This window comes from Sturnira hondurensis, unplaced genomic scaffold, assembly GCF_014824575.4.
Source record: "Sturnira hondurensis isolate 20B ecotype Veracruz unplaced genomic scaffold, ASM1482457v3 Scaffold0017436, whole genome shotgun sequence".
Lineage (NCBI taxonomy): Eukaryota > Metazoa > Chordata > Mammalia > Chiroptera > Phyllostomidae > Sturnira > Sturnira hondurensis.
Genome location: NW_028090067.1, coordinates 15,656,016 through 15,799,324, shown reverse-complemented (window position 1 = coordinate 15,799,324; position 143,309 = coordinate 15,656,016). Strand labels below are relative to the sequence as shown.

The 143,309-nt window shown below is 50.7% G+C and overlaps 1 protein-coding gene across 1 annotated transcript; it reads left to right on the top strand.

Moving 5' to 3' along the window:
- The first annotated feature begins 26,789 nt into the window (after window positions 1–26,789).
- CACNG2 (calcium voltage-gated channel auxiliary subunit gamma 2) lies at window positions 26,790–136,952 on the top strand. Its single transcript, XM_037068453.1, has 4 exons — window positions 26,790–27,855; window positions 122,109–122,192; window positions 135,139–135,279; window positions 136,352–136,952. The coding sequence occupies exons 1-4, from the start codon at window positions 27,645–27,647 to the stop codon at window positions 136,885–136,887; spliced, it is 972 nt and encodes a 323-aa protein (XP_036924348.1). The 5' UTR covers window positions 26,790–27,644; the 3' UTR covers window positions 136,888–136,952.
- Window positions 136,953–143,309: the final 6,357 nt, after the last annotated feature.

Sequence of the window (143,309 nt, the reverse complement as noted above, 5' to 3'; positions counted from 1 at the left end):
GAATGGGGCCCCACTGGGGCCCAGCTACTGCCTGGCTCTCATGTGCCACCCAGAGCTCTGGACACCAGTGAGTGACCTCAGCCACCCTGCCCCGGTGGGTCCCCAGGACCCCCCCAAATGACTGCTGGAGCCCCCAACCATCCCCTTGCATCTGCCTGAGCCCTTCTGATCCATGTTTACCTCAGTCACCATGGTGATGCTGTCCCAACATTAATCAGAACGTGTCACCCCATAGGCATAAAGCTCTTCAAAGGCCCCCTGTGCCCCTAAGTTAATGACTTGGATCTTTGTCCTGGCCTGCACACTCATCTGACATCCCCAAATTGTCCCCTGTCACACACACACACACCCCCTGCTGGTGCTTTAGTTTGAAAGTCTTTCAGTTCTGTGTTTACTTAATTTGCTTGGGCCTCAGTTTCCTCATCTATTAAATGGGATGCTTAACAGCACCTTAGTTTTTGGTGACCAGTCACCCCGAGCCCCCAAGACAAATGTTCGGGAGCCAATGGTTATTTTTAGGTGACCCCAGAAGCTCAGAGGATGTGAGACCACGGAGAAAAGCCACCAGAGTGCGCCCTGAGGACCGGATCCTGACGATAACAGGAATAATGGCCTTGTTTGCTGTGATGGGCGGCACGCTTGCTCCTGCCTCGACCACGGCTGCTCTGCCTGCCTGGCACTCTCTTCCCCGCCCATCCCTCCTGCACCTGGTCAACCTCTGGGTTTGCTTCAGGTCACGGCCCCAGAGTCGCCTCCTCAGGAAGCCTCCCCCGAGCCCCGGGTCAGACCGCCTCCCTCTCAGCTGTGCTCAGAGCGCCCTTCCTGCCCCTTTCGTTGGGCGCGTTTCATCACCGTGTCGCTTCCAATTTACGGGCACGTTGCCTGTGATGCTCTGCTCATTCTCAGCCTCTCCCGCTGGACTGCACGTTCCCCGAGGACACAGAGGTGACACTCTATCTCGGCCTGACAGATCAGTCAGTCACTCTTCAGGGGAAGAAGACAAGACTCACGTGAGGCAATGGGCTAAAGAGGGAAATGGGGAATGGGGGATAAAGCCGGGCTTCCGCCGCAAAGGGACCTAGAAAGTGGCCACAGGGAAACCGGCCGGAGGGACTGGGTGTATGAAGAAGGCGGCAAAGGCGAGAGGGGCGCTAAGGCCCCGTGCTCTCGGGTTCGTGCCCCTCTCTCTGTGTTCCTCCACGTGGTGCCCCCACTTGGACTGCCTCCCCTTCTCCCACCCGCGTCAACCCCATCCTTCCTGAAGTCCTGACCGGAGCTTTGCACGCCCCACCGTTAGGGCAGGCTTCCGGAACAGGCGGTCCAGGCGCACATCCGGCCTCTGTCAAGAAGAGAAGCCGAAGAACAAACTGCCACATACAAAGGAGCCAAGGTTTGCTGGGTTTGAAGCTTTTCTCTTTCCCATCTACCCACAGGGCAAACAATTCTCAGAAGAAATGACTTTCAGGCAGAGATCACAGCCGGGCCACTGTCAGGACAATGGCTTAAAGATGACCCCAAGGCTGTGATACAAAGCCTCTGAAGGCCTCAGAAAGGCTACAAGCATCCCATAGACCCTCTCAGACAGACGAGCAGGTGCTGAATACCTGTCCTTTTGCACAGTGGGTCTTTGAAGACTCTCAAGAGCAGCTTTGCCGGGAGCCCAAGGTAAAAAAGAGAGAGAGAGAGACAGAGATTATGAATGTAGCTTTTGTCAAATGGGGCGAATTACAAATTGATTCATAAGAAACCCAGGAAGCTTTTAAAGGAATTGTTTGGGCTATAAAGGAAAAGACAGAAAAAGCGCCAAAGGAAAAGAGGGCCCTCTGGACCCTCAGTCCCTGCAGACGCCGGTCGTTTCTGGTGGAAATAACAGGGTGACTCAGAGGAGAGAAGCAAAACTGCAGAGGGCAGTGGGACTAAGTACGGATCAAGGAACGGGCCCCACGTGCGCAGGCGGATTTCTGAATTGCTGCGGGCCCGTGACTGCCGCGTGCCTCACATCTCCCCCTTTAGTGGGAATGTCTGTGGAGGGTACCCTGTGCCTGTCCCACCACTGCTTGCTGGGAGAGGGGACAGTGCAGGGAACTTGCCTCATAGCTCACAGATCTGCCTAACGAGAGGAGTGCTTCCCACGCAGCGACACCCAAGGGACTCCACCTAAGGAGTTTTATCCCCTCCTGCACCCAACAGTCTCAGGCTATAAAGCTATCGCCAGTGGGACAACAGAAGTGACACTGAGTGACTTCTGGAGGTGGGTAATAAAAAGTAAATCAGCTTCTCAGAACCCAGCCACCCTGCTGTGAGGAGGCCCCAACCACAGGGAGAGGCCGCTGCCACCAGACCAGCAAGTTCCCTGCTGGGAGCTACCAAGCTGAGCTCAGTCGCCCCGAGAACCACGACAGAGGATAACAATAATAAGTGACTGCTGTTGTTCGTTAAATTCGGAACAGTTTGCAATTTAGCAAAAATAGTCGATGCACCTGGGTGTGAATGAGAGCGAAAGAGAAGTGAGGAGGCAAAGATGGGAGGGGAAACAAGGAGGAACCGGAAGTGCCACGAGGCAGGGATCTTGTGTGTCTGGCACATAGTAGGTGCTTGATTCATACTTGCTGACTAGTGAAAAAGGAAGGCAAGGGGGGAGGAAGAATTGTGAGTCTGAGGTCACTGAGTTTTCAATGCATATCCGAGGACGAAGTTCAGGACGGACCCAGGAAGGACTGCAAGTCCCCAGACAGGACCTCAGCTGCACCAGACGCCCTGCGCGAAGGTCGAAGAGAGGAATTGATCAGCGGGGTGACCCTGGCCTCGGGACAGTTTGCTCTTGAGGACTCCCAGGACTGGATGCCTGGCAGGACAGAGGGGTGGTGTCGGTGGTGGTGGGGGGGGGTAGTGGGCACCGCCCTGCAGACGGGGGGGGGGCGGGGGGGGGAGACCCTGCTGAGGAACCAGGCTCCGTAGGCAGCACGCGCCCGGCCTAAGGCTACAGCTCTCACAGGCTGGTCCAGTCACTGCCTGGGGTCCCCAGCTCCCCCAGACCTGCCTGAACCCACTTGTGTCTTGCCCACCAACCCTCCCTTCCCAACTCTGCAGCCTTTAAGTTTGGCAGACTCTACCATTCCACTTTCTCTGTGTCTGTTTTCAGCAATCTGCTTCGCATTTCCTCCGCCCTCCTCACTCCACTTTCCCTTTCACCAGTTTCCTTCCAGACTCGTTTCCTTCCAGATTCCAGTTTCTTTTCCGTCCTGTGCGCTCGCTGTTCTTTCTGCGAATCCCATTTGCTCTTTTGAGAATTTCAGTCCCTTCCACCCTGCAATCTCTGCTGAATTTCTTTTGCTAATTGTTCTCCTCGTCCCCATTTCTGTCTCTCTGTTTCCTGGCTCCTTTCTCCTTCAGCTTACTTATCTCGTCCACTCCACCCCTTAAATCCGTATCCACCCCATACTCCCCCCCTGGCCACCGCCTCCCTGCACTTTTTCTTCCTCAAACTGGGTTGTGAATGCTGCCTCGGAGCAGGACACGCTGTGAAGCTGAGGTTCCCGGAGGGCCAGGTTGTGATCATTTTATTTTTACAATGTCCTTGGCTGGAGGGAGGTGTCTGCACAGGGTGGGGTTCCATGCTGGGCGGGAGGGGACCGCAAGGACGAATAGAGCTTTCGATGAATGTAGGCCAGTTGCTGAGCAGCACCCCAGGGGCACCCCCGTGAAAGGGTACCTCATCTGGGGCCTGCTCGGCAGAGGTGGCCGCGGTGCCATCTCGGGGAAGCTGCGAGGCGTGGGCCTGGAGGGAGGAGATGGGGGTGCTGGAACCAGAGGACCCCAGTAAGGGGGGCTCCTGCTGCTCCTCCTTGGGGCCTGCGAGCACAGGAGGGGCTTTTCTGGGCCCTTCTCCCAAAAGGATGCCAGGACCACTACCCCATGGCTGACCTGATCTCATATAAAATGCACAGAACCCCTGTTGTGTCTAGTTCTTGGGCTGTGTGTCTTGGGCTGAACTTCTCTGGTCCTCAGCACCCCTGTCTACAAAACAGAAAAAATATCACCCACAGAGAGAGCAAGGACACTAGTGAAGTAGGGGAGAAATGGCATGTCTTGCATACCTTCACTGGGCCACGCACTTCATAACTTATCCCAGCTAACCTTCCAACCGGTGGGGCAGCCGCAGTGAGTCCCATTTCACAGATGAAGAAATCGAGGCCTCAGTGTGCTGAGGGTGCAGTGAAATCAGGATGTGAAGAGAGCGCTACAGGTTAGCAGCTGTTGCCGGGGGCGGCGCCTTCTCCTGGACTGAATGAGCAGGTGCAGGCATCCGGGAGCAGCAGGAAACATCACTCTTTCAACTGAAAGCATCGCCTGCCCTTCCTGCCAGGCACTGCTGTGCTGGTGATGGGCACGTGTGGGTGGGCCGAGCAGACAAAGTGTCCTCGCAAAGCTCACGTTCTAAGTGGAAGACAAGACATCAAAACAAGACAAAACAAAGCAAAACAAAACCACACGCACACAAGAAAGAGCACGATGACAGACGACGCAGGTGCAGGAAACACAGCTGCAGGAGAGAGAAACCAGGGAGCCCCTTGTAGCCCGAGGAGGCAGGAAGGGGCATCCCTGAGGAAGCGAGGCTTCTGTTGCAATCTGCAGAAGAGCAGGTGTTGTCCAGGTGGAGAGCATGAGAAAAGCGTATTCCAGGTAGCAGAGTGGGCATGTGCAAAGGTCCTGGGCAGGAAAGAGCTTAGTGTAATGAAGGACCTGGAAGGTGGCCAGAGAGCTGGAGAGAGAGGGCCAAAGACAGGGGCAAGGGCAGGAGGTGGGGCCTGGGGAGACAGGAGATAAATACCAGGAATGCATGTGAACCCATTTAAAGATTTTAAGCAAGAAAGTGACATGAACTGACTTCTCTTTCCCCCAAATCCCTCTGGCTCCTGTGCAGAGAAGAGGCTGGAGAGAAAGGAGCAAGAGTAAACAGAAGGCCCCGAAGAAACATCCAAGCAAGATACGACAGCAGCTTAACCAAAAAAGACACCCTGTCCTTCACAGTTTGTAAAGCTCTCTCACTTGCCCCTGGGAAAGCAGCATGATTGTGCCCATTTGACAGATGAGAAAAGTGAGTCGTTAACAGATGAAAGTGGCTTGTACCACGTGACTCGTCGAGTAAGTGCGGGGCGCTGGACTGCAAGCCCAGGTGTTCCCACTCCCAGTCCAAGCTTCCGTCCTTTCTTCTTCAGGCGCCTGGCAGCGTTGATGAGATGAGTCAGCTGAGAGTTCAGAGACGAGCTGTTGGGCCTCTGAAATGTGCGGTCTCTGAGCATCCTCCCTGCCAGTGTGCTTCTACTGAACACTTCGAACGTGAAGCTTCCTGAATCTTGGTTTCATGATCTGTGAGATGAGGGCAATGACCCGCCCCTCCTGCCAGGGCTTTTGTGAGAATTAGGTGGTCACAGAAGTGAAGCACTTAGGACAATGTCTGGCACACAGTAGGTGCTTCATCACTGTGAGCTCTCTTTTCCTTGAAGAGGACAGAGGGTCCAGCCTGCCCAGCTTCAAGAGCTGGTGACATGTGCCCCGTGTCATGTCACTGATGGTGGGTGATAAATTTGCCAGTCAGCCCTGCCCCCCACCCAGCACAGTCTTGGAGCACCAGCTTCAAGTCTGAGTCACTTCTCTGGGTGAGGCCCCCTGCTCGGGCCACAGATTCATAGGAGAGGAGCCAATCACAGAGCTGCCCTCTGGCCCTTGTGTCCCTGCACAGTCCCCGTCAGCAAGCCACCCACGGCTGGTTCCTGACTCCCTCTCCTGCCAACCACACGCCCAACTCCTGGGTTCAGTCAACTGACAGGTCTCTCCTGGGCCCAAGAAATGTGGGGCTGGGGGTGGGGAGGTTTCCCCTTCCAGGAAAGACTTCCCCAGCAGCATCAAAGGGGGGCCAGGCCTTCCTGCAGCCGCACAGCCGTCTACAGGTGGATGGCCTGTTTCCCTTCACACAGACAAGAATAAGGATGCTCAGAGAGGCAGGGTGACTGTCCCCGGCGGAGACAGGAAGTGGACAGGCTGGGTCAGGTACCCAGAGCCACCCAACTTGCCCTGTGCTCAAGAAGGGAAGAGGGGTGGAAAGGTCCGGCACTACCCAGAGCTCACGTGATTTAGGTCTGAAGTGTCCGCCATATTTCGTATCCCAGAGGCCCCCCACTGTCCTGGCTGGAGCAGGTCAGTGGTGGCGCGAGGAAGTGGGTCTGAGCAAAGACACTCCTGAAGGCCTGGCCGAAGGGTGCAAGCTGCCAGGGGACACAGCTGCGGGAGGGTCTGGCCGCTTTTATTAAATGACAGGGGCCGGGGCATGTTTACCCACCAGTTAGGAAGAGCCAGCTGTAGAAGGAGGGGCAGGCATTTGAGATACAGGGCTTTGTTTCTGCCGTGTCTGCACCTTGCATCTCAGGCTGCCTCAAATCCTATTTGAAAATAGAGTATAAATAAATGATCAAATAATGAGACATTGTTCGCTCCCTGCCAGTAGGTGATCCTGAAGGGTCTTTAGAATAGTCTTTGTTCTCTGCTGGCTTATTTCAGATTTGCTCTATTGTCAGCCACAAACAAACACCGACTGAGCAACTGCCATGTGTCAGGCCCCGGGTCGGCTCGGGATGCAGAGCTGGAGCCCAGCCTCCACCCTCAAGGAGCTCAGAGTCTGACGGCGCAATGGACTTGGACGTGAGCCCCAGCAAGACAATGGGACCCCCACACTGGAAGATGCGCAGACAACAAAAGTCACTCCAAGGAAGGGAGGAAGGCATCTTTCAGGACTGAGGAGGGTGAGAGTAACATGGAGGACCTCAGGGAAGAGGCAACCCCTAATCAGGGCATTGAATGACACCCAGGAGCCCTCCGGACAAAAGGAAGCACAGCACATGCAAAGGCCCTGGGGTAGGACAGAGCAGGAGCCTACAAGGGCTTTGATAATGGTGGAGCCAGAAGGTGAGAGCAAGAGTAGAATGCGATGAGCCTGGAGGTGGGGGCTGGGGTCAGGTCAGCGATGTGGGCCACCTGGAGATTTTAACAATACCTCACACCATGGAATGAACTGATGCTCTCCTGTCCCCAATTTTAGGGGGAAAGTTGAGGGTCAAAGGAAAGCTAATAGGGATTCATCCATACAGTGACCACTGTGTGCTGGGCAGGGTTGTAGGAGCTTGTGGCACATGGGTGAGCAAACCAGGAAAAGAGCTTCCCCCCAAGGGCCAATGAGTGTCAGGAATCAGACAATAAGCAATTCAAACCCTCTTTAAGTGAATTGTACAGGACGTCAGATGGTGATGCTTGCTATGAAACAGAAAAGAAGAGGGGTGGCATGGGGGGCTGGGGTGGGGTGGTATGGTCTTAATGTGGCCAGGGAGGGAGAAGCAGAGACTCGAGGAGGTGAGGGAGTCATCTGCGTGTGTGTCTGGGGCCGGGGGGAGCATCCCGAGCAGAGGCCCTGAGGCAGGGGTGTGCCTGGTGTGCAAGGCGATGGGCTTGGCTGGGCAGAGTGGGCAGAGGGGAGCTGTGACTTGTGAGGCACAGTCAAGAGAACACTGTAGACCTCCTTAGACCTCTGGCTTTTGCCGCAGTGAAGTGGGGAATCACCACCCCGACTCAGGCAGAGAGGTGACATGGTCAGACTTGTGTCTTCAAAGGATCCTTCCAGCTACCGCATTAGAAACGGATGGAGAAGGAGACCAGCCAGAAGGTAACAGGACCATCTAAGCAGGAGAGGATGGTGGTTCAAATAAGGGGGAAGCCAGTGAAGTGATTGCTCCTGACTGATGGATCAGAGGCGGGTGTGAGATGCAGGGAGTTGGTGATGACTCTGTGGCTTGGGCTGAGCACTGGAAGGATGGTGCCTAATGGGGAGGGGGAAGCTGTGGGGTGCTTCCTCCCCACAGGGTTTGAATGTGCAGAGTGGGAAGTGCCCACCCAACACCAGTGGGGGAGAGAAGGTTGGCGCAGGCGTGAGTCTGGACTTCAGGAGTGGGCTCTGACCAGGGACAGAAACCTGGGGGTCTCTGTGTGTAGAGGGCATTTGTGACATGATGATCTTTGACCCCAAGGATCCAAATGTGGCCCAGGAAGGAAATGAAGTCCCCATTAGTGTCACAGGGCCAGGACTATTTTTACGAGGACCAGGATCAAACCCATATTAATTAGAAGAATGCATGTTTCTGCGTAAAGCAAGTGGCTGTCTCTAGAAGGATCGAAACTTCTATGTTTGCCTTGAAGTAAATCAGGAAAAACCAGCAGCAGTCCCTGCTGAAGGGGAGACAGGGAGTGGAACCCAAGCACCTTCCATGTTTCCCCAACAACACCCCTGACCTCAGCTTACCCATCCACGGTATGGGCGTAAGCTTCCCCAGAAGAGCACTGAGTGACTGTGATGGTGTACTTTGCTCTTGCTTTCATAAAGGACCTGGCACAGAGGAGGGGCTCAGAACTGCAGGGATTGTTGCTCTTAATAACAATGCAGTAGCTGACCTTAGTAACGAGGAGAATGGTGAGACCCTGTTCCTGCTGAGGCCCCGCCTGCCTGCCTGGGAAAGGCTGCAGGCCACAGGCTCAGCCCCAGCTGGGCCCCCGGGGCCACAGCACAGGCAGCAGCAGGGCCAGCTGCCCACAAACACTGCCCGCCCACTGCTGATGGCACCCACTGCCACGCGGTAACTTGGTGCATTAGTGCCAGCTGTGGTGAGCGACCATTTGACGCAACAGGAACATCTGCCTTGGACGGACTGAACCAAGACCTGTCAGCTCAGGCTGCATGAGGCCTGGGAGGCCCAGGAGTGGCCCTAGTCCTGCCCAGTCCCCAACGTGGACCAGAGCCTGAGAGGAGAACAGCCCTGACGAGGGCAGTGGTCATTTGTGGGAGCCGGCCTGCACCAGGGCCGGTCCTGAGTGCTATACGTGTCACAGTGCATTGAGACGCAGAGAACGCAGGGCTCCCATCAGGCAAGGAGCAAGACCTCCCAACACTGCACCTAGGCGAGCAGATGGGATTATCTGACTGCAAACCGTGTCTGACTGGAGCAGACACACGAGGGGTCGGGGAGATTTGTGGAAGGACACGGGCTAGTTCGCTAAGGGATGGGCCAGCCGGAGAATGAGGGCTGGGTTCTCTGACTGCGCCTGCTGTGGAGGCCCCCACTGCAGGAGGCCCAGCTGCCAGTGCCGGAGTAACTGGGCTCCAGCTGTTCACGTGAGGTCTGCGCTTTCCCCTCCCACCCTCCCTCTGAAGGGGCTGCTGCAGAGGTTCACTGCACAGAACAAAATGGCCATCTCGAGAAAGGTCTGATTCTTGGAGTCCTGGCAGTTCCCCCAGCCCCAGGGGCAGGAGACGGCCTTCACCAGTGAGAAGTCTGGAGAGGAGGGAAGAGGGCACATCCAGCTGCCTGCCTACACAGCCAGGAGCTACCGAAACCACCTCACCTGCTCCTCCCCGTACCAGGCATGGGTGAGCAACTGCCGGTAAAACTGCAACACGCCCCATGCCTCCAGGCTGGACGATCCCAGGGTGTGTGGAGAAAGGGACAGAGGGTCCACCGGGATAGAGAGGTGTCACAAGGCTCCCTGGGTTTCCCACAGCTTGAGGGACATCAGGGGAGGCAGAGAGGACTGATGTCAATATCCTGGCCCACTCCCAAGACCAGGCAGGGGTCCTGGGGGTCAGGGCTGTGAGCTGGGTCCCCAGGCGCCCGTGAGAACCAAGAGGAGAAGGGGGCGTTTGAGCCTGAGCTGCACCTGACTAACACCTGCTCCCCAAAGAGCACGACTTTGGGCACCAGCCTCACAGACACCATGCACTGAGCAGAAACACGGCAAAAACGTGGGCACGGCTATCTGCGGAGGGTGCGGCCCACCGTCCAGAGGCAGCAAACAGGGAGGCAACTTTCTCCTGGACCCCAGAGAGCATGCACACATGCACAGACATGAGGGCACACGCACGCAGGCATGAGTGTGCACATAAGCACATGTGCAGGCATGAATGTGCACACACATACAACCCCAGAGGGGCACTCCAAGCTTCACATGAGATCGACATTTTAAAATGAAAGGACTGAGCCTTAATAACCAAGATGACATTGTTTTTTTAATAACTGAAAGTGATTGGAAAATTATGGAATTGGCCTGCAGTGTTCTTCAGCTACCCAGCAAGAAAGAGGAAACTCAGCACAGTGGGAGCAGTTACTAGAAAAAATAAAATATAATATCACCTTTCCCTGTTTGCCCTGCGAGCTGAGGCTCTTCACCCAAACTGGCTTCACTAATTACTATTATCGCCCCACGTCAGGCTGGGCAGCTTTCTTACCACCTTCCCAGGGCTCAGAGGAAGCCTCTATTAATTTGGGAACTTGATATGTGAACCAAAAAATTGGTGAGTTGAAGGCTTTCTCGCTGCAGCCGAGTTGCTTTCCTATCACGGAATGGATTTGCAAAGAAATTCACAAGTCTGGAGGTTTGAAGAAACTTCTATGACCCATCACGGAAAAACAACGCTCTCCTCCTCACACTGTAATGTTGCTCCTCCTCTACGCTCAGGAGTTTTCATTTCCTCCCAAATTAAAATGGAGCTAGGGATTCGGAAGCAGCAGGTCCAAACTGGAGGCCCAGTTCTACCATCTACTAGCTGTGTGACATGGGACAAATCACTGCCCCTCTCTGGTCCCTAAGCCCTCACCTGCACTGTGATCACAGCCCCCAGCTCACCGAGTCTATATGAAGAGAGATGAGACAGACAGTATGGGAAAGCACCTGTAAGTGGTAACCCACAAACATGTGAGTTGTTACCTTTAGGAACATTTTTATGGCTTCAGCTACTTACCTCTCCCCCTGTACCCACCTGGGCCCCAGAAATCAGATCTGATGCTGTAGACGTTGACTCATTCATTCATTCATTCAGAACCCACGGAGGCAGCTGAGAATTTATCTCCCTCTTCTAAACACACAGGAAATTCTCTCACTCAGGCCTAATTACATTTAAAAAAAAAGCATCCAGGCGTTTTTATTTCGTGAGCCCCTGTTTTGTGCCCAGCTCCAACAGGCAGTTTATGCGGCCAGCTCAGACAGCCCTGGGATGGCGAGCGCTGCCACCCCGCCTCACAGCCGAGGCTCACCAGGCTTGCTCTCCCGGCGGCAGCGCTGGGGTGGGAGCCCGGGTCGGTTTGCCAGAAGAGCAGAGGGCTCCCTCGATTCCCCTGCCTGCCTCTGATGCTAACCGAGGCCCCCACTGGTGTGACCTTCCTCTCTCCAGGAAGGACTCCGTTCAAAGGACGGAGGACGTGCCACTCCGCCGTGTCCTGGCATTACGACTACCACAGGATGAGTCTTCCCCATTCACTGATCCTCCTGCCCATGAATCAAAGCTTGTCTCTTTTTTTTTTCCCCTCTGCGACCAGCCCTTGAGTTTCCAGTTTCGCCATTAGCTCATTGAACAGTGGCAGTGTTCCCAAGCTTCATTCAGGAAGACTCCATCTTCTGCAGGATGCAGAGAGCGAGAGCAAGCAAGGAGGCAGAGCCCAGGAGACTGGGAGGGGGGTTGTAGTGTCGATCCAGACCCCCACTTCCCTGGGACCACGCCCCCTGGGGTCACGCCAGAGGCAGGGCCTCGGACCCAAGTGACTCCCTTAGCCTCCACACCCTCATCACAAGCGGAGGACCAGCTTCTCTGATGTCCACCAGGTGCTTTGAGATGCTTGAATTGTTAAGCCTAGAGGTGCGTGAGGGGCAGCGACGTGCTGTGGAGAAGAGGGGCTTCGTGTGTTGTGCAGCGCGGCACCCCAGCCTGCGAACACCAGAGTGCCGCTGGGCTGTGCCTTTCCGGATGACAAGGGAACGCACCCAACGCGCACAGCTGCCAGGCCTGCCGAGGTGAAACACGGCAGCAATATCAACGTGCCTCTTTCGGGTCAAAGGCACCAGGGAGTGCTTGGGGCCCCTTGGATGCCCATTTAGGGGCTGTTATTAAATGAGATGATAATGATGACTATGATGAGCATTTACCTGCTCCAGCTCACTCTGTCCCTGCAGCCACACCGCTCTGACAGAAAGTCCAGTGTCCCCTCCATTCGACAGATGAGCAAACCGAAGCCTGGTGAGTGAGACACTTTGCCAAGGTCGCACAGCTGTGGCGTGGTCAGACCTGCCAGCCAACTCTGGGAAAGCCCTCTTAACTCCCTCCTCCCAGGAGGAGGGCCAGGCAACGTGGCTTCTCTACCCTTCCTGCCGCTGCCACGCTTGGTCAACTGGACAGGCCCAAGGCCTGAAAGGCTCAGCCACAGTGAGCCACACTAGATCCAGCCGAGGGTGAAAGCCACACTCCAGCGTGACCCCCACGCCGTGCTCAGGCTAAACTAGAAGCCAATGTGGGACTCTGGGTTGCAGGACAACTAAAGCACTGAAAAAATTATTTGCCTGGCCATCCAACACCAGAGCCAATTTGTGTAAGATATAGGCGGACTCCTGTTAGTTTGACACCTGTGTGACTTATGACAGTCCCCACAGGCTGTTCAGACCCACGGTGTCCGAAGGCCCAGAGAGGAGGGTCTGAAGGCTCCCTTGACGGGAGACATGAAGCCCTAGGCTCTTCTCCCAGGCCCACTCACTCCTACATGCTGTGTGCCCTTGTGTGAGTCCTGGCCCTCTATGGACCTCAGCTTGCTCATCTACAAATAAGGTGGTGATGAACTCACCTGTCCTCCAAGATGCCTTCCCCATGCCGGCTGTCCAGGGGCCTGGTGAGTCACATGCCCCAGGTCTGCAGGACTGATAGAGTACAGGTCCATGGCATTTAAACATGTGCATTTATTAGGCACCTACTCTGTGTCAGCTCTCGTATGTGCATCACCTAAGACTACCCATTTCAACTCCTTGAAAGACAAATAGAGTCATCTCATTTCACATGGGGGAAGTGGAGCTTTCACAGAGTCACTCGCCCTCAGTGTCACAGCTGGGGTTCCCATTTCACAGAGCAGGACACCGAGACAGGTGCCCAAAGTCACATGGCATATAACCCCCTGCCATCTGGCCACAGAGCTTAGCCATGGGGCTAGGCTGCAGTCCCCACCTCGAGGCCCTCAGAAAATGCAGGGGAAAAGACGGCAGGGTGCACACAGGTACCAGGCAGTATCGGTAGGTATGAGAAAGGGTTGCTTCAAGGGCCAAGAGGATCCTAAAAAGGTAATCACGTTCTTTTGCAACCACACGTACGCTAGATTTGAGGTTCATTGGAATGCTCTCTGCTTTTGAAAGACCTATGGCCATTTTAAGCCTCCGTGTCTTAGCACGTGCTGTTCCCTCTGCCGAAAATGCCCTTCCTTCCATTGTCTGTTGATAAGCTCCTACCCTCCCTTCAACACACAGCTCAAAATTATCCAGAAAGATGAACAACTTCTCTCTAAATGTCCACCTTCCAGCTCAGGCCTGGGACATGGAACAGCTTACTCAATAATCTGTAGAATGTAGGATGGGACCAGCTAATGAAGCAAGGGCAAATCCATAAATCTCTTTGACCTTCTAGCTAGAGCTTTTATTTCTTCTGGCTTGTGTTGTTTTGTTTTGTTTTTTGCCAGGCACCTAAAACCAAAAGATAAACTCTAATGTCAGAATCGTATGGTTTGGCGTGAGCTCCCACCCAAGCTTTGGCCAAGCTGTCATCTTACCAGAGAAGCTTCCCCAGCACCCACTCCTTTCCCCTGTTCACCAGGAGGTGCAGGAGTCAAAGAATCAATCCAACAACAAAAACCTCAAGATTACTCAAATTCCTTAATTGGGTTCCTCAAGCATCGTGGAGGGACACACAATCTGAATTAGTATTTCTTAAAATCCACCTTTCCATTCCCATCTGTCTTTCTCATCCTCCCTGAAGTTCCCCCAATGTGCTTCCTTCAACACCCTGAAAAATTCTTCCCAAGCCCCAAATGGAGGGCTTTCTGTCCATTTCCTTCCCTATTTCTTCTCGATTATCTAGCCCAAAGCTGCCTCCCCAAACTAGCCAAGAACCGGCAAAGCCTCACTAGCTGCCAGTCTGAAAGGACAGACCAGTAGCTCTCATTCATGAATAAGTTTGTCCTTTGCTAGGGCTTCCTCTTAACCAAAGGAAAAGACATTATTTTATAGCCTCTCCTTCTAGTCTATTCGATGTTCCATCTCCGCCCTCTTTTCTTCCAGCCTGCAGCCTCAGGGGTGATTCCACCTGACAGTGAAGCAAGCAACCATCTGTGCCCCAGCCTCACTCACCTACAGCTGACACTCTCCAGGTTCAAGTCCAAATGGCAAAAGGACCTACTGACCACTATGTGCACATTCCTACTTTACCCAAGTGGGTGCACGTTGTGTGCAGGCCACACCACAGACCTGTGTGTGCTGCCAGCCATGTTCTTCAAGGGAAGCCTGGTGCTTGAGCACGTTTTATGTATGGAATCCATTGAACGGGACATCGTCAAGTACTCATGGAGAACAAGCATGAACAAGCAGGGACCGTGTGAAATACATACTACGCACACACAACAGAAGTCTGATACACGCAGTTACCACCACCTGCGCCCTGGAGCAGCTGCCCTGTGGACACTCCTCTGACTCCTTTCCACGCCGAGAAATTCAGCGCGTCCCAGGTCATCCACGCCTGGCCCCCAGCCCATCACGCACACGGCTTTCTGTCTACCCTGGCTTTCAGAGCTTCCAGTTGATTTGGCATTTTATAAGCAGCAAAGATCAATTGGAACAGTGAATTACCCATGCTTGGTGACTGATAATAAGGTAATAATGTTATAACCACTGGAAAAAAGAATGGGGGATCTGGAGAAAATGTGGCGAGAACAGAAAAACTGAATCAAGTTACGAGAAAAAAATCAAAAGCGGGTGACTTTGCAAGCTGGCAAAAAGCAGTTAATTTGGCTTTGGAATTAAATTATTCCTCTGTTATAGATAAGTTTCACACTGCAAAATATAGAAAATGTATTTAAATGACCCTTGAGCTAATAAATCCAATAAATTATATGATCTTACTGAGCTATCTTAGCTCCTTTCTGTGAACCTATTAGTGCCTTACCACGGGGTGCGGTAAGACCTGCTCCCACCGCTTGGCTTTACCGCCTCCATCCCTGTCGGCCGAGTCCAGCCCCACAGACCTTCCTGTTTCTGCCTCAGAGTCTGCGCACTTGCTGGTCCCTCTGCTTGAACAGCTGCCCCACGCAGCCTCGCCACCTGTATCCAGTCTCAGCTCCCCCAGCTCCTCTGAGGGACCTTCTCCGGTCGCCCTTGCTGAGAGAGGACCTCACCGTCAATCCCTCCTTCTCCCACTACCAGTCTTCTTTCTCTGCTCCACAACCCTACGTTAGTTTTATCTTTTGTGGCCTTTCCTGCTACACGAAATTGTATCTATAGTCACTTACCGGTTCCTCGCCATGAATGGTGGATGTAGAAGAGGTACACGTGGAACGCAGTGTTTTGAGAGCAGGGCCATGGGGCCAGGCAGCTCTGCCACTTGCCGGCTGTGATCCTGGGCCAGTTACCAAATCTCACGGGGCCTCAGGTTTCTCACCTGGGATGACAGTGACCACCTCATAGTGCTTACTAGGGGCCAACCTGTGCACCCCCACTTCATATGTAGAAGTAATAACCCCCAATGTGATTGTATTTGGATGTGGGGCCTTTGGGAGGGGCACTCATAATGGAATTAGTTTCCTTATCAGAAGAGATCAGAAAGCTCGTTCTCTCTCTCTCTCTCTCTCTCTCATTCCGCCCCCCAACCCGCCCACCACTCTGCCTCTTCCCTTTGTGAGACACAGAGAGAAGGTTGCCATCTGCAAGCCAGAAAGAGGGCCCTCACCCATCTGCCAACAACTTGATCTTGAACTTCCCAGCCTCCTGACAATAAGAAATAAAATTGTCTGTTGTTTAAGCCACCCAGTCGATGGAATTTTGTTCGAGCAGTCCTAACCAATTAAGACAGGGCTTTTTTGAGGACTTGATGAATTAATTGATGTAAGGCAATTAGATTAATGCCTAAAATATAATAATGATCTGTATGCATTAAAAATTTTTCCATTATGGAATATTTCAAATAAGACAAAAGGACAGAGAAAAATATAATACATCCCATTAAACTGTCACTGAGCTTCCATAATTACCAATTCACGGTCAGTCTTGTTTTGTCAACACTTCCATCCATTTCTCCCAACCCTTGCTTGTTTAGAAACAAATTCCAGATTCATATCACTTTCTCTGTAAATGTTTCAGTATACATCTCTACAAGAGGGACTCTTTTTGTTTTAAACATCACCACAATATCATCATCACACTGAAAAATAATAAAAACAATACCATCGTCAAATATTTGTCTTGGTCTTGGCCACCACTATGTCCCCAGACCTAGAAAAAGGTCTAGCACACAGTAGGTGTTCAATAAACAGGTGTTTAATAAATGACTGCCTTCTCTCTCTGCTTCAAGGGTCTCAAATATAATAACCTCTCTGAGAGTCTCGACCTCTCTGAAGCCTTCTCTATGCAGTTAGATTCGTATTCTGTACACCTTCTCATAGTAACTAACCTTGACTTGAATGTGAGCATTTGATACTTTTCATGGTCCTGGAGGAGGAGGGACAGGGCGCATTGGGGAAGGACAAGAGAAGCGACAACACTCCACCAATGCTTCCCTCCCCTGCTGCGTGCTTGACCCCGAGTGAGTCACTGGGACCCAGTGGTGAGTAATTCCTCCCTGAACCAATGCAAATGGCGCTGCTGAGGAAGCGATGCATAGATCAGGGGAATAGAACAGAGAGGTCAGAACACAGTCCCCACGTTCAGGAAAGCCCACTGTGGGGCAGAGATGGTCTTCAACTGGAAGAAGAATAATTGTTTCATTAATGAAACTTGCACAACCAGCTATCTTTTGTAAGAAAGTCGAAACTTCATTTTACATCAGACACACAAAGAGACCCCAGATGGATTAAGGCATTAACAGCCAAAAAATTAAAATATTAAATATCTTGAAAGAGAATGCAAAAAAAGATGACAAAGGCAGTCTCAGGGTACAGAAAAAACAAGCAAGTCGTATTTGAAAAGAAAGACATTTGACTCCACAATATTACTTTTTTGTGGCAACAGATATTGTTCATAAAGTCAATATAAAAAACAAGAAATTCGAGTACCAAGCTATTTGCAACAAAGCTGTCAAACAAGAGACTAATGCCACAGAACACAAAGAGCTCCCACAAACTGATGAGAAATGAATGAGGAGGCCTGGAGGCGAAGGATAGGACTGGGGGAGACACGGCTCAAATCCAAACAGCCAGCAAACACAGAAAGATGCACAAGCACCCTGGTTTACAGGAACTTAAAATTGCGAGACTTCATTCCATCCCCATCAGACTGGCAAGTAATAAAAATAAAAATAATGTTAACACCTAGTGGTGGAGTAGATGCGAAGAAGTAGTAGGCTCATGAACAGTTGGAGAGAGTGTGATGTATCACAGCAGTTTTGGAAAGCAATCTGGCAACATCGACTGAAATTTTTTTTTAAATGCATATGCCCTTCAATTGAGCAATTCCACTCCTGGGGATCTACTCCATCGAAATAAAAGCTCCAGTTGGGAGGATGTATAGACAGAGGTGTGTGATGCAGCCCTGTCTGTAGCTGGAGGGAATGGGGCAGGAAATGAAGTAAATGCCTGTCAATGGAAGACGAGATGAAGGTACTTCTCACTGTCAAATATTATGCTGCCGTTAAAAGAATGAATCAGAGCTATCGCAGCCGACCTGAAGAACCTCCCATGGGTGGTGTTGTTTGGATGACAAAGCAAGACGCAACATGGGTGCCTCATAGAATCCCATTTGGGGAAACGGTGATCGACCCGCCACGTGCGAATGGGTGGTAGACAGGTGTAGGAGTGTGTTCACGTGTGCATGTTATCTGAATGGCTATTTTGCTTATGATTGCACAGACATGCAGAAATACACAGGTCCTTATCATGACCTCCTGCAGATTGTCTCCACGTGGATCCATGCAGAAAGACAACGGGCAGTGTGGAGGAATGGAGAGCACAAAGCAGCCTGAGAAAGAAGGGGAGTGTGGCCGAAACTCACTGTATATGCAGTGGTTGGTGGGGGCCAGCGGGGGGCGGGGGCAGGAGCTAGGGGAGAGTGTGCAAAGATGAATGAGATTGGAGGAGATAGGCCAGGTCTCACAAATGGGTTTAGAGATGCTACCACCTCACACTTTTCCTGGGTACTGTGTAAACCACATCATCCTAGGTGCTGGGTGTAAATTAATCTGAGGGAATCATCATCATTTGTCCCATTTTCCAGGAATGAGTGCTCAGAGGAGGAAGCACTATCCCCAGGCTCTTAGGACTCTAAGCTAGTCTTCTAACCGCAGGCTCCAAATTCTTTCCACCACCCCATTCAGTCTGGTCCATTCGTCTCCACTGCTACCGCAATCCCATTAGTGGCAGGGGCAGTCCCAGGCTGGAGCCCCAAAGCCCTTCGGTGCAGGAAAGCAGACCAGAGCTCAGTAGTTGCCGACCTGTTGCTGAGTCCAGCAGTGGGGGAGGAAGCAGTTGACCAGCAGAGCCTCCCCCACCCTGATTATGTACGGTGTGACTTTGCAGATAGGCAGAGCGGTGTGTAAACCATGAATCTGCCAGCAACAGGCTGGCTGCCTTGGCATGTGCACCCCACTGAACCCTAGCACCCCCCAAGGGTTCTGCAGCACGAACAGAGGTGCCTGGCATGACACAGGCCGTTCATAAATGTGGGGCTCTGCAGTGTGAAAGCCTCGGCACTGTAATTTTGGGTTGACTGTGTATTAGCTATGCAACCTTGGGCAGACTGCTCGGCCTCTCTGAGCTTCGGGTTCCCCATCTGGAAAACAAGAGGCAGGGCTTGCTGTGAGGATTACCCGAGGTCACCCAATGTGACGTGTACCTGGTACACAGGCGGTGCTCCCCGAAAGCAGCAGGAGCTGGTTGGTCACCAGGATTCCCCAGTCATCAAAGACAGATGCTCCTCTCCTCTGTCCTTCCCCCCACCCCACTCTGCTTCTCAGCGAGCATGCGCCGAGGGCCTGTTCTGTGCCAGACGCCCTGCAAGATGCAGGGCCATAAGGACAGCGAGCACGGGGGACGTGGAGGACCCAGCCTCGCAGAACTCAGGGCTTGTCAGGGAAGACCATGGGACAGCATTCACAGCACAAGGAGGCAAGGCCCACGGAAAGGAGTCTGGGGGGAACCCAGGTAAGGCACCAAGCCTGGCCCGGCCTGGGGGCGCTCCACAATGGCTATGGAACCCCCATTTTCCCCTGGGAAACAGTGGGTTCTAAATTTCAAGCAGGCCTTGGATCAGTTTGGTGCGTTAATGCTCAGTGAGTTGCTGGGCTCGGATGACAGGTAGCCCTCGGCACACAGGGTCCCCGCCAACCCTGAGGGGGGTTTCCAGGCACAGGGTTGTTGAAGAGCAAGGTTTTCTCAGGAGAGAACTTAACACCCTGTAAAACCCATCGGGGCCAGGAGATGGGGTCCTTATCCAGCCAAGGTGTGTCCCAGTCAGTCCTGATCAGAGCAGAGCATGGTGCTGGCCACCTCTCCCAGGGCCCTCAGCACCTGGCTACCCTCCCCACCCACCACGGAGCACCCTTAGCCATTCCGACCATTTCTGTAAGGAGCCAGGTCAGCTGCATTTAAAGAACTTGCAGAACATGATAACAAATCACTTGGAATGAACGCTTACCAAGAGAAAGCCCTGCTCCTGAAAGGCAGGACTGTGGGCTTTGAGACTGTTATCCAACTGGAGGAAAAAACAAAGGTCACCTCCCCCGTGAAGCTTCCCTGCCTGTGACTTCCCACGCTGTGCTCCTGTCACAACACAGACCTCCCTCTGTCACTGCACATCCAGTTGTTGGCTCCTGCCAATGACAAACTGGGGTTTGTTCATCTTTGTATCCTTCGCACAGAGCTTGGCACACAGTAGGCACTGTGCTTGACTCAAGGTCCTCCCCAACCTGGCCCACCTGACTTTCAGGCTAATCTCCACCAGCTCCACCTGGCACTTTGGCAAACCAGAATTACCTGTAGCTTCCATAAACACACTGTGGTTGCAATTAAATAGTCAATTGTGTGATCAATTACTTAGTGGCTGCCTCCTGGGCATGTAGGGTTCACTATGGTTCACGATTATGTTTTGAGCACATAGTAGGTGCTCAACAAACTTTTGTCAAGTGAATGTTTCACACCCCCTATCTTTGGACCTACTGTGCCCTCTGGCCTCCTCTGATCCTTGTCTTCCACTTACCCTTCAAGACCCAGCTCAGCCATCACCATCTCCCGGGAGCCCTTGCTGAATACCCAGGTGGTGTCACCTGCCCCTTCTGCCGGGTGTCCCATGTGCCTCCTGCTGCCCTCTGTCCACTCTATTGAGCTTCACATACATGTCTCTCTCAATCCAGCCTGTCACTTCTGAGTAGGGACCACATCTTTTTCATTTTTGTGTTCTATTCCAAGCACATAACACCCAATAGGAACTCAACATGTAGCTAATATTTATTTAGGACTTACTATAGGGGATATACTGGAAGTACTTCTTAAATTTTAATTTTCAGAACAGCACCTTGAGGCAGGTGATGCTGCCCCATCTTCCAGACAGGCCACCTGAGACTTGGAATATGAGGCCACAGCCTGAGGCCACACTGCTAGGTGGCATCAGAACAGGGCCCTGATCCCAGGGTCCCTATGTATGGTCCAGCCCCGCCACCTCAGCAATCCCTCCTTCTTGATCCGCCTGAAATCCACGTGGGAGAGAGTGTGCTTTTCCTTCCCTACTTGTCACCTCTCCAGGTTCCCCTTGGTCCCAGAACCGTGGAAGTCCCCCATCCCCATTCCACTCAGAGCCCCACGACATCTCCACACGACACTGTTGGCCTCCCCGTGCAGAGCTCCAGGCCAGCCCTTGAGGGTGACATTCTGGCCCTTCCCTTCCTCTCCATGCTCCCCTCAGCTTCTGCTTCCCTCCCTGCTGACCCAGGGGTTTTACTGCGTAGTCCACACATACGTGTGAGTACCCACTATGTGCCAGACAGGGAATAGAACAGTAGCAGGACCAGGCCCCCACCCTCACACTATAAATCAAAGGTAAACACATAGGTGAGGTGGCAGGTGCTGGTAAGAGTTATGGGGGAAAAGCAAGCAGGCAAAGGATGAGCGATGATGGAGAAGGAATGGGTGGGCTGTTACGCCGGGTCAGCTGGGCTCTTCTGAGCAGACAGCTGTGGGAATGATAGGCTGAAAAGGAGGCTGGAAGATGGGCATCCCAGAGAGGAACTCTGATGCAAAGGCCCTGAGGCGGGTGCCAGGCCATGGTCTCTAGGAATAGGAGTCTGGCTTGTACGGAGGGAGAGGGAGGCAGGGGGTGGGGTGGAGGGGGCAGACAGTGGAAGCGGAGGGGCCGTGAGGTAGCTGCAGCCGAGCCAGGCCCTGCGGGGCATTCAGGACCCATGCTCTTTCGTCTCCCAAGCTGGCTGGGCACACACACCCCTTTGCCTCATTCTCTCCGCCCACCGGCTCCCTTCTGCAAAAGTCTCCGGAAACTGCCCTTTCTCCTGTCCTTCTACCCTTGAACATTCTGTTTCTCGCTCCTCTCCTGCACGTTTGTGTGTCCTCTTTACTTTTTTTTTACTCTGTAACTTGATTGTTAATACTTTTATATCATAATTGTCTTGACCATCACTCGGCTTCTGGTGAAATTCCACACTAGCGGGGGGATGAGGGAAGGGGATAGCATATTTCTCGGTGTTTCAGAGCTCAGACAGGGGGTGGAAATCCCGGGTGGGAAAGGAGATCTCTGTGGGAATCCTTGTCGTGGAACCTCTGCACATGGAAATGTAGTTCCCAGTTCTCGCCAGGCTCAGAACTAACTAACCACACCCCCCTGTGAGAAGCAGGACTGGCCCTGCCCCACCCTCCCAGCCAACACCCCCCGAGGTAGACACTTGGGGTTCCCTGAGGCTTCTTCCTCAGTAACTCTCAGCAAGGAGTAAAACCTGTCATTTCTCCCAGCATCTCCCTCCTTCCCAGCCCGGGGCCTCATGGGAGGGGATGCCCCAGCATGGAGCCAAACAGCCATGCAGTCTGGAAGCCTCTGGTCACCCGCAGTGGACTGGGCGTGGGGTCCAGGGAGCACAGCAGGCCCAGGAGCAGCAGCGTGGGAAGCCAGGCCAGCACCGGCCTTCCCACGTCTGCCTCTGGTCCTACCTCACACCCTGTAGCCCCCAGCCCTGCAGTGCCTCCGGGCCACCTTCACCTTCCTTACCCCAGCCCTCCTCCTGCCGAGCATCAGGGGCTTCTAGAGACCTGCTCCTGCGGTTCTTCTAATCCTTGTAGCTGGGCCCCTTTGCTTAATCCCCAGCACTGTAACCTTATTCATTCACACAAAAAACAAAACACAATTCGCTGAACACCTACAATATCCCAGGCACTTTCTAGGCATTGGAGACACTGCAGTGAATGAGACAGGTGTGGTCTGACATCCTGGGGGAGGCATGTGGGTGAGGAGTGATTTCAGACAATAAACAAGAGCACATCAAGTCGAAACAAGCACTGTGACAAAAACAAAACAGTCTAGTATCATGTGGAGTGACCGGCTAAGTTGCGTGACCAGCGATGCTTCACTGGAGGTGCTAGCTCAGCTCAGAGCTGAGCAAAGAGCTAGGGGCCCAGGGCCGAGGGAGGAAAGCATTCGGGCCGAGGGAGCAGCAAGTGCAAAGGACTAAAGGTAGGAACACACCAGGCATCTAGCACCCCGTTTCCTGATGAGGAAGCTGTGGCTCAGAGGGGTTAAGTCACAGTCAAAGGTCACGCGGAGAGGAAGCAACAGAGCTGGGGTCAAACCCAGGCCCATCTGACTCCGCAGCCTGTTCTCATCCCACTCTGTGGCTTCTGTCTGGGAAAGGGCCACAAGGGCGGCGATGCCAATGGACAGCCTGTCGTCCCGGGCACAGCAGTCTCCCTGGATTTAGCCTCAGCCTTCTTGTCTGTCCTCACAGCATCCCTAACTGTGGTTACTCCTTCCTTGTCTGTTCCTCCTGCTTGCCTTCAGGTCCACGGAGGAAGCGACCATGTCTATTCTGCTCAACATCTCCAGGAATCCAGGTGGTACCTGACACATAGTAGTTGCTCAATTGGTTGAACGAAGGAATGACCAAATGAATAAACTGTGGGACTTGGAGCTTGTAGAATCTCAAGCTGTGCAAATGTTCAGATCACTGCTGTTTCACATAATTTGATGTATGACCTTGAGATCTGATACAAGACATCTCTGAGCCTCTGTTCATTCACCTATAAGATAAGATAGTAATAGGTATTTGCGGGGTTCTTGGAAAGATAAGTGTGAGAATCTGTGTGAAAACTCCTGGCACCCAGGAGTTTCTCCCTAAAAGCTTGCCACGTCCGTGGATGAGAAGGAAATAGACTTGGTGTAACACCCTGATTCAAAATGCTCATATCCTGTGTCAAGACACAGTGGTAAGGACATAGGCTCGATTGGACTCCCAGCTCTGCCACTCACTAACTGGACAACCTTAGGCCAGATACTTGGAAAACCATGATATGACTCAGTTTTCTCATCTGTAAAATAGGAATAATGATGGGATCCAGCTTAGATCAGTGCCTGGCACATTAGCTGTTATCATTGTTTTTGACATACAAGACAGACTCCCGCACCGTACAAGGCTCTTCCCGGCGGTGCTCCTTGACCCATGAAGGGAGATTTTCAGAGAAGTTAAGCAACTGCACAAGGTCAAACAATGAGGAAATGTCAGCCTTGTGCTCCAAGGCCAGGACTGCTGCTCCCAAATCCCAACTTATTTCCACTCCATCAAAAAGGAGCTCAAAATAGGCCTCTGGCATTTCAGCTAATTTCCCGTAAGCCCTTACCGAGTAACCGACTGCAGGCACACGAAGCTGCTCCCCTAAAAGCATCCGTTCCGCACTGCTAAGTGTGTGTGCCTGGCGGCTCCGAACCATCTAATGGGGCTCGCACCAAGCCAGCTCTTCCCAGGAGGCCTTGCCTGGTCTGCAGAAGGGACCTAAGGAGCAGAGCTGGGTTGGGAAGGGGCAAGAAGAGCGGTACGGGAGTTAGGCAGAGGAAGAAGCTGGGGACCAACCTGGATGTACATGGGGGGAGGAGGAATGAGAGGAAACCCACATTTACTGAGTCCTACTATGTACCAGGAAGTTCACCTATCTCACACCATGTAACTTCACTATGACCACCCAGCCGTTGTTTATCAAGCACCTACTATGTACCAAGCCCTGGGCTAGGTCCCAGAGACATGATGCTGAATGAGACACAGCTACTGATTTCAAAGGGCAATCAAAAGTCAGTAGGAAAGATGACACATACACACTGAATTGCTGCAAATGGGGTGGTAGAGGCCTGAGCAGGGCAGCAGCAGTGAAAAGCAAAGAGTAGCTGGGAATACCTTCTGGGGAAAAAGGAGGGGGAAAGGAGGCAGGCACTAAAGTGCCCGTTTTATGTATCGTGAAACTGAAGCACTAGAAAGTGGACTTGTTTGGAGTCAATGCAGTTACCAAGTAGCAGAGTCCAGCTACACCCTCAGGTCTGTTCTGTCTCCAGAAGTCTCTTTGCCTCCGTGCTGGCAGCCTGAAAGCTTTCCCTTCCTCTCCATCCCCATTTCCTTTTCTCAATGATTATCTGGCCAGAAGATCAATCAAATGCTGCTAAAACTGAGGCCGCTGTCAGTGGCTAAGAGGTTAGCAGCTTCTGTGGACAAAACAGAAGCTTCTGAGCCACTGTTACCAATTTCCGTGGAGCAAAAGATTCGGGGATTGGTATGAAAGGGGTGGGGAGATGAAGAGGCCTCTATCTCCAGTCTGAAGGGACTTAGGCAACCGAGGGGACAAGAGTAAGTGAGGGCAAGCTTGTAAGGCTTATGGGAATATACCCAAGCCTCTCTCCACTGTCTTCCAAAGGCCCAACCAAGCTACGAGAAGTTCCTGCTTGCTCCTCACTTTCCCCTCAAGGACAGGAGCCAAAACCACCCACCTGCAACGCTGACTGAACTTGTTAAGTTCCCTACCTAGTGGGATCCATAGATCTGCCCCTCTCCCACCCCATTCTCACAGGACAAGAAACCAACCTAGGGAAATCTTCAGTCTGCACATGGAGCTCTTTCTACACCCAAAGGTACCTCAGCAGGGGCTGGAGAGGCCTTGGTTCTGTTCTCCAGGCACAGGACCCCGTGCAGGAGCCAGGAGCACAGCATTCGCCCCTCACAGGAGGGCTTCCCTTCTGCGACGAGAGCTGAAGAGGAGAGGAGAAAGTTTTATGCAGGGTGGAGAAACAGGTAGTTTTTACACACACACACACACACACACACACACAAATGCATTGGTTGTTCCTGCAGACCAACTCTGAGGTGAGGGTTTGAAGTTAGACAACACCAAAGAGTCTCATTTTAATTCAGTCATCTATTACATGCTCTTTGAAAATCACCAGATCACTGAGAAATTGTCAAGTAAGACAAAAACGGAGCAAGACAGAAGAAAGTATGGAATAATTACATTATGAAATTACAACAACTCGAACCCCCAACTGACCCATCAGAATCACAGTTCTCTCTAGGCTCCTCCCTCACCCAAAAAATTAAAAACGGTGCATCCCCCATCGTGCCTCATGTGCTAAACTCACTTCACTGTGAAGCTGATCAGAGAAAAATGGAATCAGTAGCAGCAGGAATTTGATGTGTTTCTTTTTTCAGGGATCACATTAAGGAAACGCTGCCCATACAGGAGCAAGGAGTGACACTGTAATTAACCCAGGAGAAGGATTCTGCAGAGAAGGAGATGTGTTATAATGTGTCTCAGTGTTCACAGCAGGGAGATTCTGATCTCTTCCAGTCCAGTTTATGAATGGCAAGGGAAACTTAAGAAGGATCCACATTTCACCAACTTCCCCTACAAACATATTTATCCTTAAGATGAAAATTATTGCCCAAGCCCCAGCCACCAGTCACCGTTCCGCACCTTTTCCAAGAATAATCTTTCCAAAATGTCTGCTCGTAGGAGCAAGATTCGGGATTTCACGGAAAACTACAGAGAGACACACTGTGCACTGCACACGGCCAGTTAGCCAAAGAGAGACAAAGAGATGAGAGAGGAGCAACCAAAAAGGAGACGCAGCTAACGCGCCGATAATATAAACCCCCGAACAGTAAAGTCCAAACGCTGATTTAAAAAATACATAAAGACTGTGTCTGTAATTACCCATCCACGTTACGTTTTCACTGCTTCCAGGCAGAGAAACGGCTGGTTGAAGTTTTGTGCCCATCTGATTGCGATGGGAGGGTTGAATTTGAAGCTCTGGGCACGTAGAGATGGAATGAGAAAGAGGCTGAGCTGGAAGAAATACCAAGGGGGAAGGGAGGGAAGGGAAGAGAGAGTGGGGTGGGGGTGGGGGTGGGGGGTAGGGAGCGAGCTGTCTCTAGCTACGCCTTCCTCTAAGCTCTGGGAGCCCAGGAGAGCGCACATTTCAGGATTTGGGAGAGGGGTAAAAGGAGGAAAGGCTGCCTCCGCTCTGCACTGGCCTCGCTGCCCGCGAGGGGAGGGAGGACTCTGGCCCGCGCCCCCCTCCTGGCGGGCCGCCCTGCCAGCCCGCGCGCGCGCGGAGCGGGAGGCGCGGGGAGCTGTCCAGTTCAGCACCACCCGGTAATGCAGTAGGTGGGAGCGCCTCCGCCGGGGGCCGGGCCGGCAGGGAGCGTGGGGGGGCGGGCGGGCGGCCCATCCTGCAGCAAGACGCCGGCTCCCTTGTTTCCAGGAGCTTTGCAGATAGGGGGAGGGAAACCCGCCTCGATTCTCCGGGAGAAACCCCTTCCCTCCCCCACTTCGCCAACACTACCCCGCCACCAACAACAATAACCGCCGCTGCTGCTCGTCCTGCCGCCGCTGCGCCTGCCCGCCCTGCTGCCGCCGCCGCTGCCGCTGCCCGGGCAAAACCATGGAAGGCGAGACCCCCGCACCTGTTCAGCTGAGATCAAGGGCTTACAGAATACTGGGAAGTCTGGTCTGAAACGAAAGCGCCCGAGACCCCCCAAGGAAGAGAACTGGCGAAGCAAAGGATTTTCATGGCGCAGGCCGCAGAGACGGAAGGTTGCATCTCGGCTTTTACAATCTCTAACTGTCTAGGTCCCGACCATGAGAGATTGTGTTGAGAATGCGGCGGTCCCCTGGTTCACTGTGGAAGCCATCTCCAAATTAGCTGTCACATATGGAAACTGGAGACCAGAATTTTAGGAAAAGAGATTAAGGCATCTCACTTGGGGGGGTGGGGGGTGTCTTTTTATTTTTATTTTTTCCTTTTTTAAAAAGAAAATCACTGCAACTGGAACAGTTTCTGATCTCAAAAGGCAAGCCTCTCTTCCCGTGTGATCTTTATAATTTATACTCTTTTCCGTGAGCTTTCTTACCTCCCTTTTTTTATATCTCTCCACATTCTCTATTCACACATATACCCATTATATTAGGAGTGGAATTATTTTTATTTTATTTTTTGCTGTAGTACTTGCACCCTCACACACACTCTCCCGAGAACCAGAAGTCGGTTGGGTGTTTATATAATGAAGAATTATGGGGCTGTTTGACCGAGGTGTTCAAATGCTCTTAACCACGGTTGGTGCTTTCGCTGCCTTCAGTCTGATGACCATAGCTGTGGGAACCGACTATTGGCTCTACTCCAGAGGCGTGTGCAAGACCAAAAGTGTCAGTGAGAACGAAACCAGCAAAAAGAACGAGGAAGTTATGACCCACTCTGGACTATGGAGGACCTGCTGCCTAGAAGGTATTTGATGGCCCATCTCCTCCCCCTCTCCACCCCTCCCCTCCCTGCTCCCCCTCCCCACCCCCTCCAGAGAAGTCCCCTTTACATTCCACCATTTTCTTACTTCACTCCTTCCACCACAGACCAGGGTTGCTTGGGTTAGTTTCGGAGGCAAGGAAATCAATAAGCAAAAACCATCCTCAACTCTCAAGCCTCCACCACCTCCCTCCCTTTCCCCGAACCTCTTCATTGGAATAATCTGTGATGTGATTAAAACCACAAGAGATTGTTTTTAAAAGTCAAATGTGCTCAGCCTACTTTGGAATCATTAGGATTTGCCATGTGATGTAGTCTTGCCATCTCTGGGGTGGGGGGGATAATTGCCTCTCTCAACACTGCTCCTCTTCATAATGAGGAATTCAAAATGTTCTCCCTTTCCCCCTCCTGCTCCCCCTCACTCCCCCAAAGTCCCAAACATATTATCATCTGCAAATCTTTTTTAAAAAAATTGTTGTTTCTAAGAATCCTTATTTGGTAAATCCTAATTATTCCAGGCTCTCAAGCTGAGTTCAAGAGCATTTCGTAATGTCTATGAGCCACACATATCGTTGGAGGTGACTGTGCGTGTATGTGTGTTTTAACATTTACGAAGTCTAAAAATACGTACGTCTCTCACAGGAAACAAGCCCAAGTTCTAATAAACAGCAATTCACTTGCAGGTTAGGCTGAGAACCAACTCACTTCCATGCAGAGTGACATGTCTGTTACCCAGGAGTGAGTAGAGTCAGCACTGCAGCCAGCTGGAGAATCAGACGTTATGCAGGGAGGCCGGGAGGAAGGCGAGGGCACGGGGAGGGTGAAGAGGGGTGGACGGGAGAGCAGTGGGGCAGGGGTGTCAGCTGTTTGCCTTGATCTTGCAGGGTCATCAGGACACGTGTGCCGACGCATGTGCTGTGGGCAAAGGGGTCAGTATAAAGCCTGGGTGATCAGAGTGCAGGTGAAGGCATGTGCTTGTGAGACACGCGAATAAGCACTGAAAAAAAAACTCCTGCAGGTCATACAGCCTGCATTTAGCAACAGACTCTAACGGGAAAGACTGTGTTTGAATGGTCACATATGTCTGTGTGTACAAGCTACAGCCACCCATAGAAAGACGTGCACAGAGAGATACGTGTTTCCGTGTGAAGAGAAGGCTTATGTGCTTTGCTTCTGATTTGAACCAATACCGGAGGCTGTTGGAGGCAGCATCGGGAAGCAGGGACTGCGGGATTGTTTGTTAAGCTCAACATGGGATGGTGATGCAGGGAGTGGAAGCCAGGAGATGGGGGAGAAAAGAGGGGAACAGACAGGAGAGGGAGAAACTGATGTGACCCCGGGGTCTAAACGAAACTGGGCAAAAGCCACTCTTTGGGAAATGGTTGTGTCTGGGAAAGAGCTTCAGTTCTGCGCCCCTCTCCCCACATTCTTGATGCAAACGGTTGAGTGATGGCTGAACATGTTTTGAATAGCTAAGCGACTTCATTGAGCGATGGTCTATTTGACGCATACTGCATTTGGTGCCCTTTCTCAATCCAAACTGCTGCCTCAAACGTAGTCTGCATAGCAGCTCTATGCTGAATACTATATGCTCTTCCCTGGCCAGAGAATCAATATCGGGAAATTAATAGGGACTGTTTTAAACACACCCCTCCTTAAAAAAATGAAGAGCCTTTCATGCAGCTAGTCATTAACAGCAGAAAGACTTCCATTTAATTAAACATTTATGGCAGACTTTTATTCCAAAAGAAAAGCAAAGTGAATGAGAGCTGCTTTGGGGAGATGATCATAGTAGCAATTTGCTTCCCTTGGATTTTACTTAGATGGATGGAGACATGCAGCCAAGAGATTACAGGAAGGGCAGGACATCCTTTTAGGAGGAAGATACCTAGAAACTGGTGACTTGGTATACATACACTTTCTCACGAGGGTTATATTTTGCAGATTCTTAATACTATGATCTCTTAAATATTTAATAATTCCCAGAAGGCAAGAGGACTAGAGGGAGATTTGGATCATTTGTGCATTAAAAGGCTTAAGTATTTTCATTAAAATTCCATCTGTTTGGTGTCCACATTCCCAAACATGCTGCCCGACCCCTTTAACTTTCTCTCCAAGCCATGCACCCTCTCTCTCCCTGAATCATCCCCCAAAAGGTTACCATTGCAGCACTCCCCAAGCATTGTGTGATGCCCACGGGACCTATGGGTTTGGCTCCCCTCCCCTGGCATGGGGCCTCCAGGCAGTGAGGGGAGAGCTGAGCCAGGTTCCCTTCAGGACCAGAATTCCATTTTCACCTGCAGCCAAGGCCCAGGGAGGAAGGGTGAGTGTTCAGGGTCCCCATTCAACCTGACTTTTAACTTCCAAAGCCTCTGTCCATCCAGGGCTTTGGAGGCCCACGACCCCCCTAGGAAGCCGGGCCTTGGCCACTTAGGCAGGGGTTTGGGGATTTCAAGCCACTTGTTTTCCAAGGCTGCGCTGATTTTCAAAGGTCGTAAGTGCACTTATTTCTGAGGGTTGGCAGAGACGGCTGTGGGGGGCTCTCGTGCTTTCTCTTCTGAGCGCTTACAGTAGGGTCACCCTTTATGGAAATCAAGTCGTCAGAGCTTCCGTTTCCCGGAGCCTATGTGCGTCTTCGGTGAGAAACTGGGCTCAACCCCTCACCTCTTCACTGCGCCTCCCGCCCATCCCTAAGCGGCTGTGAACAGATTCCAAATCTTCTCCCCAAGGGGCTGCTAATGACTCCAGACGAAAAACAACGCTGTCTGCCCCTGATCTCTCCTGCTCTCTGGCTTACACCAGGCCTTTTTCTCTTGAGGTGATTTCTTTTTCGTTCACTTCTTGATGACAACAAGAATCGGAAAATATTTCCTTGCCTCTCTTGTCACTTTTGAAATGAATTCGTCTGCTGGAGAATGGGAAGGGGTCAGGACCCCTGTTAGGGGTAGGCCTAGAGGGAAGGGGGCAGAATCGAGAAGAAACCGCAGCCCCAATTTCTTGCCTCTGCAGAGTCAGGGACAGCAGAGTCTCTGTGGGTGAACTTGAAGCCCCTAGCAGGCAGATGTCCTTATTGGGGTGGATAGGATCGGGGACAGTTTGCACACAGATACAGGTAGGTGGAGAGTGATAGGAGTTCTTGAACTTTTCACGAAAGCTGTGTAAAGAGTCTCCGAATGGAGAGATGAATTGGCCGTTTCAATGAAACGACAGCAGGACAGTAAAACGGCCTGTGCCAGGGAGGTATCTGTGGGCCATGCAGCGGCTCGCTGCCGAAGACATTAACCTGTGTTGTCACCAAAAGGCATCATTGTCTTCAGGGGCAGCAAGAAATCCCCTCCTTGTGTTACTCTCTCCTTCCTCTTCCTGCATTGTCCCAGCTGCACAGCTTCCCCAGAGGAATTCCAGCCCCGCAGAGCGGGAGGCCCCAGGGTACAACTGGTCTGTAGCAGAAACGCACCCTGCTCCCTCTCTCCCTCTCTCCCTCCTCTCCCTCCTTGCTGGGAGGCAGAGCCAAAATTGCGCTCTGTGTTCAGAATGTTCAATCCCCTCTGCTGAATTTCTGAGCTCCTCTTCCTTCCGTGGCTTCCCCCACATTTCCCTCCACATGCAGCTTCTCACGGAGGCTCCACTGCCCTTCCACACCCCTGGCTCTTTGAGCAAATCAGGCCTTGATTTATGCCTAAGTTGTCTTTTCCAAGTTTGCAAGTGCACGGCCTTTGCTACATCTGTGAGAAGGTGAGTGCTCCACACTGGGTTCAGCCGCATCTCTCGTCCTAAAGAAGGGAAAGGATATGTCTTGTATTTTAGGAAAGCCCAGCAGCTGCCTTTCCCAGACACCCTTGCCTTAGAGTGCGATGAGCTGAGCATGGAAGTTATTCATGGGCCTTCATACTGTGTGCGTATGGCTCCATAACTCCCGAGAGAATGTGACTATCTTCTGGTACTTTGCACACAGTAGGTGCATAAAAATATGTATCAATAGATTGACTCAGTTCTTTGAGTTATTAAAATTAATTTGAACATCATAAGGGCCTGTGACTGTGACAATTGAGATGGAGAGAGAGAAGGGGGGGAGGACAGGGAAATCAGGCTCGTTTGTTCTTCCTGGAACTTTTTTTATAAAAAGAATAATCATGAGTCATAAACTCATTATTAGAAAATAAGAGCATTCAAAAGAAGTCAGTCATTATGGTTGCATAGCTCTTAATTGGCTAAAGAAAAATTATCAGTACATTCGGCCTCTACAGGGAAGGAAAAAATAACCCATTGATTTTCTTCCCTTTTCTGCTCTTAAAGTATATCAAAGGCCAGTTTGATCTTCATACTCACAGGAATAGACACTTTGGGCAGAGAGCAGGTTTTCTGGACCATCCCTATTTAGCTTCCCCCGAATGCTCTATCCTTTCCCAAACTTCCCCGCCAGTTCCCAGGACCCTGAGCCTGCTGCCCACGGTCTTGAGCCCCGCTCGGCAGTTCTCCGTAGAGCCAGGCCCAGCGCCCCAGCCGTTCTCACCTTGGAGTGGAGGACAAGATCTGCAAGTCCCAGGGTTCGCACTGCCCTCCCTGACCCTGCCTCCCTTAACAGGTGATCAGAATGAGGAGCACATGTGACACACACGCCAGGGCCCACGGTCTGCAAGAGGCAGGACCAGAACTTGAATCCAGGCCTCTGGTGCCTACCTTCGAGCCTGCGTGGGCTCTGTGCACAGCCCAGGGCTGACCTGTACTTACCTTCATGGCTACCATTGGACTCTAGCCTGCACCCCATTGAGTGTCCCCACTGAGAGCTCACCTGAGCACGTCAGGAAACCTGAGTTCCAACCCACCCGACTCCCTGACATCCAGCATCCCTGCACCATGCAGGGCGACAGTTCTGTCCCCAATCTCTCCCTCCCATGGGGCTGAGAGAATGAAACACTGAACTTCAGGTCAGACCCACAAAGCCCCTCTTTGGTTTCCTCTTCTCATCCCAGAAGTGTCCTCAAGGTAAACCATCCACTGGTTTTATGTTTGCAAGCATTTTCCAGAACACAGCAGGCCCATGTCCTCTGTCAGTCATGGCAGTCAGTGTCAGACGACGCTTCATGGGGTGTGGTGCGGTGGGAAGAATCCTGCAGCCACGCAGACCTGGGCGCACTTCAAGCCCTTCAGCCTTCTGAGCTGTGTGATTAGGGGCAAGTCATCTCACTCCCTGAGCCAGCGTCTCCCTTTCTGTACAAATGAAGTGTAAGAGCCTTGTCACGGGACCAGGGGTTGGGGGGCGGAGTTGGTAGTTAGGAACTAAATGAATGGTCAGCTTTCTGCTGACCACCTTGTTGGAAATTGCAACAGACAACCCCCAGCCCTCTCCCCACACACATGCCCCTGACTCTGTTCCATTTCTGTGCGGAGCACTGACTGCCTTCTGGCACACTGTGCATTAACTCACAGCACTTGTGTCCACCTGCACCACCAGACTGTCCGCTCCACAAGGGCAGGGGGTTTTTTCTGTCCTGCTCATTGTTGTGGCCACAGCAACTATGACAGTGCAAGAGGTCAACCCACCTTTGCCATTGAATGAACAAATGGCCACAGGGTGGCCATTCAGAAATGGTGGTTCCTTCAGATCGTCAAAGGATTGCTCTTTAAATTACATAGTCAGCAGTGGAGGCAAAGGCATCACTGTTTTGACATTCTGAAAAATAATGAGCCCGACACAGAGAAAGGAGGGAAAGAGGGAAAATGGAGGGGGACGGGCAGAGAGGGGAACTCGCCCCATAGGAATAGTAATAAAGAAAGACGATGATGACGATGATGATAGAAAGCAAAGAAGGTAAATGCCTGGGGAGGAAGTCTGGGGGCACACACCCTCTAGGCAGAGCCCAGCCACGTTCTTCCGCCTCCACATCATCTGGAGCGTCTGTCACCGAAATCCTTGGGGGTAGCTCCCCATGAGTGTTTGCTTCCGGGTCAGGAGGAAAAGATATACATCCAGACTGATAATGCAGGAGATTTTTCATTTTCTTTCAAAATTCAATGGCTCCTTTTAGTCCTGACTGGATAGGTACATTTCGGCCAAAAACCCATACTCAAATGAAATAGGCACTTTGAGTTTCCAGGTCAATTTACATCCACAGATCAATTCCTTCACTCATTTATTTTACTTATTAAATCTTTGATAAATCCCTGCCAAGTGCCAGAGGCTGGGCCAGAGCTTGGGGTCATAGTGGGAAGTCTCACCCTTCAGGGTCACTGTCCTCACAGTTCTGAGAACCAAAAGGGGGAGGCAGAGCCTACTTCAGGTGAATTCCCTGACGTGTACACGAACAACAACTACGAGAAGTGCCCTCACATGGGAGTCACATGGGACTGTGCGTCCACACTGTTAAGATGGTGTCTAATCAGAGAAGGTGCCCCCAGATATCCAGATGTGCATGGATATCTGAAGGACGCGTAGGAGTTAACTGGGTGAAGAAGAGAGCACGAAAGGGCATTCAGGTGGGAGGGCAGCAGGTGCAGAGATCAGTGAAGAGGAGAACGAGACAATAGGGGAGAAGGCCAGGGGGGGCTGGAGAATCGAGGCAAAGGGGGACAGGAGTGCAATGGGCAGGGAGGTAGGATGCTGTGGTTAAGACCCAAAGGTGGGGACTTGTTAGTCTTGTTAAAGAGTTTTGCTCTTCAGCTTCTGGCTTCTTGCTCATGAGCTCAGTGACCTTGAGCTCGTTCATTCCCTCTCTGCACCTCGTTTGCAACTTCTGCTTCATGGAAATGATAATGCCTGTGCCTGAGGTCCTTGTGAGGCTTAGAGCTGCTCCCTCGTCTCCCATGCATGTCCTGCTCATTCCGCTTCCACCCCTCCTGATTACCATGGTCTCTGGCCTCAGAGCTTCCCATAACAGCACAGAAAAGGAAGGAAATAGATTGAGTCAGCTCCACCAAAAAAATTCAAAATGTACTCAGTGGAGGTGTTTAGCCAACCCTGTGCTAGAAATGGGGAGGCAGTGGTACCCTGGCCGGGTGGCCCAGTTGGTTGGAGCATCGTTTCATATACCAAAAGGTTGCGGGTTCAATTCCTAGTCAGGGCACGTACAGCTGGTAGAAGATCAATGTTTCTCTCCCACACTGATATTTCTCTCTCTCTCTCCCCTCCTTTTTTTCTTTTCCTCTATCTCTAAAATCAATAAACATGTTCTTGGGTGAGAATTTAAAAAAATAAGGAGGAAGTGGTGAACAAGCCCCATCCTGCCAATGGGGCATCCCAAACCTCGGGCATCCCAAACAGCTCCTCTTCATACCTGACACCTGACAGAGCCCGTTGCCACCACCCCATCTCCTCCCCCCCAAATTCAGAGGGGTTCCTGGCATCTTTTGCAATCAGTTAGGAGCATTAAGGATTTGGGCTGGAATGTGAATGAGGCTGTTTTATCTCCAGACCTTTCAAAAATGAGAATGAGAGTAAAGAGATGTTAACTGTACTCCCTATGCCGAAAACTGCACATCCGTTTTTGCAGGATTATTGACAAGCTACTCTGGCCTAGCACCCTGGTCCTTTCCCCTAGGTATACAAAGGCCTTTATTCATCCAGTTCCACCTTCCCTGAGTTTTAAGACACCATCAGTTACAAAATGAACTATCTACTTAAAAAGCTTTCAAGAGAGGGGGAAAGACATTCCATTTAATGTAATGGTAAGGCGCACTCTAATTTCAGAAACTTGGGAACTTAAACTATGTGCCTTAGAATCAAAGGGAGATGGTGAGCTCTCTGGCTGGTGGGGGGAAATGGGGGCAGGGTGCTGAGGGAGCCCGAGGGATTCCTGCAGCGTGCAGCTGGCGCCTGCCCCGTGACTCGGGAAGCAGCAGAGGAGAGAAGAACCTGGTCTTACCAGCACCTTGCTTGACAAGGAAAAGGGCAATAGTTGACTTCTGTTGAACAGCTGCTCCCTGAGCACTTGCCAGGGACTCTGTGAGAGTCTAGGGCAGAGTCAAGGGCTCAGCCTCTGCCCTCGAGGAACTCTTGTCTAGTAGAGAAGATGTGCCAGTGAACAGATGATGATGATGGCACCGAGTGAGGTGCGAGCACGGGGATTCTGGGAGCACTGAGACGGGGTGGGGAGGGGTGTTGGGGGAGGCGGAGTTCTGGAGAATGCATCACAGGGGTGAGCTAGCCGAGGACAGGAAGAGAACCTCAGACAGAAGGAATGGCATGTGCAGAAACACAGATGCCCTAGCAGTCCGGCATGGCCGGGAGCAAGGAGAGGCAAGGCCGGGAGGTGGCAGAGACGGACCCCGAAGGGTCCTAAGTGGCTAACGGAGCAGTATGCGTTTCAGCGTGGGAAGGAGGGCCAGGAAGCTGGTGAGCAAGGGAGGGTCACAGATGGCTTTGCCCGTCAGCGAGATCACTAGAGGCTGAGGCCTGAAGGCAGGGGGTCAGGGTGAGGGCTGGTGAGACCCACAGGGACCGGGCGAGGCAGGATGAGGGGCTTGTTGCTGGGGCTGGATGACTTCTACTAAGTCAGCCACAGAAAACGGAGAGTGAAGGGAAGGAGGGAGAATGTTACGAGCTCATACAACAGAGGCGCATCGAGCTCCTCTCTTCCCTTCTCCCTGCCCGGTGTAAGGAGCCTCCACTGAAACGCACCCTGGTGCGAGGCCCTGGGGTTCAGACGCACGGAAGTCCCCGCCCACAGGTCACTTCCCAAGAGTCCTCCTGACCACCTGAATGTAAAGCAGACCCCGGTCCCATTGCCCTGTTTGATTTCCTTCTTTAACACTGTAACATTGACTTTTTTCTGTTTGGCATTGGCTCGGTTATGAGCTGTGTCCCCCTGTGAGACTGCAAGCCCCACGGGGGGCAGGGCCGTGTCTGCCTTGGCACCGAGAAGACTGAGGAGCCACACGCTGAATGAATGACTAACAAAGTGGTGCCTGCCCTCCAGGAGCTCCTGTCTAAGGAAGGAGATGGGCTTTTTTAATTTTATTTTTTATCCTCACCCACGGGCATTTTTTTTCATCGCTTTCTTTAGAGAGAGAGGTCAGGGGAGAGAGAAACACTGATGTGAGAAAGAAGCATCCGTTGGCTGCCTCCCGTACACACTCTGACTGGGGATTGAACCCATAGCCCAGGCATGCGCCCTGACTGGGAACTGAACCCACAACCCTTTGGCTATGGGGTGGTGCTCCAACCAACTGAGCCACACCCGCCGGGGCAAGGGAGATGGGCCTGTAAACAGAAGCTGCAAGCATCCTGTTGACTAGTCTTTTCTCCTGGGCTTGGCTGGGGCCACATCCCTGATAACAGGCAGGAGTTTCCCTTGTACTCCAACCTGGGAGGCCCTCTGGGGGGAGGGGGGAGGGGCTTTCCAAAGCTTTGCCAGAACGCTTTGGAAAGCCTCAGCCACTGCAAGCCTGCTCCCTCCTGGGCAGCACTCACCTTTCCTCTCAATCCAAATCCTTGTTAGTCATCCCCTGGCCCAGAGGTACTGACTTAGCAGTCTTGAGTCTGCCTCTGAGGCGCCGCCACGCCTTTCCCTTATTGACACTATATTTATTCACCCCCCCCTGAACTTCCCAGACCTTGGGTAGTATTCCAGATGCTAACAAGGATGCCGAGGATTTGGTACCAGATCCCAAGTGCACAGTCCTGGCGGCCTCATTGCATGGGGAATGGGCACTCTGCAATTTAAATACCCTAGTGCTGGCCTCACCTGGCCTTGCCTTCAGGCAAAACTCACTGGTCACTGGCTGTGGCTGACTCTGAGACCTTTCTCTATTCCAGTCCTGCCCCACTGCCGTCCTTTCTCACTTTCTCTGCATAGAGTCACTGTTTTTTTTCCTGTCACATTTCCCTCCACCTGGATCTGTCTGCATATATTTTTTATCCTTCTCAAATTTTCCCTAAGGCTGAAAAAATTGGGTCTCCTCCCCAACTTTCCTCCACTATAGTTTACAAAGAAGGAAACCCTGAAAAATGACCATTCTGACATCACTTCAACACTAAAGTAACTACGGTAATACTACTACTACAATGATGACTAATAATAATAATAATAATAATAATACATCACTTGTTGAGTGCTTTCTTTGTGCTTAGCACTCTTTTAGATGCTTTCCAGAAGTTAGCTCTTACTCGGGTTTCAAAATTCTGGAGGTTGTGCCATGATACCCATTATTTCCATCTTAAGAGAAGTTAAGTCACTTGCCCAACGTCACACAGCACGTGGCAAAGCTGGGATTCTGACCGAAGTCTATCCAACGCAAAAATCTATGCAGAGCTTTCTGTTACACTGATTATATTTACAATTTTCCCCTGCCCCCCCCAAATTTATAAATAAGTCTCCTGGAGAAGCTGAAGGCAAGGCTAAGCAGAAATTGAGCTCTAGGCATGATGAAGTCTTCAAACGTTCAAAGCCTGAATCAGTATATGCTCCGTACCCTGGGCAGAGAGGGAAAGTGGAGGGGCTACTGGGTTTTCTCGTTGCTGTGAAAGCAAAAGGATGCCTCAAAGGCGTGCATGTCCCTGTCCCTAAAGCTGGTGGAGAGGGAGTCGTACATATATTCCCTCTCCCCTGGCCTCTGCCTGAGGGCTCACTCCCACCACGTCCTTCAGAACGTTGTTGCTTCTCCCGGCACCTATGCCACCTCCCACCCAGCTCCCGCCCAGCTCCCGCCCAGCTCCCTCCCACCCAGTACGTTCCCTCCCTCTTTCCTTCCTCAGTGTCCACACGCACATGCCTCCAATGGCATCTTCCCTCTTCCCTGTTGCTTGTTTTCATCTCTCTCCCTCCACCTCCAGACCATGAGTTCTCTCGTCTATTCCCGCAACAGAATGTACTCAGTTACTGCTGTGCCAGCTACCATCCTAGGCTCTGGGTTTACAAGGGTGAGAAGACATGGCCTCTGCCCTCAAGGAGCTGATGCTCTGGTGGGGGATGTAGGGACGCAGCAAGCACACACAGGGGGCAGAGGCCATTCCAGGAAGACGTGTGAGAGAGGGTGGCGTGCTTAGGAAACCATACAGGGTTTCCAGTATTGCTGGAGGACTGGCAATGGGAGGGAAGGTACAGGAAGGTATTAGTACCGAGGGATGAGATTAGGCAGACAAGGAAGATTAGACATACAGGAAGACCACGTCACAGAGAGAGTTATTCTGTGTAAAGAGGCCAGAGAGGAGAAGGTGGAGAAGGAGATAATATGGTCAGACTTGCATTTTAAAAAGATGGAAGACGTGTGAAGGAGAGGTGGGAGGAAGAGGGGCACAGAGAAGGGAGTCAGGTAAGGAGAAGGTTGCACCGCCCAGTGAGTGAGAAGACAGAGGACCCAGGTCAGGGCACCAACACCAGAGGACCCGCAGGACCTGGGAACTTCAAGGAGCCAGGGCAAAGAGGAGAGATTTAATGTTGGATAGAGTGAATGCACACCTGAGTTCCCAAGGCCTCACCCAGTGCCTGGCACATGGTAGGTGCTCAGTCGGTGTTTGCTGAATGAATGAATGAATGAATGAGTGAATGAATACAGAAAGAAAGCTTTGCACCTAAGATTAGGGTGTATATTTAACCTTGGATGTTTCTCAGCAACATCATGGTGAAAGTATACACTATGTTCCAGCCAGGCCTAGAACAGCTTTGGTATCTGACAGCCTGGGTTCAAATCCCAGCCTTATCAGTTACCAGATGTGTGACCTTGGACAAGAAATTTCACTATTCTAGTTGATTTTCTCATGTGTAAATGAGGAAAATTACATCTCACTCACGAGCTGGTTGTGAGGTTTCAGTAAGATGCTCCACGCAAAGTGCTTAGTAAGACACCGGTCCAGAATAAGCACTCGGTAAGCCCCAGGTGCTGTAGGGCCACTAATGTGCTTGTTACTGATTGTACTACCAGCTGCAAATGGTGACCTGTGAGCGAACTGCGTTTGGCCTGCAAATATTCTACAAATTGAGAACTTTCATGTATATATTTATATTTATATTTTAAATCCCTATTTTGAGTTCTCCTTGGGAAAAACAACCCTCAGATTTCTGTCCCCCTGAGCTCCATTCCTGCTTGGCAATGACCAGCAGGAGCCGGGCAGCAGATGTCCCTTCCGGTGTGGCCAGGGCTCTGCAGCTCCCCAAAGTCCCCACTGCTCCCGAGTGTCTCACGTGGCTGTTTCCTCCTTTGGCCTTCCTCTGGCCCCTGTGAGCCTCCGGGTTTACAAAGCTCCTCTCTGCCAATGACAAATTACAGGCAGTCATTGTCTTCCCAGGGCTGAAAACGTTAGCAAAACAACACCAGCTCAGGCTGGGTGTAGCAGCTAGGAGTGACTCAGTCCTTGCATGTGTAAATAAATGCATAAACACCCCGCATTCCCATGCCTGCTGATGAGAATCTGGTGGAGGTCTGGCTGCACACTCCCTTTCGCCAAGCATCTCCAGGATGAGCTGTTGCTTTCTGAGAGAGCACCTCTCGCCCATTTATGCTCACAGCTTCTCTTTCAGAGGCTGACATTACCTGCCCTTGACCCCAGTTTGGGAAGTGCACCCTGTTGTGCAGACCACGTGGTGCTCTGTATTCAGTCGCTAAATGGCAGGCACAGGGAGACAGTCCGTGTGGCCAGTGTCAGCTGAAGGGAACAGGGGCGGGGGTATGGCTGGAAAACGGAGGATTCTCTACTTTGAATTTTCACCTCGGAAGAGTTGGTAGAGAGGGAGGAAATTTTCTTTCTTGGTAGGAAAACAATTGGCCAGCAATTGCTCAGAAAGGATGTGAACTTACAAAAACGTGCAGTTCAATCAGGGAGAATGGTTGGATCTGATCCAATCCGACAACTTTTCACGGTTTGAGATGTCAGGTTCCGTGCTAACTCATGGGGCACAGAGAGAAGTGCGGGCTGCCCTGATCCCCCAGCCGACATCACCCATCCTCTTGCCCAGTTAGTGTCTTCATCGCCCCAGGCCCCTCTGAATCTGCCTGTCTACAGTGCGTACTGTTCTCTCCCAACCACAATGTAAGCTCTGTGAGACCGAGGTCCTTGTCTGTCGCGTTTACTGCCAGGGCCCCGGGATGAGACCAGCAGCGGCACAGGACAGGTGCTCAGTAAATGCTGGCGGGACGGCAGAAGGCATGGTCCCACTCTGAGGGAGGTCAAGGCCTGGAAGAGCAGACAGGCATGGGCTGAGACCATCACCAGTGAGTTCAGGCTCTGATGAAGGCACGTGCCAGGGTCAGACAAAAGAGCTCCTCTCTTTGGGGAGGTCAGGAATGGGGTCCACCTGTATTGGGTGGGCTCCTATTCATTTTGGAGAATGAGTATTCATTTTGGAGAATGAATAGGAGTTTGCCAAGTAAAACAGAGGGAAAAAGCGGGAAGCAGACAAAGGAAGTGAAATCACCTGAGCAGCCCCCCAAAGGGTGACGTCAAGGAGAGAGCAGAGCGCTACAGGACTGGAGTGCACTTCTCAAACCTGAACGTGTATGCTAGTCCCCTGCGGGTCTTGTTGAACTGCTGACACAGAGGTCCAGGCTGGGGCTGAGCCTGTCTGTAGCTTCCAGGCTGATGCCACAGGCCTGCAGGCCACACTCAGAGAAACAAGGCTTTGGAGTGTGGCCAGTGAGGCTCTGGTGGATGTGCGTTGAATCCTACCTCTGGGCCTATTTCCTCACCTCTAAGAGGAGGATGATGACCTTCCTCCAAGGTAGTGAATAAATTCAGAGCACAGGAACTTGGTGGAGCCATTAGTCCGGTCCCGAGCACTTCACACAGTGTGTTTCAGCTGCTACTGTTACTCGTGGCTAAAGGCGGTGACTAGAGGTAGGAGGATGGGGTAGTTTTCCCTGAGAGCTACTGTGTAAGGGTCTCCTGTGTGCTGGGCCCTGTCCTGAGGCCCACGAATGTCCCCTTCCTTAAGCCACACAGTGCACTAATCATGGGTGTTCCCATGGTTCTCCTGTGAGAAAAGAAACAGAGGCAGTGGATTCGTTTCCTATGGCTGCTGTAATGAACTACCACAAACTTAGTGGCTTAAAGCAACACGGACCTACTGCCTTACAGGTCTGTAAGGCAGAAGCCTGAGTGGGTCTCGCTGGGCTGGAACTGAGGTGTCTTCAGGACTGAGTTCCTCCTGGAGGCTCTAGGGGAGAATTTGTTTCCTCGCCTTTCCCAGCTTCCGGAAACGGCTTGCCCACATTCCTTGGCCGCGGGCCCCTCCCTCCATCTGCAAAGCCAGCAGCATACTACAACCCTCTGACACTCGCTCTTCTGCCTCGCTCCTCCATTCTTCAGGACGCTTGCGAGTACAGTGGGCCCATCTGGATAATCCAGGCCAATCTCCCATCCAAGGTCTGCAGATTAGCAGCCTTGCTTCCATCCACAGCCTTAACTGCCTTCCGCAGTGCAGGCTGTAGAAATGGGACGGGGACATCTTCAGCAGGCATTATTCTGCCTAGCTCAGGAAGTGAGTGCTTAGAGAACTCCCCTAATGTCACAATCTCAGGATGGTTCGCCAGGAAGGGAATTTAGAGCTCGTATCAGGGAGGATTGGATTTGACCATAAGTAACAGAAAAAGAAAATTAAAGGTGGCTTAAATAAGACAAAAAGTTTCTCTCTCTCTCTCTCTCTCAAGTAAACCAATCTGGAGACAGGAAGTACAAGCTGGTCTGGAAGCTCCACAAACTGGCTAGTGGTGCGGGCTCCTCCCAGCTCCCTGCTCCGCCGTCCCTGCAATGTGGCCTTTGACCTCACAGTCCAGTGTGGCTGCCAGAGCTCCAGCTACTGCCTTCACATTCCAGGCATCAAGGTGGAGATGGCACAGAGAGACGAAGGCAAGGTGCACCTGACACTTGGCACTCGAGGGGGCTTTGTGAAAGATATCACACAGTTTTGCTTTGGCTTTATTGGCCCCAGGTTGTCATGTGACCACACGTCAACTGTAAGAAAATCTGAAAAGCATAATCTTTATTCCAGATGGCCACCTGCCCATTGGAAAATCAGAGGTTCTGTTGCCACAGGAGAAGGAAAGAGAGAAGGCAACTAGTTGTTTACAGTTGCATCCTCTAATAACGTTATTTCATTCCAAGTTGTTTCGTTATAACATCGAGGAGGGAAAAAACGATTCTCCACAGGGGCCGCTACCTGTGGGGAGGACTCCCGAAAACCTATGAGTAGCATGTTCTCCCCAAGTTTGTGTGGGTTTTCTCTGGGTGCTCTGGTCTCCTTCTGCATGCCAAAGATGTGAACGTTGGGTGTTGGCGTGTCCACTGTCCCAAACTGAGGGAGTGTGACTGTGGCTGTGAGTGGCCCAGGGCTGAAGGGCGTCCTGTCCAGGGAAGTTTCCCGCCTGGCGCTGGGAGCTGAGAGATGCTCCCACCACCCATGAGCCTAAACTGGAATGAGTGGGTTGGAAAATAATTATCTTACTTGTTTTTATTCATCTCTCATAAATGTGTATGTATGGTTTACCCGTATTTCAATGTTTAATATTAGAAGTGTTTTGGATCTTTATTAAGAAGCTTGGTGATATTTCTGTGATCCGAAATATGCTGTAGGAATGTAACTCTTGTTATTATTAACTAGTCTATGGTCAAACTGGTTTCACTATATGTCGCTTCACATAAAGTCCCAGTTTCCAAGAACCTATTGATGACTTTAGGTGACACTGTATCCAGGGAGCTCAGCTGCCCCAGGCCGTCACCTGAGGACTGAAGGGAAGGGACTTGCAGGTGCCATGGGGCCAGCTGGCGCCAGTGCTGGACCAGAACCCAGTGCCCGCATCCCAGTCTGGGCCCAGCACTGTGCCGGGCACACAGTAGAAGCTCGCAGAGCAGGAGCCTGTGGAACTTAGGGGCTGTGCCCTCCAGACCACCGAACATTTCCCTCTGGACCACATGCACTGCAGCTGCCTCTGGGGCGCATGAGAGCCCACCTCTGCCCCGGGCTGACTGCTCTCCTGGGCCTCTTTACGCCCCTTGCTCCTGGTTTACATTTCTGCTGATGGCCCGGGTGAGCTCCGTGCTTCTCTCTCTGTCCTATGTACTCACCCAGAAAGGCAGTAGGGTTTGGTGAAAGGGAACCCTCAAAGGGCACTGAAAATGGAGCTATTTCTGTTTTCCAGGTTTGCCCTATGCCAAGACATCTACTTTAGACATGGGGCTTTATATCTCGGGTGGCTGTGGCAGGAAATAGTATCTGTTGTCTTGGTATCCATAGAGTGTTCATTCGGACCTGGTGAGGGGAAGGATGGGGCTGGCAAAGCCAAAAGCCATGTGGCAACTCTTGCATTTTCCCACAGGCTGCAAAAACCAAAGAGCTCTTCTCTGGGGTGCCCACTGCCCCAGATGGTGCAGGTGTGTGCAAAGATGGGTACATTCTTGTACTTCTCGGTTTTCAAGTCTTTGTCTCCTCAACTAGACAGTAAAGGCCCCTGAGAGAAAGGAATGAGATTTGCCTCTGTGCCCCATTGCCTGACACACCACAGGTACTTGGTGAATAAACATGGGATTTGCTCCCCTGGCTGGTGTAGCTCAGTGGATTGAGCACAGGCCTGCGAACCAGACAATTGTGGTTCGATTCCCAGTCAGGGCACATACCTGGGTCGCAGGCCAGTTCCCAGCAGGAGATGCACGAGAAGCAACCATACACTGATATTTCTCTCCCTCTCTCCTTCCCTTCCCCTCTAAGGATAAATAAATAAAATCTTAAAAACAAACAAAAAAACCCCACGAGATTTGGGGATGAAATAACTACAGCAATATCTGACACATAGTAGGCTGACACATAGTAGGCTCTTCACAAAATCTTCTCATGAAAGAAAGAAGAATAAGGACGGATAGAGGAAGGGAGGGGAAGACTGGTTTAACCCTAGGTTGCCTGGAAGCAGCAGCTTAGAGAAGGAGCAGTGGGACCCCCTCCCCCGAAGATCAGGTTGGCAGGAGAACAGGGGCCCCTGGCCGGGGAGGTTGGTTTCAAAGGGCCTCCCCTCCAGCTTGAGGACGCTGTGCCTTTCCAGCCTCCCAAGGGGCCTCAGCGGCCACAGTACCCAGTACAAGGACTTGGCCACAGGCAGAATGGGTGGGGTGGCTGATGGGAGAGAAAGAGTAAGGCATGTCTAAGTCACTGGCTGTTCGAGCTGTGGGAGAGCAGGCGACAGGGGTGGGAAAGGATGACAGGAGGCAGATGCTCAGCATAAGGAGGTTGGGGTGGGGGAGGGACAAGAGCCCAGAGAGGATGGGCAGAGGCTGCCGGGAGAGAGGGCAGATGCCTGGGCACGGGAGCCATCCCCTCTCAGAGCAGATGGAACACAGGAGCCCAAGGGCTCGTGACAGTTGGTCAGAGCAAAGAGAAGCCGCAGCAGAATGTGGAGAGGGGACAGACAGCCCCTTCCATCCACGAAACACTGCCGAAGGAGAACTCCCCGAGACCTGCCAGGCAGGGGAGTAAATGTTGTAGACTGAGCGATGAGACCACAAAGCCTGTGGCTGGGACTTGGGCTAAAATTACAGGTTAGGTGATAGGACCACAGATTTTCCCTGGGACCCAGCCACTCCCTGCCCCGGTTTCTTCCCAGCACAAAGAGCCCCGTCTGAGCACCAGGAGGGCCTGGGTTCACAGCACAACTGGCTCTGCAACCAAACCGCTGTTCCCTGTCTGCCACAGAAACAGGGGTGATAATGCTTAGTAAGCAGTGTGTTATAAAAATCAAATAGTCTGTACAAAGGATATGCACCCAGAGAAGGAGCTCAAAAGATGGTCGATGTTGTTTTAAATGAAGCTTTCCCACCCTTCTGTCACTGGGCTGCCACATTCATTATTTTGGTCATACCCAGGGTCCACCTATATTGCTATTAACCAAACATGCATCTTGAAATTGATCCCATTTTAGCCTTATCCTAAGCAGTGATATTCAAGGGATCTATCTATTAGTTACAATTTTTAATAGTTTACTTTATTTTATTTATTTACCTTTAGAGGGGAAGGGAAGGAGAGAGGGAGAGAAATATCAATGTATGGTTGCCTCTCGTGGGTCCACTGCCGGGAACCGGGAACCAGAACTGGGAACTGGCCTGCAACCCAGGCATGTGCCCTGACTGGGAATCGAACTGCGATCGTCTGGTTCGCAGGCTCGTGCTCAATCCACTGACTACACCAGCCAGGGCCTATTAGTTACAATTTTAACACACATTAAAAATACTCAGCCTAAATCTGTTTACATATTCATCCCTATACCATCTAGATTCATCTCAGATACCCGAGGTCCTCCACCCGCTTTGCGAAAGCACCACTCTGACTCATAAACCATCCGTCGGGGTTGAAAGGGACGGAGAGACGGTGTCCCTCCGTGCCCATTACTCACCAGCTTTCTTCTTTAGGTGATAAAGGGGCCCTGGGGTGGAAACTGAAGAGAAGGTCAGAGGCCAATCTACAGAAATCCCCTGGACTCCAAGAGCCTTTCTGTGGTATCGGGAGCACCAGGCTCTTTGTTACAGTTTGACCCATTCTTCCCGCTAGAAAGGACGGCGGTGTGCCTGGCAGCCCAGGGAGAGGGAGGTCACGAGCCTGCCTCCCTCGCTGACATACTGGCCTGAGCTAGAGAATGTTCCCTTTCTTTTCCTGTGGGGTCTTCAGATGCCCTCCCTCCCAGAGCAACCTGAATAAGAGGAATGAACTCTCTCCTCCACACTTGCCAGAGGGTAAGGGCTTTCTTTCTCCACCCTATAGTCTTTCAAACTCAGGGGGAATTTGCCTTAGTGTGAAATGATACTACGTGGACAGAGCTATGAGATTTCTCAATAATGACTGTGCCAGGGAGGGGCGGGGGAAGTAGCGGAAAGAGGGCTTGTAACGGTAGTAATGACCGTCTCCCACGGCAGTACCAAGGGAAAGGATTTGGGGGACAGGGTTTGGAACAATGTGTCACCCACGCCCGAGAGACTCGAGGGCTAGGAATGCAGGTGTCGGGTCGGAGCAGAGGAAGGCAAGGGTTTCCCTTCTGTAGCTCTGGTCCTGACTTCCTGACTCCACCCCTTTGCTCCATGGGCTTCACCACCTGCTCCCTCGTCTGCAGAGCACGAATTGAACTTGAAGTGTTGAACTTTGCCCCAAGTGTGTTTATCCTGAAGACCCAGCACTGTCTTGTTAGAACCTACATCACTGAGAGGAGGCAGTTATTTCTTAAAAGTTAAACAAATCAACGCATTATTAAAGATATAAACTAATTTCTGGGCATCAATGCGGAAGCCTGGAAATAAATCACAGCTGTGAACGGAGGGGCCGGGAGAGAAAGACAGGACGCCCCAAGGAGGCGGGAAGAGAGGCATGCCGCCCCTTTGGCGGGGCGGGAGCTGTTGAGAACGAGTTGGCTCTAAGAGCCCCCTTCGGGGCGGCAGGCATGGGGGAAGTAAGCGATCTCGCAATGAAGCTGATGGGATTTTAATAGCCAGACAGATGGCCTGAGAAAAAAGGAAGACTTTTTTTCCAAACGAGGGGAAACACTTCCATAGCTTCCCTGCAATTAAAACAAAGTGAGAGCCCTCGGTGTCGGGAAGATTTATCACCATTATTAGTATTGTCAGTTTGGAGGTCTTCTTTTTAATAATTGCCTAATTGAGTATCAATAATAAACTAGGGTAGTATTTTCAGATCAATTAGAGGGTGTAGCTACCACTGACTTTCAGTGCAATTATTATTATTTTGGCTTCATTTGGTTCCACAATTTAATAATAATCCCAAATGATCGTGGTGGTGTTTGCTCTGTGCAATCAAACATTCATCGCTTACTGGATGTGTCAGCGGCAGCCGCCTAACAAATGCAGGTTCCATACAAGCCAGTCGCGAGCAGCCGGCATCTCTCAAGATCTGTGCCGCAAAACCTGGGAAGAAGACGGAATACAGAGAAAGGGAGACTGTTGAAAAGAAAGAAGATAGAGAGGGAAAGAAGAGAAGAAAGACAACATCTATTGCACACCCTCCCCTGTGCCAATCATGTTCACTGTTAGCCCGGAACAAAACACAGAGTCTGTTTTAGGATCCCCTGTTGCAGGTGAGGAAAGTGAGGAGCTGAGAGATGACGAGACTTGCCCAAAGCCACACAGCTAAGAGCTGCGAAGGTGGGAGTCAGGCTTCAAACCCCCTCCTCCCTCCAGCCTGGGGCTGCCAGCCCTGCAAGCCCTCCTCCAGGTATCTCCAAGCTGTGGGAACCATCCCTATCCGTGGAGCTGAGCTGTCTCTGAGCGATCCAGCTGTGACTAAGGGCCAGCAAATTCACATGGGAATTCCGCCTGCTGGTCTGCCCATGTCACACTTCCCTAATTCAATTATCAGATTCTCCTAGTGACTGAGCTTTGTAAATAAAAGCTAATGGTAGGGCAAGAGTTGATCCCCAAGAGCATGCAACCCAGGCACTCTTTGCCTGTATCAGAAATGGACATGGTAGAAGGAGGAGGAAGTGATACTGAGCGGGAAACACACGGGTGCCGGGCCCACACCTTCCATGGCTGGGTGCTCTGGGAGCCACGATATATGCCTCGTTCTGTGCAGTTTCCGTAGCATTCCCCGGATAGGGTAGCAGGGATCCCCACTGCACAGCTGAGAGAACTAAGGCCAAAAAAAGTTAAATGGTTTGTTTCAGGTTAGTCACTGGTGGAGTTGGATTTAAACCCTAGTCCACCTAATGAACTCCAAACATTAGGAGTCGATTTCATGTCAGAGCAGAGCTATGTCATAGCTCTCCGAGCAGCGTCAGAGTCATAAACTTCGATAAAAGACAAAAGGAAGCAGTGGGAGAAATTAGGATGTGACCCAAAAAGAGATTGAGAGTAAGTGGGGCTGCCCAAGAGCTGTGGGTTTAATCCCTCTCCTGCCCCGAAGCCGACACCCGAATCTGATGAGCACTCCTGGGACGCACCACGGGCAGGTACTGCCCAAGGGCTCTGATTCACTGCCTTTCTTCCATTTCAGAAATTTTTGACTCTGGATATAAAAAATGTACTCTTTTTCCCACAAAAGGGAAAAATAATTTAGTTGCTCTTGACCATGATGTTTCCAAATAGGAAGGTCTGGTCTCTCTGTTGGGGCATTTGGAAATAGCCCCTATATTTTAAGGTGCCATCGGTTACCTTTAGGCTTTGAACCCTAAACCAGCTGCAAGCAGGGGTGGAGGGTGAAGAAATAGACAATGGGAAGAGTCACAAAACAACCAAAAATACAAAGAAAATGATAGAGACATAAAGATAAGATAGATGGATGGAAATAGAGCTCTTGAACTTCTAACTTATGAAGAAAGCAGATGAAAGCTCTTATAGTAAAATAAAAAACAGGTGATGATTTTCTATTTTCATTCTTGTTCCTTATAAAGGGTAAATGTATGAGTGAAGGGGCCGACAGTGTAAGGTCCGAGGAGGTGAAGGTCAGGATCAGAGTCACCCAGATGCAGTGGTGGTGAGACGGTGTTGACGATGAAGGTCAAGGGGAAGGAGGTGGTGGTGGGGTCAGGGTGGTGGTGGCGGTGACACTGAGGGTGACTGTGACTGTGCTGGAGCTAGCGTGACAATGTCGATCTTGTTGGTAAAGAGGAGGTGGGGATGAAGGTGAGGTGGTGCCGAGTGACGACTGGGACAACAGGGATTGTCACCTTAATAACTAGCATGGGGAGCATTCTTCGCAGTGTCTAAAACCTTTGAACTTGCGTCACTTCCTTTTAGGAGAAAAACCGTTCAAAGCAATGTGCTGGATTATTCAAAACAACAACTGTTTCTACTCCTTGTTCCCTCTGAGTGAAACCTGATTCAGCCAGGTTCAGAGGAGAGGAAGGACTGCCTCGGGCCCTTTCTCCACCAAATGTGGGGGGACAGCTAGAAAGGGATCGCTGGTCCTTTAGGAGGCAGGGGAGGATGACAAAAGCCCTCTCCAGTCTTCCCTCAACCATTCCCCCCACCCCGGGTGCTCACTCAAATCAGCCCCCCGAATGGATAGTACGTAATGCTTTGTCGCCTCACAGCTGATTAGTAGCTTTCATAAAAAGCGTTAAGTGATTGGAGTCTGGCTCTGAGTGATGAACAAGAATCATTTGTGATAATGGACACTTATTTACTTTTTAATTAGGTAGCATCCCAGAACGAGTCGTCCGTGGAGAGTAACCTCCTCTAACCGGGGCGTGTTCAGTGGCCAGTGCCTTTCCTCTTTTCTCCCTTTGTTAACAAAGAACTTCGTCCTCTGTCAATCTGCCACACCTCACCAGAACTATTCACACCTCATCTTTTTAAAGAAAACTCAAAATGCTGACAGATCTGCTGCCCACAGAATGGTTTCTTTAGCAATAACCTAATAACCGCATATCAGATCAAGGCCTGAGCAGCTGTGCGTCTCCTCTAGCCAAGCCGGGTCCTGCAGTAACTGCCTGCTCTGAGGTGCACTATGAACTTGAATGTGGGCTGTGTCAGAGGGCTGGACATCCCAGCAGTGACACAAACCGAGTGTCCTTGGAAGGGTGGGTTGCGATGAGACCGATGATGACCCCAGTAGGGTTCAAGGGTGACATGGTTGGGTCAGATTCCCGTGAATGTCCCTGGGGAGGTAGAGGCTGCGGTGCACGAGTGACGCTGTGTCTTCAGGGTGTTTAGAGAAGGGGCTGGTGGCGTGGCTGCAGGGAGAGAAGGCAGCGTGTTCCGGCTCAGGTCCATTGGAGTGGTAGAGGGCACAGGTGTGAATGACTAGCATGGAGGTGAAAACGAGCTCAGATCTGTAGTGTGGGGAGGTGGAGGGGGAATGTTACCGCATGTGCGTGGGGAAGGGTGGAGGCAAATTGGGTCACGTCTTTGTGGAAATGATGAGAGAATTGGGTCAGAACTGTGGGGGAGAAGGCTCAGGAAGTGGGTCGAGTCTTTGGATAGAAGGGGGAATTGGGTCAAACGTGAACGTGTGTGGAAGGAGGGCAGGAGAAGGCGATAGAGAGGGCTGACTCTCTGAAGATCAGAGAGGAAGGGGAAGAGGAAGCTGCTTTGATCGAATAGGGGTTAAAAGTTGAGCTTCTGTATCACGGTCATTTCCTCTCAATTCCATTGACTTGCTGGCTCCCCTCATGTACACATTAGACAAATAAGGCTTTCTTTTTCCTACCCCACATTGCATGTCATAACTCTCCACCAGGACAGGGTGTAATTCATTCTTCAGCACTTTGCAAGCCAACCCAAACTGGCATTTGGGGAGGTAAAAATTCCGGAGGTTGATGTGGCCTCATTTGACCCGGGACAGAAGCCTGATGAGCAGCCGCCCTCCCTTCGAGTCTCAGCACGTCAACGAATCCCACGCCCATTCTCTCTCCTGCCCAACCCCTGGCATCACTGCATGACCCCCGCATGCCTTGGAGCCTCAAAATACATCTTGTAAATAAAAGCTGAGTAATAGGTTCGTTTTAGCGGCCTCCAAACTGGCTTTGTTCAAATCCACGCAATCATGAGGCAAACAACAACAGTTCTCAGAATTGTAGCTAAAAGGAATTTATTTTTATTAGTTTACTGAGCTCCCATTGGCTACTTGGCTGAATACAACTATTCTCAAGGCAGAAACAGAATGTGCAATTCATAACTCTGTCTGCTATGACAGATACTCTACCGAGAAAATGTACTAAATCCGCAGAACTTTATTATGATTGAACAGGGTCACAGAATCAGTGTATATTTCTCTGCTAATTCCAGCTTCATTTAGGCCCATGTGAGTTAAGTAGGGCTTCAGCCGATGCGTACAGCACATCCATGACCTGCAGTGCCCTCTCGGGACCTGTGTTGGAGTTATAATGAACCTGCCCAGATAAGGCCACGTTGGTTAAATCTGCATTTTGCCCTTTTCTGAGAATTCCTTTCTATTGATGCAGATCCCAGTGATTAATGAGATCAGCTTGTAACAGGCTCTCTGGCGAGTGGACCACCCTGAGCCCCCCCCAGAGAAAGATGCTCGTGAGCGCAGTACCCTGGTGGGGAAACCACGTGACATCCCGTGAGCCAGAAATTGCTTAACAGGAGAGACTGACCAAGATGTCAAAGCTTCCTATTCTTAAGGTGACACTTGGTGGAATTTTGGAATTATGGGGATAGATAGCTGACAAATGTCCTTTTAGATCAAACAATTTGACCGGTTTTTCTTGAGTCTTGGATCTTTGAATGTTGAAGGATCGTGTAGATTCTGAAAGCTTTCACCAGGAAATGAGGAGAGAGGGGAACTGAAAGGGACTCGTTCTCTCTGCAATTCAAATCAAACCTTATTTTCTCCCGCAGAGTTATTTTAAGTCATTCATTATGATTTTCCTCTGAAGCGGAGGCTGAGGCTGTAAGATTGTTAGAACGAAAGAGAGTGAAGAGGACACTGAAGCATTATTCCTGCTGCAATTTCAGATGAATCTGGTGCTGACAAAAGATTTTTTTAAATACACACCCACACACGCACACACACTCACACACACTTTATGCTACAAGAAACAGAGAGACAAGTCTTCCACGGGCAGCGAAGGGAAATGAGGTCCCTGCTGTTTTTCCAGGGCGCTCTCTGGGGCAGCCCAGCAGATGTTCCCAGGGAGTGGGACAGAGGAAGCCGCATCGGGGACAGAGGCAGGGAATCAGGGCTAGAGGCGGCCAGTGCCTTCCGCCTCTGAGCATGCGACCTTGATCGAGGCTCTTCACCTCAGCGAGCCTCCGTGTCCCTCTCTGTAACACGGAGGGGGCAGATGACACCAGCCTACAAAGCCCCTTCCCCACAGAACCTCACATTAAGCTCTAAGGCCTGGGCTTCCCAGGGACCTGGGATCTGAGAATTAAATGACTGAAAATGAGTGTGGGTCCGCTGGCGACCTCGGGGCTATTGTTTGGCCTCTCTGAGCCTCACATTTCTCAGTTGTGACATGAGTGATGCTGCTGTTTCGGGGAGCTTCTGAACCGGGATGTATGCATGGCACGTGGTAGGTAAGACACAAATGGTAGCAGTTTGCATTAGGTACCGGTGACGGATACTATTCTCCTAAAGACAGGGCCATGGTTCCAACCAGAGAAGGATCTGCTGCTGCCAACAAAGATTCATGTTTGGAGGGATTTTCAAGACCTTAAAGAAAGGTCAAAGTGCAGACTACCGGTGCAAGGTTATAGCCAGGTGGAGGCCAACATCAACTACGTCTGTGAAAATTCATGTGGGGCAGCAGCTACTCTGTGTCTGGCCTTCCCAAGATATAGCGTGGGGGGGGGGCCCACTCCACGACGACTGGGGTGGGCCCACACGGTGGTATCCCAGCAGCCAGGTGCGACTGGTAAGCGTCCACCACTTCCCAGCCACATGGACGCAAATCTACTTCACCTCTTTGGGCTCCCTATACTAGAGATGGGGCCGCACCAGCCCCCTTGGGTCGCTGTGAGGGTTTGGCTCCAGGGCACAAGTCGCATACTGTGCAAGAACAGTGGGGGCTGCCATCACCTCCTTGTTGTTGTTGATCCTCACTCTTGATACTGGCAGGAACAGAAGGTGAAACCTGCCTCTCTTTCCCTCCCCCTCTCCTTCAAATATCGCCCTGCGAGAGTGGAGAGGTGGGGCAGGACGCTATGACAACAAAGGAACAGGCTGAAGGCAGGAGAGAGGCAAAGCCGAGAGGAAGCTGTGGGCACTTGGGCACCCTGACTCCGCTATGACAGCCACGCCTGCAGCTGGCAGGGTGACAGGGGGACTCTAACACAGCGCAGCAGGCCCTGTGACTGTCTGATGGGACGTAATCCGAGGGCCGTTATCCTGATGATGAAACTCGCCCCTTGGAAGTACTCCCACATCTTTGAAAAGGGGCAAAATAAAAAGGAGGATGTGTGTCCTAGAATGGAACTCACTCCCACCTGGCTTAAGGTGCAGATCTGAGCTTGCCTGTGGGGTTCGAGCGGAGAAGTGGGGAAAGGACTGCTATTTTTTTTTATCACTTTCTCATAAATTACCTTGTCTGGTCTCCCACCAACTCCGTGAATAATGAGGGTGAGAATTCACTGAGCACTTCCCATAGGCCCAGTGCTGCTCTGAGTGATTTACTTGTATGATCTCACTTTGATCCTCACTACAACTCTTTGAGAGAGCTATCCTAATTAAACTTGTTCTACATATAAGGAAACTGAGGCTCAAGGTCACGCCCCTCCCCCCTGCAGCGCAGCACAACAGGGACAGATAGAACTGCCTGTGTTCAGTCCGGCTCTCTCAGTGGCCTGCACTAGGCTTTGGTTTCCTCATCTGTAAAACAGGGGGTGAAAAGGCCCCTATCACAGGCACAGTTTAAGAATCCAACGTGAACGAGAGCGTTTAGAGCAGGGGTCCCTGCCGAGGAGGAGGCGAGGTAGCTCCCCCCCCACCACCCGTGGTCAGCTGCACCCTTGCTCAGAGGAGGCTGAGCCAAGGCGGAACCCTGGGTGGAACCTACCATATGGCACCATCGGCCAGGACCAACATCCACCTGCAGCTCTCAGCTATAGTTCGGGACCCAACCAAGCAGTCTCTTCACTCACCAGGGCCAACCCTGGCCAAGCACGGACACCACCAGACCTCTTTCTTACTTGATCATGAAGGAGTGATGGCCACCAGCCTCCCCACGGACCACCTTCGTGAGAGATTCACACGGGCCCTGTTACCAGATCGCCCTGTCCCCTCAATGACAGGCACTCCCCTTGCAGACGCACACTGCCACCTCTCCTGCTTGCCTGGGTATTTTCATTTCCAGGAAATGACAAGTGGACACAACATATGCAAAACCTGTAGTCCTTCATAATATGTAAAGTGTGCCAGTATGAGGACTTGGTCTGGGGGCTGGAACCTCCGCACAGAGTCCGGCACCCTTCCTCCCTCCCCGTGCTCTCCTACCTCCAGTTCTTTTCAGCCATGGTGCGAGAGAAGAGTGGCCAGAGCTTTGCACTCCCCCAGCACCTGGGGCCCAAACCTCCTCCCTCCCTTCCCTCCTGCCTCTCCAGCTGCTCACAGAGCTGTCATGGCTCTGCCCCTGGAATGGACCCTCCAAGGCGATGTCCTTCCGACAGCATTCAAGGATGCATACAAGGGTCAGTGTGTGCTCTGCAGGGGGCGTTTTATAGGTAGGCTACTGTCCACACAGAAGTTTTACCAATACTTCTGACATTGTTGGACTTCTGAGAATTCGACTTCCGAGCTTTTCTACCTTCTTCTCATCCCTGCTGCTTGCTCAGACTGGATCCCCATCTCTCCTCTCAGTGGACCCCCTGCCCCCCTCCATTGTCTTTGTTTCCGTAGAGACTCATTAGCTCTCTCCTTCAATCCACACTGATTAACATCCCACTGTGTGTCCAGCTCTGTGCTTAGGGTTCAAAACAGTCAGCGGAGTAGGCACCATCCTTAGACAACGAAGCCTATAGTCAGTCAGTCCTCAGGTTTGCTTCTTAGACCTTCACACAGGCAAATCGCCTGGGGTCTGGTAAAGATGCAAATTTGCATTCAGGAGGTCTGGGGTGGGGCCCTGCTGTGCAGAACCCACACATAAAAGGGAGTCCAATGAAGTACGATGACAGCGATGATGTGGGAAGTAGAGGGCTTGCTGGGAGCATGAGGGTGGAGGACTGGCCACACGAACTGAAAACTAGACAGAAACTGCTCCCAGGATCAAGGTCACCGAAACAAGCTGGGGAATGGGACATCCTAAGATCCAGCTAATTAGAATAGCTGTTTCTGCACTGAAGCCGGCCTGGTGGAAGGCACCGAGATGCCGTGGTTTCCCAGTCTCTTCTGCTCTTCCCCTTCCTCCCTCCCCCTTCTCAAAAGGTAGCCCCACCCTTGCCCCTTCCTGGCTTTCCTTCCATACTTTCCCAACAGGTGTAGCTTCAAGGTCTCTGGTCACCGTCACTCTCTTACCCGGGGCCTGAGGAAACGTTCTTTACCCTTTCTGATAATTTCATCTGTTCTTTTCTTCTCATCACTCCTTATTGCCCTTCTTCGTCTCCTTTTGTCAAGGTTACCACCAATTTAGCCCCTCCTAGCCTGCTCCCCATCCCTAGCCTCTTATCTCCAAGAATATACTTCTTTTCTTCTCTCTTAAAAAAAGGCTGGCCACTTTGCCCAACAGCAGAAGTTTCTTTCCTGGCAAGAGGCTGGGAGAAACCAGAGTCCCTCCTTAACAGCAAAAGATCTAGGTAACCACTGGGCCTGGAAAGCTGATGGAAGCTTTGTTCTGAGGGACGAGGAGGTGGGGCCCCATGCAGACCCCTGGGGCATGCAGCTCCAGCCAGGCCTGTGACTCAGAGCGCAGGGGCCTCCAGGTGTCCTGGGAGACGCCATCGACCTCGGGCCCCCAGGAAGCCTGGAAATGTACATATGTCCAGAATATCCCAAAAGCTACGTGTTGACCATTCAGAGCTTTATAGCCGAGTGAGATCCTAACACACAGATTCACCTTAGACAGTGGGGGATGTGACAGTTTTGAGCTTCTCTCTGGAACATGTCAGCCTGTAATAGCCCATCAGTCAGAGCCCTCATCAAGCAAATGCCAACACTAAGCGATAGGCCTCAGGAAAGGATATGAATTATTTAAGCCGATCGGCTGTCAATGAGTGGAGCAATTATGGGGGTCAAATCCAAGGGGAACACAGATTGGTATTTGGCAGCCAGCTTGGAGACTGTCAGATTAATTTCCACTTATTTATTTCTGACCTTATAGAAAATGCATTACCACAAGGTCAAAATATCTCTCTCTCTCTCTCTCTCTCTATGATTTTAGAACTTCAGAAGCAGAGAATTAGAGAACAGCTGAGTAAAGACTATAAATGTTGACCTGGCCTGAAATTCCAGCTGCCCTTCCCTTTGGGTGAACGATTTAAATTTGCTGAGCCTCAGTTTCCCCTTCAGAGAAATAGGTGTAAGGAGTCCTGCTCTGAGAGAGTAGCCTGGACGTGAAACACATTATAAACAAAATCTATTACAAAAGCTCAGTTACTTGGCTATTACAATAATCATTCTTTTCATAACAGCTCAGCAAGATTGTCAGGTTATAAAGACACCAACTTTAAAAAGATTCCTCCAAATAAGCCAACTAACTAGTCCGAAGATGCTAGGCCGTGTCATTGAACTTCATTTGCGATTGACAGTGCAATTTGGTACGGCAGGTCAAAAGCTGGGATTCGGAGCTCTGTGTTTCAAAAGATGGACTGACCTGCTCTGCCAGTTCTTCCCTTCATTCTCCTTTGCCCTCTCAACAGCTGTCAGTCAGGGCCTAGTCCGGTACCCCAGCGCCGGCCACAGTATCTGCTACACAGTAGGTGTTTAATAAAGGTTTGCTGTTGCTTTTTTGAACAATGATGTTTGTAAGGAGACTCTTAGTGGAACAGTGCTCTTGGGGAGCGAAGAGACAGAGAGGAAGGCTTGATCCCTGCATTCCAGTAGTTGTAATCCATCACTCGAGATGGCCATCACTCGAGATGGCCATCACTCGAGCACGCACGCACATGCACGCACACGCACGCACACTCAACCACTGCACTGCCAAACATTAGAGTGGGTGGTTTGGATTCTTATTGCAAAAGGAGCTCAGAGAGAACTTTCTGGAAGAGTCTAGACAAAGCCATGCTTTGGAGGGTGCATGGGGGCTGCAGACTGGAGGCTGGTGGGTGTTCGGCGGGGGGGGGGCACAGGAAAGACAGGGAACCTGGATCACCCTGGAGCTCTGGCTGGAGCCTGGGTGACCACGTGCTCTGCATGACCAAAACGAGGAGTAAGAGTGCAGAGGGGAAATGAGGATGAGGAGGAAGACAGGGACTGAGCCCAGCAGAGGGGGCAACAGCCCCAAAACAGGGAGCCTCAGTCCCCACGCCCCTAAACTGGGAATAGTAGTGTCACCTGCCTCCTAGACTGTGCAGAGATCCGGGGAGTCCGTGTACCTAAAAAGGTCAGAAGAGCCCTGGGCCTGGGGCAGGAGCTGGGCTCACTTGCTATAAGGCAGTGGTGGTTACCATTATCCTTGAAGATCCTGAGAAGTAACGGTGTGGATGAACTGTTTTAGGAAGCCAAGCCTGGCAAAGCAAAAAAACCAAGATAATTACCAGATATTTAGGCCAGAAGAAAACTGATTAGCATAGCTCTGTAAGGCACACTTAACAACACCCAGTGACCTAGTTTCTCAAAGGAGAAACGCGAACCCTGGTTTTATTCCTCCCTGGTCCAGAGGCGCCGTGGTGGGAAAGTGCAGCACTCCCTCCCCAGATCTTTGTCCTGAAGGGTTTTTAACCAAGAAAATAAACTACGCAGACTTCCGAGGCTCTTAACATTTCCCCATCTCTAGGGTTGTGCTTACTGTACAATAACAGGCCGTGAGTCCCTTCTGGCCAGCATTCTCCCTTTCTAGTGGCCAGACCCATTCGGCAGCCCCTGACTGAGGTGTGCAGCCAAATACGGGGCAGGACTGGGGGTTTGGAAACGATGGGGCCTGGGCCCTACCTGTTGAGAGGAGCTAACGGTCAGTGAACAACCCAGAACAGTGAAATTGTGAGGCGACAGGGCCAAAACCTAGAGGCCGGAAGCAGCAGTAGTGAATCCCAGGGTGGACAAGGGGTCAGAGAGCTCTGTCCAAGGTGGGAGCTGAGTCTCGAAGCTGATTCCATGTTGCACATGGGCGGCGTGGGGTTCCTAAAGAGGGAGGAGGGGCGCCCTGACTGGTGTGGCTTAGGTGGTTGGGCGCCATACTGCAAAGAGGAAGGAGGCCCAGCAAGGCCCAAAGGGATGAAAGAGCAAGGTGCTGGCTGGGGCTGCTGGCCCCTGGGTCCAGTGGGGATGCAGAGATGGACAGAGGGAATACGGAAAACTAGAACTTGCAAAGGCTGGACTGCAAAAGCCTTGAATGCCAGCCAGGAAGTGTGGCTTTCCTCTGAGGGCGGCAGAGAGCCTGCACTCCTGGGTTTTAAAGGGCCCATGGTGTACACGGATTTAAAGTAATGACAGAATCTGGCAGGCCAGGCACTCCTCCAAGTGCTTCATGCATATTGGCTCATTCAATCTTCATGGCAACCATGGGTCTGAATACACTTCAACCCTCTCTTAGAGATGAGAAAGTGGATGTCCAAAACGGGCACATAATCTGCCCAGGGCCGCACGGCAAAGGAAGGGTACGCCAGGCTTCAAACCTAGGCAGCTTGGTGCCAGGGCCCACACGCTGGTCACCAGGCTCTACTGTTGCTAGAAAAACGTCACTCCGTCTGCACATGAAGGTGGACACTGGAGAGCAGCAAGGAGGTGTTTGCAATAAACAGGTCCCCCTAGTCTTCACTGTCATTCGCTTCCACTACTCTCTTTCCTTCTAACAAGTTCCTTCCCATCAGCCTCTCTGCCCCAACCTGCTGTCCTTCCAGTGGGACCCCCCACTCTCAGCAGCTCCTTCTGGGCACCACCCTGACCTTTCAAGGCTTTCAGGCTCTCTGTGCACCAGGCATGCCCTCAGCCACGCTGAGCTGTAAAATCAGGAATCACTTTCTCCAGATCTATTCTCTTTACATTTCAGCCTGAAACGCATGCTCTTCTCCCTGGAAGTTCCTATCTTAATTGTGCTTTCTTGTTCTGTAAACACCAGGAGATGATGCTTATGAGAGAACTCTGTTTTATTACATTGTAGTCTAGCAGACAAAATCGAATTAGGCAACATCTTACTTGAGCACAATTCAACCAATTCTTCCCCGGGTTGTACCATCCCTCCTAGCCCGGGTTTCTTAGCCACCTCCAAGCAGTAAATAGGAAGAGAAGGGCCTGGAATCTAGGATCAGATCCTGCATCCATAACCTAGTGTGTAGCCTTGGACAGGTTGACCTCCCTGAGGGTGGGAGATCAGGAGGTGCCCACCCCCTTTGCATTATAATGTGGCTTTAGTGAGATTAACCCTGTGGCATCCTGGCTCCTGCAGGAACTCTCCTACTAGAACGCCAGGAGGAACCGTGGCGGTCCACTGGATCCCCAGCACCTAGAACAGTGCTTAGCTCTGAGCAGGTGATCAATAAGTACTTTTGAATGAATAAATGAATATCAAAATACGCCTCCCCATTTCTCAGCCTGTGTGTGTGTGTGTGGGTGTGTGTACACGCACGTGCCCCTGCACCCTCCTGGGCTCTCTAATCCTTGTCAGGTCTTCTGCACTCTCCTGAACCTACCTTGCAACTCCTGAGTTACTAACATGGTGAGACTGGGTCTGCATGATACCGAGTCCCAGGCTTTTTCGACCACCTTCATACGATGCCCAGCCATAAGGAAGGAGGAGTGAGGAGAAGCACCCAGCCAGGCAGTGGAAGGGAGTGACGAATGCAAATGAGGGTGGGAGTCACAGGGTGCTCTCCTTAACGAACTCGGTGCGCCCCCTCTGAGGCACAACGCGTGCCTGTCCCCGCGACCAACAGCCTGGTTCCTTCTGAGCTTCTTCAGGGCATCAGTGCCCTTGGTTAAAAGGGGGCCCATGTGACTGAGGCCTGTGTCCTGAATTTTTCTTGTCTTCCAGCCCCCCACAGATGGGAGCTGGGTTAGCACTGCCTTGTTCTTGCCCAAGACACAGCGGGTCCCTGTGACGTGGCCCTGCTAGACTCTGAACAGTATCAGGCAGTCATCTGAGGCACCCGGGGATGCTGAGGACCGCAAGCGATGCAAACTCCTTGGATGTCTGCCTCCCGCAGCTTGCGGAGAGGCCCCCTTGTGATGCATTAATAAAGATTAAAGTTCTCTCTAGTCCCTGTGATCTTCACCATGTCAAAGGAAAAGACTCATTTTTCCATCCTTCTCTCTATCGTTTGTTAATATGACAGGGTTTTGCTCTGAAAAGATGCGGGATGCCTGGAGAAGACGGGCCTTCTGCGCACTCGAACATTCATATTGCTTCGTCATTTTGTTTCTTGCGTATGTGGGCAGCAGTCATCAGACATCCAATTTCCCTGTTTTGGGGGAGGGTGGATATCGCTCTTTCCTCTGAGAACCCCCTGGCACAAACTAAAGGCCTTGCAGCTGGGGTCCCATAGGCGGCAGAGGTGAGATTTAGCGCATGAGGGTGAAACGCCCTGTCTCTGGACTCTGCGTTTTCTGCACCCTCCCTCTGTGCCAGGTCCCAGGAGAGACATGCATTGGCAGACTCAGGCAAGTGTCCCCTCACAGGGCTCACATTTGTCCTAGACCAGTGAGAAGGATGAGAACCTGCGATTCTCTATTGAGATCTGTCCTTTAAAAAAAGGGGGGGCGGGCTATTATTAGGCCCTGGCTCGTGTGGCTCAGTGCACTGAGTGCCAGCCTGCAAACCAAATGGTTGCAGGTTCAACTGCCAGTCAGGGCACATGCCTGGGTTGCAGGCCAGATCCCCAGTAGGGGGTATGTGAAAGGCAACCACACACTGATGTTTCTCTCCCTCCCTCCCCTTTCTCTCTAAAAATAAATAAATAAAATAGACTATCATTATTCTAGAAACACATTAGGAGTGCTCAGGATCCACTAAACAACTATTGATTGAATCCTTATGTGGCACAGGGCCCTGATAAATAAGTAAGCCAAGGCCCAGTAAAAGAGACAAGTAAAAAGGAAAGTGTAACTAGGTACCCTATGGCAGGCTAACTTAAGTTCAAGTCTTGGCTCCTCAACCTTGAATGGAGACAAGAAGGACTGTGCTGAAGAGTGGAGCGCACAATAAGAGTGCATGTTTAGAGAGCCTCGTAAACCCTCTGGCTGTGGAAAGTGCTGAGGGAACTGAAAGCACTGCAGCTTGTGCAGGGACTGCACGCCTGGGTAGAGGGGAGCCTAGGCTAAAGGGATGCCTGCCTCCGCTGCCCACTCAGGAAGGAAGGCTTCCTGGAGGAGGAGACATCTGCACGGAGCCTCGAAGGACGCACATTACTGAGTCAGGCAGAGATGAGGAGACAGATGATCCAGGCAGAAAAGAACACAAAGGCAGAGAGAGGTGTGGGTCAGGCCTGGTGAGTCGAGGAGGTGAGCATGCAGTTCAGCCTGTTCTGGTCTGCAGGTGGGCAGGTGACGGCTGCAGAGACGGGGGCAGGGCCCACAACAGGAAATGGGGTGGACGAGTGACCTTGAGCAAGTTACTCACCTCTGAGCTTCAGTTTCCCCACCTGTCAAGTAAGGATATAATTGTTGTAATTACAACACAGGGTGGCTTTGAATAGTGCCTGGTCCCCAAGAAGTAGAAGCTGTTATTAATGCTCTGGTCTCACAAAGGTACTTGCAAGAGAGACATTGCTGTCCCCATTTTCCAGGGAAAGAAACACAGGCTCAGAAAAGTTAAGGAACTTGTCCGAGGTCCCACAGGAAGTGGAGGTGGAAACACTGTTCAATCCCAGTCAGTCCCAAGCTCATTGGGCCACTTGGGCCAAGAGGTTGCACGTTCTGGGCTGGGTTCCTTCACCGGGCCCATCAGTTCTGGTTCTGGCATGAAGTGGAACTGGTTCCAGAAACAGCTCCTACCTTTCCCAGAGATGCCACAGCCCCTCACAGAGGAGCACTCCGGCTGGGCGTTAGGAACTTCAGTAGGACAGCGTCCCTGTTAAGGTAGCTGCTCTCAGGAACAGAATTCGGTTTACATTTCACACCCCAGGCCCTGTGCTGAGCCCCCTAAACTGCCGACCACACAGAATCACCCTGATACTCCCCCCCAGCAGGTGCGGTACCAGCCCCCTGACCTACAGAGGCCCGCGCTCAGAGACCATGGTGTGCACAGACTGATACGGACAGCGCCGCAGCCAACAGGGAGCAGGGGCTGCCCACGCACCTCGCCCTGGGCGGTGCTTTAACTACATCTCACTTAACCCTCAGACCCACTGTGCTCTGTGATCAGCTTTGTTTTCCAGGTGAGGAAACAGGCACAGAGAGAGTAAGTGATTTACTCCAAGTCACATAGCTAGTAAGAAACTGAAAAGAAGAGCCAGTTTCAGAAAATCGTGGGTGAGTGGGGTGTGAGTGGGCGTTAGGGTGCGGTGGGTGTCTGGGTCATTCCCATTGAGCAACCTCACCCCACATCTATCTCACAACCCATACCACCCAACCCCTGGCGCCTCTTGTGGATGAGAACTGGGAGAGCCAGCCAGGCACACATGCTGCCCCTCTCACCTGGGCAAGGTTGGGGGGAGGGGCCGGGCTGGCAGCAGGAAGGAGGACACCGTGCTGAAAGTGGCAACGTCTTTGTTTGTGTGGCAATTCAGTGCAATGTGCTCAATTCTGCTTGAATCACGTTGGCAAGGATTTCAGGAGCAGCGTGGAGTTTCCTTGTGATTTTCCAAGACAGAAAGTGAGAATGGGCTGGAATAAAACCAGCAATCGAAAGCATCAGAACGAAAACAATGCTGAAACGTGGCAGATGCCCGCGTACGCTTTTCCTCTGGGGGGCAGATTCCTGGGGGCTGCTTTGTCAGAAAACTGTCTCCTTGGGTTCTGGTCCCAGGAAAGGGTGGGGGATTTCCTGTTGGATTTAGAGGGAATTCAACAAATATTTGCTGAGCAACAAATATTTGTTGTGCCAGGTCCTGCATGGGCACTGGGGACCGGAGATGACTCAGGCACATCCCTGCTGTGCAAGAGCTCACAGCCTAGAGAGGGACGGTGACACATTAGCATACAACGACATTGGTAACGCTGCACAGGAACGCGCTCGGCCGCTTTGAGAGGCTCGGGCTTCTGCAGGTGCCAGGAGCAGAGTCATGAGGGGATTGCCCCAGTCTGTCCCCCAGAGGAGACCAGGCAGTCAGACCAAGAGGAGAGGTATGGGGCCACCAGGCCACTGTCATCCCTGCAGCGTTGGTGGCAGGGAGCCAAGGCGAATGAGTCAGCCTCTTCTGGGGGACGGCTCACTGGGGCAGCCAGAGGCAGGAGGAGCTGTGGGGGCCTCCTCTCAGGGTGGCCACTAGGGGTGGGGCTGCATGGGAGTTGGGGTACTCCAGGCGTTCCCTCTACCTGCTAGATTCCAGCAGTGGGCACAGCTGGAATTCGAAAGCAGGTCTGTCTGATCCAGGAAGCAAAACCCACCCCAGGACATAAGTTCCCTCTGTCGCCTCACCATCCTACTCCTATTTTCACCCCCTCCTCCAGAACCACCACCCCCAGCCACTCCCCACTCCCACCCCCTCCCCCATCACTGGTGCTGCTGCAGCTTTGACCCCTCCCAGCTGATCTGCCTCCACTCAGCCTGGTCCATAGGAAACAACACGGGGGTTCTGGAGTTGGGAAAACACGGCACACCCTTACTTGCTGAGCAACCATGGGCAAGTTACTTTACCTCTCTGAGCCTCAGTTTCCCCATCTGTATGATGCAGATGGGAGAGGCCTCTGGGAATTGAGGCGTGTGAAACAGTTAACACAGTGCTTGTGGCAGAGCAGTCCTCTGACCAGCGTCACCTCCTCCCCTCCTGTCCTTTCTTCCTCAGAGAGAAATGCCACCAGGATCTCTATGGGGGCCCGTCTTCCACACAGCCCCACCCTACTTCTCACTCCCACAGGGCTCCATCCGAATCTCTTGGCTGATGCGGGCGCAGAGCTTGTGCTGCAGGAAGACAGGTTGCCCGTCCTGAAAAGGACGGAGCCCTGCTTTCACACTGGCCTTCATAATGCACCGGGGACCTCTCAGCAGGACTGTGTCCACACCTCCTGGGACGCGGTCGGTGCTGTGCGTTCCACTCCCTCCATCTCTTAGACGTCCATAAGCTTCCCACCCACTGTATGAGGCGGTGTTTCCTCTTCTGACAGAGATGCCCCCCCCGCCCCCCACGAAGAAGCCATGTGCCAGAGAGAAAAGGGCGGACACCTTGGAGAAACACCTTGAGCCTCTCTCGCTCCCTTGCAGCCTCGCAGGTGTTCCTCCAGCTCCTGTGACCCACAAACCCTTGCCCTTCACGCTGCCCCCGCCCCATGCCCCGCCCAGACACACCTCCCCACCCAGCCCCTCTCATGCTGGGCTCCATCTCAGTCGCTGAAGGAAGCCGGTCCTGACCACCCAACCTAAGGAGACCCCACCCCACATTCCTCCCCCAGCACTGCCGCCATCCCTTTCCTTCAGGGCACTATGGCGATCTGCAAGTGTTCCATCGCTTTGTTACTTTGCTCACTGCCACATCCCCCCTTGGACTGGAGAGCAGGAACTTTCCTGTTTGGCCACTGCGGGCCACCAGAACCTGAGCAGGGCCTGGCATGTGGTGGGCACTGGATACACATATGTTAAGGAAGGAACTGAAGAGGAGAGGGAAGAGGAAGAAGGGCTTAGGTCTGTGTCCCAGTCCAATACCTACAGGCCATGAGACAGTAATGAGTTGCCTAGCTTCTGAGCCTCATTGTACTCACCTGTAACATGGGAGAGTGATAACCATTTCAGGGACTTTTACGGTGCTCGAACATGTGAAATGTCCCATATGCAGCGAGTGTTCCTCTCTGCTGGCCCGCCCTGCCCCCAATCCCATAACAGTCTCCAGCGGTCTGTCCAGTGGCGCCCGCCACGCTCTTCCCCTCCCTGACAAGGGCGGCATGCTCCCTTAATGTCACGAGAGGAATCTGCCCTGACCTTGGTTCTAGTTCTGGTTTGAGGTTCCAAGTCCCAGCCCACCTTCCTCGCACTCCAGGTCAGAGCATCTTCACTTTACACCTGCCACAGCGAGTTCACGGGCCATCTTTTGGGCACTCATGTGGCTCTGTAACGCCTTTGTCCATGTTTGCTGTCCCTGTATCTGCGCTGTAAGGGTTTTCCAGACTGCACAGGCAGCCTCGTTGCAGACCAGCACACGCCGTAATTCTCCGGCACAACACATACACACATGACAACCTGGAGGGATGCACCACACAGGCCCTGGAAATGACAAGTCTGTAGTCCCTGCCAGTCCACAATCTCACCGGGCCCCTCTAGGGCCTGGGGCACTTGGAGCAGCTGGACACAGACAAAGACTTGAGCTCTTTGTTCCCCGAAGGATACCAGAACCACACCACCTGCTTTACCCCCTGCCAGGCTCACCAGGCTTTCGGGGGGAGGTGGGTGCTGAGCCCTCTGTGCCTGCTCAGAATTTCAGGAGGCCACAGCAGAGGGGACACGCCTACCTCACACATGCTCCTCAGCACAGTGCTCTCCATTCACAGGCCAGTTGCATGCATCCAGCAAAAAAAGTTTAAAGATTTGTAAAATGAAAACTCTATACAGGTAAAAATATATATATATAGCCCCCATACCCAGCCCCATACAATTTAGGAAGTAAAATCTTACGAAGATGAGCTCCTTAACACCCATGCGAGCAAAGGCAATCCCAGCCCCATGACCCCCAGCCTGACTTCCAGACCAGCCTTCACACCCTCCTCCTCCCAGCCAGAGGCTTCCTGAGCCCAGGCCAAGGTCCTCTGTCCTGGACATGTGTGCCACATGTGTCTTCCGGGCCAGTGGCCCTTGCCCTTTGAGCTGGGGTCTATACGCTCCCCAGTCTAACCACAAAGCACAAGTACCCCTTTGTCCATCCACCATGGCACTGAAGACACGTATGCCTGGGCTGTGTTTAGCTCAGCTACCCATCATGCCCAGAGCCTGCTGATCTCTTGTAAAGAAGGCAAAAAGGCAACAATTAAACATTAATCCTTAACAATGAAGCCACAGACTTTTCACGCACATACACACAATCACCTCAGCATAATCGCGGTGAACATCAGAACCCGAGGCTCATGGCACATGAAAACGACCCACCTACCACCCGTAATGGCTCTCAACACTTTTCCACAATGCCTGTCCGGCACTGACTTCAGGTGCCAGGTGCCAGGTGCCATGCCAGGCGCCAGGACGCAGCAATGGACAGAGCAAACAAAAGGGTGCGCCCTTATGAAGGGCCCCATGTTCTACTGAAGATAGACATAAACAAATAAAAAAGCAAACATGTGGGTCAGATGGAGGTAAGTGCTACGGAGAAGGATGTAACAGGGAAGGCAGCCAGAAAGGGGCAGGAAGCGGAGTAGCAGAGGGACCTGGGGAGGCCAAGGATGAGGCGTCGGTGGAAGAACCTAAAGCAAGTAAGGGGAAGAGCCACGGGGATTTCTGGGGTGGAGCTCATGAAGCAGGAGGAACAGGAACGTGCGTCTGGAACGGAACGCTTGGTGCGTCTGAGGAAGTGCAAGGAGACCAAGGTCCCCGGAGCTAGGGGAGGTCAGGAGGCAGCAGGGCCAGACTGAAAGGAGCTTCTTTGGCTTTTGCTCTGAGTGTGATGGGAGCCACTGGAGGACTTTGAGTGGAGGAGGGTCAGGATCTGGTTGGTGCGTGAGGAACAGGTCACCAGGGCCTGAGAGGAAGTCGGGAGAGCAGCCAGGGGGCCTTTACAACAGTCCCAGTGAGCAATGACGAAGCTGGGGTTGCCAGGAGTGCAGTGGCGATGAGCAGCGAGTGGATTTGGGCTGTGTGCTGAAGGTAAAGCTGGCGAGATTTGCTGGGGACTGAACGAGGGTTAGGAAAGACAGGAGTCAGGGACGCGTCTAAGTCTGGGAGCCAACTTGGTGTCATCTGCAAACTCGCCAGCGCATAGTCCTTCCCTCCCCTGAATCACGTCTGAAAAAGATAACTACAAAAGCCCAACACTGTTTCCTGGGAGCGTTCACTTCCTACCTTAGAGCAGCTCCCAGCAGTAATGAACTGGAGTCTGTTTATTAGACTGCTCCATCTCACACTGCCTGAACGTCCTCTGTCGTCCTTAGTACGAACCTATCAGAGAGATGCGAAAGACAAGTAAACTGCACCGTCAGTCACCGCACTCGCTGTTCAACGAAACGTTTCCTCAGTGCCTAGTAGGTGCCGCTCCTGCAGTCTCAGCTGTGGGCAGAGTCTATGGAGCACAGTTGGCTCTTATTCTCCAGAGCCTTATAGTCAGGAAGGGAGACAAAACCTGCAAACTGACCAACTGTCACACAGGGAGGTGAGTACTGAGATAGAACTGTGAACAAGCTGGAATGTGGACGTCAAAAACCTAGATGCTTGATGGAGGAGTAGAGAAAAGCTGTACTTGATCCAAATTTTAATTACTCAACCAAGACCTCAGGTAAAATAGTTGACACTCTCCTTACAGGAACTATTTGACCTAATGTCCAGTAGCCTAAACTTGTGTAACCCGGTCAAATACTAGAACTCTGCTCAGCAAAGAGTCACATGTGAAGAAGGCAGTCAGAGAGTAATTATAAAGGGATTCCAATCCCATCGCTACCCGGGGTCCCTAAAGAACACTAAAGAGCACTCAACTCGGGACCCACGGAAACACCTCCCGCTGGAGCCTCCTACATGTACCAGTGCTGCAATCCTCCGGCCTGGCCCCAGCCTTCTGTCCTGCCCCCTCCCCAGCCCACGGCCTGTCGTTCAGGACGCACTCGGACTTCCTGGCTAGCCCTGTTCCCTTTGTGTCTGCCTCTGCTTCTCTCGATGCTTTCCCTGACTCTGCACAACAAAGACGCAGACTAAGTTGGGAGGAAGAGCAAATTTCTCAAAGAAAAAGGTTCATCTCCTTGGAGAATATGGGAAACATTATTTATATGAGGCAGGTATGGTTGGCTCTTGGGCCTAAAGCCCAATGCCATTACCATGCCCCGGAGGATTGCCTGCCTCCTTGCGATGGGGTGTGAAAACCAACCATCCAGTGAGACCCAACCTAAATCAAGTGCTCAGCAGGGTGTCCCGCCCCACAGTCACTCATCCAGCAACATCACTGAGCGCCTGTCACGGGGTTGGTGGCAGCTTGCTGGCAATGGGATACAAAGACCTTGGAGGTGTGGTCCTCACTTTCCTAACCTTACAGCTCTGTGGGCAAAAGAGACATCAATCAAGAAGGCACGCCAATTACTGCCCAGTCACTGCCCTGATAAGTGGGTTGGGGCCAGGGGAGGGTGTCCATGACCTGAATAATGGGGAGATTTCATTGAGGGGTTCAGGAAAAGGGCTGAGGTCTGAGGGTGAGCAAGAGTTAGAGAGAGTGGAGGGTATTCTGGAAGCAGAGGGACAGAAGGGTTTGTGTGAAAAAGAAACATCTTTGCGAGGTCCAGAAAAGGCCGGGAGGCTGCGTTACAGCAAGGGAGGACAGGGTGTGACAGAGAGGTGAACAGGGCCAGCTCAGGCAGGACCTTGAGGTCATGCGAAGAACCTGGACCTTTTCAGCCCTATGGGTAGAAGACAGTAACTACGGGGAATGATTGGGGGGGACATATGGGGCCACTGAGGTCAGTTAGGATGTGCTTTGCAAGGTGGCAACCAGGTAGCCTGGCTAAGGGTGGTGCAGAGAAAATGGAGAGGAGTGGACAAATTCAAAAATATATTTAAGAAGTAAGCCCTGGCCAGTGTGGCTCAGTAGACTAAGCATCAGCCTGCAACCTGAAAGGTCAGGGCATAGGCCTGGGTTGCAAGCCAGGTCCCCAGTTGGGGGTGTACAAGAGGCAGCTGCTTGGTGTTTCTCTTGCACATCAATGACTCTCTCCCTCTCTCCCTCCCTCTCTCCCCCTCTCTAAAAATAAATAAATAAATTCTTTTTTTTTTTCAAGAAATAAAATGGATAGAACTTGAATATGGAAGTTTAGGGAGAATGATAAGGGTCAAGGATGACTCCCAGATTTTGTCTAGTTTAACTGAGGGGACTCATTTATTCACAAATATTTCTGAGTATCTCCCATACACCAGGCTCTATTCTAGACACCGGAGTTACTTTGCCAAAGAGACACATACCCTTGACCTCGTGGAGCTCACTCTCTAGCAGGGAGAGGCACAAGCAACAAAATAGGTCAGATATATACCATGCTGCTAGGACCAGCTACATCATTTGTGGGACCAAGAACAAAATGGACTTGCAGAGACCCTTGTCAAAAAAAACAAACCACATTTTAAGAATTCTGAGACACAGCAGCACAGACCATCAAGTCAAGCTCAGGGCCCTTCCAGACCAAGGGTCTGTGTGGATGCAAAGGAGAAAAATAAACCAGGGGAGGAGCTGGTGAGAGTGGTTCTGGAAGGGAAGATGCAGTTCTACCCAGAGTGGACAGGGAAGGCCTTGGTGTGAGGGGAATGCTTGAAGAACCAGTTGAGGAGGTGAGGGATCAAATAACACTGAGGAGATGACAAATGTCTAGGGAGAGGTGTCTTCTATAGAGGAAACAGCCTGTGCAGAGACCCCGAGGAGGAGATCGCCTGCTACAAGGAGACTAGTGTGGCTGGAATGAAGCAAGCAAAGGAGAAAGGAGTGGAGGACAAGAGTGACTGGGGGATGGGAGGGTAGATCGCATGGGGCCTCACAGGCCCCTGGGCGGACGTCGGCTTTGACTCTGAGTGAGGAGGGAGCCGCTGGAGGGTTTGAGTGGAAGAGTTACCTAACCTAACCCAGGCAACTCCACATGCTGACTTGGGAGTTTAATTATGGGAGAAGGGTGCTGATGGGAGAGAGGACAAGTACAGAAACAGAAAGACGAGGTACACAGCTCTCTCCATGGTCCAGGCAGGAGTTGGTGGTAGCTTGGCCCAGAGCAGTCACAGGAGGAGTTGTGAGAAGTGGCCAGATCTGGGGCGCATCCCAAAAGGAGACCCAACCAGACTTGCTGGCTGACTGGAAATTCGGTGTGGACTGTAGAGGTGTCTAGGGTGACTCTGAGTTTTCTAGCCTGCACAGCTGAGGGGATGGCATTTCCTAAAGGGTAGAGGCTGAAGGAGGGACAGACTGGGGGCTGGAGGAGGTCAGGAGCCCTGCTGAGGACATGTCGAGTTGGAGATGCCTGAAATGGAGATACCAAGTTGAGAAGGCTCTGAGGTGGGCTCAGTATGAAACTGAAAAAGGCAAGAACCAACCCACATAGGGTTTTGTAGGTCATGAAAGGGAGCTTGGGTATTTTTCTTGGTAAAATGGGAAATCACAGAAGGCTTTTAAGTACGATCTAATTTACTTCCAAAAGATTATACTGACAACTGAGGGAAGAATGGGGGAAAGCGATGGAGGGGAGAAGGCCTATTGGGAAACCTTTGCACAAAAAATGATGGCTAAGATTAGGATGTTGGTGAGTGCATCAAAAAACTGGTACATTTACACAATGGAATACTACACGGCAGAAACAAAGAAGGAGCTCCTACCCTTTGTGACAGTATGGATGGATCTGGAGAACATTATGCTAAGGAAATAAGCCAGGTGGTGGAAAGCCAAATACCCTATGATCTCACCTATAAATGGAACCCAATCATCAAAACAAGCAAGCAAAATAGAACCATAGACATGGAAATAAAGAACAAACTGACAGTGACCAGAGGGGAGCGGGAAGAGGGATAACGGGGGGAAAGAAGGGAAAGGGTCAAGTCAAGGAACATGTATAAAGGACCCATGGACAAGGACAATGGGAGGGGACTGAATGTGAGGGAGTAGGGCAGGGAGAGTAGTGGGGAAAAGTGGGGACAGCTGTAATGGAACAACAATAAAAAATAAAATTAAATTAAAATTTTGTGAAAAGATTAGGATGTTGGAGTTGGAGAAAAGGAAGAGATTTGGGACAAGACTTGCCGATGGATGCAATAGGATTTGTATAGGAGAGAGAAAAAAAAGCAGAGAGGGTCCCCAGGGCTCTGTCTTGAGGAAACAGAGGGTGTGGAGGGGCTGTTTTGGGTTAGGAAATATAGTTGAGTAAGGTGTTACTTGGGCAGGGAAATGATGTTCTCCAGGGCTCCTGGAAATGGAGGGGTGAAGGGAAGCATGCACCCCCAGTGCGGACTTACTTGGGGAGCTCTGAGTAAGGTTGTCCTGGAACAGAATGTGCGAACAGCGATGGCAAGACAAGGTGGAACTTCCAGCAGGAACCTTGTGAGGAAGGACCATTTATTTCATGGTACCAAGAGCAGTGGGTGTCTAGGACATCCCACAGCGATGGATTCTGGGTTTTTTATTTCACTGGTAAAGAACTGCCATTGAACACTTGCATGGTAATTTTTTCTATTGCTGATTTGCAAATCATGTGCTCTTTTTTTACATTTTTTATTTGCATTTCATTATGAGCCTCTTGGACACCTGCCATGACTTGATGGAATCAATTCACAAAGTGCTTAACTTATTTTTTAAAGATTTTATTTATTTATTTTTAGAGACAGGGAAAGAAAGGAGAGAAATGTCCGTGTGAGAGAGAAACACCCATGTGAGAGAGAAACATTGATTGGTTGCCTCTTATACACGCCCCTACCAGGAACCAAACCCACAACCCAGGCGTGTGCCCTGACATCAAACTGGTGACTTTTCCCTTTGTGGACAACGCTCCAACTGAGCCACACCAGTCAGGGCAGAGCTTAGCTTATACTGGGGCAGGGTGGGGGGGTGATGCATCATTTCTCAGGTTGACACCAAGGACTTGCCAATGGTGGAGCTGGGCAATGCTATCACCTGGCGGATGCACACCTTCCCAGTAGTTGGAAAATGAATGTTTGAGCATACAGATTTCTCCTCTAGCTCCTGCTTTATTAGAAAAATATCTTAAATTTATTCCAAAGTTAGTCATTTATTCTTTATTCAACAAAGTTGTTTAAATTATTACTTTGTTCCAGGGGAGTCTAAGCTCTGGGGGTCAAGTGGAGAGCAAACGACAGACCGAGACACACACCAAGTGCTGCGTGTGAGGAGAAAGCACGGGGAGTTAGGAGCGCATATAACCAGAGGTTTAGGTCGCCTGGTAATTAGGTGAAAGGTGAAGGAGAAAAGAGTGTTGTAGGCAGAGGTGTTGGCATGTGCAAAGGTCCTGTGGTGGGAGAGCAAACTGAGGTAATTAAGGGCCAGGAAGGAAGGCAGAGTGACTAGAGCAAAGAAAGTGAAGCAAGACTTGTGGGCGGGTGAAAGCAAGGCAGATGTTTACTTTTGTCCTTAAAGCAATGGGAACCACTGACGACGGATCTTAAGAAACCAGAAACTGATGTGATGAAACTTACATTTTATTTTATTTTTAATATTCTTTAATTCAACACTATTCCTAGGAATTTATCTGAAGGGTATAATGAAATATGGTATAGTGTCCCATTAAAGAGTGTTCATTAATGTTATTTGTAATGAAAATGACATGTATCCGGTCTCGACAAGGCTTCCTCTTTACATTCTTAGTTATAGGACTCCTGTTCAGCTAGGTTTCCGATGGCTACCCAGGCTGACCGTTCTGTAATTTAGTCGGAACCTCCATGTGCTCATGGGAGGAGGTGAGTGCAGTGTCCACCTACTTCGCCACCTTGACCAGATCCTAGAGTGAGCGGGTGTGAACCCAGCACCTGCTAGATGGGTAGGTGACCCCAACTCCCAAGGCTAGCTCTGCTCCCCCAAACAAGGGCAGGGTGACTCTTGATAGATGGGGACACTGAGCAACTGGCATATCCATGGCAGTTATTTTATGAAAAAATATCAAGTATGAAGCTTGAAATGTATTTTCAAAAGCTGTACAAGAACCAACTGGGAAAATCATTTTCCTGATGCCTCATTCCGGAGACTGTGAAACACCTTCTTCCCTGCAGACGCTGAGCTGTCCCCAAGTTAGCGTGCCTGTTCATGCCTGGGAAGAGGCTGCTGCTTGGGCCGGGACTCTGGGTCTACCAGGAAGTTCCACAGTTGCTTTAGGAAGAAGGAAAGCAGATCTCAGACGCCCCCTGTCCGGGACGGCTCGTGGCCTGCAGATGGGAGGAAATCCGGGCAGAGATTCTCCCTTCCTGAGGCTACTAATACCAGTTTGCGAGCTGAGCCCCATACTCATGGCCATTTGTGGGGCAACAAGAGCCTGCTATGCTGGGGAACTGCAGATCTCTGGCAAGGCATGAAGGAAGCAGCAACAGCGAAGCCTCCCCTTCTGTCATAAAGTATCAGTTGCCATATAGATGCCAGGGCAGCATTCCAAAGGCTGGTGGGGCCTTGGGGACCAGACGGGGGTCACTGCAGACAGACAGCAGAGGGACAGCAGCTGGGGGTGCTGGCAGCGCATTGCACCTCTCAGAAAGACCGAGCCAGACCTACAGCCGCGGCACTCAGGCCGCTGCTCCTCGGGAACTGCGGAGCACCTCAGTGGGAGGGTATTTTGAGGACTCAATGCAGGATTTTGCTTGTGTTCTTAGGTGCTTTCTACAAAAGGTTCAAGGAAGCGGGGTTATGCTATGGAGCAGGTGTTCCCATGACATGGGAATCATTCTGACCGAGCGTCCCTATCAGTGTGCCCGGGCTGCCATACGAACTGCCATAGCCTTGGTGGCTTAAACAAGGGACACTTATTTTTCAGTTCCAGAGGCTCAAAGTCCAAGATCGAGGTGCTGGCAAGTTTGGTTTCCCCTGAGGCCACTTTCCTTAGCTTGCAGAGGGTCGCTTCCTTGCTGTGAACTCACAGTTGTCCCACCAGGCCTGAGTGCCCCTGATGTCTTTTTCTAAGATTTGCATTTTAAATCACCCCTCTGATTCCCTGGCTGGTGTAGCTCAGTGGATTGAGCACGGGCCTGCGAACCAAAGGATCGCGGTTCGATTCCTAGTCAGGGCACACACCTGGGTTGCAAGCCAGTTCCCAGCAGGGGGCAGTTCCCAGCAGGGGACACATGAGAAGCAACCATACATTGATATTTCTCTCCCTCTCTCTTTCCCTTCCCTTCTAAAGATGAATTTTAAAAAAACTGTAACCCAAACCATCAAATAAATAAATAAATAAATAAATAAATAAATAAATCACCCCTCTGGCCACAGTGCAGATGAAGGGATGGGAGTGAGCGAAAGTGACTGAGGGCAGAGCTGTGAGGAGGCCACTGCAGCTGTCCAGATGAGAGGGGCCAGTGGCCTGGACCAGGATGGTGAGTGGAGAGGGAGAAAAGTGGAAGGATTTGATAGGTAAATCAATAGGACTGAATGCAGCAAGGAAGTGACAGCATCCCTAAGAATTTTAAGTGAAGATATGCCAGAATCCTTTGACTTGCTGGCCACTTGCAATACAGCTTATTCACAAGGAGCAAAAGCCATCCAGAGCTGTTGGGACAGGGACTGGGTGACTGGAATACACAGTGTCACTCACTGCCTGCCCCCTGTGATCAGACCGCCATACCAGAGGCTCTTAAAAAGTATAAAACAAGGGTCCCTACCCTCATGAAGTAAGACCCTCCTCATTCCTTCATTCTTTCCTTCATTGGTTACAATGTGAGAAATCTCCTAACATACAAAATAGCACAGGAGCCCAGAGGAGACCACCAGTGTCTGCAGCTGGGAAAGATGGGGTGGGGGGAAGAGAAAGGTACACAGGGCTGAAGAGAACCCCAGACTGAACATAGGAGCCTAACGCTAGGACACGGAGGCGGTGTGTGGTGTGGCTGGAGCTCAGGGTGCTGGTCGGGGAGTAAGAAAGAGGCCGCTACTCCAGGTGTGGGTCTTACATTTTTATTCACAGAAAGGAAGCAATAATTTGCTCTTGTTTTACAACCTAATAGACTTCTTAGATTTTGTGAGATTTTAAAAAACAAGTATATCTGTTTGCAAATCAATCTTTGTGAGGCTAGACGTGAAACGTGGCTGGGGAGCAGCGAAGCAAGGGCGGCGTTTTTACCCGACTCAGATTTCATCGCCGCTCGTGTGCCTTGCAGACAAGGCCTCGCGTCCTGCCTCTGTGTGATGTGAAATTTTAATTCCCATGAACTTGGGGATTTTCTTTTCAGTAGGCCAGGGTTGACGTCACTATCTTAAACTTGAGTTAGGAAACAAAAACATTAAAGGAAAGTGGTCAAATTTCATCAGGAGTGGTCAAGCACACCTACAAAACAGGTATTTCCCTGTTAAAATAGGGCAAATGGAGAGTGAAGAAAAAAAGAAATGCATGTATAACTACAGATTAACATTTCTGAGCTGTGAGCTTGCTGCTAGTTATTTCAGACATGTTTTCAAAATAAAATCAAGCCACGCCAAAATTTTTGATAACTTTTTGGGTGGAGGTGGCCAACACATGATTTTAATTGTTGGGGTTTATGTCTGTCCCTAAGTTCCGCTGTTTCTACTCCAAATTTCTATTTCAACCTAATGTTGCCCAAATTTTATCATATATTAATGGGAGACGTGTTCTATACAAAAAAAAATGCCTCTAAAGGAAATTTTGTATAGAAATATGGACATGACCTTTTTAACTTGGGGTACACACAGTGGCTTCTTACAATGTTTCTTTTCATTTTCACAGTTGTTCAACAGTGGAAATAGGAGTTGACTGAGAGGGAAGATTCAAAACTAAAAAAGGAAATACTTTATAAACATTTCCCGTATGAGATCCCTGTAGCTCTAGAGATACAATGTCTCTATAAAGCGACTTAACATCCATAAATGCCAGCTTGTAAAGAATTAATCCTGTGCTATCAAAGAAAAAAATGTCCTCCGTCTTTCCCTACATAAATAAACTTTGAAAACAAGGACAAGCACATGTATTGATACAGCAGCTTGCATTTCTATAGCAACTTTCACTAGAGAATTTCCCAGTACTTTGCAAACAGTAATTAATTAGAGCCCCTAACATCCCCGTGAGGGAAACCAGAGATGCGGGCATGTATTGAACAACCCCAGCACTGACTTACTGTTACCTCTGGGGTGGATGAACAGCTGTTGTTTAAAAACGGTATAGCAAACAGAATTCAACATTTCAGAAAATTGTCGGACTTAGTATTCCAAGATGCAATAAAAAATTGGATTTGGTGCATGCGGGCTTTTTGTCCTGTCGTGCAAATGTGATAGAGAGGGGTGAGAGCAAGACACTGTTTTCTGTGCCGTCGGCCATTACCGCATCCCCTAAGGGCAGATCTACCCCGTGGTAGAAGTAACTCGGCCAGGTTCATCACTCCAGAGATGACCTCATTACCAAGCTGCTTTGCCCTAAGAAATGTGACTTTCCTGAGAAACAAATATATGGGGCCTATTATTTGCCAGGCACTGTTTAGGTGTTTAGTAACTTTTAACTCATTTGCTACTCACAGCAACTCTTTTTGGAGTCAATATTATTATTATTATTATTATTATTACTACTACTATTTGATAAGTGAGAAAACTGAGGCATAGAAGTTTTAAGAAATTTGCCCAAGTTCCTGGCTGGTGTAGCTTAGTGGACTGAGCGCGGGCCTGCAAACCACAGGATTGCAGTTCCATTCCCAGTCAGGGCACATGCCTGGGTTGCAGGCCAGTTCCCAGCAGGGGACTCATGAGAGGCAACCATACATTGATATTTCTCTCCTTCTCTCCCCTTCCCTTCCCCTCTAAAGATAAATAAATAAAATATTTTTTAAAAAGAAATTTGCCTGAGTTCGCTCAGCTAGCTAGCAGCGGAGCCAGCACAGTCCAGTCCCAGAGTGCATGCGGCATCCCTCGCCCTGTGCTGCCTTTCAGGGCTGGCGTCACCTGTAAATCAACTTGAATGCTTAGCGTGGTCATATTTTCTCAGCGTGGTCATGCAGATTGTATCAGTTTTCATTCACGAGGTTACCAGTAGTGACTCAGATAAAAAGCTAATCTGAAAGAGGAAAAACAAGCTCTTCTGGCTTCAGCACCTTGGAGAGTGCCTCCCAGCCATGGGCTGTTTTTCCTCCCGGCCTTACACCCGCAGGAGGGGAGGCTCCTAAAGAGGTTCTATGATAACAGGGTGAGGCCCAGTACAGGCAAGAGCCACGCTGAAGGGGAATTTTTAAACTCCTTTCTCTTACAAAGATCATACTTCATGACATAAGAAAGTGACTGCAATATGTCAGACCAGTGTAACCCGGGTCTTCTTGAGCCTAGGACCTGACAGCTCTGGTTTTCCCATCTTAGGCTACTGGAATGTCTTGGGCCTAAAAGCTGATGAATTTCCTATTTATCATCCAATTTCCTCTTTTTCTCCCTCCCAGACCCCTGGCAAGAGACCGTCTTCCAGGGCAATTAGGCTTCTGCCCCAGGACTGTAGGTGTACTTTTCCCATTTGTCCTGCAGCAAAGGCAATGAGGTGTATGGTGAAGAGCACAGGCTGTGAATTCAGACTTCCTGAGGATTCTTCTTTGCTCTGCCACTTTCCAGATGTGACCTTGGGCAAGGTACTTAACTTTTTAAGCCCTAGGTTTTTTTCCCACCTGTAAAATGGGACTAATAATGATCACAATATCATCATCATTATCATCATGTTCATCAGATTGTTCTCAGGCTTAAATAAGATAATATGACTAAATAACAGATTTGATTATGGTAAGAAATAGGGAAAGTAGTAGTGTCCCTTTCTGAACAATGAGATTCTTGTGACTGATATACTTTCCCTCTTTGCCTCAGTTGTTAGGGATCTTTGGGCCAAAATTCCCACTTGGTGCTGTCAGCTCTATAGGAGGACCCTATGACTTGCTCATTGGCATTGCTTTTCTTCTCCTCTGGTGCTCACCTTCCCTTCTGACTGACATATTCTTTGAGCCTTATTCTTTCTGTGATTTTATTGTCTGTGTCATTTCAAATCACTGCATGAGATGGCTAGATAGCTGTGGATCATTAGAATATAAGCCCCAAGTGAGCAGAGTTTTGCTTGTTCTGCTTGTAGGTATATGACCAAAAGACTGGAACAGGAAAAGGCAAGGGCATCTTCTCGTGACTGTTGCTCAGACCAATTCCCCCACTAGGGTTCAATACAATCACTAACCCAGACGCTTTGCACCAGGGCTGGGTTAGCTGGCTGCTACAACCTCACCAATTACCTCAGATTCCACCAGCCACTGACAGGCAGAGGAGCTGCCAAAGCTTCTGTGTCGAGACCGTTCACAGTGCAATCTGTATTTCTGCTGTTTTCTAAGGACTGAAAACGAGGAAGCAGGGTAGGAGGCTGGTTGGGAAAATTCCTCTTTATCAAGATTACTAACCACAAGATGTTGGCTGGTATGGGCCCCTTCCCTAAAAAGCTAACAGGGTTTTACCAATCTGATAGAAACCACCATAGTAAAAAACCATGTCCTTCTGACTCAAGGACCCAGTGCGTGGGTCCTGTCTGTGATGGGAGGATTCCCCTAGGGAGGGCTGGGTCCTGTGACACAGCCAAAGGCTTCTTCGTGGCTGTCGCCACTTGTGATAAACTATGAATGAACTGGAGGGCTGTAGGGGGAGTGTAGTCGACTCCCCATCTGGATCACAGTAGCTCCCACAGCCCCAAACCCTCACCAGGCAACTTAACTCCAATTCAACTTCCGCTTCTTGAGTGCTTACTATGTGTCGTGGCCAAGGAACAGCTGCAGGCAGCAGATTTCCAGGTATCTGGTTTTAAGAAAATGGAGCTGGAAAAGATGGTCACACGTTTCCCTCTCTCCTCCATTTCCTCCCACCCCTCGGTCTGCCTTGGTCTTGAGGCTTGAACGCCCTCCCTAGCTGGAATCAGCCTCCCTTGTGATCGCTGCACAGAACCCAGTCTACCCTTTTCTCTCTCTCAGCAGGGAGCATACACACAGCAATTCTAAGCAGGAGGGGAATGCTTTTCTTTCTCTCCCTTCAGGAAATCTTCCAGCTCTGGTCTCGTTACAAGATCTTGCATTTGAAGTCTCACTGGGAATAAACACAAGTTTCTGATAACACTAAAGATTAAGCCAATGAAATAAAAATTCATTTTTGAGACATAAACTGTAAATGGCCGGGATTTTCCACAGAAATATTGGCACTCTGGTGGGGGCATGGCAGCCCTCAAGTTGACAGTAATTTGCCGCAGCGTGCCAGGCAGGCCTGAAGTCGTTCAATAGACAAGACATCATCAAATACCACATCCGAATTCTGTCCTTATTATTAGAATGAAAAGGGTAATGCAATTCAATTGCCTGGAGAATCGTCATACACAGAGACATAAACAGAGCTGGCCAGAGGCAAAATTGTTTAGTGAGTGAAGTTTGTCTACAGGGCCCCTGGCTTGCCTTCTCTGCCCTGCCAACTCAGTCGTCCCTTTCACAGGAATCCCATGTGAATGTACATCAACATGTTATCCTTCCCAAGGGTATGTGCCTTTCAAATGTTCTTTCTAGTTTGATAATGAGGGGATTAAAAACTTACATTTATCAAATGCCTACAATGGACCAGGCACATTTCATAAACAAGGTTCATCTTTGTTGCATACTACATACTTGTTCATTCCAAAAATACTTGCTGACTATCTATGTTGAGCCAGGCACTGTGCTGGGTACTGAAGATCCAACAGAGATTAAAAAAAAAAAAGGTCAGATCCTCCCTTCATGGGCTCTGCAGCCTATTGGGAAGAAAGAAGCAAAAAATCTAACAAATACATAAACATTTGTCAGGCAGTGATAAGTGCTATGCCAAAAAAATAAAGCCAGGTGAGGGATAGGGAATGACAGAAAGGGAATGTTATATAAGATAGGACAGCCATGGAAAGCTTCTCAGGGGAAGTGACAGTTGAACGAAAATGAAGAAACCATATTGATTTCTGGGGAAACACATTCTGGGTTGAGGGAACAGCAAGTGCAAAGGCCCTGAGAGTGCTCAGTGTGTTCCAAGAAGGAGGCAAGTGGGAAAGAGCGAAGTAAATGAGGGGCGGGAATGGAGAACAGAGGAACAGAGAGGAAGTGGGAGCTGGAACGGGAGTGCTTGTGGGCCGGGATGAGTCTACCCTGAGGGGCGTCAGAACCCATGGAGGGTCTTGGGTTCTAGAAGCCTGCTCTGCTGGGTGGAGCACCGCAGAGATGGGATGAGTGCCAGCACCGGGACAAAGAGGCCCAGCAGGAGATAATTGCAAAAACCAAGGCAAGCAATGGAGGTGGGCTGGATGGGAGTGAACCAGGGGAAATGATGCAAACTAGGCAGACCCCACCCTCTGGGGGGGGGGGAGGCTATGGTCCCCAGTGTGCTGGAGAGCAAGCCGAGGTACAGAGAGGGCAAGGCAGAGGGCAAGGAACCCCCAGTTTCTAACCAGTGGGTTAGAAAGCAGCCAGACTGAGGCCCACTGGCTGCCCAACTGCAGAGGCCTGACCCTCTGTGCTCAGCCACCAGTTTCTCTGTTAATACAGGATGAAAGGCACTATTTCCTAGTGGAGGAATTTTACCCCTCAGAGAGCAGGAACAGTGGGAATGGGGGAGGCTCGTGATTTTTCCGGGCCTCTGGAATCTCACTCCAGCCCTTGCTTTGAATGGGTTCCACCAAGAGCTGATGATAATAGTCAACACCTTTCAAGCTACAGCTGTAGACTCAGCAGTCTTCTAGGTGCTTCCCACTTGTCATGGCAACTATCCCTCACAATGGCTCCCATGAAGGGACCACGGGTATCATTCCCACTTCATGGATGAGGAAACTGAGGGTTAGCTGTGGTCACTGGTCCAACGCGACAGAGCTGGGAGGTGAACCTGGCAGTCTGGTTCCGAGGCCCAACTCTCGAATGTCACGCTATTTCTCCCTTGAAGAGTTGTTTACTTTTCAGGACTTCGGTGCTGGCATTTGGGCTTGGAGACTGAAGTTCTCACTACTGATACACATGTAAACTGACTCCCATTGACGTGAATGAGGGGGACATTGGAGAGTGGCAAGGCAGGGATAAATGGCCTCCCCTGCCAGGGACTTTCAGCCCAGGACAGAAGCCGAATGAGATGGCCTCAGGGTCCCCATCCATCTACAAGTTGTTGATAAGTCTGTCCCTGTGTATCACTGGCTTGTCCATCTTGGGGCACAAGTCTTCCAGACACTGGGAAAGAAAAGCTGAGTGGTCATTAACGAAACCATGACTGCCACCTCCCATTTTTATTTGATGGATGACAGAGATGTTTCCAATCCTTCATTCTTCCCAGTTTTAAGAGGAAAGGGGAACTGGAAGTATAAGTGTATATGGGGAGGACAAGGATAGGCACAGGGGTAAGGGCAAGGGTGGAGGAATGAATATGGGAGAGTGGATTCCCAAAGAACAGGCCAAACTATTCTGGGAAGAAGAGAGGGTGGTGTGCACCCCTCAGGGAGAGACAGAAATGGAGGAATGTTGATTCTCAGAACAGCACAACCTGCAGTCTCCCCAGAAGTCCCTCCTTGCTCTCACCCTCCCCCTTTACCCACCCTTTTATTCAAAAGCCTTCCCCTCTTTATCCACCTTGCCTCTAAGGCACTTGCTCATTTATAAGAGCTTCCCTAATTCCATCCTGCTAGGTAGAATTCATCTAACTCCCCTTTATGCCCCACTCATGTAATAAACAATAATCATAACAACAAATCTTCTCTTTATTGAGCTTTGCTTTTACATACCTTATCTTCTTTAATCTAGCAACAGAAGAGCCCTACAAGATGCATATGGTTATCTCCATTTTACAGATAAAATGCCCAGAGCTCAGAGAAGTGCCCAGAGCCACATAGTTGGGTAGCTGGAAGGTCAGGGATCCAAAGCTGGACCCACCTGACCTGGAAACGCAGGCCTTTTCCCCACATGTTTCCACATCCACCCCACCCTCCCCTCACTGCGTGACTGGAGGGCTGGCACTTTTACTCATTCACTTTTGCATCCTCAGCATCCCATTGGTACTTAGTAAATATTGATGGGAATGATGCACGGGTGAATAAATGGATAGAAATAGAATTATAATGAACTGGCTTCTCTAAATATGCTCATATGAACTCACATTGTCAGGGACAATGCCAACAGTTTTTCAGAACCATTTATCCATTTGACAAAAAAAAATTAAGTGCTTATTGAATATCCACTGAGTGCCAGGCAGTGTGTAAGACGCTGGGGAAATTGCGGGAACAGACCATCCTGGTCCCTAACTTTGAGGAGCTCATAAAATTGAGTGAGGAAAAAAACAAAAATAAGCAAACAGTTAGTAGTGTCACACAGGAAAAGATATTTGCAAATTATTAAAGGGTGATGAAGAGAGAGTACAAGATACTAAGAAGAGGGCTGTGGTTAAGGCAGGCATGTTCTCTGAGCAAGAAAGGTTTAAGGTTGAATAGAAGTCAGCCAGGATAAATTAGGGGGAAAGTATTTCAGGCAGAAGGAATGGCATATGTGAAGGCCCCGAGGCAGGATGAAGAGCTTAGAGCCTTCCAGAAAGTACAGGAAGATTAGTGTGGACAGAGCCAAGAGTGGGGGAGATAGGAGATGGAGCATGGGACACATGCAGAGCCTCATGGGCCTCGTTAAATATTTTGGATTCTAGCCTACTGGCAATGGGAACCCTCTGAGGGCTGTGAAGCAAGGAAGTGCCCCCTTCGATCTGTCCCTGCCTCATGGGCTGTGGGAAGCAGAGAAGGGAGCAGAGAGACAGATTTGTAGGCTTCTGTCATCAGGCAGATAAAAGCCATTCAGGTCAGGGGAGGTGAAAAGAAATGGATGGATTGAAGACCCCTTCCAGAAGTAAGACATTGCACACAGAAGACAATATTGACATAGCTTGGTTGTGTCCACAAATGGACCCGTGATGTACTAAAGGCAATGTGGACTTGGAAGCAGATGAGATTCCAACCCACAACCCATCTTTTATGGCTACATAGCTGTAGGAAGGCCTCTGAAACTCTTGGATCCCAGTTTCTTCATCTGGAAAATGAGGATAAGAAAGCCAGCCCTCCAGGAAAGTTGTCATTGAATGAGATAATACATGTAACAGTGTGCAGCGTAGTGACCTTCCTCCGACAGGTGAGCATCCCTTTGCCACCCCCAGACAGCAGTAGTCTGACTGGTGAGCTGCCCTCTAGTAATCATTTTTAAGGAATTAATCCCCGTATGCTCCAGGCTAAAGAGAACATGCAGGATGGCCTTACAGCTGCCTGCCAACCTCATGCCAGCAACACTTGTCACTGACCACAGCCTCTCATTGCTTTCGCAGTAACTCAATTACTAGTCCCTGGGCACCTTCAGGCACAAAACTTCTCCCATGGTCCCCATTGTTTTCCTGAGAAGCCCAGGGCACAAGTCAATTTCTCGGCCCTAATAAGAGCTTTTCAACACCTGACAGTAGCTATTGAGCACGTGCTAAGCACAGCCTTAAGGCCACCCAGGCTGGCTCCCCAGACTGAGGTCCTAGCCAGCAGAGAGGTGCCATGTGGGCGCTGGCATCAAAGCCTCACACAACAGATGTTGCCTCCTTCGATGCCGGCCCAATTATGATGTTACCGCCTGGACATTAATCCCTGGGTCCTTGCCAGCCAGGATCTGCTCTGCTCTCTGGTTTAATACACAAGTCCTCTGGGGGACCAAGGAGGGTCTTGGGAAAGCCACACTCTCAACAGCTCAGATTCCAAGCCCGACTTCTCTGCAATGCATTCAGGGACTGAAGATATCCAAGTATGTCAGCAGTGTGAATGGCAGCCCCAGCCACCACAGAGCAGTCAGCAAGGATTACTGTGGCAACTAAGACCCAGAAAATTAAACGTCTCACTCAAGGAAATAAAATACATTCGTGGGAGCTCCCTGAATACAAATTTGCTTTCCTGATACCCAGGTTTTTGAAATGTGTTAAATAAACAATGAGCTCCACAGAAACAGGGGAAAGACCTCAGTGTCTGGCACATAGTAAATATTTTTGGCATGAATGACTAGCCCTGATCAAATTCAGTCTCTGAACTATATGGTTTGACAGTTGGTAGTATAAAGATAGACAATCCACTCTGCGTTATCAATGACAATTTTTTTAAATACCTGGCTCTTCACCATCCAGAATGCCCCTAAACCACTTCTTCTTTCATCCCTTCTGTGTGTATGCCACAGAGACAGGTCCCAAAGGAGCCTAACAGGTGCAGGACCATGCAGGAATTCCTTGAAGGGACCGAGTTGTGGTCCAGGATATATGCAGATGAGAATCCGGCAATGGTGCATTTGGAGTAGGGGCATAAGTTTGGAAAGTGTGCCCTGAGCAGAGAGAAGAGCTGTCCAATGTCCTACGGCTGGGATGCCGAGAAAGAGGGGAGAAGAGACTGAGATGAGGATGGACAGATAGGCAAGGCTCAGACAATGACATGCTCAGAGGCCAAGTTAAGAATTTTGGTCTTGATTCAGAAGTCCGTGGAGAGTTCTGGGGGTGAGGAAAGGCAGGAGTACGATGATCAGAAGTGGTCTCGGAGAGGAGCCTGGGCTGCATACAGGAAGGCCAGTTCGGAAGCTAAGCCACAGTCCAGATGAAAGAAAATGGGGGGGGGGGGGGTTAGACCAAGGAGGTAGCCACAGGGGTGAATGGCAGAGAATGGACTTTAATAAGATTGAGGACCTAATGGATTAGACACCATGACTGGACGTGGGGATGAGGGCGGGGGAACATCAAGAAAGATTCCCAGAATCCTGACTCTCACAACTGGAGATGGTGAGGAGAAGAAGCTGGAAGAGGGACACATCGGAGGGATGGGGAAAGGGTATGAATCATAAGGTCAAGTTTGGGAACACTGAGTTTGAGATGTCCTGGAGACACCCTGCGGGCAACTGGAGATATGGGGGTAGAGTCTGGAGAAGTCAGGGGCAGAAACATAAGTGCAGAAGTCACTGGTGACCAGGGGTAATGGAAGCCGTGGGCACGGATGGGGTTTCCCAGGGACGTGCATCAAAGGGACGCTCCGTGATTCACCTAAGCACTCTAACGCGGTTGGGATTTGAGCTCTGTCTGACCTTTGGCATTGTAAGTGTCTCCGTAATAAATATCCTGGTCCTGATTTATAGCTTTAAGCATATTTCTAGGTTAATTTTCTAAATAGTCTGCCTTTCTAACATGGTTAGTGAAGGATAACTGCTAAGAGAATGACTATATCAGGGATCCAAAATAAAACGGAAATTCTTTTTTGATAGGCCATTATTTGCGGTGGCCTATGTACCCCTCTGTTTCAATATCTGGTGACTTACTGTCTTCTCTAACGAACCCAACCAAAGGGACCTTCTTCCTCTGAATTCTAGTGGCTAATCCTAGAGACACTCCATTCTTATTCTAGTATGTATGTAGACCTTGAGAGATGGAACTGTTTTGTGCTTCTTGACTTCCCCTTGGGGCCTAGCACAATAAAGCTGCACAGGGTTCATGTGTAATGAGTATTGTAAATAAACCAACTGGGCAAGAGAACACTAAGAACTATATTAATTAAACCCCTACTACATACCCATACCTGTTCTTGGAGCTTTAAACATAATATATACATTCCAACCCTCCAAAAAAACCCTATTTTTTCCCATTCTACAAAGACATTAGGTAATAGTAACTGATAAAAAAAGTAAACCCCCAAATCCCAGGGGCTTAACACACAGGAGATGATTTCTCACTTGCATCTGTTTCTCACTCAGGGGAAGTTCAAAACAGGCAGCTCTCCTCTAAGCACTGATTTGGGGAGACAGGCCTTTGATCTTGGGGTTCCCGCATCTTCAGCGCACAGCTTCTGGGTGTGTGGGGCTCTGCTGCCTCAAACCCAGAGGGGAAAGAGTGTGACAGGGGGCCTGTGAAAGGCTCTTTCAGACTACACTTGGAAGCAGCACGCAGCATGTGCATGCCGTTGCACTGGCCAGGGCTCAGCCATGTTGTCACACCTTACCGCAAGGAAGGCTGGGAAGCTGAGTGCTGGGCTCCGGGGAAACAGGTTTGCAGCAGTCTCTGCCATGTGGCGATAGAAGCCCAGAGAGGTCAAGTAGCTTTCCTAATGACACTTGGTCTACGCACAGCAGAGCTAGGGCTCACACCCAGTCTGCATAACTCCAAATCCATGCTTTCTCCCCACACCCTACAAATTGACAGCAATTGATGGGGTGCTGCCCTCCTGGGGCCTCTGAGATGAACCTATTTGAATCACCTTGGCAGTTGTTTGGTTTCACATATCTTAACTTCAAAGTGCACTGAGAAGGACAGATTCACCCTAAAACCAAGGTTCAAATGTACTTTGCAGATGCAGCCTCCATTTCTTCTAGCTTTGTTACCAGTGTCCTCCTTCAGCAAGGCAATCAACTCGCTGACATGCCCTCACATTAGGTAGGCACATACTCCTGTTCTCAAGTCTCTGCCTTATAAACTTGACATATTCAGATGCCATGGCTTTTATGTTGAGTAAATTAAAGCTTTTAAAATGTCAGAATGTTTTTGTTCCATTTGACATTCTCACCATAGGTCAAACTGCCTCCAAAACAGACACGTCTTAAATAGCTGTCTAACCATATCGCTCAGGACAGCTTTTTAGGAAGTCCGGGGCGTCCAGGAGTGTGGGGATCTGAGGCCCTTGGGGGTCAGTAATTCTGTTTGGATCTGTTCCCATGTGAGCAATTTACAGAGCATTTGTTGTGCTATGGTCTTGGGTTTGCAAAATTGAAAGGAATCTTGGGAGGTCATTGGTTCTACCTCTTGCTTTGCAAGCATAAACTGTAGAATCTCAAAGTTGGGAAAAATAATGCTGTTAGTAATAACGATAGCAGTAACCTTCAATGAATGCATTCATCAAAAAAATATTGGCTGAGGGCCCACTTTGTGCCAAGCACCATTATAAAAGCTTGAGACAGAACTATGCATGAAACTCGATCCCTGGCCGCATGAGGCGGGCATTCTAAAGGGAGAAGGAGCTAGGGACAAATAAACACGATGCATCGAGTGGTGCTCAGTGCCATGAGCACAGGTTAAGAGGAGAAGAAGCAGAGTGATGGGGGGGGGGGGGCTGCTAGGTTATATAGGGCGCCAGGAAGATTTCTCTGATACAGTGACATTCATTTGAACAAAGATCTGAAAGACGCTAGATAGTGAGCCTCTAAAGAGGGGACAGTAAATGAAGAGGTTTGAAGGTAGAGTATGTTTGGTATTCTCCAGAAACACCAAGGAGATCAGCTGAGCTGGGGGTAGGAGAGGTGGCAGAGAAGGCTGGGAGAGGGCACAGGTTGGGTAGAGCCTGTGGCCCAAGATAAGGATGTTGGGCTTTTTACTTGGACTGCAATAAGGAGCCTTGAAGGGTGAGCACAGCTAGAGAAGAGAGGAGGTTTGAGGACCAAGTCCCAGAGCACACTACCATTCAGGGTTTGGGAAGAGGAGGAGGAGCTAGCAAGGAGACTGGGAAGGAGAAGGAGAAGGAGGAGAGGTAGGAAGAGAACCAAATAAGGAATGCCTAAAGGCAAGCAGAGAGTTTAAGGAGGGAGTGATTAACCAGTCTGAATACCACTGCTTAGACAAACAAGACGAGGACAGAGAACTAACCACCAGGTCAGACCAGCAGAGGTCAATGGTAACCACACCAGGTGCAGAAGATCCTGCAGATTAGTGCCTGGTGGGAGAGAGATTGAGACAATGGCAGAAAAAAAGTCACCTCTCTCTCTCTCTCTCTCTCTCTCGCTCGCTCGCTCACTCTCGCTCTCTCTTCCTCCCTCCTACTTTTTTCGAGGCACAGTATACATTCTTAAATGTGTTTCCCAGTTTAATTCACAGGACCACCTTGGGGGGCAGTTGTTTTCTCCATTCTACAAATGAGATTCAGGGAGATAATGCAGCTCATAAGTGTGAAAGCTGGAGTTGGCTTTCATGTGCGCCAGACGCCAAAGCTCCCGTCTTCTCTCCTCTGAGCTAGTCCATGTCTCTTAGAGGTCATCGGGGGCAACCAACACAAAATGAGTTTCCACTTTTCAAAAATCTCAGAAAATAGGTCATTCAGTTTCGCTTTGAATAGATTCGTTCTGAACCATTCTAATGATGCATCTCTCCTTCAGATTCTTAAAGAGATTCCATAACCCCTCCCGTGTACACTACCAGTGCATTATCCAAGGAAGCTCTCCCTTTTATTACTCTACTTCCTTCCTTGTTTAAGAAAAAAAAATCTTAGTTGAGTAGAAAAACAATCCTATTAATACCAGTTCTCAGAAGAGTGTGAACATTACAGGGTTTGTATTTTTTTCACCTCAGACACTAGCGCGGGCTCCAGACCTCGACAGAAAGCCCAAGTGCCTGCTGGGAACCTTCTCCACCTGGATGTCCCACTGGCCCTTGTATGTTTAGACGCCCTGAGCTGCAGATAAGAGAAAATGCAACTCAAACTGACTTCATGTTATAAAAATGGGGTTGCTCACATAACCGGGCAGCTCTAGCCGGTTGGCCTGAACATCTCTTTATCCTCAGGGTGGTAGCAAGACAGCAACAGTGATTTAGGGCTACCCATCCTCCAAAGACAACACCCAGACAACTAGAAAGTGTCATTTCTAGGTGCTCTCTCAGATAAAAGCAAGGAAGCTATTTCTCAGAAGCCCCCAGAAAACCACACCTCCCATCTCATTGGCTCAGGTCGGCTACATGACCATTCTCAATCATTGGCCAGGAGCGGGTTACCTACCTAGACAGGAGGGTCATCCCAGCACTGGGGGTAGGTCAGCTTCTCCTGAAGGACATAAGCTCTCTGAAAGCAGGGACATTGTCTGTCTTGTTCATTCGGTTCTTGGGATGGTGCCTGGAATACAGTGCAAGCTCAGTATACAGGGTTGGGCAAAAGTAGGTTTACAGTTGTTCATACAAAAAATACTATAATTAATAAATAATAAATACAAGAATAAACACTGTGTTTCACATACAACTGTAAACTTACTTTTGCCCCACCCTCTATATGTTGCATGAATGAATGAACAAATAACGATTCCACCTGTCTGGCTTATATGCTTCTCACCTGGCTCCCTTTACCTGTCTGACTCATTTGCGTTCTTCAAACTCAGCTCTGCCAATCATCAGTTCACACACAAACACACAGTTGCCTCTACTCTACCTTAGGCAACAGCGACCAGCATTTATGCATACCACTGCGCGAACACCCTGCATTACAGCCGCGGCTACTCTCCGCCTCGGTCTGGGCTCCCTGGGGTGGGTCTCGGCCCTCCCACTCTGCACCTCCGTCACCCAGCTCACAGCCTGCCCGGAGTGGGCCCTTAAGCGACTACCTACTGAATGAAGGAAGGAATGTATTCTTCTCTGATCTTAGGGCTTTGATTATTCCTTAAGAGAGAAAATTAGACCAATATGAGACATTTTTCTCAGTCAGCCTCAAAGTTTGAGAATGGGGGGGGCATCCTAAACACCCTCCAAATGTCCCTTTAAGTCTTTACTCTTACTGTAACCGGCTGACACTTCGCTGAATTATTTGGGAACAAAAGCCTCCTTCAACACTGTATTTCTGATTGGTTGCTATTCATTTTGACAGTTGTCAGATTTTTTATTTATACCAAGCTCTCTCTGGGGCTTAGTTTACCGTAGGCTCTCAATCTAACACCTAGAAAGAAGAGAGAAGGACTCACTCGTAGATCTTTTTCACTGGAGGTGCACCGTAAAGCAGACCTTCTCTCACTCTCCACTGTCCCCTGAGGTTTAAGGATTCTTGGTTTTTATCGTGATCTTTACTGCTCATTTGGAAAGAAAGGACAGAGCAGTAGGAGGCTGGAGAGGCTTATGAGCTCCCCCGGGGGGCACTGCTGGGCTCATGCTCTCCCCGCAGTGGCCCCAAATAGTGGGAGCTTTCAGGGGAGCTCCTGACAGTTTCATACCGTAACAGCAAGCTGAGGAAATTCACTCCGTGACACACATCCACAGAGCCAAAATTATAGGCCATTTCTCCTATCTGTCCCTTCTGTTTGATTTCTGGCAGCTCTCCATTGGTAAAACCACCAACTCCGCTTAGGGAAAGCAAAACCCTAACTATAAATGCAGGCTCTGGGGGGCTCCTTCAGGGAGAAACTTTCTCTTGCTCACGTTAACTGATGTTTCCACTCATAAGATGGTGCCGAGTTGAGGCACTTGCAGGAAATGAATATTTCAGAAACTCAAATGAACATTCCCTCAGCCAGCCACTCCCGCCCCCCTCGCCAATGTCCATCTCGGCTAGAATGTTGATTAAGGTCAGTGGGAAATTGCTTGATACTCCGTTTCATTGTGTCTCTGTACGTACTAGTCACTGAGTATTTCAAAAACATCTCATCCCCAAACATCTGTCCTTTTTTAAAAATAGCATACATTACTCTTTGATGCTATAAGCAAAACATGCTCATTATAAAATCATTAATAAATACAGAAAATATAAAGAAGATAATTAAAATAATTCACCCAGAAACAAGTATTGATAACATTTTAAGAGAAATACTTAAATTTCTTTGTCTTTTTTCTGTGAACATATATATATAATCAAGACTCATCATATGAGATAGGATTTTATGTTCTCTATCAAAAACTTTCCCATATTCCTTATCTTTGAAAACAGGACTATGAATGAGCTAGTCACATTTTGCTAGCTTCAACAACCATCTTAGATCAGATAAACTCAAAGAAGTTATCAGTTTCCCTACTACCCCCCAGTGACAGGTGAGACTAAAATTTAAACTCAGAGTTATTCATGTTAACTGCTTTCTGGTGGTCTCCATGGCAACTCACTAACAGGTAAGACTGAGGTGAATTTAAGATTGCAAACCTGAGAATGTACAGCTCAGAGCTCAGCCTTGGGTCACGGCTATATCTAGATTATGGGATTATGGGATTATGGGCTGTTTTCACTGCCTTTAGTATCTGTTTCTGTGCAGATCAAATCTGGTGCCATAAGCATGCCTTGCTTTTAAAGCTGGAAGCAATCAATACGTAATGATATATTTACCCTGGTTCTCCCCTTCTCATTCTGTCTCTGTGCATACGCACACACACACGCACACACACGGCCGGGAATCCACTCCCACACCCCATTTTCTCCTGCCCATACTTCACCCCTGCTCCTGGGTGGACAGGGATGAGAAAGAACAGGGGGCTTTCACCTGAGTCCCCAGGCTCTTCCTGCCTGGCTCCAATCCACCCATCTCAAGCCTGATGCCAGAAGACAACATTGCTCAGCAGAATAGAGACAAATTTTGATGGGAAAAAGGCTTATGATGTCAGAAGGACTCTGTCACTTCCTATCTGTTGAGCCCGGCCAAGTCCCTTAACCTCCCTGAACCTCAGTTTCATCTACAAAGTGAGGGTAAGGATACCAGTTTGCAGGATTATACTGTGATTAAGTGAAATCATCTCTGACAAAAGTTTGCACCAAATAAATGCCTTCACCATTCACCTTCAACACTGACCATCTCGGGCCTTAGTTTTACTCTAAAACTAGCAACCCTTCCTCTCCCACGACTGAGGCCAAACTGTCCTGTGCTACAGCTACAGACTCTTAAGCAGCTGAGACTTTCCTGCTTGGACAACAGGATACATTTCATGTTAGAGCAGGAACCCTCACAAAGGGCTGGGAATTCGGTTTGAGGCGCAAAACACTGAGTAGACAAGAACCAAAATACCACTCCACTGTCAGAAAGCTCTTTCCTGGTTGGCTGAGGATCTCGGCTTGCCTTTGCTGTGAAATCCACACAAAGATCTTTCGTAAATATTGTCTCCACTGCTAAAGGAGACAGACCAACAGATCCCTGGTAGTTTGTTTCCTAACCTTACATTTCGCCCAGTTAAAAAATAAGAAGAAAGAGGAGGAGAGGAAAAAGGTGAAGGAGGGAGCAGGAAGAAAAGGATAAAAACGGGAATGGATTAAATGCTTCTTTAAAAAGACAAAAAAAGAAAAAAGAAAGGAAGAAGCAATAGGCAAGGCTGAAGCAGAGCGATGCTGTCATCCTTTGCCATAGGAGCGAGCTTGGGGCAGGCATTTCAGTGACTTGTTCTGAGGCTAAAACAAGTCAGGATCAGAAATAAGATTAGAATTTGGAGCTCTTAGTGGGTCTGCAACTGACACTAATTTTAAAGATGTCGATGCAATCCATAACCAGGTTTTCAGGCAGCCAGCTCGTTCTGCTGAACTTGTCATGCCAGTGCCTTTAAATCCCCAAGAAGCAATGCCTGTGACTGAGTAGCACTTTTTTTTTTGCTTGTCTCCAATAAAACTACTAGAGGAAACTCCATATAGTTAAATGACTTTCAGAATGTTTTACTAAAAATTATTTTTTAAAACTGTGGTTAGCCCTGGCTGGTGTAGCTCAGTGGATTGAGCATGGGCCTGCGAACCACACGATCGAGGTTCGATTCCCAGTCAGGGCACATGCCTGGGTTGCAGGCCAGTTCCCGGTTCTCGGCAGGGGACACATGAGAGGCAACCATACATTGATATTTCTCTCTCTCTCCTTCCCTTCCCCTCTAAGATAAATAAATAAAATCTTTAAAAAAAAACTGTGGTTAAAGATAAACATGATTTCTCCAAAGCTGTGCTTTTTTTAATCAAATAAAACAAAGCATAATACAGTTTCTTTTTAAGAAACCAGATGAGGCCCTGGCTGGTGTAGCTCAGTGGATTGAGTGCGGGCCTGTGAACCAGAGTATCTCAGTTCGATTCCCAGTCAGGGCACATGCCTGGGTTGCAGGCCAGTTCCCAGCAGGGGACAGACAAGAGGTACCAATACATCGATATTTCTCTCCCTCTCTACTTCCCTTCCCTTCTAAAGATAAATAAATTTTTAAAATCTTTTTTAAAAAAGAACCCAGATTAGCTACTATCATTGGTGACTATCTAATGTAACATGTCAGTTTGTAGAATGAAGCAGCCTGCTAGAGGCTGTGAAACCGTGTTCATTCCTTCCGCAGTATTTACTCAACACAGACTCTGTAAGAGGTGCTGTCTAGACCCCGGGGACACCAACCAAGGCAAATGAGGGGTACCAGTGCCCTGTCCTGAAGGACCCTGACATTCAGCAAGCGGGTGGCTGGCTACACAAGCTTTTTGAAGGCAGAATTTGATCTCCAAATTGTACAGCCAAGAAGGACCATCTCACCCAACCCTCATTTAAAATGAGGCACAGAGAGGGGAAGGGACTTGCCCAAGGTCACACAGCGAGTTCGTGGGACAGCCAGAATGAGTTCTCAGACTCCATGCCCGGTGCTCTTTCCCTTGTATAAAGAATAGATTATAGTGTAATTTTTTAATGTGCTGAATCCCACACCTGCAATTGTGCAAAACCTAGTGGAACCGCAGAGAGCCTTTTCAACACGTTTTAGCCACAGTTTCAAAGAATGCTAGATCCAGAGGGCCCCTACGGTTCTTGGTCAAGAGCCCACATCACCCCAGAGCTGCCAAATCAGAGTCTGAGGGTCAGTGTCTTGACTTCTCTCCTACTTTTTTTAATTATAAGAGAAAGTTTATTTAGAAAGTCACAGAGGTAGAAAAGGTGACCCAACAGGAAACAAGTTACAGAGGCAAAAGAAGGGCCCTTGGAGCTTAGAAGAAAGAAAGGCAAAGGTAATGCACCCCAGGGGAAGAAGATGGGAGAAGGCCCAGGGGTGCCCCAAAGAGAGCATGCCCGAGAATGGGGTAGAGAGAGAGAGGGCAAGACTGACTTAACGGCGCATATCAGACCTGTCCTGGGACACTGGGAGCAGGTTCAGAGAGGGGCCAGCAGGGTGGAGGGACGACTGGAAACCAGGGAAAAGAGAAAGAAAGAGATACAGGGAGACAGTTAGGGGGATGGGCTAAGGAGGCAGGCAGGCCTGTGTTCAAATCTGGCTCTGACCCTCGAGCTGGGTGGCTTTGGGCAAGCGGCCTGACCTAGCTGGGCCTGTGTCCTCACCTATAAAGGGATACTTTGCATCTTCCCATCTCAGAGGCTTGCTACAAGGGCTCAGGGGGCTCAGGGGGTGAAGTGTGGTGCCCGGCACACAGTCGGTGCTACATAAAGGAGAGCCGTTGCTCCCACCACCAGGGTGGGCTGAGAAGGTGCCCAGAAACCTCCGTCTGCTGCACAGCTTCACCTCCGGCCAACTCTGCCACCACCCACACAGACACCTGACATTCGAAGGTGCTGCGCTATTGGGAAATTATTCACGAAGTACCTAGAATTCCCAATCACTAATTCTAGGGAGGCTGGTACTTTAAGGCCTGAAGCTCAAGGGAGAGGAGCTTCCCACTCTGGGAAGGTCCAAGAACTTGGTGGTCCAATGCCCACCAAGGCTTCAAGAACTAACATGTCCTAGTGATGTGGGATGAGGAGCCGTCAGATTGGAGCAGCGCAGCCCTGCAAAAACATCGAGACCAACTCTATCTTGGAGGCCCAGAGAAGTCAGGCAACGTGCCAGGGACACAGTGTTAATGGGGCCAACCAGGTAGAGGCTGGTCTCTTCACCCACCAGGAGAGGTGAGAGCTGGGGCTGCTGACAGGAGTCAGTGAACCTTTGCAGCAGAGCGTTTGGCACGATGACTGGCCCACTAAGGTCTCAGTGAATAATACTGACAGCAATGCATCTTATTGTCACCATCATCACCAATATTACTATCATCAGGTTTTAAGTAATTCCCCAGACTAGTTCCCTCTCAGCAGCTTGAACCTCATTCTTCCAGAGTTAGTCTTGCTATGTTGAAACAGTTTACAAAGTCACTGACAACCTCTGGACCAAGCACTGCTCCCCTAAGCCACCTGACACTCACAGTGAATGTTTTTTTAAAGATTCTATTTATTTATCTTTAGATGGGAAGGGAAGGAGAGAAGGAGAGAAATATCAATGTATGGTCAATGTATGGTTGCCTTTCATGAGTCCCCTGCTGGGAACTGGCCTGCAACCCAGGCAGGTGCCCTGACTGGGAATCGAACCCCAATCCTGTAGTTCGCAGGCCTGCGCTCAATCCACTGAGCTACACCAGCCAGGGTTCACAGTGAATGTTATAAGGCAAGTACTCCTGTTCATCCATTTCCCAGAGAGGGAAACTGAGCTCAAGACAACTAAGTCACACGCCTGAGATCACACAGGTAAGAAGGAGCAGAGTTGTGATTTTTCCTGAGCAGTCTGGCCCCAGCCCAGAAATGTCAAATGCTTACCCTTCACACTTCAAAGCCTTCTCCAAAGTTATGTCTCTGTAACTTCTCCAAATTCTGCAGACGAGAGAGAAAGATGTCTTACGCTGTCTTCTAAGTAAGTTAGTCTCAGAGCAGGGCTGGCACATAGTAGGGGCCTTAAAATTGATCATTCTCCTCCCTAGAGCTCCAGAGCTGAATTTCTGCTTTCACTGGGCATTTTTTGTCCCTAGTTCCCACCCACAGATGGCTATGTCTGCACCATTACTGAACTCACCGTTTCTGCTCTAGGGATAAAAAAGTTCTGGACCAACAGCTCTGAGTGGGCCCCAACTGTCAGCACCTGGGGACTCGTTAGAAAGGCAGTCTCAGGCTTCACCCCAAACTCACGCACTCAGGAACTCTCGGGCTGGGGTCCAGCCATCTGTATTTGAACAAGCCCTCCAAGGCATTCTGGGAAATGCGGACAACTCGGAACTACTGACACAGTGGTTTGTGTCACACCTAGCCTGTGCCCACTGCGTAGAAGGAACTAGAGGAATGTAGGTTGGGCCAACCGGCCAGGTCTGAATCCTGCTCCTCCACCAACTAGCTCAGCAAACCTGGACAAGTCCCTGTTTCTGTTTCCTGTCTGTAAACAGGAATGACAGTGGTGCCTGCTTTGTAATTGTGTTTGGAAGGTTAAATAAGATTACAGACATAAAGGATTGAATAGAGTAAGCAGCAGACAGCAAGCACTCAGCACATGTCACCTGCTGTTTCATTGTTGTTGTCATTGGCAAATACATGAACCAACAACTTGCATATTTAACACGATGAGAAACAGTGTGGATTGCCATATAAACAGTCAAGTTTGTCTGAAATGGCTGGAGCGCCAGTTGTCTTTTTAATTCAGCTCTACTCAAGAAACTGAGTTACTGAGTAGAGTAACTACTCTACTCTACTCTAGAGTAGAGTAACTAACTTTAGTTACTGAGCATCTATTACTTGCCAGTGCCTCTTCTATTCTACAGACCAGGATGAGTATGACACTGTCCCAGGAGACAAATGCAACTGCACGGCTGGGAGGGGCAGGGGCAGGCACGTGTCACGGCATGTGTGGGTGGGCGGCCAGAAGGGGATGGGTGGGTGTGGATGTGCGTGCGCATGTAGGGACTCTACTTAGGCTTTGGCTTTTTCATAAAAAGCACACATAGGCCCTAAGGATGGAATTTGTTCTGTTCTCCTGACTTCTTTATCAGTTTCAAGAATAAGCTCAATACCTATGTGATATCATTACTAGTGATTCATCCAGGCACGAAGCTTAATCTATAAACAAAAGTGATCTTGACCCCCAAATCTCTCCCATCTCATAAGATGCAAAATTCTTTTTTTACACACATATTCATAGCAAGATTTTTTATTATATTTTATTGATTACACTATTACAGTTGTCCTAATTTTTCCCCTTTTGCCTCCCTCGACCCAGTACCTCCCACCCCCACAGGCAATCACCCCACTATTTTTCATGTCCATGGGTCATGGGTATAGGCTCTTTGGCTACTCCATCTCCTATACTGTACTTTACATCCCTGTGGCTATTCTGTAAGTACCTATTGGTACTTCTTAACCCCCTCACCTCTTCACCCCTTCTCTCCCACCCCGCTCCCATCTGGCAACCATCAAAATGTCTTTAGTATCCAAGATTCTGACTCTGTTCTTCTTATTTGCTTAGTTTGTTTTTTAGATTCAATTGTTGATAGATATGTGGGGTGGGTTTTTTGCCATTTTATTGTTCACAGTTTTGATCATCTTCTTTTTCTTAAATAAGTCCCTTTAATATTTCATATAATAATGGTTTGGTGATGATAAACTCCTTTAGTTTCTTCTTGTCTTGGAATCTCTTTATCTGTCCTTCAATTCTAAATGATAGCTTTGCTGGGTAGAGCAATCTTGGCTGTAGGTCCCTGCTTTTCATGACTTTGAATATTTCTTGCCAAACCTTTGTAGCCTACAAAGTTTCTTATGAGAAATCAGCTGACAGTCTCACGGAAACTCCCCTGTAGGTAACTAATTCTTTTCTCTTGCTGCTTTTGAGATTCTCTCTTTATCTTTTACTTTTGGCCTAGTTATGATGTGTTTTGGAGTGGGCCTCTTGGCATCCATCTGGTTGGAGACTCTGCTTCCTGGACTTGCATGTCTATTTCCTTCACCAAATTAGGGAATTTTTCTTTCACTATTTTTTCAAATAGATTTCTAATTTCTTGCTCTTTCTCTTCTCCTTCTAGTACCCCTATGATGTGAATGTTGGACCTCTTGAAATTGTCCTAGAGGCTGTTTATACCATCCTCATTTTCTTAATTCTTTTTTCTTCTTCTTGTTCTGATTGGTTGTTTTTTGGCTGCTTATGTTACAAATCATCAATTTGATTATTGGCTTCATCCACTTTAGTGTTGTTTCCCTATAAATTGCTCTTATTTCAATTAGTGTATCCTTCATTTCTGACTGGATCTTTTTTATGCTGTTGAGGTCCTTAATAAGTTCCTTGAGCATTTCTATAACCAGCATTTTAAACTCTACATCTGATACATTACTTATCTCTATTTCTTTTAGTTCTTTTTCTGGAGTTTGAATCTGTTCTTTCATTTGGGCCATGCTTCTTTGTCTCCTTATTTTGGCAGCCTCCCTGTGCTTGTTTCTATGTATTAGTAGAGCTACTTTGACTCCATGTCTTGGTAGTGTGGCCTAACGTAGTAGGTGTCCTGTAGGGCCCAATGGCATAGCCTTCCCTCTCACCCAAGCTGGGTACTCGAGGTATGCCCTTCATGTGGGCTGAATACACCTTCCTCTTGTAGTTGAGCCTTGGTTGCTGTTGGCATATCAATGGGAGGGGTTTATCCAGGCCAGTCAGCTGCAAGGGCTGGCTGTGACCGCTGACCACCAACCTCCGCCCTCCACCGTCCATGGAGGATCAGCTATGCAGGGGCAGAGTGGTGGTACTCCAATGTGGCCTGTAGCTGTCCACTGGGTGTGCTGGCCCTGGGTTTTCCTGAATGGTGCAGGCCAAGGTCAGTCCCCAGTCATGTTTTTCCCAGGGCATCCTGCCTGAGCTATAAAGCACTCTGAGATGGCTGCTACTTGTGCTGGGCTGAGAGATTCCCAGACAAAGCCAAGCTGTGAATCTAAGCTGGCTGCTGCCAGTGCTGGAGGCTCACTGAAGCCAGCTGTTGCTTGTTTGAGAGAATTTAGGAAGTTGTGAAGCATGAGCCAAGCCCAGCCATCACATGCAAAAGTATCTTGGGTAGGCCCATAAGTTGGGTGGGGCAGAGTCTTGGGGATCTCCAAGGTGGGTCCAACAGTATTAGTCCAGTTGATGGAGTCTCATATATGGCACCAGCTTACTGGGTCTGTGGAGGGAAGGTTTAGAAAAGAGAAAATGGCCTCTGCTTGCCTTGGCATACTTCAGTGTCTCCCAGTATGCCACTGGAGCCTTTCAAGCTGCTACCCTGGTGCTGGAGCTCAAAGGGAGTGAATCTGAGTAGGTGAGTCCATCTGTGGGTTCTTTAAGAGAAACTGCTTGGGGCTCCAGAAGTTTCTTTCACCGACTCAGTTCCTGCTGGCTTTTGCAGCCAGAAATTGTGGGGACTTACTTATCTTCCTGGGTTTGGAACACTGGTCTGCAGGGCCTAGTGTGGAGCTGGGACTCTTCACTCCCAATATATTCCTCCCAAATTTTTATCCACCACATGTGGGTGAGAGACCAGCCCATTCCTCATCTGTGGAATTCCTCAGCCCTCCTACCAGTCTGAGTTGACATAGTTCCTTTAATTCTGTAGCTGTCAGACTTCCCTTCAACTCAATTTCATAGTTCTCAAACATCCATTCAACTTGATTTTTGATGGTTCTGAGTGATGGTTGTTCTATATTTTAGTTGTAATTTTGGTGTGGTTGTATGAAGAGGTGAGCCATGTGTGCCCATGCTGCCTTTTTGACCAAAAATGCAAGAAGTAAAATTCTTAAAGGCAAAATATGTGACCAGACAGACAATCTTGGACTAGGTAGCAAATCCAGCAGCCAGGAGAAAGCTTGGTGAAGGCAGCTCTCACCAAGAGAGCTGGGCTTCTGAAAGTGGAGAAGGCTTCCCAGAGGAGGTGCAACCCAAGGAAAATGACTTACATAGTAAATATTCCTTCCTTTGGAGTTCCTACTGGCCTCTGACCAGATGCAAGAGAGAAGTCGGTGATTACTGCCAATGTGACCTTGCACTAGCTCATGGACTCAATGATGCAAGTCCCCACAGTAAGGGCTTAATATGCAAGCTTCCCAAGAGCTCATAACAAACCCAGTAAGTGGCCACACACTACCATCAGTACCATTTTACAGGTGAACAGAAAGAGAGGCACAGAGAGGTTAATAGCTTGTTCAAGATCACACAGCCAGTAACTGGTGTTGCTGGCATTCAAATCTGGGGAGCCTCACTCACAAGTCTATGCTCTTAAACATTCTACCGTATCAGAGAACAAATGAACTGACAGAGGGATCAGAAGGGATTTTCTAGGTAGTGACTGTTTATTTGAAGGAAGGGGAAGAAACATTAGAACCCTATTCCCCAAGTGCATCTAGGTGAGTGCATTTCTCCCCCTATACTGCAAGCCCCACTCTGGAGTGAGGGCTCTGCTATCACTTAGTTGAGAGTCATTCAGTTGCCTCCTGGAGGACCAGCTGCCTTAAGTTCTCATGCCAGGAAGGGAACACTTCTCTGAGCCACTCGCCCTCTTCAAACAGATTAGGAAGATTTGTGCTGAAAGGAGTGTCCAATTATTCGCCTTTGCTGGTCTAGCCCTAGCACAGCCACAGCAGGCAGGGGAGGAGCCCCAGGGTGGAGCCTTTCTTGACTGACAGCCCAGGTACTGTGTTTGTTGTGTGCACACACTTCCACATGAATTCTCATTGATGGTAATCTTTTAAAATCCACTTACACATAACTGGCTTATGCAGACCCCGTGAACACCATTTCAGCGCTGGAACTTGCCTTTGTGTCTGCTAAAGCAGTGGCCCTTAGTAACAGCATTTAACTTTTAACAGGTTGACAAACATGCCCAGCTGCTACTAGAGTGTCAGCTATGTCCAACTTTCAAGCCACAATGACCAGCCCTCATGGTGAAATATTTTACATTGTAAAGACTAAACTGTCTCGCGGTCTGCAGCAATGGAGAGTCAGACTCATAGAATATGACTTGCATTCCTTAAATTATTTAACAAACTGAGACTTGGATTTTGCATCACAAACGTAGCATCAGTGGCAGGAAATGTACTGCTTTCATTGTCTCAAACTAAGGAGAAGGAGTAACTGGACAGCGGATACCTGTGAACTGAGGTCAACTGACAGGGCGAGAGTCTTTGTGTCTGAGGGTCTTAAGGTGATTCAAAGCGAAAACATTGGTAGACAAACAGAGAAATCACTTGGCACATATCGGCCAAGGCATAATGTACTCAAGACAGGCTCCAGCAGAAAAACATCCATCGCATAAAGTCAATGTTGTTCATTTGAATTCGATTAGTATTGCAACTCTGTATTTCCTTGGTAATTCTGTTTATATTTTACAGTCATATAAGTGCTATAAGCTCTTATGCTGTGAGTGTAGGAAATCTGTACCTAGTGACACGTTTTTACCTTTTAAACATCAGAGTATTTTCAAATCCGTCATCCCCGCAGAGCCCTGAGAACTATATACACTTACTACACCCCTACACCACTCGAATGACACCCTAATGCAGTGAGATGAGCATAGGACCAGGGGGCCTGACAGAACTAAGTTCAAATCCTGGCTCCGCCACATAGCCTCTGCATGATCCTGGGCAACTCCCTATTAACCTTTCTGGGCCTCAGTTTCCCCATCTGAGTGGGAACCGTAACATTGGCATCACAGTGAGAATTTAAAAAGATGTTTCGAGGAATGTGCCAGGCATGTAGCAGGCACTCACTAAAAGTGAATTTCCTGCCCTTTCCTCCAAGTTGTATCCCATGCACACACCACACTGTTGATATCTATTTTCACATGTGGAAGACAGGCAGGCTGGCGAAAGTCGCCTCATCCACTGTCGGTGACCACTCTCGCTTCGCCACGTCCATTTCATTCTGTCTGTTTGGACCAGGGGCAGAAAGCCCTGGTGGCCACGAGGAAGGCGGAGAAGCGGAGGGAGGTGGAGCACACACAGCTGCCACCTGTCTCCCCAGGAAGGGGAGAGCCAGTCTGCAGACCTGGCAGCAAACGGGGGCAGCCTCTGCAGCCTGGGGTGTGACAGAGGAGCAGCTGCCTCCTAGGGGCCCCTGCAGGCACACTTGGCTGCTTTCCTCTGGGTTCCACCCAGGCTCCAGCCCAGCTGAAGATACGGCCATATGGCAGCAGGCTCCTCTGTGGGAAGAAAGGGGGGATCGGTCCCTCCGAGACCCAAAGGAGCGATGTCCCAGAGAAGAGGCTGGCAGTGTCCCAGACCCAGAGTCTTGGAACCATCCAAAAGCCTCCAGATAGCACTCGGAATTCACTACCTGCCCCTCCCCCTCTGCCCTCAACCTTCGTGTGGGGTGCCATTTAGCCACGCAAAATCAGAGACAGTCATTCAGCATGCTTATTGATCAACCACTATGGCCAGGTAAACATGCTTTACTCTTGACAAGCAGCTGAAACATGTAGGGTTTCTAAGTTTTAGATCGAGTTACCACACCTAGAATATGGCAGGTGTTCAATGTAAATCATCTCAACTATCTTCTCAGAACCCTCAAAAGCAGGAGCCATTATTCCGTTTCACAGGGGAGCAAACAGCTCCCAGAGGTTACACAGAGAGCTGATGAAGACAAAGTTCTGTCCTTGCACTGTCTGGTCCCCAAGCTCACTTTTGTCCCACCACACCACATCGCCTTTTGCATTTAAGATGGGAAAAGAAACTAATGTTTTACTGAACACCTGCTAGGTCTCCCAGGGATAGGGATTTTCACAGATGTCTCCCTTTTATCTCCATATTAGGTCCACAATGCAACTGCATGCAAAACATAAGAAATTCAAGGGTGGACTTCTAATAAGGGAGGATTTCAATAAAAATTCAATGTTAAAATGACTCAACAAGTGTAACTTGCACTTAAAGAGTTCCTAGTGTGTGCCAGTCATGTCTCAAAGCATGTAACCAAATTAACTCCTTCACAGCAATTCTATGAGGCATAAACTTTTCTTGTCTTCATATCACAAATGAGGGAACCAAGGCAACAAGAGGTTAAGTAATTCAAGGACACTGCCATTCAGGGGATACCAGATTTGGAGTCTTTGGGCACTGACTTTATTTTTCTGAGCCCTGGGTTACGAAAATGGGAAAAGAAAATCCCACCTACTACCTGGCAGCTCTGAAGAATAAATGGGGATGAACATAAATACACTTTCTTACCTTTACATGCAGTGTGTTGGTAAGGTCTGGGTTTTTAGCTGGTAGCCATTGTGGCATTACTTCTTTAGAAAGCGAAAGGCTAAAGCAGAACACACAAAGATGTTTTCACGTAACCCACAAGTATTCATTGAGCACCTGCTATGTGCCACCGTGTTTTAAACACTAGGACTGCAACAGCAAACACAGCCAAGTCCTGCCCTTGTGGACCGTCTGTTCTAACAAGGGAGACGATGGGAAACACATAAGCCGATAGAAATGCACTTGGACCTTAGCTAGTGATTAAATAAGAAAAAAGGAAACCCAGCTAAGGGAACAGAAGGCAACAGTCAGATGATTTTTGGTCAGAGACCTGCATGACGTGAGAGACACAGCTGTGCGCACACGGCCAGAGTGCTGCGGACAGGGAGCTCTGAGCAGGGAGCCTGCTCAGTGTGTTTAAGGACCGACTAGAAAGCCTGTGTGTCTGAAGCAGAGTGACTGGGGGAGTGACAGTTGAGTGTAGCAGTCATCACAGAGTAACCCAGGCAGGGCTCTGTAGGCATGGTACCAATGAAATACACAAAAATGTATACAGTGGGTGACAACTCATGCAGTTTGCTCATTGGTCTTCTCCGTGTGAAATTCCAGCCAATTACCACAAAGCTTGTGCTCACTCTTTCCCTCCTAACCAATCCAAGGGGGCCTTCCTTACATGTTGGCATGGGCATATAGCTGGGAAAGCATTCACTCAGTTCATTTATTCCCCAGATAGTCATTGAACACCTAATGTAAGCCCAGGCCCTTGCTGGGTGGTGAGGATGCCCTGGGAACAAAACGTGTATATAGTCCCTGCTCCAACTGCAAGCATACCCTAGTGAGGGAGGCAGGCAGTAAACCAAGTCATGATGCCTCAGGAGAGAGGCCTGTGCTGCCAGCCCGGCACTGCTCTAGAGGTGAGGGAAGGCACCAGAGCAGCTGGGAAAGCCTGGGAAAGGAGGACTCCGCTCTGCCTCCAGGCTCCGAAGCCCCTCTCTCTGTGCAGTAGGTCCAGGCCATATGTCAGAGCTGCCGATTCACATCACAGCCGGTAATGGGCAAATGAATCACTGCAAACCACAGAAAATCCCCCAACCTCATCGGAGTCGATAGTTGCAATCGTTTCCCTCCACAACCTTTCCCGAGCTACACTAACCCAGCAAAATTGATTGCGGCCTCGCAGTTCCCACTGCCTGTTGCCACCACCACCTTGCCCACTCTCTGGCAAGGGCTGAGATGGTGCACGGCACAGCCAGAGACACAAGAAGGTGGCTAGGTTACCTTTTACCTAAGGGCATGATGGTAAACACAGAAGCTCTATAAGAGGCTTACACTCCAGCAGAAGAGACAGGCAGGGAAACAGCCCAATGTGCCATCTCGGTGTGGTGTGGGAGGTATTACAGAACAGGCGAGGGTAAGCATATGGGAAACAGAAGAGGGGCTAGCCCGTTCTTTGGGGAGATGTGAGGGAAGAAATGGACTCCATGGAAGCCTTCCTAGAGGGAATGATGCATAAAATGATGGCTGAAGCGCCAATACGGAGCATCCGGGGGGTGGGCAGAGAGGAGGGGTTTTAGGGAAGTGAGGAAGGAAGTACAGGCAGGAAGCACATGGAAGGTTTGGAGAGAAGAGCCAGTGCAGTGGAGCACAGGAGTCAGAGCAGCTCAGGATGGCTGACATGTGGCTTCTGAAGATCGGTGAGGCTGGGGACCCGGGCAGCACATTGCCAAGGGTCCTGCAGACCTTGCCAAAGAGCACGGGCCCTACCCTGTAGGAATGGGGGCACCCCAGGGCCTTTGAAGCAGAGAAGAGGCAGCCCAGATTTTGCCTCCTGAGCACCACAGTGGCCACAGAGTGGAGAGTCGATTTGAAAGGGGTAAGAGGGGGCAAGGAAGCTGCTGGAGGGTGCTATAACAACACATGGAAGTTCAGTGGCCATCTAAGGTGTGAATGGTTCAAAACATGGTCAAGAATTAGCAGTGAAATCAGAGTGGGGATGCAGAAGTAGAAACCAAGGGTGACTCCCAGGTGTGCACCTTGGGAAAGTGGCTGGATGAAGGGTGGTTTTACTAGGAGAGACCCTCCGGGAAGAGGGACTGGAGGGAAGGAGACAGTGAGTTCAGGCTGAGGTCCAGGTATCTGTGGAACATCCATAGAGAGGTGGAGAAAGACAGCCTGGACTGGAAACAAAGGCTCATGCATCATCATATGTAGCTGAAAACTAAAGGCAGAAGGAACCTGCATGAGTGAAAGGAGGAGAAGACCAGGGGAGAGCCCCCAGGACACCAAGCTTACAGGATCATCAGAGGGGCAGGAGCTTGTAGTCTGAAACGAGCAGGCAACGGGAGTGGGAGTGGGGGTGGGGAGAGGAGGCCCAGTCTCCAAGGGAAGAGGGAGCATCAGTAGACTGGAGTGCTCGGTGGGTTCAAAGGACGGCAAGAGGGCATGGCATAGGCCAGGGAGCACAGTAAGGATGTGGTCAGAAAGGCTTCCCACACTAGGACTCAAAAGAGAAAAACGTGTTGGAAACCTTGGTACACTTCTCTTTCATTACCCTCTGCTCTACATGAACATACAGGTGTGAAATCTAAGACTCATTAAACACGATGTTTCCCAAAGGATGATTGAAAGACTGTAGCCCCATGAGGTAAAACACACACATGGAGTCTGTAGTGAAATGAATTTCTGGAAAGGTTGTGCACTGTTGCCCCACATAGAGTCCGGCAATACAATTAGCATAGCACAGGCTCTGAAAAGCCCTACGGTAAGGAGACCTGTTTACCCACGGCCAACACAACATCTCCCCAACTTCTTCATCAAGGGAGCCCTGTTATGGTGTGTCCCCTCCTAGCACCCCCTCCAGGTAGCATCAGCAAAACGTACCTTGGAAATCACAGCATCAGTGGAAAAGGGCATGTCTGGTGCGGTGTCTGCAGCCAGTAAATTCCTGGTAAAAAGCATCCTCCTCTGAGCTTCAGACAAAAGGCTTCCTTGGTCTGGGCGCCCTAATTTACTCATTGATTTAAAATGTGCTGGGCACCTACTAAGTGGCAGCATAGCCTGGAAGGCGGGAGATGTGGCAGTTTGGAGAAATGAGCATGGAGGAGACCCAGCGAGAGCAGCCTTTGAACACGTGTTGCATGCTCCCGGGGAGATGTGGCTAGCCGAATAGCCAGGCAGATGCTGGCCGGACAGGGATGAGGAAAGAAGCCACACCATGAGGTGGCCTTCTTTCCTCCAAGAAATATGAGGTTCGGAGGACTGAACACAGTACAGAAAACACCGGGTGATGAGGGTGATGAAGAGCACCAGTGAGGACCATTCTCAAAGCGGTTGTAGTTGTTGACATTTATTAAGTACTTACTATGTGCCAGACACTTTACATAATAATAATATAGCAACAGCTAACTTTTACTGAATTCCTACTATGCACCCAATACTCTCCCAAGTCTATTAGCTTATTTATCCTTCCAACCAACTCAGAAGATATTTACAATATCATTCACCAGGTAAGGAAACTGAGACACTAAGAAGTGACATTTCTTGCCCAAGGTGATGGCTTCTAGGTGGCAGAGCTGGGACTTGAACCTAGACAATCTGCTCCAGATATTATACTCTTAAACTCTACGTTCTACACTATTTAAAAATGTCCAGCTGATACTTAAACTTGGATTTCTGAAGTCTGAATCTAAAGTGCTAGCCATTATTCCCTGGAACACCCACAATATTTATGTTCTTTTATCTTCACAACAGCAGTTTGACTTAGGTGTTATTAACCCCATGTACAGCGGGGGCTCAGGGTATTCACACAGCTCATAGCGGGCTGCGCTAAGGCTCTCAAATCCAGGGGTGGGTGGGTCTGACTTCAAAGCCTGTGCTTCTAAAGCTATAGCCTCGTGTCATCCAGACTGCTGTCATGTCTGAAGGCTGAAACTGAACAACAGCCAGCATAGCTCACAACCGCTGGGGCCAAGACCCTGCCCAGGCAGAGTGGGGTGCTGGCCATGGTGCTGGAACAGCATCCTGAGACACCCATGTGTATGGCCCTGACACTTTAGCTGCTGGGAAGGGAGAAAAGGAGGCAGCGAGGAGGTCCTGGAGGAAGTGCCAGCGTGGCCTGGGCAGCGCAGAGAAGGGGAATGGGGGAGCGCTTGGCCAGTGTAGCTGTATCTGCACATACCTGTGGATGTCAGCCTTGGCAGGGATTGAAAACACAGCTGTTTACGCTTCCAGCAGCCTTGACCTTCAATGTCCCTGGGTGAGGACCAAGTGACATTAAAGATAGTTCACCTCTCCAGGGTTGACCTCCTCTGAGGAGCCCTCACCTAACCTGGGGTTATGACCTTGAGCCTCAAACAGGTTAGATTCCTTTGCACCATTTTATAGTCACATGCTGCAGCCACAATCTGAGAAAATGCAGATTTCCAAGCATGGAATGAGCTGGGATCCTCCCTCACCTCTGCCAGAGCTGCCAAAAGCAGTGCCCTTAAGCCAGAACCTGCAGGCCTCAGAGCTGTGAGGCACCATCCCAGCCCAGGCAGCCCCCCTACAGCACTGGGGACACACACACACACACAAACACACGCACACAAGACTCTGAAGTAGCTCGTAACTGCAAAGCCCTCTGTGCATTGTGGATCTAATTAAGTTCTGACATCATAGCAAATTGAATCCTTTTATTAAACACTTATCTTCAGATTCCAGAGTGTCACCACACCACACTGTTTTAAGTGACAGAAATGCAAACAGTGTTTGGCTTCCCAACAGCAACCAAAGAGCTGCTCTTAGCAGCCAAGGGTGGACCAGAGGCACCGGCAGGGCAGGTCTTTCCGGGGCCTGCTCATTCTTCAATGGTTGGCAGAGGCCCTGAGGTCCCCCGAGAGCTTGCCTCCATCTCTTCCACACACACCCACTAGCTAGAATACCCAGCTCTACCTCCCTCCCGATCTCTGTCCTCTCTGAGCTGTCTGGACCAGCTGCAGCTTCTCTCAGTAATTTTCCTCATCCCTCCAGAACCTTCCTTCTCCCGGGGATTGTGGTGAAGAGACAGAAGGTAGCCTGGCTGTCTCATCTGCTCCTCTCGGGGTACAGGCTGGCTTTGGGGGGCCAGGGCTCACGGTATCCATTTCTCCATCCTCCCCCAAGCCCCATCCCCCACCCCCACCCCCGACTGTGAAGGCTTCAGAGCAAAGATTCTGACTTTTTCATCCTTATCTGCTTCCCTAGCAGAGTGCCCAGCACAGAGAAGGTTGTCAATGTGTTTTTAATCAATCAAGTAATCAAACATTAAAGACCAAATCTTGTCCTCGGGTTTACGGTTTTGCGACCATGAAGAACTCTCTTTTCATTTTCCCCAAAGGTGCTCACATCCTCGGGCTCTGAGTCCTGCCAGTCAGACTCACAGAAGACCCAGACTCCGTTTCTGAGTGGTTTCTGAGGGAGGACTCTCTCTGCTGGGGACAGGGACGATTCTGAGGAAACCACAGCCCTGCAGGGGAGTCTCCCGTCTTCCCACCTGGGTGATCTTTTTAACACCTTGAAATACTAAGACTCTCATTCGGGTCATCCTTTTTTCTGGATATGTCACAGCCTGCCACTCCTGTGATAGTAACAATAGTAATGATAATTGTCCCGAGAGCTCACGACATGCAGTACTCTAAGAGCTCTACTCATAAACTAACTTAACCATCACAAGAACCAGGAGAATAGGTAACATTTTGTCCCACCTTACAGTAAGGAAACTGGGGCCCTAAGCAATGAAGCACCTTCCCCAAGGCTGTATGCCCAGGCATTCCGACAGCATCTGTCCTGAGTGTCTACTGGAAAGAGTAGCTGCCGTGAGCCTCCAGCCCTTCGTCTGTAGAATGGCCACAAACAGAGCTCACAGGGGGCTGGTGCAGTAAGTAACTCAGGTGAGTTGTAGTGCTGGCACCGGGAGGGCTTTTAAGAAATATCAGAGAGCCCCACACCCTCCGAGAGAGAATGGAAAATGTACAGTTCGACCCCTGTCCTCATCATACGGAGCGCTGTTAGGAAAATGGCGCATAAACTAGTGAAATTTGAAATAACAAGACAGGACGGTGATACGAGAGCTGCCATGAGGCAGCTTGTGGTTAATCGTGAGAGGGATGGTCTTGGGAGGAAGGCAGGGCTGAAAGGAGGGAGAGGCAGCTCTGAGCTGTAGGGGTCTGGGAGGGCTCTTCAAACCCCAGCTCCCGGGGATGAGAGAATCAGCTAGTCCACCTCCCAGAGACGCCCCCTCAGCACCCTTAAAAGGCAGCCAACACCTTCTGTGTGAGCCTCTCCCGTGATGGGAGGCTCACTCCATTGGGAGGCAGCTCAGAAAACCACAGCACCCGCCCAGGCTCTGACCTTCACAGGCCAGGCTGAGGCAAGGTGCGGAACTGACAGGGGCACCCAGTGCACCTGCATGGCCCTGAGAACAAGGGCCTCACTGCCCTGGCCCTGCTTGTAGAAGTCCCCCTGTGGCTCAGAAAAATGGGCGCTGTTTCAGGTGGAGAAGAGGGACAGTTTGGTTTGGCTGGGAGGGAAAGTATGAGTGAGGCTGAGGGTTGGGGAATGGGCAAATAAACGCCTTTCCGAGACCAGCATCTCTGGGAGAGAAGAGTCAGAGCACATGGAGGGGCGGGTAGCTCTGGGCCCAGCTGGACACAGGGAGGCTGCCTGGGCCAAGACGCCTGCTTTTTGTGCTGCAGGCGACAGGAGTCTTGGAGAAGCCGGAGCGAGGAGTTTGTTTGGCTTGGAAGCCACAGTGTGGTTAGATGGCGCCCCGGGCCTGTGGTCCTAGTTGTGGGACACATTCGCATCTGTGGGTCAGCGGCTTAGGCATCACTCGACCACTTTAGCCTGGAGCTCTGCCCTGAAATTGAGTGTGCCCCAGCAGGTTTTAAAAATGAGCCGAATGGGGTTGAGGAAAATCAATGGCCAGAAATTTACAGTGGGTTTTGCAAAGCAGGAAAGGCCACTGGCATTTTTTCATTCCACAGAGGAATCTAGGGACCATGTTGCAGACCTTCAGGACACGCTAGTAGGAAGGAGCATCTCTCAGACCACAACATCTGCAGGACACGTCCCAGCAGACAGGCCTCAGGATCGCTGCGCACAGAGCGGCAGAAGGGAAGCCACCTCTGTAGAAATGTTTGTTTCCCTGGCATTTACTTTGTGATGGGCATGGTGTCTGGCCAGCATTCTTTGTACACTGCCTTATTCCTTTCTAAACCCCCTTTCTCCCATTTCACAAAGGAGGAAGTCAGACCTTAGAGAGGGAAGGTGACCTGCCCGAGGTCACACACTAGTGAGGGTTAGAGCCACAGTTTGTCCAGGACACAGAAGGCATGTGTGTGGAGGGAGAGCTGTCTGCCTGGCACAGACGCATTCGCTAAGGGTGGCTGTGCTGACCGGCCTGCACCTCTGCACAGGGTTTTGTAATTTACCAAGTGGGTTCAGTAGCTCTCATTTCATCAGTTGAATTACACCATCAGAGAAGCAGCACTGCCCATTTCCCCATTTTGCAGATAAATGATCTCAAATGACTTCATACCCACCTGCTTCTGTCCACCCCCACCGCACGTACCCTGCCACACCACCTCCAACCTCACCTGGACTGCTCCTGTCACAGCGGTCGGGGCAAGAGACCCTGGTGGCTGTGACGAGGTTTGCAGCTTCCAGTCTGCACCCCCAGTCACTCCCAGTCAGCCACCAGGGCCATCGGCCTAAAGCACACGCCTAGTCACATTAATCTCCTGCTTAACACTCCTCAGGGGCTCCCTGTTGCTCCCAAATTCATACTTTGAAAGGCTTACTAGGCCCTAAATAATCAGACCTCAGCTACTGTCTCCCCCAACTGGTTACACACACATATACACTTACATCCAGACCAACCATCTGTCTTTCAGACCGACCCACACTCTGGGCCTCAGGATCCCATCCTCTCTCTAGTCAACCTCTGCTCTTCTTCCTAGCACCTCCAGGCCTTCCCTTCATCTGCCAGCTTCTACTTATTTTTCGTGGCTCATCTGAGATGGGGCTTCTTCCAGGAAGCCTTCCTGGCAACCCACCACCACCCAGACTAAGCCACGTAACAACCTCCTGCTCACCCTTCAGTGTCCTGAGCTGTGACAACAGAGCATACCAGTCACTTAGAAGCCCATTGTTTGGGGTCAAATACCAGCTCCTTCACTCACACTGGTAGTGAATCCTTAGATGTTTTCCTTCACTCCTCTGTGCTCCCATTCCTACACCTTTAACGTGGAGAAGATAAAAGGTTTTTGAGGATGAAACGTAAGGTGCCCAGCCCAGCATGTGGCTCATGGCAGCCTCTCCACAGGGCCAACTGTCACCCGTCCCACCCTTGCTGTCATTTTCACTCTGGGTTACTGAAGTTCATCATTTGTCCAGGTGTCTCCTAGACTCACAGTTCTTGGGGACAGGGAATCCTGCTGTATTGACACCCTCTCTCTCATGCACCTACTCGTCTGCCCTACCTAGCAGGCACTCAGTGAATCCGAGGACTAGCTGAAACACTGGGCGAGTCCACGCGGTTAATAAATGGCGGGAAGAGGGCTCAGAGGCCAGCTCTTTCCCTGAGTGGCACGGCCATCTCTCCATGCCACCACAGGCTTCTCAAGATGAATGTGGAGCTGTTGGCAGATGACAGTGTTTATTCATTATCTGCCTGCTCCTGGAGCTCTGGGGCTGACACAGGCATTTGAGCAGTCCTGATCGGCAGGATCTAAACGTAACAGGTTCCTGTACACCCTGGGCATGTCTCCACCAGGAAGCTCTCTTGATGCACTGGAGTGTAATCACCATTCTGCGACTAGTCTGTGAGCTTCTTGAGGGCAGGGACTGTGTGTGTGACCCGTCAGTGGCCCCAGCATGGGGTCTGGCAATGGAAAATAGCACCTACCTCTTATGGAGCCCCTACTAAGTGCCAGGAACTGTGCTAAGCCCTCTCAATGTGGTGCTGCACGCAGCTCTCACACCTTGTGAGAGAGGTCTCCCTGCCTCCCATCGTACAGACACGGCTGAGGGTCAGAGAAGTCTGGTAATATAACTGGGACACGACCCAGGAGGCCCACCACCAGACTCGCAAGCTCACCACTGACCTCCGCTGCCTCTCTGGTTGTCGGAGTTGAATTAATGGATCTGTATTTGGGGACGGTTTCCTCATGGTCTGCTTCATGGAGTGTGTTGCCCCTTATCTACGCCTTAACCTCCTGGGGACAGGCTTTTGATCACACTGTGGTATGAAGTGTGTCTGGGTTTTCCTGTCCCTGGGGGCCTGTTCCAGTGCCAGCACTTTTGGGGGGCAAGGGCTCAAGGTCGTGATGAAGGTTCCCTGAAGTTCAGAAGCCAGATCCTTCTAAGTTCCCAGTCTTGGTGAGGTCAGGCCCCTATCAATCCACCAACCCTTGAACTCGCCCCTCCCCACAATGCCCAGAGTCCCCAGAGCGGGGCCCTAACCACCATCTTTGGGAGTCTCCCCCATAGCCTCTGAGCACTGGCAATCGACAAGTGTAGCTTGCTTGTCTTCATTAAGATCTATTACGTCCTTCCCGTCTGAGGTCAAGCCCATCATCTCTCACCCCTTTCCAGCCCCCTTAGTCCACGGCTGACGTCACATGCTCATTCTCAGCAATACCCCCACCCACCTCTCTCCATATTCACAGCCACAGCTGGCACTAAACAGCAGAAAAGCTTATCCTGAACAAAGGGGTTGTGAGGAACATTGAGACACTTTTTAATTCATTCATTCATTCAGTTAGTCTATAGATATTTAATGAGTACCTGCTATATGCCAGCACCGAGGGTTCAATAAACTGCCTTCTTAACAATATGTTTGATATTGAATACATATAAAAACTATTTTTAACATGTACGATTGTGTTCATTAGGACTATCAGCTGCCACATTTCCTTAAACTAAAATAAAAATGACGGTTTACTTCTGTCTCATCACACAACCCTAGAGATGAAACGTCTAGGGCTGGTGTGACTCCACGGTGCTGTGGCCCAGATGTCTATGCCTGATTCCACCACCACACAGCTCTCCACACTCGAGGCCGTGTCCTGGTCCAAGATGGCAACCTTGGACCTCCACAGCCCACGTGCCAGGAGGAAAGAGCTGAGAAGGGCACCTCCCATGAAGGACATTTCTCAGAAGCTGCCCCACCACTTCCGCTTACATCCACTGGTCAGAACTGAGTCACAGAGCCACTCTGGTTTCAAAAGAGGCTGGGAGATACTGTCTACATTGTAGGAGGCCATATGTCCATGCAGAATGTGGAGAGACAGAGAGGACAGGACACCAGCACAGAGCCAGCAGGCTCAGCCGTAGCCAGGCACGTGCATTCGCCATCAGGCTGAGGAACGGAGCATCCCCAGGACATTAAACCCTCCGTGCTGCAGCCCCCGCCCCCCACGTTGCATCAATACCCTTGTGACTCCGTGTGTATCATGGCGTTGCTCGACTTTACAGTTTCACCACAAACGTGTGTCTTTCTAAGCACCTGTGGTCTAGTTGTGCAAGCTTTCAACTTCATGAAAACAGAACCATATCACGTGATTTTCCTGCGGCCTGATTTTTTATGTCAGATAGTGCGTTTGTGGAAGCTACATGCTGACACATGCAGCTCTAACCCCTTCCCTCTCACTGCTGACCCTCTAGAGCCACATACCCAAGGTGTGCTCGTTCTCCTGACCAAGAAACGGGGGCTGTCCCCAGTGTCTGGCCGTTACAAGCATTCTATGCCCATCTCCTGGCGCACACACGCAAGGGCTCCTCCAAAGCAAGTTTCTAAGGGAAATTGCTGGGTTGTGGGGCACGCACATGTTTTATTATTGTCAAATAGGCTTTTTATAAGAGAGGCACAAAAGTCTCCTGGTGCCCTGGGGATTCCCACAGTTGGCGCAATGCCCATCTGTTTAGGAGAATGGAAAGTGCGCTATACTCCCTGCTCACACGTGTGTGCACATGTGCACGCATGACACACTGCATCCATTCATCTGTCCATTTGTTCAATAAACATTTGCCATGTAGCCATTAGCACTGATTTGAAGACATGCCATCAACATAACTATGGTTTTTCAGGAGGGAAGAGACACACTGTGGTAAAGGAACCCATCAGTTTAAAGACACGCCCCAACTTTAGAAAGACTGAGATGTGCATGGGAGCATCTTAGAATCAAGGGAAATGTGATGTGTTCAGGGAACTCTCTCAAAGAAAGTCTGCCCTTAAGGAGCTTTCAGACTTGCAGCCATTTGTTCCTAAACAATCGGGCCAGGTGGCAGAACACGATTAAAACAGATACAAAGGGCTGGAGAGCCTCACAACCCAGCCTGCAGTCCGTCAGGGACCCTGCAGTGTCAGCACGACCTGGGAGCTAGAGAGGAAGGCAGCGTCTCGGGTCCTCCCCCCGCCACCCCCGCCATACACTGAGGTGGAGTCAGCTTCATGTGCTGACTCCCATGCTCAGGAAAATCCCGAAGCACTGCACGGGCACTGTGGGAGGGAGAGTCTTTCCAGATGAGGGCAACCAAGAAAGGCCTCCTGAAAGAGGCGTCATTTGAAGAAGAAAGAGAAGGAAGAAGGATATTCACGGAATGCCTGCTCTGGGTTAGGAACGCACTAGGGGCCTTCACTTCTGCCATCTTGCTTAGTCCTCAGACTCCCTCACAGGACAGAGGTTGATATTCCTTTGTTACAACTAAGAAAACTGAGGCACAGACAGGTCACATAACCTGCTCACACCCGTTCCAGCCCCACCCAGTGTCTGCACAATCCAGCGAATGGACAAGCAAGCAACAGGCCAGCGAGTGAACCACAGAGGCTGCTGTTCCAAGCCCTCCAGCCCCAGCAGGTGCCGGCGCTGTGCTGGGGCTGGTGTTCCAGGAGGGAGGAGTCTGGCGCCGCTCAGCCACTCAAGGCCCCCTGAATCCCTGCCTTCAGGGCGGCCCCGCCAGCAAAGCAAGGAGCCAGGAGCAGAAAAGCTTTAAAACACAGAGAAAGCAGCTCCCACCAAACCCTTCATTTGCTTCACTTAAAAAAATCACTGAGCCAGCCTCCTCCCTGTGGCTCAGCCCCCCCACCCGCACCCTCCTGGCAGCCCTGCTGCTCCTTCGACTCCCCACAAAACGTGGAAAATTAAACAGCGTCTCTCAGCCCCTAATGACCAGGTTTCTGAAGAGCTTATTGTATCCTGAAGATAGGAGACAGCAGTTGGTGTTATGAGATAGTAACGTGCTTTTTACAAAGCTGATGAAACCTCCTCTTAAACTACTTAATACCTGCAAGCTGAAATTTCCAGTCTGAAATGGTAAATTCCTGGAGGCAGGGCTGCGGCAGCCTTAGGCACAGCCCTTGGCCTCTCCGTCTGGACTTGGCCTGAAGTCACCCAGCTCTGGGGTTGGTGCGGCATCACTGCCCTTCTGGGGAGGGGCCTCAGCAGAGATTTTTGTGGTTGTTGGGCTCCTTGGCAGAATAATCACTCAAAGTCACAGTGGGAGAGGGCCCCCTACAGTCTGTCCTCGTCCTCCCAAAGCTCAAAGCCAGCGCAGTGGGGGGGGTGGGCAGTTTAACCTGGACCTCTGGCCCCCGTCCCTCTCCAGCCATCTCCTGCAGCCTTGCCCATCCTGCACTCTAAATAGAACCAACATGTTTTTAAATCCCCAGTCCCACCAGGATGCCATGTTCTTCACCAATGGCCATGGTTGAAGCCATCCTTCACCCAGCAGCGTGCTGGTGGAGGTGTAGCGGCCGGCTCTCTGGGCAGTGAACAGGACCTCGAATTGTACAAGTTGCCAGTTTCTGTGGTGCAAATAAATACTCCCCCTGTGGCCGACTTCAAGCTTGAGTGTAAGTTAGGAAAAGACACCAGCAGTCGGTTCCCCCGAGCTAGGGCCAGCCAGCTCCAGCATTCAACTACCCTTGGCTTTCTTGTTCCCCCCACTCTGACCTGGGGAACTTTCTCTGACCCCAGAGACAGTCTGCTCCTCCTGTGTGCCCAGCACTTCCTTGACTTTGCTCCCGCTGGTTCGTCTTCTGAGAATCCCTTCTCACCCTCCAGCACTTCTCATCTCACCCCAACACACACACACACCCTAGCTACCTCCTTCTCTACTTCCATAGCCGCTCTGCTGCCTCCCCCTCAGGAGGCCTATGTGTCAATGCTCACACACGCAGACACCTACTGTGTGCACCCAGACGGGCTCTGCTCTGTCACAACATATGTCCTGCCTTGCCACAGCTTCTGCTTTCTGTCCCCCACAGAGACTACAAATTCTGCAGGGACCAAAAGTATATTTTTTCCTGAATTCAGCAGGTTGCACAGAGAGCAAAGCATACAGTCAGCACTCCATAAATGTTAGCTGAACAATTCTGCTCCCATAAGATTTACATATCCCTCAATTACAGTATGTGAGACGTTACATCCTAGAAAATCACATTATATTCTGTGCCTTCTGTCTTTCTCCCAGATTGTGTTCCTGAGGGGCAAGGGTATCTCTTGGCAGCATCAGGAAATCAAGAGAAAAATACTCTTTTTTTTAAGAGAGAAGGGGCATCGATTTTTTGTTGTTCTGCTTATTGGTGCATTCATTTGTTAATTCTTGTATGTGCCCTGCTGGGGGATCGAACCCACAACCTTGGCTTATTGGGACAACACTCTCACGGACGGATCCCCTGGCCAAGATGAGATGCCACCACTCTTCACTGGCTGTGGTGATGTCTGCTGACACGAAGGTTCTACAAAATTTAAATTCCACCAAAGGTGAGGGAGTGCGCTGACACCGCCTCCCCATCACGAGCTGCATCACCACAGCAGTCAGACGGACCCCAGGACCCCAGAGCTGCAGGTCCCCCTGGGATCACTTACATGCCCAGCCCATGCCCACAGCCCTGCTGCCACTGCCAGCCTCACAGACCTCTGGGACCTGCCCCTTTCTGGCCTGGGACCCAGGTTACCTCGGTCACTCCTCTCTACCAATCATTTGCCCCTCAGAGCTCTGTGCATCCCCTAATCTGCCCCAATCTCCAACCTCCCCCAGCCCCCCAAGTCCTTGCCCTGGGCTCCCTGGAACTTTATCCCATTGTCAGCAAAACCCCCACATTCTCAACTTCCCTTCTTGCTCTGGTGGAAGCCTGGCTCTCTCCCCTGCAATCCCTCACATGGGGGTTTTCATGGCCCGCACCCCTGGGCCTGGAGGTGGTAGAACCCTCCTTGCTCTTCACTGCTGTTTCTAGACCATTGCTCAGTCTCTTCTCCAAAGCCCCTGCCTCTCTGAAAGTCATCCCGCTTTTCTCTCCTGGGCACACCTTGTTCTTTAGGAGTTAGCACTGCCCTGCCTCATGCCCCTTGCTTCAGCCAGCAGGTACTAGCCCTGCCTCACTGCTCGCTGGTCAGTGGTTACATACTGAAACCCTACCTCTCACACAAATCACCCCAGTAAGTCCAGGGAAGAGAGCTGGGCATGGGTGGCTCCTGGGCTTGACAAGCAGAGCAGGGAGGGTCTGGGACTCAGGCCCCCTCTCCTCTCCCTCCACCCCAAAGATGGGTGGAGGGGTGAGCTCTGTGCCTCAGCCCTCCAGCTCTACACTCCCTGAGGCCCAGCCCGAGCACACCTGTGCAAAGGTGCTCCAGGGCCCAGGAAGAACAAACCCTTCCTACAGCCCGAGGGCAGGGCCAGGCTGTGCTCACACCAGTTCGAGGAGAGCACTAGTCTGAGGTTCCTGCCCCCCTTCACCACCACGCCCCAACTCCATCACTCTCAGCACCCTCAAGCCCTGCCTCCTGGGTTGCTGAGGACAGATGGCTATTTTCTTGGGGAAGTCCTCTGGCTGACTGGACAAGGGGAAATTTAGCACTAAAATTCAGTATTCACTGAGATGGAGGGAAGGGCCAGAGCAGCCCGTGGGGTTCCCTGTGTCAAATCGGGACTCAGACAGGGCCGTCATTTAGCTTGTAACAGCCTCATCATCGAAAGACCACACCAATAATTTCTAAAAACCAACCGATAATTTGGGGCTCATTAGAATAATTTGATGAATCACTTGCACTTCAACTTTTAACTTAGTAAGCAGTTTCATAATACACAGTTGATGTATAGAGAAAATAAAAATGAACTTTAGTTTTATCTTATATACCAATTTGGATGACCTTTCCAGTTGCTAAATACTTTGAATGTCATCCCTACCTCCTTGCCACCTGTGCCACCCCATTCATGGGCTTACACTTGACCCTGAGATTACTAATAACCACCCTTCAAAATCTCAGCCTTTTGCATCCACCCCTGGACTCCCGTGCCACCCCATTCAGCCAACTCCTCTGAGCCCCCGACTCCAACAATTCTCTGACCCCTGCCCCAGGCTTCTCGAACACTGACGCTCCATCACTGACCTTTCACCCAGCTCGGGGTCCATCAGTTTGCATAACCATCCCCTCACCTTCTTGCTCTCCTCTCAGACTCCCATCCTGGTCAAAGACAACACTCCAGCTCAATAAACTGCAGTGACACACTAAATGTGCCCTGAGAAAACCAAGAATCTCAAGAGGGACCTTGAAGCCACCAACACACACACTTCATGTCTCAAGTCTGGTCCATGGTCTCTCCCTCTCTGGTGGAGAAACATTTGACTCCCTTACTCCTTCCATGAATATACAACCCTGCCTCCCACTCCTCACTCTCAGTTGATGGCTCTGCTCCCCATTTCATGAAGAAAATAGAAAAAGCAGAAGAGTAGTGTCACAAGCTCCCACCATGCCTACCCAGAGGTGTTCCCTGCCCTCCTGGTGCAGTGAATGTACCACCACCCCCCCACCACAGGCCACTCTTACACTTGTGTCCTGGACCTCTTCCCCCCTCACATTGCTCCTACACCGCCCCCTCCCTTCTCTGGGCCCATTTCCTTCCACTGGAACATGCCACCGGCATCACTCATGCCTTAACGTCTCCCCCGCCAACACAGAGTAGCCAGCAAGGTGGTAGACATCCCACTAGCACAATGCGGAGCAGCAGAGGGAGGCAGAAGGAAGGAAACCACCCAGGATGTGATGGGGGCTAGACAGCCAGCCCAGCATGTGCAAAGATCCTGTGGTAGGAAGGAGCATGCAGGAAGGAAGGCCCAGATGGCACGTGCACAGAGAGGGAGGTAGGGGGAAGTGAGGCCAGGCAGAGGCTGGGTCAGGCCCTCTTAAAGATGTTGAGCTTTTCCCTAAGAGCTTGGGGAAGCTGGTGAGTGTGTTAAGGTGGAGGCGGATTGATCAGATTGGCATTTTCAAAGGATCACTATGATAACTGCAGAGAGGGATGAGAGTGGATGCAAAATGACCAGCGGGGAAGCTATTGGGGTCTTCCAGGAAAGCAAGAACAACGGCCTGGTGGCGGGTGGTGCTGTCGACAGAGATGAAGAGGTGCTTTTGAGGGGCACTGAGAAGCTAATACAGTAGGATGTCACGATGGACAAGATCTGCACCGAGGAGGGGATGTCAGTGACAATGACTGAGCTGAGACTTGCACAGGGGAGCCGTGGCAAGGCGTTCGCTGACCTGGCTGCTGCCTCTGGAAGACAAGTCTTGAGGGAAATGGAAGATCATGAGTTCAGGGGTGGGCCTGCAGAGTGCATGGTGCCTTTCAGATAGCCACCATGTGAGGTCAAATAGGCAGTTGGTCACCTGGTTGAGGCCTCACCGGAGAGGTATGACTATTTTGCACAGCCTCTCAACAAGCATCTCTTCACCCTTCTGTGCTGGGCACCGCGCTAGGAGCTAACGGCGAGCCTAAGAATGGCCGAAGCGCAGGCTCGCGCAGAGGGACAGCCAGGCCGCATGCAGAGCAGGTGCTGGTGTGCAGCACCGAACAGAGGGATGAACAGAGGGATGCGGTGGCTCTCCCTGCGAGGAGGCCTTGGTGTGGGGTTGAGCACTGTCCCTGATTGGTCAGGAGACTTGGGGCACATCAGGACTGCTCTCCTCACCTCACCTCCTGCGGGCTCCTTATAAAGATGCCTGGCACAGAGTTGGCACCGACCAAACATCTGTCAGATTGGACTGAGAGAAAGTGAAAGTTCTTTGCAAAGAGCTTCCAAATGCACTAATTTATCATTTTAACAATAGGGAGGATATTATATCCTCCTAGCAGCCACTATGGAGACACTTCTCAGGGGAGAGGGGTGTGTGCAGCTACTAGGGGGAGGTTGCAGCCTTCCGTTAATGGACCAGGATGCAACGAGGGCAGAGGGGAAAGGTGCCTGGGACTCCAGAGAAGTGGGGAGACAGCAAGGTCAGGGCACGGGGGAGCAAGAAGCGGGGTTGTCCAGAACACTCAGAGAAGACCTGCCCTCTGGGAGCATTTTGGTGAAACAGAGTTGGGACCCTACAAAGCTTCCATGAAGTGACCAGAAGTCCCAACATGCTCTGGGGAATTTCTCTTGCAGAAGTTGGAAAAGAGAGTGAATTTGGTACAGAGACAGTGGATAGGAGGTGATGTGGGGTGGGGTGGTCAACCATCTTTTCTGTAACATGCGGCATATAATAATAACTAGAAATACCTAAATTACTTATTTTCATGTAATTATCTTCATGTGCCCTATATATGCAGGTGTATATAATATATATAGGTTTGTGTTATAATGCTTTAAAATTCCTAAATACTTTCTGTAGTACATAGTAAAACTCTCTCTATGGACTATGTGGCTACAGGAAAATAAGCTGCCATCATGAACTGAGGACTGTATCAATTAGGTTATATTAGCTACTGTCGCAGAAAAGTCCCAGGCGTCAGCGGCTGAATGTAGTCAAGTCCATCTCGCCCTCACGGCAGTGCCCCCAGGCACGCTTGCTCACGAGCATGCCAGGCCTGGCTCTGAGCACGTCCCATACATCGGCTCATCTAGTCCCCACAACCGGAACTCCCACCACCTCCACTTCCAGGTGAGGAAACTGAGGCACTCAGTGAAGCCTGCAGCCCCCAAACCTGCCTGTCACTCTACACCACGTCCCCCAGCACGGGTCCGATGATTCATTCACTCAGGGAAAGTCAGCCAACACTTGTTGCACCTATGCTGGTGCTGGGGACACAGAAGTCCCTACTGTCACGAAGCAGACACGGCTCTCAGTTCTGTTCCACACATCTGTGTTTATAGAGGGTGCGCTGCACAGCTTACTCACTCACTTAGCGGCCGAGGTGGGCACCCGCTGTGGCACCGAGCTGGGGTTTTCACCTGAGCCGGTTCCCATCTCCTCACTGAGCAGATACTTGAGGGTCAAAAGCCCTGATTCTGTCACTTCCTGGCATGAGGGCTTATTCAGTCATCCAGCCTCCCCGAGCCTGTTTCTTCATCTGTAAAATGGAGAAACTACCCCTCACGGGCCTCTGGCAGAGCCAGAACATGTCTAGACTAAGATCCTGGTGGAGGGCCCGGCCCCAGTGGAGGTCACCCCCCTGGACTTCCGGGCTGCTGGGGGCTGGGGCCGTGAACTCTTCAGAGGGGAGGGTGCTTTGCAAGCTTGTCTGAAGAGCTGTGGGAATGTTTGTCAGCATCACTCTGGGGCCTGCCTTCTCTGGAAAGCATCCATTCTCTCGTGCAAACTGTGTGACTCCCAGCTGAGCTGAGACACAGAGATGGCCTCACAGCCCAGGTTCATGGTTCATCAGCCTCTAGCCTCGGTCTAGCCTTGGTGGCAGTCCCCAGCTCAGAAGCTTCCGTGCAGGAGTGAAAGGCTGGGTTTCCAAGTCTCCTCTCAGCACTGCGGGGAAGGGCGTGTGTTTTGATCCACTAGGAAGATGTGCAAACAGACAAAGCAAGACCTCCTGTCAAGGGGGAAGAGGGGAGCTGAGCCAGCTTCAGGAGACTGAGAGGTCAGGAAGAGGCCAGTGGGCACTGAACCCCAGAAACTATGACATCTCNAGGTTCATGGTTAATCAGCCTCTAGCCTCGGTCTAGCCTTGGTGGCAGTCCCCAGCTCAGAAGCTTCCATGCAGGAGTGAAAGGCTGGGTTTCCAAGTCTCCTCTCAGCACTGCGGGGAAGGGCGTGTGTTTTGATCCACTAGGAAGATGTGCAAACAGACAAAGCAAGACCTCCTGTCAAGGGGGAAGAGGGGAGCTGAGCCAGCTTCAGGAGACTGAGAGGTCAGGAAGAGGCCAGTGGGCACTGAACCCCAGAAACTATGACATCTCATGCATCCTTTCTCCCCTTGTTTTCCAGGGAACTTCAAAGGTCTCTGCAAGCAGATCGATCACTTCCCAGAGGATGCAGATTACGAGGCTGACACAGCAGAATACTTCCTCCGTGAGTGCATACAATTTCTTATCTCCTTCCTGGTGATGGGCCTGCCCACCAATGTGCAGAGCACCAAACACCAGGACTCTCTAGAGATCCCTGTCTCCGCAGAGGGCAGGCAAAAAGCTGAGCCTCTCTCCTTCCCTCCTGTCCAGGGGCCAAACCTTCATGTGTGCTGTGCCCTCTGCCCCCAACACCTTTCCCTCCCTTCTTTGTCTGGCAAACTCCTACTCACCCTCCAGGACTCAGCCGAAATATCACCTCTTCCAGGAAGTCCTCCATGCTCCTGAACAGATTCCCAGTACATACCACTTTCATCGTGCTGTGGGATCCTTTTCTCCCTCACAGTCCCACCCACACTGCCAGGCCAAGGGCTATTCCTATCTTGGCTGCACTGTATTTTCAGCTCAGTGCCCTCAGTAAATATGTCTTGAATAACTGAATGAAGAAACTCATCAGGCAATGCCAGGTCAGAACTTCTACTGAAACAATAAATGATATTTTTTTCTCCCCCCACAAGTCAAGTCTAAGATAAATCCTGATGTAATAGCTGCTATCTTAAACCCACTTGAGACATATTTTCAAGAGAAAGCATTTGAGTCCCAAAGAAAATGTCTCAAGCATTCGCAGAAACTAACATGATGAAATGTTCCCTGAGAAGAGGATTTCCAGGAGCGGGGCTGAGGGTCCTTGACACCTGGGACAGCAAAGCCGCCCCAGCAGAAGTGGCTGCGGGCTGGGCTCCAGGCTCTCAGACCCACTCTCCCAGAGATCTGCGCTCCTCTGTGCCCCTCCTGGCAGCCTCCCTCCTCTGAGCCTCCCCTCCCCCACGGCAGAGTGGTTAGCATTACTCTCAGATCACTTCTTTGAACAATGTAGGAGGCGTTTTATTATATGGATCACTCGTCTCTTTCAATAATTATTCTTCACATCAAACCCAATTTCAGGTCAGCCTGAAAAGCCCATAAAACACGAGGTCAGCCAGGCAACCGGGAAGAGAAGAGAAGGGAACATGATGCAATTTATAGATTTCTTTTTAAAGGGGAGAAAATATCTTACAATGCTCACCTTTTTTTTTTTTAAATCAATTCTTGCAATATGCCACTCTTAAATGGAATTCCTAAAGGGCCGTTTGGTTGTGTTCCCTGTTACCGTGTCTGGGGCTCCCGAAGGAGTTTGGCAGCGGTGTGAAGGCAGATTGAGCACCTTCTGGATGCTAGACCCTGTGCTCACAGCTGAGATAGAGATGAATGAATGAGACACAGGCCGTGGCCCCAGGGAGACCACGTGGTGCAGAGCCTGGTGGGCAGGACCCTCAGGGAAACAGCTGGACCGGGAGACCCACATGGCAGAGGTGCAGCCTGCACATCAGGGCGGAAGGGGGCTCAGAGCTGAGCTCCACACTCAGAGCCACGCTGGTGGAACACAGCAACAGTGTAGTACTTTGTCAGCTCAATGCCAAGTGCTTGCAGCAGGACCTGCCTCATTCTTCACTGTGCCTAGAACAGCTCCTGGACTGTTCCAGGTGCTTGATCGGTGCTGTTTGTTAAGTAAGAAAGCATAGAGGCCTCTTCAGTGACTTTTCCTACTATTTTGTACCTCCATCTCCTTATTCTTAAAGAGAGGAGCTTAGAGCGTTTGGTCATTCTGGTGTCCCTGGACAACAGACTTGAACGTATACTAGTAGTGCAGGGATCCAAGGGTCTGAGTGGACTTAACCCAACAATATTTTTTAGCCCCTCTAATAGGAGGTCAGCAACCTTTCTCTGTAAAAGGACAAACAGTAAGTATTTTAGGCTCTGCAGGCTGTACAGTCTGTCCCAGCTACCCTGCAGCACGAAAATGACACAGACAATAACAAAAGCCAATTAGTGTGGCCGTGCTCCAAAGAAACTTAACTTTATTTACAAAAACAGGCAGCAGGCCACATTTAGCATAGTTTGCTGGCCCCAATCTAGAATGTGCTAATCTTGGGCTAGACAATAAGAGTAATTTTTTAAAGCTAGAAGACGTGAGTTCCTATCATTCTCTATTAGCTCTAACCTGGTGGGCTAGAGAAGCTTGAAGACAAGGCTCATTCCTGAAGGGTCCTCTGCCCTACAAGGTGGGCAGAGCTGGGGCCCCGGGAGGTTTACAGGACTTCTCCTGAGGTGGGCAGGGCTGCACCCGAGGGGGTGGAGCCCCAGTCAACTATCTGCAGGCTGCTTCTGGCACAGGGCAGGCCGTGAGAGACAGGGAAGCAGCCCTGTCCCTGAGCGCTTGCTGTCTGGAGACAGACCCAGGAGTATGAGGTGTACGCCACAACATAGGCTAGCAGAAAGCGTGGGGTGCAAGGGAGCACGGCTCCTCACCCAGCATGGTGGAGGTCATCCCAGAAGGAGTCCCTAGAGCAGCTAGCACCAAAGCTGAGACTTGGACTCCAGAAGCACTCATTCACTCATTCACTCATTTATTCTCTCATTCACTCATGACCCATTCACTAAGTACTCACTGTGTTCTGGGCACTGTTGTCGGTATGGGGGATCCAGAGAAAGTTGGGGCCTTTGTAATGGTTACATTTCAGTGGGTAAAACAAGCAATAATCAAGTGTACAAACACCCCCTGGATAGTTTCAGAGCACTGTGAAATAGTTTCAAAGCAGACAGTTTCACCATCCAGGTGAAAGGTAGAGAGTTGGGGAAAGGACATGGAGGGGTGTTACCTAGACAGATGGTTAAGACAGCTCCTCTAAATGAAGAGGGAGCTAAGAGTAGTTTGGGGAAGCAGGTACCTGCAGAGGGAATGGCAAGAGCAAAGGCCTTGTTAAGGCAGGAAGAAGGCAGTGTGTTTGCAGATCAGAGCCCAGGGCATGAAGGGGGGGTATGAATGGAGGGTATCCATGAACAGAGAGGCCAAATCCTCTTGGGAAGAAAGTGGACCTCGCTCCATGATGGGAACCATGAGATGGGGCACTAATGTGAAGGGTCAATTCTGGCTGCTGCAGTGGAGGCAGGGGATCATTAAAGGGCAACAGTCAAGGCCGGGAGGCTAGATCCCAGGGGGCAATGGTGGTTGGGCCAGCTGTAGCCGTGGGAGTGAGAAGTGAGGTGCTATTTGGGAGGCAGAGATGGCAGGACTAGGAGTGGCCAGATGGGTGAGAGCGGGCAGTGGGACAAGACACTGCTGAGTTTCCAGAGGACTGTGTGGAGAGACAGGGGTCTCAGAGGCGGGGGATCCAGGGAGGTGGAAAGGGGCTCAGCAAAGAGAGACGCCAGAGCCCTACGTGCTGAGACCAGGCATCCCTGGCTTTGACCATTCACACTTAGCCTGCCTCAGACTCGGGGGGCGGGGGGCACAGGATACAAGCAGAGTGGGCTCCAGAAAGGAGGCCGGAGCTCCTGCTGTTCCAGGGTCAGGAAGCACAGTCCACCAGACTCTGCCTGCCTTGAGGGCAGGATCTGTTCTGAATCATCTCTGACTCCCAGTGCCCAGCAGGGGGCCTGGCACGGGGCCACACACCTGAAACAGACAGAGGACTGAGCGCGTGGTTGCTGTGGGACTACAGGCCTTGCTGGGCTGAGCCATAGCCTCTGGGAGCTCTCCAAGTGGCTCTTCCTTGGGCCTCCGCTGCCCAGGAGCTCAGCTCCTTCCTGGCATCCAACAGACCTGCGATCAAGCCGCAGCTCAGCCCTTGCTCTGCCTGTGCTTTCACCTCCAGGACCCTAGTCTCCCCATTTGTAAAAATTGGAAATTGCCCACCGAATAGTAACATTATGAAAACAAAGGAGATGCAGTTGGTCAAGGGTCTGAAATAGCTACTTTTCTTTGCTTCTGCCCTAGGCCTCCCTTCTTCCCCTACTTCTGCATATGATATCAAGTTTGAAAGACCACTTGGAAGCAGATCACACACACGCGCGCGCGCACACACACACACACACACATATACACACACGTATCTCCCTGGAGATTCACATGCATTCATTCATTCATTCATTCATTCATTTGACACATATTTATGGAGCCCATGCTACGTGCCAGGCGCTGTTCTAGGTACTGAAGATTAAAGAGTGAATAAAACAGACCAAATCTGTGCTCTAATGAAAGGACTTCATGGCAAGACAAGGAGGCTGAGGAGGGGTGGCCAGTGAGGTGGCCTGGTAAGTGCCGCCGTCCTTGATCTGGCAGCTGGAGTGAGGATCTAGAGGGGACAGGGAGCGAGTGCTGGCTGGCTTGACAGGCAGGAGTGCAGAGCTCATCTCCTGGGTGGCAAAGAAGGCGGGGCTCACTGGTTCTCAAGCCAGCAGGCTGAGCTTCGAGCTTTGTTCAGCACCTCTTGAAGGGCCTGGCAGATGGAAGGTGCCCAGTTAACATGTGACGGGATGGGTGAATGAATGAATGAATGCTCTTATTTTCCAATCCCCATACATATCTGAGGAGTTCCACAGCTTCTCCTGGACACTGAGTCCAGGGGCTCCCTCGTGTCAGGGAAGAACAGCTCTCACGGGCCCTGGTTACCACCCTGGGCCTCCCCTGCAGAGCTGTGGCTCACGTGTAAGCCTCAGTACTGCCAGCTTACCCAGGAACCTGTGGTGACCCGCACTGTTTTCCCAACCAGCTCTGTGGGGCGTCGGATGTGTCTGCTGTGGCGCCCCCCTATCCTTATCCTTCCTTTCCAAAGCTTGAGGAGCGTGGTGAAGAATGGAGGTGGTGGTGACCAGGGTGTGACTTCCTGTGACTGTTGATGTGTCTGCGTGTCTGTCTTTATGCATGAGGACAACAGTCGGTGCTATGTTCTGCATCTTTCTGTATCTGCATGTCCAAGACTCTGAGTGTCTGTCTGTCTGAATGTGTAAGTGCCTATGTGTTTGCACATATGTGCTTATGTGCACGTGGGTTCCTACAAGGTAAATGTTTGTGTTTGTGCATCTGTGTTGTGTCCAGGAAATGGGAGTAGTATTCCCCAGCTGTCCCAATGTGACTTAAAGTGGGGGAAGAAGACCAGAGGAAATGAGTTTCCTTCCCGTCACGCATTAAGCAGCTACTTTATGCCAGACCCCCAAATCCACTGTTTTGAGGCCACTTGTAGCACAGGACTGCAGGGTGGGGTCAGGCTTTCTAGGGGGAAGAGCCTGGGGCTAGAGGTGATGGGCCAAGGGTCAGCTGCTGTCCCTGACACACTACACCCAGGGGGAGTGGAGGTGATGACACCCAGAGGTCACACGTGCACACACACACACACACACTCAACAGACTTCACTTCTTCCAGAGCCAGAAGTGAACAGAAGGGGAAGAGAGGGAAGGCTCTGGGCAGGGCCTGTCGCTCCCCTCTCCATGCCCAGAGCCCTCCCTCCCCACCAAGAGAGGTCTCTTTTGATTACACTTGAACTAAGAGCTGACACCTTCCCAGAGATTTACTGACCACCCAAGTCTTTGGCCGCCCAAGCAGGAGAAAAGTTCCCGGGGCAGCTCTAGACCAGGAACAAAACCTGTAAGGAAGGGCAGGCGCAGAGCAGACAAAGGAGGGAGGACTGGCATCAGGGTCACTTGGAGGACGAATTTACAGAACACGGCCACCTTAGGAGGCAGGAGAACATAACAGCAGGCTGTGGTGCATGCTGCCTGGGTTCAAATCTGGCTCTGCCACTTGGTTAACCTCCCGGGGCCTCAGATTTCTCGCAGCGGGGATGATGGTCATCAGCACCTTCCTAGGGCTGTAATGAGTCTTAAGTGAGTCAGTATGAGAAAGCTTCACACCAGCCTGGATCGGAGTAGGCATCAGCCCTCGGTAGGCATCAGCCATTATTGCTGCATATAGTACACTGTGGAGAGTACAAGGGGTATAGACTGAGCAGGGAAGGGTGAGGAAGCACCAGGAAGAGGGCTCCAGGTATCAGGGGGCTGGTCAGGGAGGCGCTCACCAGGAAGGAGACCTAAAGCAGGGGAGAGAGCATGTCTGGTCCTGCAGGTATGAAGACCATCCCAGGCAGAGGGAACAGCCAGTATGGCATCTGAGGCTGGCTGGCTTGGGGACAGCCAGGAGGCCATGTGGTTAGCCAGCAGGCATGAGCAGGCAGGCAGGAGGCCAGGATTTGTAGGCCTCAGTTTTACTCTGAGATGGGGCTGTGGAAAGGTTCTGAGCAAGGGGAGGGGAGGACTAACGTCCGTGCCATCAGCATCACTTGCTTCTGCCAGAGGACTGACTGGCATCTGAGTAGGAGCAGGCAGACCAGATGGAGATGATGGCCATAACCAGCTAGAATTGCAGGTGGGGGGTCTGATTCTGGGTGTGTCTGAAGGTAGAGCATTTGCTGACAGCCTGGGTGGGGAGAGTGAGAGCAGGAGAGGACTCCTGGCTGGGAGGCAGTGAGCAGTGCTGCCCTTCTTTGGGGTCAGGGATGCCACAGGAGGCTGGGCCGCCCAGAGCTGACCACTGTGTTCTCTAGCCTGCATGTTGTGATTCCTGTTGTGGACTCTTCTCCCTTCCCCTGGACGCTGCACAGCTATCCTCTGAGCAGCTGCAGATAGAGAACTCTCCCCACCCTTCACCTAGCCCAACACAAGGCCTGTCCCAGGTCAGGCCCAGGAGATGTTTGCTAAATGAATAAATGAGAACCCACCCTTCCCAGGGCCCCCTGGCACGTTCACCCTCTTCCCAGAATGAGGACAGAGGTGGATGCCGGGTCTCAAGCTGAGCCGAAGCCACCCTTCCCAGCCTCAGAGACTACACCCTCTCCACTCCCCTGTCACATCCCCTTCTACCTTTCCCACCAGGCACTGGGGGGCTTCCTATGTACCAAATGTGGGCAATACCAGGTGCCAAGGTCTGAGCTACAGTGAAGAGACCAGATTTCAAAGTGAGGTCTGCTCTGCAGCCTTGGGCAAGTCACACAGCTTCTCTGAGCCTAGGTGAATAGCAGTCCCCTGGGGGACTCTGAAGGTGCCATGAGACAAGGGCCAGGGTGGTGCTTCATTAGGGCTCCCCAGCCGCCCCAGGGAACACATGGGAGAAGTCACCACCCCTCCTTCAAGTTAGATTTCAGAAGCACAGCAATACACCTTCCCAGCCCCTGAAATGCTGGAGCTCTTCACACAGCCCCATCTTCCCATCTGACAGAGGCCCAGAGAAGTATGAGGACTTACTCCAGCCCAGTACACTTTTGGGATGCTACCAGCCTTCCAGAACGTTATCCAGGGCCAAGTACATCTGTCCACTATCCCAGCCCTGCAGCCCCTTCTAGCAAAATTGTTTTGAGAGACATTCCCACCAGAGGTCATCATGGTCAGCGTGGCTAAAACTGCTGTGACCCAGCCTTGCAGTTAGGAAACCTCAGAAGGTGTAACTGGTGTCCACTCACACCCATGCAACTGGAGCTGGCATTCACAAAATGGCCTGCACTTCGCCAGCTCTGCACACGCCGGCAGTTTCTATTCTGTCCTGGCTCATTCATTTAAGTGCTGGCTGCAGCCACCATGCTGACTTCATGAGCTAATCATGAGTCACAACCTATGCTTTAACCAATGCCAACCCAGGCAACCACAGGCCTGGGAGAAACGGCAATAATATGCTCTGCTGTGGGGAGAAGCAACATTTCCCGGTACCCTCGGGTACCAGGCACTGTTCTAATTGCTTGAAATGTGCTTGCTCATGACTCCTCACTGCAGCCCTCTAGGCTGGGTGTCTGACCCTCTCTATGGCATCTGAGGAAACTGAGGCTCTGGGGACAGCGAGTGAGATGCTCCAGGCAGCCTCCTGGCCCCCCTGAGTTCCTGCAGCTGGTCCCTAACCCCAGAGACAACAGAAACTGGGAATGCACCCAGGACCTGCACAGATGGCGCCCCCCGGAGGATGCTCATAGACTTCCATATCCCTTCCACTTGTTATCATACCTAGCAAATGTTTGTTGGACACCCGATTGCGTCTGGGCTGGGCCTGACACCTTTACACATTATTTTCATTCATCTGCACAACCCCCTAAGAGAAAGGTACTGTTGGTGTCCCCATCACACGGGTGAGAAAGAGGAGGCACAGAGGCCACAGAGACGGTGGGAGGGCCAGGGTGGGACCCCAAGCAGCCCGCACCTGGAGCCCAAACACTCACCGTCTTTTTTTCCCCCTCCGCTTTCTCTGAGGTCTCTCTCCCTCCTCTGAGGTCTCTCTCCCTCCAGCCACACCTTCTCTCTCTCCCTCCCCTCCTCTCCTTCTCCCTCCTTTTCTCTCCTTCTCTCTCATCTCTCCCACACACTCTCACACACTTACTCTCACTCACACACTCTCATACACTCTCAGTCACATATATTCTCACGCTCACACTCTCAGTCACATACGCATTCTCATAATTGCACACTTGCACACACCCTCACACACATATGCTCATGAACACATTTCCTGTAGCCCATCTCCCCTCACAGGCACAGTGGAGGAAGGAGGAGAGAAGGAGAGATGCCCAAGAGCCTGGAGGCTCCTCTAACCCACTGCATCTCTGATGCATCCCATTCCAAAGGATCAAATCCCAGACGGGATAACAGGCATAAAGAGCTTATCTCCGTGCCAGAAAATCAGGAGCCCACCCTCCCTAACCCTGACAATGACGATGAGTTGAGTGAAGGCCAAGACTGGCCCAGGGAATAGGTGTGACAGAAGCCTGGCCTGGCTGAGTGGGGGACACAGGACCTTGAAGACCACACAGTCCAACCCCACCAGAGTGCAGACCTGGACCTGAAGAAGGAGAAGCACACGCTTGGGTTCTGAGAAGGTCAGGAAAAGAATGGGGACCGGACTGGGATCTGCTGACCTCGCACCACCCCACCCCACAGGGCACCCCTCCTCCTCTGCCTGACTGAGTGAGGAAACCGCCTGGCCTTTGCAGTCAGGCATCTGCCCCATTCTCCAGCTGTGGCCATCGTGAAGAAGGGTTTCACGAAAGGATGGCCACAGGTGCCAGGGCCCAGTGGGATACTAGAGGGTAAAATGATTTGTCTATAGAATTTTGCCAAATGGAGGGTTGGCATGGAATTTACAGCTTAGACCACCCTGTCCAGAAGGTAAGATGTCATTCCCTCCTGGACACTTATGACACTTTCCATCTCTGTCACCAGCGTAGAAAATAATAAATGTTTATAATTTACCAACATTCTACATTTACAAAGCCTTCCAATCATCATCTTCCTATTTAATCTTCCTATGTAACCCTGTAAGATAGACCAACTTTGCATTTTCATCCCTATTTCACAGACGAGGAAGTAGAAGCCCAGGCACGCAGTGAGATTTGCCCACAGTCTTCCCAAGCCCATCAGTAAACACTGTTCCCCATTGGGATACCCCTCTGTGCTCAGCTCTGTGACCCCCCGTTTACAGGTCCAGGCCAGCCTGCATGTCCAACTCCCCTCCATGCTGCACATGCACATTCCCAAGCACCTCGAACTCAGCCTGTGCCAAACCACACCCTCACTCCCTAGTGGATCTCTCAGTCTCCCAGGAGGTTTTATCCAGCCAGCCAGCAAATCTGAGACCCAGAAGTTGTCCTCAACATCACTGTCTTCTCCGCCGCTACCCACCGTTGCCAAGTCTTAATTCACCTCCTCGGCAACCCTCAAACCCAACCACCTCTGCCCATACCCTCTGAACCTACCCTGGGCCAAGCACCATCACCAGCCTTCTCACTGGTTCCTGTAGCCGCCCTTGGCTCCTTCTTAATCCATGTGTTTTTAAAGATGCAAAGCAGACTGTGACAGCCCTGCCCACTTTAAGCCCTTTTATGTTTCCATTGCTCTGTGGATAAAGGTAAGCTCCGGAACATGACCCACAGGTCCTCGGTGACCCATGGGCCCCTGCGTGGCCTGGCTGTAGCTTACCTCATCTCCCTCCATGTTCCTCAGCCCCCTCCACCGGCTCCTCACTATCCAGCTGCGTTCAACCCCCTGAGCAAGCCCTGCTTCCTCCAGCCCTAGCTCATGCTGCTTCCTCTCCCTGGAACACTCTCCACACCCTGCCTCTATTCTGCCCAGTTAGCCTCTCCTTCTCCATCAGGGGTCAGCTCCAACAGCACTGCCTCCGGGAAGCCCTCCCTGATGCCCACTAGAGCTTGGAAGAGACTCTGAGAGCAGGAAGCATAGGGCAGTGCAGCGGTGAGGCACACAGAGCATGGAGCCAAACTACCTGGGCTCACAAGCTGAGCCCCTCCCTGTCTTCGCTGGGTGGCCTTGGACAAATGACTGGACCTGTCTGTGCCCCAGTTTTAGCTTGCGTATAATAGGGGCAAATAAAGTACTTCCTAGGGTTGTAATGAGTACTAACATGTCCAGTGGTTAGAAAGTCCCAGCACACACTAAGCACTCGAAGATACCTTCCTTCACAGTATCTTTCTTTCATAACACTCTCCTGCCTGATAATTATTTATCTGTGTGATTATCTGATGACATCTAGCTTCTTCATGAGGATGTAAGCTTTCTAAAGACACAGACCCGGCCTCCTGTTGCATTCCCACTGTCTTCCATGCCCAGCCCGGACCTGGCACAGTGGCTGGCACTCAGCCTGTATTTATTCACTAGACTCCCAGTTGTCAGGAGCAAAGTACCTCCCCGCTCCAGACCATGTGGCCTTTCCCCAGTACAGTGCATTATGTTCTCAGCCAGGGGCAGCCAAACTGTGACCAGCAGGCCAAAAAGAAAGTTTTATTAGAACACAACCACACTCATTTGTTTACATATTACTGTGGCAAAGCTGAGTAGCTAAAACAGAGACTGTATGGCCAGAAATACTTATCATCTGTCCCTTTAGAGAAAAAGCTTGCCAACGCCTGCTTTAGGTGTGTGTGATCTCCTGGAAGCCAAAGCCCGTGGTCATGGGGTGGGTGTGAGGGTTAAATGGGTTAACCCATGGAAGGCACTTAGAGGAGAACCTGGCACATAGGAAGAGCTCCATGAGTGTTAGTGGGTACTGTGTATTTCCATATACTTACTCATACGTCAATAAGTACTCATTCAGGAAACAAATCAGCTATTTTCTACTTCTTGTGATAGATTTTAGCACTAAGACCACACCAGCCCCAGTGGGAAGTCAGGACAATTTGTGGGGAAATTGTGTCTGGACTGAAGGCGGAGGGACATCAGATATCATTAAAATTGTACCTTTTACTGTACTCCTTATAGAAACAATTCAGATGTTATCCACTTTAATCCTTACAGAGTTCCAGGCACCAACAAATCATTTTTTAAGCTTATTTGTTTGTTTGTTTGTTTTTAGAGAGTGGGGAGGGAGGGAAAAAGAGAGGGAGGAAAACATCTGTTGGTTGCCTCTCACATGCCCGCAACTGGGGACCTGGCCCACAACCCAGGCCATGTGCACTGACTGGGAATTGAACCAGCGACATTTCAGGCTGACCAGATCCACTGAGCCACACCAGCCAGGGCACAAATCTTATTATGAGGATCTTGTTAACATGTACGTTCCGACTCAGTAAGTAGGGACAGATGGGGCCTGAGAACCTGCATTTCCATCCCACTGCCCGGTGATGCCTGTGCTGCTGGTGCTCAGACCGCCCTTTGAGCAGCAGGACCCTTCACCACTCTGGCGATCTGGGTGGTACTCCTGCCCCTCCCACTCTACGGGATGGGGGACTGAGATTCAGAGAGGTAAGACTCTTGTCCAAGGTCCCAGAGGGAATAAGAGACAAAGCCAGGATTTGAGACTGGTGAGACTAACTGGAAAATCCCCATTCTGCTTCACTAGCTGGACAGCCTTGGGCAAGTTACTTCACCTCTCTGAACTTTCGTTTTCTCACATGTCAATTGGAGCTAAAAAAAAAACACACCCTGAAGCGCTCTTATGAGGATTAAGTTATATAATGTTTGTTAGGTACCCACTTAACACCTGACACAGAGTGGGTGCTTCACAAATATTCTCTCTCTCCTGGTTCTTCAATAAGTTCTCACCATCCCTGCGTGCCCACGAAGATGAGAACATGGATGGCTTTAACTGTGCACATCCAGGCATACATGTGTGTGCAGGTGTGTATGGGCAGAGGGCTCAGGTTGGGCATACAGCCTCTTATCTTAGAAATGACCCGCAGGGAGAGAACAGCCACTCAGGCCTGAGGAGGAGGCACCACCATCCTTGCCTGGAGGGGAGGGAGTGCTCAGGATGCAGAATAACCCTCACGCCCCCCACCCCATGCCCTCATCCGCTCACGCAGCTAGGGTTCACCCCACGCATGCCCACCTGGATACTATCGGTCCTCAGACGTTTACTGTGTGCCCTCAAAGACCTGTCTAGGTGCACGTCAAAACTATCGTAACAATCTTAGGAGGCAGGCACTATTACCATCCCCACCCCATTTTACAAATGAGGAAACTGAGGCACAGAGGATTAAGATAATATACCCAAACTTATACAGCTAATAAATTCCTAAGCGACATTGAACTCCCAAATCCGGGCCATGTGAGTCCCTAACCACTGTAACGCACTGCCTCTCTATGTTCCCAAAGTACTGCAAAGAGCAGAAGCAAGAGCTAAAAACTTTGCCTAAGGATGTTGGTGAAGGCTTCATGGACAAGGGAACTTTCAGTGGTGTTTTGATGGGTGAATAGAAGTTTGCTGAATGAAAAAAAAGCAGGAAAAACATTCTAGTAAAAAAGTTTGGTATGTCAAAGTCAGAAACATGCAATGACATGATATGGGAAATTTGCTGTGGCTGGACAAGAGGGAACATAGGCATGAGGCTGGAGCTGGGGAAGTCAAGTCACACAGGACCTTGTAGGCCTTAGGAGGCATGAAGTTTGGGCCTGCGGGCAGAGATGAGCCCCGGAAGGGCTGTGAGCCAGAGGGTGGCTTGCTCCCTCTCCCTCCTCCCTGGTATTGCTAAGCAACCTCAGCTCTGGTCCTATGTCCATAAAACCTGTGTGCTGCCCCTCCGTGCCTCCTGCACACCTCAGTCTCACAGCCATGCTCTTTCTCTCCCTGACCCTCCATGTTCCACAGGGGCGGTGAGGGCCTCGAGCATTTTCCCGATCCTGAGTGTGATTCTGCTTTTCATGGGTGGACTCTGCATCGCAGCCAGCGAGTTCTATAAGACTCGACACAACATCATCCTGAGTGCCGGCATCTTCTTCGTGTCTGCAGGTAATGGCCACTAAGCCAGGCAGGACAGAGCCCAGGCCCGCCAATGGGGAGAAGGCTAAGGTTTGGGTGCTCACTGGCTGGGAGGACCTGGCAGAGAGGGTGGGGAGAGGAGAGGAATCTCTGGGCCTTGCAACAAGTTGTATTGAGGGGAAAGAGACTGTGCAACCCTGAGCACCCTCCCCCCGCCCACCGAGTCCTCCAGAAACATCCCAGACCCTGTCCCTCAGCCCAGTGGCCTACCTTCCTCCTACCTCTTAGACAAGGGCCCAGATCCCAGGTCCCTCTCCGGGTACTGGGCCTACCCTCACTTGCCCTCTTCCCGTACCACCCCACCCAGGTGGAAGCAGGCAGGCACCCAGAACCACTTTCTCAGCTCAGTTATATGACAAATCACATGTGCTTCCAAATCCAGAAAAAGAACATGGGCTGCAGCATGAGCCATTCAGTAAGACTGACGAACGGTCAGATGGCACTCACCAAGTCCCGGACCCCAATGGTGCCCACACACGCCCGTTCACTCAGTGCTCTGCAGACCACAGGAGCAAGGCCTGTCACAACCCTTCCCCAGCTCTGGGGATTTGGACCCAGACCACCTCGCCAAAGGCTTTGAATCCAGGCAGTCTTAACACCCCACTACATCAGCTTCAAATCCCTGCGCAGCCTTGAGCAAGTTACTCAACCTCTCTGTCATCTACTTCCTCACCTGCAAACCCCTTGAAAAGCACTTAGCAGTGAAGGCAGGTGGTAAATGCCCAATACACCATCCCCACCCCAATATACATCACTGTTACTCAACAGTTGTAGAATGCCTCTCTCTTCTCTCCCCTCTTCAGTATCTGTTTCTGTTAGTTCTTCCCTTTGTGGCTCTCTCCAGATGCGATCATAAACCATTAAAGTGATGCTTGCCCACATCCCTATATACTCACCTACCCACCATGCACTGTGGAAACTGCAGCCCATCCAACTGCCCCGTCCTTGAATCCTGCCCAGTGCCTGGCATTCAGCTTGGAAATTAACGTCCTTCTCTCTGATTCTGCCCCTCCCACCTCCATGTCCATCCTATGCCCCACAGGTCTGAGTAACATCATTGGCATCATAGTGTACATATCTGCCAATGCCGGAGACCCCTCCAAGAGCGACTCCAAAAAGAATAGTTACTCGTACGGCTGGTCCTTCTACTTCGGGGCCCTGTCCTTCATCATCGCCGAGATGGTCGGTGTGCTGGCCGTGCACATGTTTATCGACCGGCACAAACAGCTGCGGGCCACAGCCCGCGCCACGGACTACCTCCAGGCCTCCGCCATCACCCGCATCCCCAGCTACCGCTACCGCTACCAGCGCCGCAGCCGCTCCAGCTCCCGCTCCACCGAGCCCTCACACTCCAGGGACGCCTCCCCCGTGGGCCTCAAGGGCTTCAACACCCTGCCGTCCACAGAGATCTCCATGTACACCCTCAGCAGGGACCCCCTGAAGGCCGCCACCACGCCCACCGCCACCTACAACTCCGACAGGGATAACAGCTTCCTCCAAGTTCACAACTGTATCCAGAAGGAGAACAAAGACTCTCTCCACTCCAACACAGCCAACCGCCGGACCACCCCCGTATGAAGCCACGGGGGCCTCGCGAGCGCCGCCTTCCGGGTCCCAGGCAGAGCCCGGAGTGGGGGTGCAGCCCGCGGGGTGGGCCGGGGAGCGGGGGGGCGGGTGGGGGAAACAACCATCCACGGGGAAAACCTTCCAAAAGCAAAAAAACAAAAAAAGAGAAAAACATAAGTAAATTTAAAAAAAAGAACAAAATATAAGAGGAACAAAGAAGCCAAACAACAGAAAATGTGAAAAACACATAAAAGAGGAAAGGAAAAACAAACTTTTAAAAAAAGCAAGAGAGGATAAAAATTAAAAATAGAAAATAAATCTAAAAGAAAATGCATGATTTCCCATGTACCATTATTTTAACATTTAATAAAAACCAATTTAAATGAAAAATAAAAGGGAACTAAGATAACATTAAAGCAAAAAAATGAGAAGGAACAGAAAGGAAAAGGGACGTTCTTTGCATTTAATCAGGACTTTATGTTACTTGTTTGTTTTTTTAAACTCGGGAAAGTTACTTTTCTGTTCCCTTTAACCCCAAGCGGCTCTGCCTCCCTGGGTGAGTGGGGGGTGGAGACTCAGAGGCCCCGGGGGCCAGGTGAGCCTCTTGGTCACTGCCAGGTCCCTGGAGCCTCTGGATGGGTGCCCCAGGAATGCTGGGCCAGCTCCTAGCTGGCAAGCCCACTCCACCCAGCATCAATGGGGCAATTATAGGCCTCCAGGTGACCCAAGAGTCCTCGGTCCCTCCTGTCCGAAAGGTGCCTGGAGAGGGTGCACTTGGGGATTGCCCAGCCCCCAGGTTCCCAGTCCTTAATGGTCCTTAACCCACTGTGATGACTTCCTAGGCCTTGAGGGAAAGGAAGGAGAGGGGATGGCAGCCGGTGGCTTGCTGAGATGCCCAGAAACCCCGGAATCCTCAGGGTGAGCCTCTTGGGGTCGCCACCCCAAGCTCCTGTCCTTGGAGGCAGGAGATCCCACCCCCCGGGGGATATAAAGCAGCTCTCCCTCCTCACCTCTCACCTCAGGGCCACTAGATGACCCTGAGGCGATGGTGGACCCCCAGACTCATAGGCCCCCCTGCCCCCTGGGAAGGGGGCTCACTGACCCTTTGGGGGTCCTTGGACTCACTGAAGCCCCCTTGGGGTTCAGTGGGTCCAACAATGACATTGCAAAAAGGTTTCTTTTTACAAAAGAAAAAGGAAAAAAAGTGGTGATTTTTTTTAATAAAAAAAGACCACAAACTATAAATAAATGTAAATATATAAGTGGATTTACTCGCAAGAAAATCAAATAGTATTTTTCTTTTAATTCTTTTCCAGCTTTAAACTGTGAAAACAAAAAATAGGGTAGGGTGGGGGACTTAAAATTTAGCAGGGAACTTGTAAAGAGAAAACAGAAAACAAATATACAAATCCATTTTTTAAAATACCGTTGTAAGAGATTCGAGCTGGGTCTAAAGCAGGAGGGAGAGACGAAAGGCCCTAGGGAGCTGCACGGAGTTGCCTGTGACGAAAGCTCTTCCTCACACCAGGAAGGAGCTGCTAACGCCGGGGAGGGAGAGGACCACGATGGAGAATCCAGTCTTCATGAAGGAGATAGTGCGCGCGCGCATGGAGTCCTCGAAGCCCAGCGCTAGAATCACTCACAGGGACACACATGCCATCTGAGCCCTCCCATCCCCATCCAAAGCCATGGGCGACAGCAGCTCCGTACTGGCTTTTATGCTCACGCGTGCCCGCCCGCCACCCACATGCTCACCGCTTGCATGCATGGGAAGGGCACCGGTCTGAAATCTAGCTTTGAGTTCTGGAATCCCTTGCTGTGAGGCCTCTTTAGGCCTCTGTTTCCCTGAGGAAGCATGTGGATTGACCCGGAAGAGCTCCAAAGGCCCATTCTTAGTCTCGACACCAATGACTTTTAAGATATGCCACCTGCCCAGAGAAAGATGCCAGAGACAACCAAAATAGCTGCCATCCAGCCCCCAGACACTGAGAACATTGTCATATTCTTGGTCAGCCTTTCAGACACACACTCACACTCACACACACACCATATGCCTCCTCACTGTGCTCCCAACCCCCTGCCCCCACATCCGATGTCAAAGCAAAAATTACACACACATGAGCAAATGTACCCTGCCGTTCCAACAGAGGAAAAAGGCACCAGAGGCCCCCAAAGCCACTCTGCATTTGTGTCCCCTTTCTTTAATGCCATAACCCAGTCACCTAGAAGGAAGGGGGCTTCCTTAATAGAAGAGATCAGCTACCACACTTCCCCACTGTCTTTGGGGTTCAAAGACAAAGAGGATCCCCGAGGTCTGTTGAGAGGGGTTAAGGCCAGGGCGTGAGAGGAGAGCTTTACAGAGTCTGGTCCCAGAGTAAGGACTAACCTCAAAAGTCAAACATACTCCACAGACTGAGGTCTGGGGCACCCCATATGGTGCCCCTTTCTGTCCAGAGGGATGAGGGCCAGTTCAGACTGAGAGAAACCCCACAGCTTTCCAAAGCGTGAATTTCAGCCCAGCCTGCCAGTCACTCAGCCGAAGGTGGGGCGCCTTGCTGCCCTCCTTCCTGACACTGCCCTGGCCTGAAGTTTCTTTAGCTCTGGGGAATTGCAGGGAGTGGCTAGCAAGGTTTCGGGAGTTTGCACACTTCCAGCTGCCTTTCCCATCTTTTGTCTCAGAAAGGAAAGCTCTGTTTCCAGGTCAGCAGCAGCTGGAACCCTCGATTCAGCCTGAACTACAAGGCAGAACACTTGGCAGCCCAGCCAGGAAGTTCACGGGAGGCCACAGGTGCCCAGGGCAGAGCAGTGGGGCCCAACGCCAGGTGTGGCAGCGACCCAGGGTTTCTCAGTCTGGGCAGAAGTCACGCTCTCTCCCTCCCCTTCCTCACCCCGGCCCTCCACTGCATCAGATTCCAAACCCGAAAGGGTCCAGGATCAGACAGAATAGTGAGGCCCCAAGAAAGCAACAAGCAGGTACTGTCCAAAGAGGAAAGCTGGCCCCAGTTCTCTGAGTGCTGGCAGATTGTTTGGGACGGAAATCAGTGTTTCTTTCTAGGTCATGAGGCCTGGGGCCTGGGGCCTCCTGAAGAAAGTTACCAGGTGTGGGAGAAACCAGCTTGGCTGAGAAAGGGCTGGGGGCCCGGCAGGAAGAAGCCGGGCTGGGGCGGCCAGGGCACTGCTTGCCAGGATGGACGATTGCTCATGTCCAGCTCAAACCAGTTCAAGAAACCAACCTCCATTTTATTTTCTTGGTGGGTCCTTTTTTTTTTTTCAGACTGTTAACAGAAAAAATTTTAAAAAGCAGAAAACTAAAAAAAGAAAAAAATCCTGGTACATGAAATAAAGATTTTTTTTATAGCTTGGTCCTCACTTCCATGGATTTCTTTAATTGCTTTCCCAGCTTCTGGCATCCCATTTAAAACCACCACAAAGCCTCAGGTTCTCCAAGTTGAGGGACGGGAGGTTGCAAAGCCATGCAACAGAGTCCCACCGAGTGTCTGGTCATGAGTCCTCTCATAAATGTCCCTTACCGAGACTGGCACTCCTCCGGTGGCAGGGGGCGCACCCCCGCCCATACTGGGCAGCACTCAGTGGTAGAAGCCTCCTCTACACAAGAATTTCAACCCACTCTCCTTCAAATCAAGTAACGCTGAATGAATTCCTTCCCTTCTCAGCAGTTCCTCAGAAGATCATGAGTAGGATTCCTTGAGTTTTCTGCCTTGAAATAAACCAGCCCCACTCAACAACACGACAGTCCAGGGCTTCACTTTCCCCAGGAAAGTGCGCGGCGGGGATGGACACAGCACTCAGACGACGCTCCCAGGACAGGGCTGCCCCATGGAGGGGACGGTGGACTGGGAGATGAACGGGGAGGATCTGGGAAGGGGCCCTGGACTCTCCTGACTTGAGGAGATAGGAAAGGCAAGATGAGATACGTTCTAGTCGATCCAGGCTGCTATAACAAAATACCACAGAATGGATGGCTTAGACAACACACGTTTACTTCCGCAGTTCTGGAGGCGGGGAAGTCCAAGATCAAGGTGCCAGAAGACAGGTGAGAATTCTTGCTGGCTTGCAGATGGCACCTTCTCTCAGGGAGAGGAGTTCTGGTCTTTCTTTCTCTTCTTACGAGAACACTAGTCCTGTCGTGGGAGCCCTACCCCTGTGACATCAGTTAACTCTGCCTCCCAAAGTCCTCCCTTCCAAATGCTGTCACACTGGTGGTTAGAGCTTCAGGATACGTACTTCAGGGGAAACATAACAGTTCAGTCCATACCAGGATGCTAACAGAATCTGACCCTGGACAGTGACGAAAGGCTCCGTTTCAGGGCAGCTCAAGAGCCAGCTCCCCAGTGTCCAGCCCTGGTCTGGTCAAACTGCCAGGGTCAGCTATTTGAAGGAGGGTTGTACATGCCCCCCAAAATGTATTAAATACATTTAATTTAGTTCATTTTAACTTTAAAAAAAACTGTCCTACCAGATGGGATGGGAGGAAGGTATTTCAAAACCAAATTGAGATTTAAAAAACAAACAGAAAAGTATCCATCTACTGGCAATGGTGAAATACTTCTTCTCCTCCTAACACCTCCTGTGCCCCCATTTCAGTCGCCATCCTGACCAAATTATCCAACCCAGAGAGCAGGTATAAACTCACAACCAAGGCCAGGGCAAGCAGGAAAAAGAAGAGCTGACGGATGTTTAAAAGGAAACTATCATGATCCATTGCTCTGAAAGGAGGAGAAAAGCTTTGTTTTGTCCTACTGACCTCTCTCATCATAGACTGCAGCGGCTGGAAGTCACAGCACCCAGGTATTTTCATATTTTCATGTGGCAAGGCAGAAGGTGATCCATGGGCCCCACCCAGGTCACCTTCGAAACAGCCATAACCACACACAGTGACGGGGACAGGGGAGAGTCCCAAAAGTCACAACCTAAGTCCTGGCACAGACCAAGGCTTCTTCATGCACTCCGGGAGATAGGGTCTCTGGGAGGGTCGACACAGTCTTAGATTCTGGAAGGAAGCTTAGTCATTGCAGGCTCTCCTTGGGGTTCAAGAGAAAGGGATACGGCGGTGTGTGCTGAGCCACACAGACCAGCGAGAAGGCCGGCCCTGCCCTATGGGACCCCAGAAAACCGTGCTCTAAATTGGCCCGTGTTCAGAGTTCCCACCCAGCTCAGCCCAGTTCCCAGGGGCTAACAAGCATCTCTCCCTCCAGGCTCACCCCTAACATTTATAATCCCAGGACAAGAATACAAATGGAGGCCCACGTACCATAAATCTAAATATTTAACAACTAAAAATCAAACTTTAAAATGATGCTCTATCATTTTATCCTGATCGTTTGAGTTTAGAAATCTCAGCCTCCCCTGATTTCTGTACCCAATGTGGCAGCATGAGGGAAGCCCACCCTGGGCCCCTGACCCAGACACCTGGCACACAGCCCAGCCCCCACTTCCCACCTGCAGCTGTACTCAGCCTGCACAGGACCTCTCCCACAAAGGGGGTGCCCCCCCAGTCTACACATCCAACGTCCAGCTGCAGCCACCCAAAACAGCCATTCCTTGGCCACTCCTCAGGCCAGACCAACCTCAAGACAGGTGATAGCCAGCCCTGGGATCTGCTTCAGGTCCCTTTGGGCAAAAGTTCAAAACACAGGTGGATAAGGGGGGTGTGGGCTCAGGGTGACCATACCCTGTTGGCATCTGGACTCTTTCCCCCATGACCAGGAGCTTGGTCAGAGGAAGGCCAAAGCAGGGTCCCTAAAGCCCGGGCCCAAGGCAGGCCCCCTGCAGCACATGTCCACAGCACAGCCTCTCTCTGGCTTTTGATTGCAGATTTCAACACTCAGGGCCCAGCCGAAGGGCTCTGACTCTCAGAGGTCAGATAGGGGCCATAGTGCTCAGAAGACCTATACCTTCTTGGAAAAAAAAATTTTAAAGACATGATTAGAACCCAGAGAGGACAAGCAATGTGTCCAGATTTGCACTGTGAATTGGCCTCAAGAATGTTCCAGGCCGCAGCCTCCTGACCCCTCCCTCCACTGTCCCCAGCCCCTCCTTCTGATACAGGTTTGAAGCATTCTTTCTCCATCCTCCGTTCACATTCCAGGCTTAAAGTTTCCCCCTCACAGAAGCGCTGACCTCACCAAACTCCAAAAGCCCCAAGAGCGTGACCTGCGGGGGTGAGGAGGGTGGCTGTCTCAGTGAGTGTCTAGACCTGCTTAACAAGGAGCATCAGTGTGGACCGGCTGCCACGGAGACAGCTGGCTGCTAGCCATCCACCGCCTGCTCCCCTGGTGCCCAGGCTCTGGAATGTTGCTGAGCCCGTTTGCAGACATCTCCCAGGCTGGAAGAGCTCTGCCCTGCCTGCCTCCCCTCCCGCCGATCCAGCGGTGTGCTGGGGCTGCCTCCTACGAGCATCTCTCCTCAACTCC

Coding starts and splice junctions, on each gene's coding strand:
- CACNG2 (XM_037068453.1), top strand. CDS start 27,645: ATGGGGCTGTTTGACCGAGGTGTTCAAATGCTCTTAACCACGGTTGGT. Junction 27,856..122,108: donor GAGGACCTGCTGCCTAGAAG/GTATTTGATGGC, acceptor CTTGTTTTCCAG/GGAACTTCAAAGGTCTCTGC. Junction 135,280..136,351: donor CATCTTCTTCGTGTCTGCAG/GTAATGGCCACT, acceptor TATGCCCCACAG/GTCTGAGTAACATCATTGGC.